Source organism: Lactuca sativa, chromosome 6 (assembly GCF_002870075.4).
Source record: "Lactuca sativa cultivar Salinas chromosome 6, Lsat_Salinas_v11, whole genome shotgun sequence".
NCBI classification, from domain to species: domain Eukaryota; kingdom Viridiplantae; phylum Streptophyta; class Magnoliopsida; order Asterales; family Asteraceae; genus Lactuca; species Lactuca sativa.
Window position 1 is genome coordinate 148315087 of NC_056628.2, and position 144179 is coordinate 148459265.

A 144179-nucleotide genomic window follows, 5' to 3' on the forward strand; every position below is an offset into this window, starting at 1 on the left:
TAGAACAAGCCATATGAGTCGAAGTATATCCATTCCTTTTACCTTCGGGATAAAAGCAATATCTGTGGGCCTCTCGATGATTTGGTGATGACAAATGTAAGTGCTCGGCCGGGCCTGGACTGATTTGATCTGTTCAATTAGTCATTCGCCATAAATCGGAAATCGGGAAACAACAAATGGACAGAAATAATGATTATAATCCATGTCTCAATACAAATGATATCTAGAATGGAGGAATATATGATCCCTTATCTAATGGACAAGTCATTGACAAAGGTCAGAGTTCGACATAAGCTTTTGAGAGCTACGATTGCTGATCGGTTCCTGAAGTCATACGCAATAATAGTTTTAGACTTATCCAAGTGGGAGACTGTTGGATTAATGTCTAAGTCCATAACTATAAGTGGTAAGACTTGTCCCGACCCGACATGGTCCATTTGGGTTGCATGGCATCATGCATTTGGATAGACTAAAATAAGAGAAATAACTCTTAAGGTTTGTTAATATATTATAAGTTCTAATATATTAATAAGATTATTTAATTAGTATTGATCAAGAATTAATCTAGGATTAATTAAGTGATCAAAAGAAGACTAATTAAATATATGGGTTGATTGTGTAAATCATCCATACTTGTATAGTGAGCTAATGCTCCTTAGATTGTCAAGTTGGGCTAAAACCCATAAGATGCTCCATGGATGCTCCATGGTATATTTGAACCCATGGATCCAAGCAAATGGAAAGCCATGACAATTATGGTTTACCATAATTGTCACTAACTATATAAGCATCTCATTGTTGACAAAATCGGCCACTATGTGTGAAAAAAAGGGCTAGACAATTTTTATGAAGTGTGAATTTCTCTCTAATCTATTCTAAGTGTATTTGTTGTTGTGTGAACTATTTGAGGTATCACACTTGGGGCACTAGGCACTCAAGCTTCATGAAGACATTCTACATCAAAGAGCTATGTAATTCTAACTTGATATATTCATATGAATCAATGATATTATGCTAGTTAGGATGAATACCTTGGAAAGTTCATATTTGCATGTATAATAGAGAAAACACAGATCGAAGGTATTTAGGGTTGCATGTACACTTAGGAGTGTTAGAATGTTCAAAACCCAACAAGAAGGTCCGGAGTGATTTGATAAGGACTAAAGAATAGCGTCCAACTTGGAGTATAGTCTGGAAACCTTTTCATCAATCTTGGTGTTGAGCCCTGCCACAAAAGTATTGATAGAGGTGACCTTCTGCACTGTTTCTGACACGTTTGTTTGTATGTAAATAAGGGTAAATGGATCAATGTAGTGACCAACAGAGGATCCGGTCTCAGAGTTGGAATGTTGAGGCTAGGCTTTGTGAGATGTGGGTTTGATGGAAGGACCAGGTTGGTTGGTGGCATCATCTTCTTGACGCATGTGGGTGGAGTTATTGTCTTCATCCAGAGTGGATGAGGATGATCCAAAATCAAATGCAGATTTGGAGGTGGAGGGCTTTAACTGGAATTGAACAGAAGACATGAAGTCAGTGTCCGGAATGGTGGTACCTTCTTCATTAAGCTTAACCTCTTCCGAGATTTCTTCATTCGAATCAGTTTGGATGAGGTTTTTGTGAGGATTTACTAGAAATTTTTCGAAGGCAAGCTCTCGTTCAACATCATCGTTGGTAGGAGCAACACAAGGTTGATTGCTCTGAATAACTCGGTTCCTCATGGAAATGAGTGTGGCTTCAATCTGAGAGTGTGTAAGATCCGAATGCAGAGACACAACCCTGTTAACATAGTCTTCCCATAATGGATCGTTAGCTCCTGGTCGTCCTGTACTCCTTTTGGGTATCAGACCATTTGAGGCATCCAAATTTGGAGGGACAACTCCCGCTCTAGAATGCTTAGGGTCCGAAACAGGGGTTCTGGAGAGTGTCCGTGATGAACTTTTTTCAACACATACATCACCTTGTTGGGAAGGTGTGGGTGGTTTATTAGCAGACTCCCCATGTGTGTGTGATAGTGATGTTGAAACATCGAGGGGTACCTCGGATGAGTGGGTGGGTGGGGTGTTCAGACGGACAGAGTCAGCCAGAATGTCTGGTGCTCCTTCCTATTGAGAGGAAGAGCTTAATTTGGATTGCTTTTTCGGCTTTGGCTTAATGGGAGAAGTCTTCCGTTTAGCAGACTTTTTGATTTTGACTTCGGACATCATGGGACTGGCCTTTTCTAGAATGGGCTCAACAAAGACAGGGGCAGGTTGTGTTGGACTGAACACAACCGAAGTCTCTAAGTGATTTTTGAAATGAATGGATCAAGAAGGAATTAGGGCCAACATATGGTCCGGAAGTCTTCTAACTAGACCAAAGGATGATTGGTCCGGAATGCGATAGTGCTTAATGGCTTTGATAGTAACACATACCTCTTTCGGAATCATTGAAATAAGAATGGGTTCGGATCTTTTTTGTAGAGTTCCTGAATCGTCAAAGCCCAAAACCTAGGGCTTCAAATCTCGTTTACTTTCCTCTTGATAGTAAACTTCCGAAGGTCTTGCCATAACACCTCCGGAAGATCAAATGCATTGCTTCTTCCAGAGTAGATGTTGTATACCACGTAAAGCCAATCTTTTCTTAGGGTGTCCATACCTCCATGCTTTCCGGACAGCCCACAGATGATAAAGTGCATCATCATGGTCCATAGTCCGAAAACGGCTGATTTCTTGAATCCTTGGCCTTATAGTCTTGGTTGTATCCGATGTGATTCAGGAAGAGTTGAAATTCTTCTCTAGTGGATTCTTGAACCGTGAAACCTTCCGGATTTTAAGCAACACCAATGTCCCTAAGGAAGATTATTTGTGAATGGGCACAATCCTATCACCAGTTAACTTTGTTTCTAGAATGCCATGTTCAATTTTGTTCCTCGAAAAAGCAGTATGTAAGAGATGAAGTTGAAGTACTGGTTCTAGAACTTTGGTGAGGGGGATGGCATTGGGATGATGAGCGATGAACTCGATCATCACTTGAATGGGTTCGTCGAAATCCAAGGGATTTATCGAGAATAGTTGAGTCGTATCCCTAGGAAACAGATTAGATGATTGAGAAGAGGATGATTCTTTGGATGTTTTCTTCTTGGTGACAACCTTCTTTGGTGTTGAAGCAGTTGCAGATGGTTGTTGAGATAAGGATTGGGATGCCATTGATGAACTGGTAAGATAGCTTCAAGAACACGAAGATCATAGAGGGTTTTGAGGTTTGTGAGATTATTTGAGCGCATAAAGAGGTTAAAGAGGGTTTCGGAGAGTATTTATAGGTAAGTGAAACGGTTCGGGTTAAGAAAAGTAATGATGAGGATCTGAAGCTAAACCAGGTAGCTTTAAATGAATAACCGTTTTTGGGTGTGAGTTGACTTGGGAAAGGAAAGGTAGGGTTGGATTATAGCTTAGAAAGGAAACCCCAAATGGCGATTTGATGGTTGCTTTTGGAGACGTGTGATCATGGCATGATTTTCAAGGAAGATAAGGATCCTCAAAAGTTAATGTTACAAAAGAAACTTTCCATCTTATAGACCTTTGGGTTTCTGAATGATCGATTTTAGATAGTTTGAGATCCGAAGGGTAAAGATTTGAGTTTCGGATTGTGGAAAATTGAAAAAATGGTCTGGAATGTGATTAGTCCGGAGTGAATCTTTGAAATTCCGGAGCCAAATAATTAATTGTGATGCCGATGTGAAAGGTCGAGAATTTAGAAATGGTTTTTGGATGTTCCATAGGAAACTAAAGAAATTCCTGGACTACAATACCTTTCTAGATTTAAATTCCTGGACGACCTTATGAAGTGAATTCCGAGATGCAAAATGTGATTAATATGACTTTGTGGACTTTGAACAACAAATAATCAGGATGAACTGTACCACTTAAAACTCAAGTGATGGTTAGAAATAAAGACAAGTAAAATGATCCTATGTATTCCGAGAGAGAATAGTTTCGTGATGATAAACTACTTTTGAGATCGGAACCAGTTTTCTTTCGAATACTTCCATCAAAGAGAACAAGGCTCTTGAAAGAATTGAGGATATGGCGTCATCATGCTCATCTTGTTCAGAAAACCGTTGAATTTGGTTTCGTCTAATGCCTTAGTAAAGACATCAGCAATCTCATCATCAGATGGAACAAAAAGGAGTTCAATGTTACCATTTAAAACATGATCTTTTATGAAAGGGTACCTTATGTTAATGTGCTTTTTCATGGAGTCCTGAATTGGATTGTGTGCATTCACAATGGCGCTTTGAGAATCACAGTAGATATGAATTCGTTGAAAGTTGTAACCATAATCCAAAAGTTGAGACTTCATCCATAAAACTTGAGAGGTACAGCTGGCAACAACAATGTATTAAGCTTTGGCTGTAGAGAGTGCAATGCAGTTCTGTTTCTTGGATGACCAACTAACCAATCGACTACCCAAGAATTGACATCCACCTGATGTGCTTTTTCTATCAAGTTGTAGACCACCATAGTTTGAATCTGAATATGCTTGAAGTAGGAAGCTCTCATTTGCTAGGTACCAAATTTTGAGACTCTTATTACCTTTGAGGTATCGGAAAATTTGTTTTACAGCCAAAAGATGAGACATCTTTGGGTTGAATTGAAATATGGCACACAAACAAGTTGCAGACATGATGTTCGGATGACTTGTTGTGAGATAGAGAAGGGATCCATCATTCCTCTGTATTTCTGTTCATCAACTGCTACACCTGAAGGATCGGTAAAGATCTTGTGTCCGAAGCCCATTGGTACCTTGGCTGAGGCACATGTTGATGGGTTTTAGCCATAAAAACTTTCCTATGTGCGCATGCAAAACCCTAATTCTTGGACCTAGGCTTTCTAATAAACATGCTTTGAATCCAAGACTTCTAATAACTAATTAGGTTAAACAACAACATTGAAACAGATCTAAAATCATACCTTTGAGTTCCTTGTTGATCTTGAGGTCTTGGAGCTTCTAGAGTCACAAATGTCACTCCTCTAATGGCTTACAAACACCAATAGCAAGGAAGATGATTTAGGAGAGAGGAGAGGGGAGGAAATCGGCCAGGGTTCTCTTGCTTTAGGAGAGGTGTCGATTTCCTTATGCCATGGGGTCTATTTATACTTGTAGACTCCTTAAGGGTTATAACCTAAACCCTAATTGGATAATATTCTCTTAAGGCTATCCAAGTCCTTTCCATAGATAAGCCTTGGACGAATTAGCTATCCTTTTAGCTTCTAGAATTCGTCCCTTGCATATCTACAAGGATTTACAGTCTAAAGCTTAACTATCCAACAATTGACAGTTTATACCCCTTTATTTAATTAATCTCTTTAAGTCACCAAATTAATTCTAATTAATTCTATGACTTATATTAATCAAATAACAATATATTAGTCATTATATTATTCTCATAATATACTAATAATATTTACTCTCTCTTAATAAATCATCCTATCAAGTTTCTATGGTGAAAGCAACCTAAAAGGACTATGCACAACCGGGTCAAATACTTGCCTAATATAGTTGCAGCCTTAGACACTATTCCAACAGTCTCCCACTTGTATAAGTCTAGTAACTATATACATAAGTACAATTCGGTTTGCAATCGTAGCTCTCAAAGACGCTGTTAAACTCTGATCTAATCAATCTTGTCCTTTAGATAAGGGAACGTACAGTCCTCTGTTAGATAAAAGTTACAGATAAACTTCGACTTATATGTATTTACTTATTTATTAACCAACTACACACAACAATGCGTTTTATAACACCAAGTTACTGATGCGTTTTCGCATTATCAATGTACAATCAATTAACAAATAACAAATCATATATCTAGGTTTTAAGACTATATGATATTATCGTCTTGCGATCACCTTTTATATCATATTCCATAAGGTGATTCCAGCAAGCGCGGGTTTGTTCCAATGCTCAAAACTAGTTCATAAGCACTCATGAACGTTGCAGCAATCCTTTGCTAAGCCAAAACTTCGAAAAATCTTAACTTCCTCATATAAAGTCAGATTTGGGCGTTCTTGTTATGGACGCTCTCGATTTAACATATACTACAACTTTGGTTTAGATCACTAAGGCTAAAAAGTCCTTTATCAAAAATTCACTATTTACATCTCCCGGTGTCATGCCGTTTTTGTCTTAAAACTTCGACGAGCCATAACTTATTCGTTATAACTCGGATTTCGGCGTTCTTTATATGTACGGAACCCTTGAGACATATTCTGCAACATGGTTAAGATTATTTATTCTAAATAATCTTTTTTCGAAAAGTCATTTTCAACCCTATTATCTCTAAATTGACTAGCCCGAATCTACGGGCGTTACATAACAATCCTCAGCTGTCATAGTCGAAGAAGGAAACCTGACCCACAATTCGCTCGCTCTTCCGATTTTCCTCCTTCATGGCCTCCTGCTGGGCCTCCCGAATCTGCTCCAACAATGGAGTCACAATTGTCAACTTCAGACAGATGTACCTGATCGGCGTTGCCTTGCAGCTAAGTGCATCGGCCACGATGTTGGCCTTCCCCGAGTGGTAGAGGATCTCGCAATCATAATCCTTCACCACATCAAGCCACCGACGTTGTCTCATATTCAGATTCGGCTGGTCCATGAGATACCTCAGGCTTTTGAGGTATGTGTAAATGGTACAACGAACCCCATAAAGGTAATGGTGCCAAATCTTGAGGGCAAAAACAACAGCCCCCAGCTCCAAATCATGCGTCAGATAATTCGCCTCGTGAGGCTTCAACTACCTTAAAGCGTAAGCTATAACATGCCCCCTCTACATCAATACCGCGCCCATACCCGAGATGGAAGCATTGCAGTATACCACAAAATCCTCCATGCCCTCCGGCAGGGCTAAGATTGGCGCCTCACACAATTTCTGTCTCAATGTCTCAACAACCTTGTTCCTCAAGGTTTTTGTCTTTTGGTCAAGAATCGCTACCGGTCTCTCGATGTAATTTAGGCAATCATCGAACTGAATATCCTCCAATTGTACCACCGCAGAATCATCCACTAAACATTTTCCGCAACAGAGAGACATGGAATGTGCAATGGATCTGACTGAGCTTCTCAGGAAGATCCAAGCGATAAGCAACCTGGCCCACCCGGGTCAAAACCATGAAAGGATCGATATACCTGGGGCCCAATTTGCCCCTTTTCCGATTCGGATGACACCTTTCCAAGGTGACACCTTCAAGAGAACCATGTCCCAACCAAGAACTCTAGATCTGATTGATGTTTGTCGGCATAACCTTTCTGCCAACTCTGAGCTGTCTGGAGTATACTTTGAACCTGCTGTATCAACTTAGTAGTCTTGAGTACCACCTCGGTATTCCCCATGACTCGCTGACCAACCTCACCCTAGCAAATTGGGGTCCTGTATTTCCTACCATAGAGCATCTCAAAAGGAGGTCGATCGATACTGACGTGATAGCTGTTGTTATATGAAACTTCTGCTAACGGAAGATACATATCCCAACTCCCATTGAAATCCAAAACACACGCCTGATGCACACCTCCAATATATGAATAGTTTGCTCGCTCTGACCGCCAGTCTGTGGATGGAACGTTGTGCTGAAATGGAGACAATAGGCCTGGCAATCGTGTCGTGTTCGGGTTGGCGTGTCGCGGGTTGGTGGGTTGGCGGTTCAAAATATGCCAACCCAAACACGACCCATTTAAATATACAGGTCACGGGTTGGCGGGTCACGGGTTGACGGGTTTGGAACATAAACCCATATATGACACACCAACCCGTTTATTTATACGGGATCACAGGTTGGCAGGTTCGTGGGTCAGATTTGGGTTCGTGGCTCAGATTCCATAAATAAAATTGACAATTAAACATAAATAAATTTTTGATGGTTGATGCAAATATATCCAAATTTTAGACAGTTAACTACTTAAGTCTTAAAGATCCAAATGAAGATCAAAAACATTTGTAAAAACATGTTCAAATAAAAATTTAATACAAACATAGATAATACTTATTAAATATTAATACTTGATACTTAAATACACTTAAAAATAAAAAATATATATCTTTTTAATTAAAAATATAAACGAGTTGGCGGGTCAACCCATTTATTTTTTGAGAAACCCATATATGACCTGTTTAATAAACAGGTTGGCAGGTTGGTGGGTTGGCGTGTTGGCGGGTTGAAAAACTCAACCCAAACCCATTTATTTCGTGTCATGTCGTGGGTCGTGTTGCGGGTCGTGTTGAGAATTGCCAGCCCTAGGAGACAAGTACCCAACTCGTCATGGAACCTCTTCCAAAATCTGGATGTAAACCGGACGTCCCTATCTGAAACTACTGAGACCGGCACCCCATGTCATGGTACAACCTCCCTGATGTATACCTCAACCAACATCTCCGTAGAGATACTTTCCTAAATCGATATAAAATGTTTGCTCTAGGTCAACTGATCCACAATGACCCAAATCAAATCCACTTCGCGCGCAGTCCGATGCAATTTCGTTTTGAAATCTATGGTAATCTCCTCCCAATTTCAAACGGCAATGTCGAATGGCTACATCTTGTCGTGAGGCTGCTGATTCTCGGCCTTGATTTTCCTGTAAGCCAAGCACATCTCCACGTACCAAGCTACATCTTGCTTCATGTAGGGACAACAATAATCAGGACGAATATCTCTATACATCTTTGTCGCCTCGGGATGAATGGAGAACCTAGATTTTTATGCCTCCTCCATCAGAACCTGACACACATTGCCCCAATGCAGAACCCATACTCTTCGATGAAGAGTCAACAACCTTCGACTATAATAATGAAAGGATGCCACCTGACCCACTATGTTATCACTCTTTCGGTGCTCTTCCTTCATAGCCTCAATATGAGCTTCATGAACTTGCTCCAAAAGCAGAATAATCACGGTCATCCTCAATAAAATATTATTGATCGGAGCCACGAATGCCTTGCGGCTGAGAGCATCGGCTACCACATTGGACTTCCCTAGATGGTAAAGGATCTCGCAATCATAATCCCTCACCACATCCAACCATTGACGTTGCCTCATATTCATATTTGGTTGATCCATCAAATACCTCAGACTCTTGTGATCAGTGTACATGGTATAGCAGACCCCATAGAGGTAATTTCGCCAAATCTTGAGGGTGAAAACCACAGTCCCTAGCCCTAAATCATGTGTCGGATAATTCGCCTCATGAGGCTTCAGATGCCTAGAAGCGTATGCGATCACACGACCCCTCCGCATCAAAACTGCCCCCAAACCTGTGAGCTAAGCATCATGATAAACCAAGAAGTCCTCGAAACCCTCTGACAGGTTCAAAATCGGTGCTTCACACAATCTCTGCCCTTGGGTCTCAAAAGCTGCCTGCTGCTCAGGCCCCAACGAAAAGTGATTGTCTTCTTCATCAATCGGGTCAGAGGAACCACTATCTTAGAGAAATCCTGGATTAAACTTTAAAGTAACCTGCTAACCCAAGGAAACTCTGAATCTCAAATGTAGGCCTCGGAACCTCTCACCTCATCACAGCCTTGACCTTGGGCGGATCGACCAGAACATCATCTTGGTTGACAAGGTGCCCCAGAGACTGCACCTTGCGCAACCAGAACTCACACTTGGAGAACTTCGCAAAAATTCTCTCCTTCCTCAGAGTCTCCAAAACATCTCTCAAGTGCTCCTTATGTGGTTCATGGGTCTTGGACTTGGCCAGGATATCATCAATGAATACAATCACATACAGATCCAGCATCAACCTCCATACACAGTTAATGAGGTCCTTGAATGCGGCTGAAGAATTTGTGAGCCGAAGGGCATCACCACGAACTCGTAATAATCATAACGAATATGGTAGGTTGTCTTCTGCACATCCTCCTCTCTAAGCCTCATTTGATGGTAACCTGAATGCAGATTAATCTTGGAAAGGCAAAAAGCACCCTGAAGCTGGTCAAACAAATCATTAATCCTCAAGAGTGGATAACGGTTCTTCACCATTAGCTTATTCAACTTTTGGTAATCAATACACATCCGATGAGACCCATCCTTCTTCTTCACAAATAGGATTGGTTCGCCATGGAGAACTGCTCGGTCGAATGAAACCCTTGTGAGAGAACAAATTCCTCTGATGCATAGGGACAAGGTTTAAAAACTCAAACCTTGAGTTAATACTTTAAGATCAGTGTCTGCTTGCTAATGAATGTTCAAGTCAAGTCTGGATAGACCAGTCAAGTCTGAGTTAATGCATTCAACAAATGTTCAAGCCATAAATGAAGAATGAGAATTAAGATCAAAGTAAAGTTAATAAATGAAGAACAAAGAGAATGTTGTAAAGAGAGTGAATGAAATATTGCTAAAAGGTTTGAACAATCCGTCTGTTTATTTAACATTGAACGTTCCTATACATATGAGAATGAAGTACATGGTACTAACCAATTGCATACATAGGACTGGATAAAAGAGTTACATCTGACACTCTGAATATTTGAGTAGACAAAAGATTAAGTCCTATGACTAGTTAAATCAAACAAAAGACAAATACATTTAATGCATCAAGACAAAATATAGATTCCGAAACAACAAACATCCCAGAAATAAAATCCATTCTGGAATGCCTTCACTCTCATTCTTCTCATCACCAACTTGACCTTGGGTCCGGACACAAACGGATTCTGGAGCAGACTTAACTTTGGAACTATAGCTTGACTTTGGAATTGACAAAGAGGGTTTAGGATTACTAGAGGTTCACTTTCAGGTTCCAACAATCTCCCTTAAGTGAACTTAGCAATCAAGTCAGCTTAGCTAACTTCTTCTTTGATGAACGTCTAGACTCGAAATAACCATTCTCGAACATCGATGTAGTAGGTCAGCTAACTCACAAACTTTGCTTTTACTTGTGCTGGAGCTTCAGACTTGGATGCTCGGCTGATGGACTCTTTGAGAGCTTTTCTTGGAACTAGATGTTTGTCAAGGACTCGGAAAAAGTCCTTTTTGTTCATTTTCTTCGTTGTGTAGACAAATCCTAGAACTGGTTCATCGATTGGTCCATCAGCAAGCAATTTAGCTTCAGGAAGAACGTAATCAATTTTGGCAACAAAGTCTTCAGTTCTGGATAGATGAGCCTGCTCATAGTCGTATCGACAGAATTCTGCGACGAAATCCTTGAGGAAGATGAGAGCAGCATGGTAAGAACCCACGCTAATATCATCATTTTGAAGTCCTCGGAGGTGAGCACCCAAATTAAGAACATCATTTGGATTTATTGCCGGGAAGTCAACATCGGTGATGGTGCGGTAAGCTGCTTTGTTCCGGTTGATGTGATATCAGAGCAATTGACAGTTAAGTTCAAACTTCACCAAGATCTTTCTTCCGAACCATAAATCTTTGTAATCCTTTTCCTTGTACACACTTCCTTTTGAGGTTGTGCATTCTTGGAGTAGAAGGTTTTTAGTCATTCTCGCTCTGTCTGGATAATCATCTTCAGATCGCCGCTTGAGTGAAAAGGAACGAACTTGATGTAGAACTAGTTGTAAGGAGAGAGAAGAAGATCGAGTTGTTTAGAATCATTTGCTAGAAGATTATAGTACATGAAAGGTACTATATCAAAATCATGAAGAATGCCTTCGCGACACAGAGGAGATACTTTATGCATCGGATCAAGATTATCCTTAAGAACTTGGATTTGGATACTGTCCTCTAAAGCTTTGTTTATTTCCTCCTGAGACCATCCAAAATTTTTCATTGGTGGAGGTCCGTAGTGGAAGGCTTGATGCTTAGTTGTGATGGGTTTCTTGCCTTTGTCTTTTGTATGGGCCAAGATAACATGTGCCACGTTTGTGTCGATAACAAATTCTAGAGTGGGTGTCAGAAGAGGTTCTTCCGGAATGACCTCAGGGATCCGGAGTGGGAACCCGAGTCAATGGGATCAATCATTGGGGTCGTAATTAGAGGTAGCATTGAGAGAGTGGCTTGGAAATCTTGAGCTGTGAGGAAGGTTTTGGCCTTGTCCATTTGGATTCCTATTTGAAGAAAATCCTGCAAAGAAGATGAACAAGAAACTACAGACCAAATTCTTTCCTGTTCCTCGGTCATTGGCTTTGGGAAAAGCTTCCGTGGAGCTTCAAGAGCAAGTACTCCCTTTGTGACATATTTTTCTTCATCACTATCTTCATCATCATCATTATTCCTTAAAAGTCCGGAAAGAACTTGGACTTCATCATCGGAAATGAGATCTTCACCTCGGAGTTGAAAAACCGAGGCAGGCTTCCAAGCTTGACTTGGACCTTTTCCCCCTTTTGCATCGGTGGCCTTAGAAATCGGTGCAAGCGTTAAAGATTCCTTCAGATCAACAAAATTTTCAAACACCTTTTGAAGACCGGTGTTGAGTTGATGAGTGAGAGCATCATAAGCTTTGGAAGTGGGTGCTTGGGAGGAGAGACGATCAAATAAATGTCCAAGGATGGAAAGAATCTCATCAAACTTGCAATTCGGAACACCAACAATGTTCCAAGTGGATCGAAGCAGTTTGATGAGAACTTGTTGTATGATCAAGTTCATCTCATCTTTCTTCTTAATGTCCTTCTCAAGCCTCTGAATCTGCTTCTCATGACAAACATCAGTCTACTTAATGAGATCATTGGTAGCAGCAACTAAGTCGTCATGGACTTTGAGCATTGTGGTGATTGTTTCGAGATAACTGAAGCATCATATTTTTCTTCAACTTCTTCGATTGAGTGTTTGAGTCGGATGGAGATCAGTTGATCTAGTTGTGCTTCTCTTTCAGCCATGGAAGGGCCGGACAGATTTGATAAGAATAGCGTATAGCTTGGAGTCTAGTCCGGACACCTTTTCATCAATCTTGGTGTTCAGCCCTGCTGCGGAAGTTTCGTAAGAGGAGAACTTTTGCATTATTTTGGAAACATTTTTTTGTATGTCAATAAGGGCGAAAGGTTCAAGGTAGTCACCAGCAGAGGATCCGATGTCAGAATTGGAATGTTGAGGCTTGACTTACTAAGATGTGGGTTTGATGGAAGGACCAAGTTGGTTGGTGGCATCATCTTCCTGAAGCTTGTGGGTGGTGTTATTTATCTTCATCTAGAGTGGATGAGGATGATCCAAAATCAAATGCGGATTTGGAGGAGGAGGGCTTCAAGTGGAATTGAGCAGAGGACATGAAGTGAGTTTACGGAATGGTGGTACCTTCTTCATTAAGCATAACGTCTTCCGTGATTTCTTCATTCGAATTAGTTTGGATGAGGTTGTTGTGAGCATTTACTGGAGATTTTTCAAAGGTAGGTTCTCAATCATCATCATCGTCGGTAGGAATAACAAAGGGCTGATTGCTCTGAATGGCTCGGTTCCTCATAGAAATGAGTGTAGCTTCAATCTGAGATCGGGTAAGATCTGGACACCTAGACACAGCCCTGTTAACATAGTCTAACCCTAATGGATAATTATCTCCTGGTTGTCCTATACTCCTTCCGGGTATTAGACCAGTTGAGGCATCCGAAGTTGGAGGGACATCTCCCACTCCGGAATGCTTAGGGTCTAGAGCAGGGGTTCCAAAGTGTATGCGTGATGAAAAAGATGCTATATCAAATTTGACTCATGGGTATGTTCCAGGGGGGCAAGGAACTTTTTTCAACACCTACATCACCTTGTCGAGAAAGTGTGGGTGGTTTATGAGCAGACTCCCCGTGTGTGAGTGCTAGTGATGTTGAAACATCGAGGGGTACCTCAGATACGTGGGTAGGTGGGGGTGTTCGGATGGCTAGAGTCAGCCTGAATGTCATGAGTTCCTACCTGTTGAGAGGAGGAACTGAATTTGGTTCTTTTTTAGGCTTAGACTTAGAAGGAGAAGTCTTCCATTTAGCAGACTTTTTGATTTTGATTTCAAACACGGTGGGATTGGCCTCTTCCGGAATGGGCTCAATAGAGACAGGGGCAAGTTGTGTTAGGCTGAACACAACTGGAGTCTCTAAATGATGATTGGTCTGGAATGCGGTAGTGCTTAATTGCTTTGAAAGTAACACATACCTCTTTCGGAATCGTTGAAACAGGAATGGGTTCAGATCTTTCTTTGTAGAGTTCCTGAATTGTCCAAGCCCAAAACCTAGGGCTTGAAATCTCGTTTACTTTCCACTTGACGGAAAACCTCTGAAAGTCTTGCCATAATACCTCCGGAAGATGAACAACATTGCTTCGTCTGGAGTAGATGTTATAGACCAGGTAAAGCTAATCTTTGCTTAGGGTATCCATACCACCATGCTTTTCGAACAGCCCTCTAATGATGAAGTGCACCAGCACGGTCCATAGTCTGGAGATGGCTGATTTCTTAAAATCCTTGGCCTTGTAGTCTTGGTGGTATCCGATGTGATTCAAGAAGTGTTGAAATTCTTCTGCAGTGGGTTCCTGAACCTTAAAACCTTCATGATTTTCATCAACACCAATGGCCCTAAGGAAGATTGATTTGTGAATGGGCACGATTCTATCACCGGTTAACTTGGTTTATAGGATCCCATCTTCTATTTTGATCCTCGAGAAAGCAGTATGCAAGAGATGAAGTGGAAGTGGTGGTTTTGGGACTTTTGTGAGGGGGATGACAATGGGATGATGAGCGATGAGCTCGATCGTCACTCGAATGGGGTCATCGAAATCCAAGGGATTTATCGGGAATAGTTTAGTTGTATCCCTAAGAAACGGCTCAGATGATTGAGAAGAGGATGAGTCTTCGGATGTTTTCTTCTGGGTGACAATCTTCTTTGGTGTTGAAGCATTTGTAGATGGTTGTTGAGTTAAGGATCGGGACGCCATTGAAGAACAAGTATGAGAGCTTCAAGAACACGAAGAACACAGAGGGTTTTGAGGGTTTTGAGAGTATATTGAGCACGTAAAGAGATAAATGAGGGTTTTGGAAAGTATTTATAGGTAAGTAAAACGGGTCGGGTTAAGAAAGGTAATGATGAGGATCCAAAGCCAAACCGGGTGGCATTTAACGAATAACCATTTTTGGTAGTGAATTGACTTGGGAAAGGAAAGGTAGGGATGGTTTATAGCTTAGAAAAGAAACCCAAACCGTGATTTGATGGTCGCTTTTGGAGACGTGCGATCGTGGCATGAATTTCAAGGAAGATAAGGATCCTTAAAAGTTACCGTTACAAGAAAAACATTTCACCTTATGGATTCTTGGATTTCCGAATGATCGATTCCGGACAGTTTAAGATCCGGAGGATAAAAGGTTGAGTTCCAGATTGTGAAAAAATTGAAGAAATGAGTCTTTGGATGTTTTCTTCTGGGTGACAATCTTCTTTGGTGTTGAAGCATTTGTAGATAGTTGTTGAGTTAAGGATTGGGAAGCCATTGAAGAACAAGTCTGAGAGCTTCAAGAACACCAAGAACACAGAGGGTTTTGAGGGTTTTGAGAGTATATTGAGCGCGTAAAGAGATAAATGAGGGTTTTGGAAAGTATTTATAGGTAAGTGAAACGGGTCGGGTTAAGAAAGGTAATGATGAGGATCCAAAGCCAAACCGGGTGGCATTTAACGAATAACCATTTTTGGTAGTGAGTTGACTTGGGAGAGGAAAGGTAGGGATGGTTTATAGCTTAGAAAAGAAACCCAAACCGCAATTTGATGGTCGCTTTTGGAGACGTGCGATCGTGGCATGAATTTCAAGGAAGATAAGGATCCTCAAAAGTTACCGTTACAAGAAAAACGTTTCACCTTATGGATTCTTGGATTTCCAAATGATCGATTCCGAACAGTTTGAGATCCGGAGGATAAAAGGTTGAGTTCCAGATTGTGAAAAAATTGAAGAAATGGTCCGGTATCAGTTTAGTCCGGAGTGGAGCATCGAACTTCCACAGTCAAAAATTATTTGTGATTCCGAAGTATAAATTTTAAAAATCTGCAGTGAAAAGTTGAGAGTTTCGAAATGTTTTTTGAATGTTCCGGAGTCAATTGAGGAAATTCAGGAATATGGTTTGAAAAAGTTTTAGAAAATTGAGTACAATACCATTCCGGATTTGAATTCCGGGACGAACTTATGAAGTGAATTCTGAGAAGCAAAATGTGATTAACATGATTATATGGACTTTCAACAACAAATAGTCAGGATGACCTATACAGCTTAAAACTCAAGTGATGATTAGAAATAATGACAAGTAAAATGATCATATGTATTCCGAGAGAGAATAGTTCCGAGATAAAGGAAGCACTTTTGAGATCGAAACCTATTTTCTTTCGAATACTTCCTGCAAAGAGAAAAAGTCTCTTGAAAGGACTGAGGATCTGGCATCTTCATACCCATCTTGTTTAGAAAGCCATTGAATTTGGTTTCGTCTAATTCCTTAATAAAGACATCAGCAATCTCATCGTCAGATGGAGCAAAAATGAGTTCAATGTTACTATTTAAAACATGATCTTTTATGAAATGGTATCTTATGTCAATGTGCTTTGTCATAGAGTGCGGAATTGGATTGTGTTAAATTGCAATGGCACTTTGAGAATCACAGTAGATAGGAATTCATTGAAAGCGGTAACCATAATCCAAGAGTTGAGGACCTAAAAATTGACAGCCGCCTGATGTGTTTTTTTATCAAGTTGAAGACCACCATAGTTTGAATCTGAATATGCTTCAACTAGGAAGCTCTCATTTGCGGGGTACCAAATTCCAAGACTTTTTGTTCCTTTGAGGTATCGGAAAATTAGCTTCACAGCCAAAAATGAGACATCTTTGGGTTGACTTGAAATCTGGCACACAAACATGTGGAAAACATGATGTCCGGACGACTTGCTGTAAGATAGAGCAGAGATCCAATCATTCTTCTGTATTTCTTTTCATTAACTGCAAAACCTGAAGGGTCTGTAAAGATCTTGTGTCTGAAGCCCATTGGTACCTTGGCTGAGGCACAGGTGTCCATTGAGTACTTTTTTGAGGGGTTCTGAAATGTACTTCTCTTGGTGAATAAAAATTCTTATGTTAGTCTATTTGACTTAGAGACCAAGAAAGAAGCTTAACTCCCGATTCATGCTCATTTGGAAACGATTGATCATTTGTTTTGTAAAGTCAACAACCATTGATGAATCCGTAGATCCAAAAATGATGTCGTCAACATAAATTTGAACCAGCATGAGGTTCTTTTCATTTGATCTCCGGAACTGTGTAGGATCTAGAATGCCTTTGTGGAAACCAAAGCGCTTGAGGAATTAAGTGAGAGTCTTGTACCATGCGCGATGAGCTTTCTTGAGGCCATACACTTCCTTCCGGAGTTTGTAGCAATAGTTCAGAAATGAGAGATTAACAAAACCAGGAGGATGTTGAAGATATACTTTAGTGTCAAGTTCAGCATTAAGAAATGCACTCATAGCGTGTAACGCCTGTGTTTCCGGTCTTGCCATTTTTAGCAATATAATAGTCTAGGTTAACCTTTGTAACCCGCTTTGAAAGAATAAGAGTGTATTATTTGAGTATTATGTGTTTTGTGCTTAATTGCTTAATTATGTTGTTTGATTAATTAAGAATAAAAATAAGCATCAAAATTTAAGTGTAAAATAAACTCAATATCTTTGGGTAATGTTGTAGTAGTTGAAACGAGGTTTCCAAATATATATACAACGCCCAAATCTGACTTCGTATGAGGAAGTTATGATTTTCTGAAGTTTCGATTTAGCGGTATGCAGCCTGAAATACTCGATTTGAGATCAAGCGGTTTTTAGCCGAAGCAATCTAAACGAGGATCGAAGGTCTCGTTGTTGGTATCGTAGCGATAAAAAGTTAGGCGAGAACGGACGTCAAACGAAGAAGTTATGAATTTATAACGAAGTTTTTCTGTCCCGGCCTATTAAAAATAAATAATAAAAATAAAGTTAAAATTAGCCGACGGAGTCTAAACGAAAGTTGTAGAGCGTAGTCTCACCTTCGCGTGGATATAAAGAACGTCGAAAACGAAGTTCGTATGGAGAAGATATGAATTTCCGAATTTTATTAAATAATTTGTATTTAAATTTAATCTTTAATTCCGGCATTATCCGAAGAGGAGTCATCGGACTCATCCGAAGTACGCCCCGCGTACACCGAGTAATGTCGACACTCGCACTCGAGCACTTCGGATGCGTAAGCAGTGACGTTTCTGAGACAGTACGCCCCGCGTACTCCGAGGCTCCAGCCTCCTATAAATAGGATGCGAGGGCAGCCGAGTTCTTTTGCTCTTTTCTCTCTTCTTTCTCCCGTTTTGCATCGATTTGCATGCCAGAAATACCCCGAAGCCCCGATATTATTCTCGAGCCCCGAAGCAAGTCCCGAGATCCCGAAGATCCCGAGGAGTGCAGTTCCCGAGCCGAAGCTCTGCCCGCGAGAAGTTCGATTTTTGTAGAGATCTTCCAGATCTGCTGAGGATTACTACTTCTGGAAGTCGTAGTGCTGTCCGATCATCTTCTGATCAAGTGAGTGTATACTACCTTTCATAAACACGATAATAATACAAGTACGGTTCGAGTGTATTAAGTATATTGTTGTTTATATATGTGAGTGCGTAGTTACTTTCTTCTAACGCATGATTATGAAGTATTTATACGAAATACGTGTTATGTGTATAATTATGTTGTTATGTGTGTGAATGTATATTCACTCTCTTCCATCTCATAGATCTGAATTGCTTTCTATGAAATACGTGTTATGTGGGTGTGCCTCATCTGTTATGTGGAATATATATCGAATGAAAATGCTATACAGGTTTTAAACTATGTATAAAAATATATATATATTTTTATCTACTAATATGTTGGGTAGAACATGGGTAGATAGTTGGTGTGAAATAAACAGATGAGAGGCCTCGATGTTGTTGTTGTTGATCTAGTTATTCAGCGGAGTATGGATAACGACCATGGACTCTTTCTAGACAGTCCAGTGGAACGCTAGCAGGTTCATAACCTGTAGGTGTTGTGAACGATGTGTTCACCGGTGTACTCTATCCCCCTCATGGTTGCCTTTAGGATATCTATTGTTGAGGAAACCCCTTAGCAGTGATGTCCGTCCCGATGAAAATCCTAGATTAGGTCCCTTGAGATAGATGTTGTTTTAGGGACGTAAAGTGAGGATAACGGGAATGGGTAATCGGGATAGTGATTGGTTGGTGAAATTAAATATAATTTATTTATTGTGGGTTGAAAACCCTATATGCTCACCAGGCTCCCAAGCCTGACCCACTCAGTTTTAATTGTATTACAGGTAGTGGCGCGAGGGCATAAGATGGTTGAATCATCAAGTCGTTTTGTTTACAAGTATGTATATGTATATATTTGTTGAATGACTTGTAATGTTATCGTTTATGCTTTATGGTCTGTATCGGAACATGACATCCCGAGTTTTGATTATATAATGAAAATGCATCTCTTGATGATATGCTTTGATAAATATTATTTTATCATGTTTTGTTTTGGGAAAAAATTCCGCAACTCTTTCAAATCAAAAGGATTTACTCTGAAATTATTTTCAAAAGCATAAATGAAATCGGTCTTTTCTGGCCGTGATTTTGGGGATGTCACAGTTGGTATCAGAGCATTAGTTTAAGCGAACTAGGAATTTGTAGGATTTCTAGACATAAACTTAGAATGCTAAGTGGAATTTTGAGGTTTGTGTCTGTTGGATTTTAGACACGAGAACTAGTTTATTTTAGGAAAGTTGCCTAAAATGCTTCTATGTGCTAAATGTTATATGTTGCCATATATGATATTAATTGTTCGGATCTACGGTCTGTTGCCGACCGGATCTGGAAACATTATGTGTGTAGGATTCTAAGCGTATGCCTACGTTATTAGAACTAGCATGTAAACGTTTCGGAGTAATAAGGATGATTTGAATATCTATAGTGGATGAGGATCTACTTTCACCTTATTCGGTGTGTAGATCAAAAATGGTGAGAACAAGGAGTGGCGTTGGAAACGCGGATGAAAACAGGAATCAACCGCCAGTAATTGAGCAAATACCTGTTGTAGCAACAGCACCAGAACCAATAACAATGGTTGCGGTGCAAGCCATGATTCGGGCTATGTTAGCCGAACAAAGGGATGAGATGCGACAGATGTTGCATGATAATAGGGATGAACCTATCCTACCTATTGAGGAACCCAAATTGGTTCCCGAGCAATCGGAGGAAGGGAACAATAGTCGCATTATGAATCAAGTTGGGACTCAAGGAGAACGAAGGAACGATCCGGAAAGGAGAAACAACAAGGATGGGCGAATGTACAAGAATTTCTTGGGCGCCAAACCGCCAAGTCTTTCTGGAAGCCCAAAGCCCATTGAGATAATGGATTGGATCTCCGAAATGGAGATGGTATTTGAAAGTTGCGACTGTAGCAACAAACAGAAGACCGTCTTTATGGTTAGACAACTGAAGACTGGAGTCTTGAGTTGGTGGAAGTTGTTGGAAGATACTATGCCACGAGGAGAAGCCCTGAAAATGTCGTGGGAGGAGTTCTTGGAACAGCTAAAGGTGCAGTATTGTTCAGAGATAGATCTGATTGATCTGAACAATGAGTTCCAAAACTTGAAGAAGGGGAGGATGAGCATAGATGACTATGCTACTGCATTCACCGAGAAAATGAAGTTATTTCCGTACCTAGTGCCAACGGAACACTCCAAGATTGAGAGGTTTGCTAATGGACTGCCTGCCAACTTTGGTCCGGCAGTCAAAATGGCAACTACCCTGAAAATGGTTGTTCGTGCAGCTAAGAATGTGGAGGCCCAGCAAAAGGAAAAGGGTCTGGAAAGGATAGATGTTGGTGAAAAGAGGAAGTTCGATGGAACTTTAGGGTCCAATAAGAAAAACAAGTTCTCAAAGTTTGGTTCGAGGGGAGGTGGAGGCGAAGTGAAATGGTGCGACAAATGTAAGAAGAAGCATCATGGAAAATGTGAGGTAGCAAACACATGCTACAAATGTGGAAAGCCAGGGCACTATGCCAATGAATATACCCTCACTAAGAAAGTTTGCTATGGTTGTGGTGAGGAGGGACAATGTCGAGGGACTGCCCGAAGAAGAAGGAGGCAGCTAGACCCAACATTCCGCCAAAGACAAAGGCGAGAGCGTTCCAGATGACACTGGAAGCTGCTAAAGATGAAGCTGATGTCGCTTCAGGTACCTTTCTCATAAACACATTGCCTGCCCAAATTTTATTTGATTCTGGAGCCAACTACTCCTTTATATCGCATGAATTTGGTAGAAAACTAGCTTTGCCTGTTGTTAGACTAGATAATGCCTTATTAGTCGAAGTTGCTAGTGGCAAGTTTGTACCTGTTAGCCATCATATGAAAAACATCTTAATTGATCTGAATGGGAATAAATTCAACGAGGAATTATTGCCTGTCGAACTTAATGGTTTCGACATCGTGTTGGGAATGGATTGGCTTAGCGCCAATGATGCCGAAATTTTATGCAAGAAGAAGATAGTTAAAGTAAACCCGCCTGGGAAAGATTCGTTTATGAATTCTGGAATCATTTCCCTAATGAAAGCCAGAAAATGTTTGAGCAAGGGATGTACATCATATTTAGCATTCATGATTGATGCTAAGAAGGAAAAGAAGGTGATGCAGAGTATTCCAGTTGTGTGTAATTATCCGGAAGTATTTCCCGAAGATCTTCCTGGATTATCGCCTAATCGACAAGTGGAATTCCATATTGACTTGTTGTCAGGAACAACGCCAATTGCAAAAGCACCTTATCGATTAGCACCGACGGAGATGAAGGAGTTGATGATGCAACTTCAGGAGTTATTGGACAAGGGTTTCATTAGACCTAGTTCATCACCCTGGGGAGCTCCGGTGTTATTCGTAAAGAAGAAAGATGGAAGCATGAGGATGTGCATTGATTACCGAGAGCTGAATAAGGCAACAACAAAGAATAGATACCCGTTGCCAAGAATTGATGACCTGTTTGATCAATTGCAAGGTTCGAGCTATTTCTCGAAGATCGACCTAAGGTCAGGATATCATCAGCTGAAAGTAAGGGAGCAGGATATTGAGAAGACTGCATTCAGAACCCAATATGGACACTACGAGTTTTTGGTTATGTCGTTTGGACTAACCAATGCTCCAGCAGCATTCATGGATTTAATGAACAGAGTTTGTAATCCGTTCCTAGATAAATCTGTGATAGTGTTCATAGATGACATTCTAATTTACGCGAAAAGCCAGGACGAGCATGGCAGACACTTGCGAGAAGTGTTAGAAGTCTTGAAGAAGGAGAAGATGTATGCAAAGTTCTCCAAATGTGATTTTCGGTTACGTGAAGCCCAATTCTTGGGTCACATGGTCAACCAAGAAGGGATAATGGTTGATCCAGCAAAGATTGAAGTTGTAATGAAGTGGGAACAACCGAAAAGTCCCACGGAGATCCGAAGCTTTTTGGGATTAGCCGGATATTACCGAAGGTTTATCCAAGGCTTTTCTTCGATCGCTACTCCATTGACAGCTTTGACCCACAAAGGAGCTACTTATGCTTGGAGTGATAAGCATAAAGAAGCATTCGAGAAGCTAAAGAAGAAGCTATGCGAGGCACCGATACTTTCTCTACCCGATGGAGTTGAAGACTTCGTTGTTTATAGCGATGCGTCTGGGGTTGGATTGGGTTGTGTTTTGACCCAAAGAGAAAAGGTGATAGCATATGCGTCTCGACAGCTGAAAGAGCATGAAAAGAACTACCCGATTCATGATTTGGAGTTGGCAGCAGTAGTTTTTGCTCTGAAAATATGGAGGCATTACCTCAATGGCACGAAGTGCAAACTTTTTACTGATCATAATAGTCTCCAATATCTCTTTAATCAGAAGGAATTGAATATGAGGCAACGACGCTGGCTAGAATTACTTAAAGACTACGACTGCGAGATACTTTACCACCCCGGTAAAGCTAATGTTGTTGCTGATGCTCTCAGTCGGAAGGTCAATCTTGACAGGAAAAGGCCAAGAGCGTTGAGAATTGAAGTTATCTCGACCATTGTGGAAAGTATAAAGAAAGCTCAAAGCAAAGCTTCTGAAAAGAATGACCGAAAGGAGGAACGTTTGGGCAAAACGTTGGTATTCGGTGTAAACGGTCATGGACTGAAGGTATTCCAAGATCGTATTTGGGTACCTAAGTCAGGAGGAATTAGGGATCTTCTGATGGAAGAAGCTCACAAAACCATGTACTCGATTCATCCTGGTAGCACTAAAATGTATAGGGACCTGAAACCCTACTATTGGTGGCCGACGATGAAGCTTGATGTTGCAAAGTATGTGGCTGACTGTGTGACTTGTGCGAGAGTAAAGACACAAGACCAGAAACCGTATGGGAGTTTAGAACCATTGTCTGTGCCTATGGGTAAATGGGAAGACTTTGTTATGGATTTTGTCACTAAACTGCCCAGAACAAAGAATGGTCACGACATGATTTGGGTGGTCGTTGATCGATTCACTAAGAGTGCGCATTTTCATAGAAGCCAAAGCGAAATGGTCTATGGAAAAGTTTGCGAATTCTTACGTGAAGGAAATTGTGAGGCTTCACGGTGTTCCGTTAACGATTGTGTCGGATCGTGATAGCCGTTTCACCTCACGATTTTGGAAAAGTCTACAAGAGGAATTGGGTACCAAGTTGTGTTTGAGTACAGCTTACCATCCGCAGACTGATGGTCAGAGCGAACGAACGATACAAACACTTGAAGATATGCTAAGAGCATGTACTCTGGAATTCCTAGGTAACTGGGATGAACATTTACCTTTGGTAGAATTTTCCTATAATAATAGTTTCCACTCGAGCATTAAGATGGCACCTTACCAAGCTTTGTATGGACAGAAGTGTCGTACGCCGTCTTGTTGGCTTGAGGCTGGGGAAAAGCAGTTTATGGGACCGGAGATGGTTCATCAAACTGATGAAAAGTTGAAAATAATTAGGGAAAGAATGTTAGCAGCTCAGGATCGTCAAAAGAGCTATGCTGACAAGAAGTGAAGACCAATGACTTTTGAAATTGGAGATTCGGTTTTGCTTAAAGTCTCGCCCTGGAAGGGACTTATAAGATTTGGTAAAAAGGGAAAGTTGAGTCCAAGGTTTATTGGACCGTTTAAAGTTCTTCAGAGGATTGGGAACCAAGCTTACAAGCTCGAACTACCAGAAGAACTGAATGGAATTCATAACACTTTTCATGCGTGTTATTTGAGGAAGTTCACGGGAGAAGTTCCAGACATGATTCCACTTTCGGAGTTGAGAATCGATGAGAACAAAAGGTTGATTGAAGAACCAGAGGCAATAGTTGATCGAAAGACTAAGAAGTTGCGACGCACAATGGTTGGGTTAGTGCTTGTCCGATGGAAACACACGAATGGGCCGAATCTCACCTGGGAGACGGAGAGTGACATGATGGGTCGCTATCCGCATTTGTGTGTTGATGTGTGATTTCGGGGACGGAATCATTCTAAGGTGGAGAGAATTGTAACGCCTGTGTTTCCGGGCTTGCCATTTTTAGCAATATAATAGTCTAGGTTAACCTTTGTAATCCGCTTTGAAAGAATAAGTGTGTATTATTTGAGTATTATGTGTTTTGTGCTTAATTGCTTAATTATGTGGTTTGATTAATTAAGAATAAAAATAAACGTCAAAATTTAAGTGTAAAATAAACTTAATATCTTTGGGTAATGTTGTAGTAGTTTAAACGAGGTTTCCAAATATATATAGAACGCCCAAATATGACTTCGTATGAGGAAGTTATGATTTACTGAAGTTTCGGCTTAGCGGTATGCAGCCTGAAATACTCGATTTGAGATCGAGCGGTTTTTAGCCGAAGCAATCTAAACGAGGATCGAAGGACTCCTTGTTGGTATCGAAGCGATAAAAACTTAGGCGAGAACGGACGTCAAACGAAGAAGTTATGAATTTATAACCAAGTTTTTCTGTCCCGGCCTATTAAAAATAAGTAATAAAAATAAAGTTAAAATTAGCTGACGGGGTCTAAACGAAAGTTGTAGAGGGCAGTCTCACCTTCGCGTGGATATAAAGAACGTCAAAAACGGAGTTTGTATGAAGAAGATATGAATTTCCGAAGTTTATTAAATAATTTGTATTTAAATTTAATCTTTAATTCCGGCATTATCCGAAGAGGAGTCATCGGACTCATCCGATGTATGCCCCGCGTACACCAAGGAATGTCGACACTCGCACTCGAGCACTTCGGATGCGTAAGCAGTGACGTTTCTAAGGCAGTACACCCCGCGTACTCCGAGGCTCCAGCCTCCTATAAATAGGATGCGAGGGCAGCCGAGTTCTTTTGCTCTTTTCTCTCTTCTTTCTCCTGTTTTGCATCGATTTGCGTGCCAGAAATACCCAGAAGCCCCGGTATTATTCTCGAGCCCCGAAGCAAGTCCCGAGATCCCGAAGATCCCGAGAAGTGCGGTTCTCGAGCCGAAGCTCCGCCCGGGAGAAGTTCGATTTTTGTAGAGATCTTCCAGATCTGCTGAGGATTACTACTTCTGCAAGTCGTAGTGCTGTCCGATCATCTTCTAATCAAGTGAGTGTATACTACCTTTCATAAACACGATAATAATACAAGTACGGTTCGAGTGTATTAAGTATATTGTTGTTTATATGTGTGAGTGCGTAGTTACTTTCTTCTAACGCATGATTATGAAGTATTTATACGAAATACGTGTTATGTGTATAATTTTGTTGTTATGTGTGTGAATGTATATTCACTCTCTTCCATCTCATAGATCTGAATTGCTTTCTATGAAATACGTGTTATGTGGGTGTGCCTCATCTGTTATGTGGAATATATATCGAATGAAAATGCTATACAGGTTTTAAACTATGTATAAAAATATATATATATATATATATATTTATCTACTAATATGTTGGGTAGAACATGGGTAGATAGTTGGTGTGAAATAAACAGATGAGAGGCCTCCATGTTGTTGTTGTTGTTGATCTAGTTATTCAGCGGAGTATGGATAACGACCATGGACTCTTTCTAGACAGTCCAGTGGAACGCTAGCAGGTTCATAACCTGTAGGTGTTGTGAACGATGTGTTCACCGGTGTACTCTATCCCCCTCATGGTTGCCTTTAGGATATCTATTGTTGAGGAAACCCCTTAGCAGTGATGTCCGTCCCGATGAAAATCCTAGATTAGGTCCCTTGAGATAGATGTTGTTTTAGGGACGTAAAGTGAGGATAACGGGAATGGGTAATCGGGATAGTGATTGGTTGGTGAAATTAAATATAATTTATTTATTGTGGGTTGAAAACCCTATATGCTCACCAGGCTCCCAAGCCTGACCCACTCAGTTTTAATTGTATTACAGGTAGTGGTGCGAGGGCATAAGATGGTTGAATCATCAAGTCGTTTTGTTTACAAGTCTGTATATGTATATATTTGTTGAATGACTTGTAATGTTATCGTTTATGCTTTATGGTTTGTATCGGAACATGACATCCCGAGTTTTGATTATATAATGAAAATGCATCTCTTGATGATATGCTTTGATAAATATTATTTTATCATGTTTTGTTTTGGGAACAAATTCCGCAACTCTTTCAAATCAAAAGGATTTACTCTGAAATTATTTTAAAAAGCATAAATATAATCGGTCTTTTATGGCCGTGATTTTGGGGATGTCACATAGCGTCCATTTGGAAAACCTTGAAGCCTTTGTGAGCAGAATAAGCAAGAAAGATTTTGATGGCTTCAAGACGTGCAATAGGAGCAAAAGTCTCATCGTAGTTGAGGCCTTTGATTTTAATAAATCCTTTAGACACCAATCTTGTTTTATTTCGAAGAATAACTCCTGCGTCATCTAACTTGTTGTGAAACATCCATCTAGTACCAACAGTAGGGTGATCTGGAGGAGGAGGCACGAGAGTCCATCCTTCATTTATATCAAATTCTGCCAATTCTTCTTGCATGGCTGTAATCAAGTCAGTATGCTCTAATGCTTCCTTGATGGATTTGGGTTCCATCATGGAGATAAATGCCGAAAAATGACATTCATTTTGAACACTTGTGGCAGAGCGAGTTTAAACACCGGCATTAGGGTTTCCAATAACTTGGTTTGGAGGATGTTCCTTGGTACAAGCGTATAACCTTGGAAATTCTTGTGTAGCAGACAATCCAATATCGACAATAGGATTGAGTTGCTCCCCCTGAATGGTTTGAATTTGAAGGTGATGCTCCCCCCTAAACTTCTGAATCGGAGAGGTTGACATCATCATCAGAATGGAACTCAAAAAAGTATTCTTTTTCATCAATGTTGATCGGATTGGAGTCAAATTCTGCATCTACATTAAGGAATCCATCTACATTTGATTCAAGTGAGGATTGACCATTCTCCCTTCAACATGAGAAGGTTGAAACGGTTCGGAATCAAATCGGGAAAGAGAAGGTAGAGGATCAGAAACAGGTTGTGAAGTAGGAAGGGATGATGAAGGTTGACATGATCAAGATTCTGAATCAAATGTTGTTTCGTAAGGTCCAAAAAGAGTTTCAAAATCGACTTCAAGAATTATCTGAACATTCGGACATTCTGAGGTTGGAGCATCGGACACCATAATGTAAGTTATAACATGTGAGGAAGCAGAATTCCAAACGAAGTTTTCATCAAAGGTGATATCAAAACTTTCTTTAATAATCAAGTTCGACAGTTGAGAACTCGATACACCTCTTATTTTCAAGAGTACCCAAGAAAGATTCTTTCATCAGCCTTGGGTTGGAATTTTGCAAGCTAATCATGATTATTTTTGATGAAACTTCGACATCCGAAGCCATGGAGAAACGAAATACTTGGCTTCCGACCATTCATTGCTTCATACGGTATCATGTTGAGGTGTCGATTGATGATACTCCTATTTTGAGTGAAGCATGCAGTTGATACGGCTTCAGCCCAAAGATAGAGTGGTAGATTTGCACAGTTAAGCATGGATCGAGCTACTTCAACAAGGGTTCTATTGCGTCTTTCAACTACACCATTCTGTTGTGGAGTGTAAGGAGCTAAGAAGTTGTGGTCAATTCTTTTCTCGGTGAGGAATTTCTTAATGGTGGAGTTAGTGAATTCCGAGCCATTGTGACTTTAGATTCTCCTAACTGGGAGTTTGATGAGAACTTCTATTCCTTTGATATAATTGATGAGCTCAGAGGTTGTTTCTGATTATAAACTTAGGAAAAAGAGCTATGTGAACCTTGTAAAGTCATCAACAATCACAAGAATGTATTTCTTATGATGAAGACTCTCTACAGTGGATGGTCCACAAAGATCAATGTGTAGAAGCTCCAATGGTTCGAAGATTGATTTTTCGATAATAACAGGATGGACCTTATTCGATCGGGTTCCACACTCACAAGCAACACATAAATGATCATTTTCAAATTTGAGAGGTAAACCTCTCACCATTTCACCAGATACGAGATCATTCATGTACCGAAAGTTCAGATGAGCGAGCCTTCGGTGCCATAACAAACTGACGTCAAGAACGACTTTGGAGACAAGACAGAGTTGCGGTTTTCCAATAATCATGTTGATGTTGAGTGGGTACATGTTCTTGTTGCGATTTGACTTGATTAAACACTCTTTTCGATCTTCAGTCATTACTTAGTTGCGCTTCTTGCAAAATTCAACACGTCGATTTAAATCAGTGAGCTAAGCAACACTTATCAAATTACGTTTCAGATCAGCTACATAAGCCACATTTAAGATAGAGAAATTTCCATTGGTGAGAATTCCATAACCACGAATTTGAGAATTGAAGTTGTTTCCATACGTCTCGTAAGCAGCATTTGGTGAAAGCTTAAGATCCCGCAGAAAATCTTTCTACCCCATCATGTGCATGGAGCAAGCACTATCAAAATACCATGTTGTTCCTTTCTCCGAAGCACATAGTGCCTGCAAAATTAGTGAGTGGTGGAGCTTTTCGGCTCCGAGTTAGGTTTAGGGACATAGGCACGGGCTTTGGACTTTGATTTTGATTTTGGAGCAACTTTGAGTTTCCTGGGAATGTCTTTTGAGTTTTCAGGAAACAGACAAAAGGATCTTGTATTTTCATCTATCCAGAAGTCATATTCGATAACTTGAGGGTTCAGAATGACTTTCTTTGGACCTAGTGTTTTCGAAGCAGTTGGAGTCACTTTCTCATTTGGAGTCACGGGACTTTTTTACTTTCCACACAAGGTTTTGTTTTGAAGACTTTGTAAAGTTTGTTTTCTTGACATGTTACTGTTTATTTGATGGTACATTAGATTTTGAAAGTTGAGGTCTAAAAGTTGTGCCATTAGATTTTCCAATAAAAATAGATGAAGAAGTCCGAGAAGAGGTGTTTCGGACATATGTGCGGTTTACTTTTGACTCTTTCTGTGTGGTGCTAGCTGCCTTCTTTTGTTCCACGGGACTAGGAGGATTTGAGGATCTTTTGAGAATCTTATTGGGAATGAAGGAGTTTTGACTATGGGTTGATGAGTAAGAATTATGAGATATACTCTTTTTGGAGTTATCAAGGAATCTTGAATTTTGTCTAATCTTAACTTCCTTTTTGTGAGCATTTCAAGCTTCCACCTTAGGGTCTTCTATATCCTTCCTATTCAACATTGGCTTTCTTTTGGATTGAGATGAGGATTTCGAAGTTTGTCCTACTGAAGGATTGTTGAACACAGGCTTAATAGTAACTGGTTTTGTTTTTGAAATTACCTATGGTTCAGAATGACATGAGATTGTCTCACCGACTTCACTATCTAGGGATGCCCAAACACACTCTAATGGTTCGGAAGAAGTTGATTCCGGAAAGATTTCCTCAACAACATACTTGTTAGGAGGGCTGATGTTCGGATTTTGAACAACAGACTTTTGAGTTCTAGAGGTCCGATTCAGGTCCAGGTTTATCAGAGGTGGAAATTGCATGGAATCAGGACTCTTAACAGCTATGGGTTGGAACTCAGGAATCAAGGATGCGAACTTGTCATTAGTCTCAGGAAGGGGTGGCAAGGGAGAGAGAGTTATGTCCGAATGTTGACGGTTCAAAACATCTCCCATTAAGGTCAGATTTTGCAACTCCTTCAAGGTACTAACTATTGGTTTCAGAAACTCACTTCCGAGGTCTGGAGCTTTTTACCATGGATGATGAAAGTTATGAGTCATTCATTTATTCGCTTCAAGTATGTCAATGGAATTATGCAAGGCATCTATTTTTGCAATGAGACGTTTGTTATCAGAAATTAAAATGTTTCTTTCAGAATAAGTGATTTCTTATTTGTCTTTTAAAATGATAAATTCATATTTTGACATTACAAGATCATGCTCTAAACACTCGATTTTCAGCTTCTTATCCTCAAAAGGTAACCTAATACAATTTAATTCACACTCCTTCTTTTCACTGGCTTCTATGGCGGACTCATAGGCTTTATAAATAGTGCTCATATCTGTTTGGATCTAGTTTAGATAAGGCTCACAAAGAGACAAGTCAAAATTATTATCAGTAATCATAGATTTTACCTGCTAAACGATGCTTTGTCCAGGTGGATCGTTAGTGGCCATGTAGCAGTAGTGTGGTTCAGCAACATCATCCTCATCTTCTAAACCAGAGGACCAATAGCCTTCATCACATTCAACAGTTGGTCTTGCCATCAAGCACATGTTTCTTCCAGTCACCATGTCATCATCATCTCTGGATGACCAATATCCTTCTACATCCATTAATACAGTTGTTACAAAAGCTTTTTCACTTTCTACCATCTCCTGAGCTCTTTGGGTGTAGTATGCAGAGTCCTTGATCTTTGGATTTTGGATTCTGTGGTGGTTTCGAAGTAGAGTTTGGCTTTGATATGTATTGTTTGTAGGCTGGAGGATTTTCCGGAGTTGGTTGAGATTCCGGAGGAGAGTAAGGTTGAGGATTATTTTGGTGAGGAGCATGGAATCGATTTTGGTATGGTTTGTAAGATGGATTGGAATTATGTTTGTATTTCATGGAGAGTAGAGCAAACTCTAGTTGGAAACGGAGTTTAGAATCTATGGCTTCGGAATCATCAACATCATAGTTTTGTGTGGGTAAGACATGTAAGGAGGATTAAACAGGCGGAACAATGGGTTTGTAAGGATCTGAGGTGAAAGGGTTCAGAATGGCTAGTTCATAGGAACTGACAAGAGCAAGGGGACCTCCGAAGAGTTCCCTTATGGTCTGAGCAACATTAGATTCGTGTCCTTGAAGTTCATCAAAAAGTTGATAAAGCATTAACTTTTTCAAAGAACCATTAATTTGGAGACAAGATTTCACATTTCCCCATCCTTTACCGAGGCTGTAAATGAACTTGAGATTGTACTCCAAGGGAGTTCGGACAATCCCATGAGCAGTCATGTTGTTGACTATGATACGGTAACGGTTAGAGGCTGAGGTCACTGATTCACCAGGAGTGGTTGTGAAGGGGTCAAATTCATTAACAAAAGAGGTGAGACGCTTGTCTTTCATGTTTTATGAACCTTCTATTAGATCTTGGAGAGTGTCCTAAATTTCTTTTACTGATTTACACAACTTAATGTGTTGAAAGAGTGAAGGAGGGACACCAAACACCATTTCTGAGAAGGCAACTTGATCTGCATGCAATTTCTCAAATCATCAGTTGTCAGAGGAGCTGGATGTGTCTCATCTTGACCCACAAGTTGAGCAGCAACATCTCTTACAACTGTTCTTACAAGAGCATGAGGACCTTCTTTGACGGATCTCCAAATAGCTTCACCTTTCTGTTTAGCTAATAAAAATCTTTCCTTTCTAACTTTCCAGTGATCATATTCTTCCACAACCAGCAGTGGGGCACGTGTAGGGCCGCCCATGCTATTTGCAATTTGCATTGAAATCATTTGTTGAGTATTAGAAGCAGCCATTGAAGTTAACATATCTTCAAGCAAAAGTGGTATATAGAAAAACTTTTATCCTTAACACAGAAATGGTTGAAATACCAAGGTAATTTCAAACCAACAATAATCTGATCATATGGATTCAAAGGACAACCACTCAAGCTCTGATACCAATTGAGAGAACAAATTGCTCTGATACTCAGGGACAAGGTTTGAAAACTCAAACCTTGAGTTAATACTTTAAGATCAATGTCTGCTTTCGAATGAATGTTCCATTCAAGTCTGGATAGACCAGTCAAGTCTAAGTTAATGTATTCAACAAATGATGAAGCTATAAATGAAGAATGAGAATTAAGATCAAAGTAAGGTTAATAAATGAAGACAAAGAGAATGTTGTGAAGAGAGTGAATGAAATATTGCTAAAAGGTTTGAACAATCTATCTGTTGATTTAACATTGAATGCTCCTATAAATAGGAGAATGAAGTACGTGGTACTAACCAATTACATACATAGGACTAGATAAAAGAGTTACATCTGACACTCTGAATATCCGAGTTGACAAAAGATTAAGTCCTATGACTAGTTAAATTAAACAAAAGACAAATACATTTAATGCGTCAAGAGAAAATATAGATTCCGGAACAACAAACATTCCGGACATAAAATCCATTCCGGAATGCCTTCACTCTCATTCTTCTCATCACCAACTTGACCTTGGGTCCGAAAAAAGACGGATTCCGGAGTAGACTTCACTTTGGAACAATAGCTTGACTTCGGAATTGACAAAAAAAAAATTAGGATTGCAAGAGGTTCACTTTCAGGTTTCGAACACCTGGTTTAACAACTCCTACAGCTATGTAGACAACTGTTGCATCTCTAGAGGAGCTAACCAATATGGCGCATTGGCTATCAGAGCCGCACTAGGAACTAGTTCAATCCTAAAACCCACCTGCCTCTCCAGATACACCCCAATAAAATCCTCCGAAAACACATCTGGATACTTCGAAACAATTAGCACATCATGCATGGTTGCCTTACCCTTATCCCAGGTATCTATAATATAGGCGACAAATCCGGAACAACCCTGATGAAGATAGCATTTTACCTTAGCCGTTGAACATAAAATCGGCCCATGCTGAGCTCTCTCTCTGAATCACTAACTCTCACAACTTGGGGCCCGAATACACACCAAGTGATGCTCACAATCGATCACCGCCCTTATAGGGGGTCAACTAGTCCATCCCTGTGATAACCTTGTTCTCGTATAGAGGAATGGGAACCAAATCAATCAGATAATGCTCGCTAAACATCTTAAGGATACAACGCTGATGAACCCTCGATAGCGATCAACAGTAATCTCGACGTCTAAAGGAAAACCTAGCTCCCTCGGAGCTCCAACAAACCTCTTGCTAAGCGCAAGCAATAAAAAAGATCGGGAGGCCCCCGAATCAAACAATACCAAGGTATAAATATCGTTCACAAGGAACGATCCAAAAATAAAACACATAAATAAAAGCAGGCAGTTCAATATAAATAAAGAGATAAGGAGAAGATACATACCCATCACTATATCAGGTGTTGCACGAGCCTCCTCAACTGTCAGCTGAAAAACCCTACTCTTTACCATAGGTGCATCCGCCTTGCCTTGGTAGCCATTGATGATCCTCAACGCCCTTGGAGCGGGTGCTACCACTGGTCCTGCTGCTACCAAATGGGCCTTCGTGTGGCCCCTCTAATTGCAATGGAAGCAAATCAGATCAGATAATGGGCTGCTGGTGGTGGTGGTAGCACTACAATCCCTTCTAATATAACCCGTCTGACCGCACTTGAAGTAACCAGAACCACCCACCTTGCACAACCCATCGTGTGTGTTGTCGCACTTGCTACAACAGCTCCAGCCCTGCTGGCCTCTCGACCTGGAATGAAATACCTTGGGCCTCTTGCCCGAGCTATGTGAAATTTGAGCCTAAACTGGCTTCCTTTGACCCTCCATCTCAAGATCAATCTACCTATCTCTGGCTCTCGCACTCATATCCTCCAGTTTCTGCAGCTGGATCAGCTCACAAACTGCCGAATATCACTCCACAGCATCTCATGGTGTCTCGCCTTCTTCATTTTCTCATCCGACACATACTTCAGATCCAACAACGCCCTCTCACAAAACATTGTGGTGATCTCAACCATCGTCTCAATAGTCTGACAAAGGTCCTAGAACTCCCTCGCTAGCTGTTGCATCTCAATCACTGGTGCGAACTCAGCTTGAAATTTGTGTAACATCCCGGGTTTCAGGTATTTTCAAATCCTTACTTTGGTTTTAAATTATGTCATTTTGGTCATTGGATTTTAAAGATGTAGCCCTGAGAAGCACTACAGGAAAAATGGTAATTTTGAAACAGGAGTTGTAAGCTGAGTGTAAATGTGAGCACGCTAGGCGTACCAGGGCACGCCCTAGTATGCAGGGCGTACACATATGTAGGCTAGGCATACTAATGTCCGAGTGAAACCCTAATTTTTACGGGTTGAGGGGTATTTAAACACCTTTATGGATCCTTTAGCCTCATCCTTTCAGCCTCTAAGCCCTTGAGTCATTTTTGGCAAACCCTAACCCCATAAGAGAGTGTTTTTAGCTAAAAGTGTGTTCTTTGTGTGCTTAAGGAAGAAGGAGTTGCATTAAAAAGATTAGAAGTTAAAGCAAGCTTTTGGATCTTGGATCATCACTTTCTGGGGAAGCTCCAGAAGGTAAAAAGTTGCTACCTTTATGATTTGTTTGCTTGGAACTCATTTTGGTAGCTTTATGATGTTCCTCTTGTCCTAAAAGTCCCATTGTTATGCATGTTTTCTTTTGGACGTTTTGGGTTGTCCTTTCAGACCCTAGGAAGGATTCTAAGCCATAAAAATGAGGCCCCTTTAGCTAGTTTGGCTCCATGCTTCTTGTAGAAGTTCTTAATGGATTAAGTGATGGGTTTTGAACATTCTAACACTTCCTAAGTGTACATGCAACCCTAATAACCTTGGATCTATGTCTGTCTAATAATCATGCAAAGTTGTTTTCCAAGGTTATGAACCTATCTAGCATACATGGGGTACAATTTTCTTTGTATAAAAGATAGAACTACATACCTTGTTGTTGAAAGTGTTCCTTGAAACCTTGTGAGCCTAGCACCTCAAGTGTGATGCCTCAAATGCTTCACACAACACCAAATTCAAAGAATAAACTTGAGAGAATACTCTAACACATGCAAAATCGGCCAAGCCCTCATGTTTCTTAGTGTGTAGCCGTTTTTGGGGAGAGTTGCATTGCTTATATGGTGTGTTGCATGAGGTAAACCCTAATGCTCCATGACTCTTCATTTCTTAATCCATGGGTTAACTCCATGGAGCATCCTATGGGTGGAACCCAACTTGATAATCCATGGAGCCTCTTAGCCCACTATATAAGATATGGAAGATTTACATAATCTAACCGTATATTTAATTAGTTATCTTTTGATCACTTAATTAATTCTAAATTAATTCTTGATCAAAACTAATTAAACAATATTATTAATATATTAGAACTTATAGTATATTAATAAATCATATGTGTTATTTCTCTCACTTAGTTTATCCAATTGCATGGTGCCATGCAACCCAAATGGACCATGTCGGGTCGGGTCAAGTACTTACCAGAAATAGTTATGGACTTAGACACCTTATCCAACAGTCTCCCACTTGGATAACTCTAATAACTATAACTGCTATACTTCAGGAACCGATCGGCAATCGTAGCTCTTTCAAGGTCTCTCGGAACTGAAAAGATGTTGATACGCCATTTAAGATAAGTGATCATATAATCCTCTGTTCTAGATATCAGCCGGACAAATACATGGAACAATGTCTTACTTATTGTCCAGCAGTTTGTTTCCTGATTTTCGATTTGTTTGACAAAGAACTTAATTGAACACATCAACTTAGTTCTGACCGGGCCCGGTACATAGGTCAAAACAAAATCATCAAGGGGCCCAGATATCAGCTTCTAATCCAAGAAGGAACAGATAAACTTCGACGCATATGTTTGTTCTACCACCCATTGAATTATACACAAAAGCATGTTTTATAACATCGAGTTACCAATGCGTTTTCGTACAATCAATGTATAACCAACTTGTAAGTAACAAATCATATCTCTAGGTTTGAAGACTTATATGATATTACCGTCTCACGATCACTCGAGATAAAATTCCATGAAGTGATTCCAGTAAGCGTGGGTTGAGTCAAATGCTTAGAACTTATGAGCACTCATGATTGTTGTAGCCATGTCCAACACCTTAGACCTCTGCAACCAATCATGACAGTCTTGATTCATACCTACTTCCAACATATGACCGTCTGTGGAGGTTCGAATAATATGTTATACCAAACATAATTATTCTGGAAGTTAAAACATGCAAAAGAAATATATTAAACGATTGACAAAAGTTAGTAACACTTTACTCATCAATAAAAACAAATTTTATTCATCATCAAATGCCAATTACACTTTACAAATTTCATAATTTATCTAACTACTAAAACTTATATCATCCTTCAGCCCTATGCTCCGACCATGCTGGAGATGATTAACCCCACTCAGTCCCTTCGTGAGGGGATCTGCTGGGTTCTCATCCGATGACACCCTCTTTGCCACGAGGATTCCTTCTTCTATGCAATGTCTGATAAAATGATATTTTCTGTCGATGTGTCTGGATCTCCCATGATCCCTTGGTTCCTTGGCTAAGGCAACAAGACTTTCACTATCACAGAAAATTTTCATGGGCTTCTTTATAGTTGGTACTACTCCAAGGTATCCAATGAAGTTCTTCAGCCATATAGCCTCCTTTGCTGCCTCGCTCGCTGCTATATACTCTGATTCACAAGTGGAATCAGCCACTGTCTCCTGCTTGGAACGCTTCCAAGTGATTGCTCCTCCGTCTAGGGTAAAGACCCAGCTCGACTAAGAGCGGAAATTATCCCTATTAGTCTGGAAACCAACATCACAATACCCTACAACTCTCAAGTCATCACTCCCACCGAGGGTAAGGACCCAGTCCTTAGTCCTCCGTAGGTACTTAAGGATATTCTTTACCGCACTCCAGTGAGCCTTGCCAGGGTTCCCCTGATACCTGCTAATCATGCTCAAGGCAAAGGCTACATCAGGTCGAGTACAAGTCATAGCATACATGATCGAGCCTACTGCCGAAGCATAAGGCACTCGACTCATTTCTGCTATCTTAGCCTCAGTACTAGGGCTTTGTGTCTTACTCAATCTGGCATTACTCTGGATGGGTAACTCTCCTTTCATGGAGTTTTGCATGTTGAATCTCTTCAACACCTTGTTCAAGTAGGTACTTTGACTAAGTCCAATTAGTCTTTTACTCCGGTCTCTCAAAATCCTTATCCCTAGAATATAGGCAGCTTCTCCTAGGTCCTTCATAGAGAAACACTTCCCAAGCCAGGACTTAACCTCTTGCAGAGTTAGGATGTCACTTCCTATGAGTAGTATCTCATCCACATACAATACCAAAAAGCTAACTATACTCCCACTAGCCTTGACATACACACAAGATTCATCTTCACTCCTAGAAAAGCCAAATTCCTTGACTTTCCCATCAAAGCAAAGATTCCATCTGCGAGGTGCTTGCTTTAATCCATAAATGGATTTCTCAAGCTTACGCACTCTATTAGGATACTCGTTACTGAAAAGCCTTCTGGCTGACTCATATAAACATCTTCAATCAACTTCCATTTAGGAAAGCGGTTTTGACATCCATTTGCCATATTTCATAGTCAAGAAATGCAAGTATGGCTAACATAACTCTAATAGACTTCATCTTGGCTACTGGAGAAAAGGTCTCATCATAATCCACTCCAGGAGTTTGAGAGAAGCCCTTTGCAACCAGTCGACCCTTATAAGTGTGTACATTACCATCCATGTCTCTTCTTCTTGAAGATCCATTTGCACCCTACAGTCTTACGACCTGGTACATTCTCAACCAAGTTTCAAACTTTATTGCCATACATGGATTGTATCTCGCTATCCATATCCTCTTTCCATTTAGCAGACTCAGGGCCTGCCATGGCTTCAGCTAACTGTTAGGTTCATCCAGACCTACTAGTGTCTCATCCCTAATAAGTGTCTCACCTTCCGTAGTAATATGGAAACCATAGTAATGCTCAGGTGCATTCCTAACTCTCGTGGAACGCCTCAGAGGTACAGACTCGTCAATTGGCTCAACAGGAGTTTCCTCCTCAAATTGAGGGCTAGGGTTTGAAGTTCCTTCACCACCTGACTCTTGAAGTTCTTCAAGGTCAATTTGCCTCCCACTGTCTCCTTGGCTTATAAACTCTATCTCTCTCGAAAGACTCCTCTTCTTGCTACAAAGACCACATTATCACTAGGTCTGTAGAAGAGATAACCAAAGGATCTTTGTGGGTAGCCGATGAAAATACACCTCTCACTTCGGGGTTCAAGCTTATCATGAGTCTCACGTCTCACGAAAGATTCACAACCCCAAATCTTGATATGGTATAGTTTGGGTACTTTACCAATCCACATCTCGTGAGGAGTTTTGGCAACTTTCTTTGTAGGGACTAGATTAACGATATGGGCGGCAGTCTCTAAGGCATACCCCCAGAATGAGATTGGTAGCGAAGCTCGACTCATCATGGAACGAACCATATCCAACAAGGTTCGATTACGCCTCTTAGCTACACCATTCAACTGCGGTGTCCTGGGAGGTGTCAATTGTGAGACAATCCCACATTCCCTAAGATAGTCGAGGAACTCTGAACTAAGATACTCACCACCTCGGTCGGATCGAAGCATCTTAATGTTCTTGCCCAACTGATTCTCGACTTCCTATTTAAATCCCTTAAACCTTTCGAATGTCTCTGACTTATGCTTGATTAAGTAGACATATCCATATCTACTATAATCATCAGTAAAAGTCAAATAATAACGATTAGCATCTCTTGTGGCATGTTTAAATGGTCCACACACATCCGTGTGTACAAGGTCCAACAAACCTTCACCCCTCTCACAAGAACCTGTGAAGGGTGACTTTGTCATTTTTCCAAGTAAGCATGATTCGCAACTATCATCTGACCTTAGGGCAAATGACTCCAAGACTCCATCCTTTTGGAGTTGGCCTATGCATTTCTTGCTTATATGTCCAAGACGAAAATGCCATAATGATGCTTTATCCAAGTTATTATTATTCATAGAATCAATACACAAAACATTATTTCCTAAGTTATCAACCACAGATACAGTTTCATACACACCATCACAAGGTAATGCTTTAAATTAAAGAATATTATTAAAGAAAGCATTAATCGAACCAACTTCACCATCAAATGAAAAGGTAAAACCTTGTTTATACAATGCATGAAAGGAAATAATATTTCTTTCCATATCTGGCGAATAACAACACTTATTCAAATCTAAACTAAACCCACTACTTAGCGATAAAGTAACAACCGCCTTACCCTTAAGACCACTTTCTGCGGTCTTTAAGAGTCCTTGAAGTTTGCTGAGAGTGACCTCTTCCATGTTCATGTGGTATGTCATGCGGAATTTATCATAACATGAAGGTAAGGAGTGCAAAATGATATATATTGCAAGCTCCTCGAGGAAGTTCACATTAAGCTTCAGCAAGCGGTCCACAAATCTTTGCATTTTCTGCATGTGGCCCGTGATGGGTTCACCATCCTTCATTCGGGTTGTTATCATGGAGGAGATAATGTCATACCTCTCTTGTCTTGAAATTTGATGGTATATTTCCATAAAATCTTGGTGCATTTCATAAGGGTAGTAGTCCTCATAGGAATTTTGGAGGTCGGATGTCATAGTGGCCATCATGATGCATGCCACCTTGGCGGCATCCCTTTCATGTGCCCTAAATTCAGTGATCTCTTGAGGAGTAGCAACTGTCTCATTAATCTCCTTAAGCTCCTTATCGAGGACATATTATTTGTCCTCGTAGCGGGTAATCATTCGGATGTTTCTGATCCATTCATTAAAGTTGGATCCATCAACAGTGACTTTCCCACACAAGTTCATTAGAGAAAAGGAGCCATTAGGATTAGAGCCAGAAGCAGTAGTGTTTGCAAACATCTGAAGAGAAGAAAAGTTTAGTTTAGAAATAGAGATAGTCCTTAATAAAACACCCAAATGTAGTATTAAGGCTAGGACCCAATCACAATATATTATACTTAGAAGAGGTATGCCGTAATCTAAGTAATAACATATTTGAAAGGTAGGTGAATAACGATTCACCAATTTCCACCAAACACGAAATATTAAAATATTTAATTTTGGTTCTTAGAAACTCCTAGATTCTTTTTGAGATTCAATGAACTTTTCAAAGGCATGTTTCAATCTCGAGTGTGCCCTCCAAGTTTTGTGACTGGATGCCTAGGATCACAAAACGAGGTGTGAAGTAACCATGCAAATTACTTGGTACCCTTAATGTATCACCCATCAATCGATGTGCCGGTTAACCACACCTGCTCCATCGATACTATGATAAACATTAAGTCACCCTTTACCTACCTTGTTAAGTTCAATCTAGTGTGCCGATTAACCACACACGCTCCACTAACGACTTAAGCAAAGTGTAAAGTGTAGTTTCATGGATTAGCACCTTATTCACATTTTTCCTAAAGTAACTAAGATTGGGAATTTAATAAAACATTTAGTTACTTTATAATTATCATTATACTTTTAATGAGAATTTATAAGTCCTTGTCCTACCCATTCGGCTAACGACCCTCCACCAGTCAAGCAAGCGGTGGGTGAGAGTGGACACCCATTAAGTTGCCATTTTATAGGCAACAACCTTATACCCACCTTATAGATTAGCTTCGTGAATGAGGCGTACTAGCGGTAAGACGACTTTGAACTTATACATATATATATTATTAACTTATAATATTATAAAGTATAAGGGTTGAATTTTAACTTTTAAAATTCTAAGGGTTGGAACTAAAGTGTTTAATATGACTTTAATTGTTCCAAAACTTGAGGGCAAGTTTTGTAAACTTTCAAAACTTTTCATTTCTTGTAACTTATGAGTTAATTAGAGTATTAAAAATGAAGACTCTTCATTTTTATAACTCATGTGTTCTTTTAATGGTTTTAAAGCAAAGTGACTTTTGGTTTTCCATAACTTGAGGACAAGTTATGGACTCCATTAAAACACATAATGATCATGAATTAATCTACCACATAGGATACAAACAATTCCTATGATCATCTAAACATCATAAGATCAAGAACATGAATATGAACACTTTCATGAATCAAAAATTACACTTAAAACTTGTAATTTTGATGATTTGTCATTGTAAATGGATTAACATGAACATTACACCAACTAAAACAAGTTTTAAAACACCAAAACAGTTTAGGGTAATGTTCCTAGTCCATTTCCAGCAACAAATATCGAAATTTTGAAAACTTTAGCCTCTACTCGTCGAGTGCAGGAACTGACTCGACGAGTAGCTTGGATTTGGTCATGGACTCGTCGAGTCCCCCCATGGACTCGACGATTTCATACGGGCAGAAAGAAGAAAACTCGATTTCTTAAGCAGTTTGCACAAAAATCAAACAAGCAAGCCTAGGCTCTGATACCACTGATGGGTTTTGAGCATTCTAACACTTCCTAAGTGTATATGCAACCCTAATAACCTTGGATCTATGTTTGTCTAATAATCATGCAAAGTTGTTTTCCAAGGTTATGAACCTATCTAGCATACATAGGGTACAATTTTGTTTATATAAAAGATAGAACTACATACCTTGTTGTTGAAAGTGTTCCTTGAAACCTTGTGAGCCTAGCACCTCAAGTGTGATACCTCAAATTCTTCACACACCACCAAATGCAAAGAATAAACTTGAGAGAATACTCTAACACATGCAAAATCGGCCAAGCCCTCTTGTTTCTTAGTGTGTAGCCGATTTTGGGGAGAGTTGCATTGCTTATATAGTGTGTTGCATTAGGTAAACCCTAATGCTCCATGACTCTTCATTTCCTGATCCATGGGTTAACTCCATGGAGCATCCTATGGGTGGAACCCAACTTGATAATCCATGGAGCCTCTTAGCCCACTATATAAGATATGAAAGATTTATATAATCTACCCATAGATTTAATTAGTTATCTTTTGATCACTTAATTAATTCTAAATTAATTCTTGATCAAAACTAATTAAACAATATTGTTAATATATTAGAAATTATAATATATTAATAAATCATATGTGTTATTTCTCTCACTTAGTTTATCCAACTGCATGGTACCATGCAACCCAAATGGACCATGCCGGGTCGGGTCAAGTACTTACCAGAAATAGTTATGGACTTAGACACCTTATCCAACATTAAGACCATGCATTAAGGAATTTTTAGACATCTATAGTCATAGAGTTGGAGACTTTATGACTCTAGGGTGCATTTGGAGCATGGATCTGAAGTTTGTACTAAAGTGCTTAAGCCATTAAGCACTTATTGAAGTTTTAGGCTCTGCGAGGGTACGCCCCGTGTAGAAGGGAGTATGCCATGCGTACTCGGCCAACGTCCCTATAATGTAGTTAATGCAAGGCTTGTGTATGCTGAGCGTACCTCCGGATTACGCCCCAAGTACTCGCACGGTTCACCATTTTCGAGTTAACTCGACTGAGTTAACTCGGTTGGGTTGACTTGGCTGGGTTGACTCAGTGGGTTTATGGGTTTTGACCAGTTCACTTTGAGTTGACCAAGTTTGACCATGTTTAACAAAGTTTTACTTGTAAGGGTATTTTGGGTATTCTTGGGTTTTAATGGAATTGGTCACTTGGTGGTTATAGGAATTTGAGTTGAGAGCTGAGATTCAGAGTGTGGCCTTATCAATTATGTGTTTCTTGTGAGGTAAGTTTTCCTTACTATACTTTTGGATCGAAGGCACCAAGATTGGCCCATTGGTTTGATAACCTCATATTGTTTATATGTTGAATATGGGATAGATATGCAAGCTAGTTTTGATATGCTAGTCTGGTAGATCTGTAGGACGACTTGTGATACTGTCTGTTTATCTATATATGATATTATCTGTTATATGTTGAGATATTGTGTGGGTTGGATTGAGGTTGTACTACTCCGTGTTGTAGCCAACAAAACCTGGAGCATACAAGTTATGAGATGAGGGCTAGTGAGGGCATGCTAAACTCATACAGAGGGCTCATGAGAATTCCAGATATGAGCTGATTGTCGGTAACGACATGCTAGACTCGCACTGAGGGCTTAGTGGTATTCAGTCTACAAACCGATTAGACTGGGGAGCAAGCCAAACATGAGTTGTGGGCCAAGGGGGCAAGCCAGACTTATGTTGTGGGCTCAGGAGTAATCCAGTATGTTAACTGTGGACCCATTGCATGCTATTATTATTTTTGTGCTATTTGCTTGTGCATTGGTATTTTAGGGGAACTCACTAAGCTTTGGGCTTATAGTTTTGGATTATGTTTTTGGACCACAGAGGATCACGGGAAGGCGAAGGCATTAGTGAAGGGCGATGATTCAATTATTAATTGGATGTTTATTTGTTGTTATAGTTTGTGGTTTTAGTGGGCCAGCAACCGAAGGTTTTTGTGCATTTCGTTAGTGTGAGGTGAGTTTTCCCTCACTATACTTTCGGGTCGAAGGCATCAATGTCGGCTCTTGGATTGATATCATGTTGTGCATGTTATGCTATAGTTATCTGTTAGATCAGTATCCTGGTAGATAGGATGATGTTATGCTTAGTGATCTGTAAGATCTGTTTATTTACTTGCTAACTGGTTAATAGTATGGTTTTCGGTATTATGTACACATCTTTGGTTGGTGGATAAGGCTTCACTGCAATGTGAGTAAGCCAACAGGTCGGGTCATTCCATCCCGATGGTTGAGGGGCCTGGGGTATTCCAACTCAATGGTTAATTGGACCCATAGTATGTTGGCATTCCAACCCGATGGTTAGGGGCCTAGGGTATTCCAACCAGTTGGTTGATTGGGCCCATAGTATGCTGTTATTATGCTTGTGCTATTTGCTATGTATTGGTATTTTGGGGGAACTCACTAAGCTTTGGGCTTACAATTTTGGATTATGTTTCAGGTACCTCATAGGATAGCAGGAAGGAGAAGGCGTGATCATGAACCTCCTCATGTTTTTATTGGGAAAGAGGCCAAAGCCCCGACAAAGATAAAACCTCATCATGCTTGTTTTTATGATTTTGGGATTACTCTGATATTGAACTCATTTTGAAAATAATTTGTAAAAAATGATGGTTTTTGGGTTTGTCAAAAAATTTAAATTTTTCATGAATTTTGTCTATGCTACATGTTGTATTAGAGCATTGGTTTGAGTGAATTAGAGGAACACTCGTGTGAATCCAGTCTCAAACTATGGAAAATATTTTTAAAATGGTTTTCAAAATAATCAAGGAGGATGTGATGTGTCCGATCAGTTGGAGCCAGTAACTAGACCCCAAAATACCATACCGTTATCTGATATTGTGATATGATAGAACATCATGATAGTGATAGGCTAGAGATCTTGAGGTTTTTCATGAAAGAGTTGCCTGATTATATGATGCTTGATATCCTAGGGTTCTTCTCTAATGGAATTTACATCATTACTGTAGTTTCTTAGTGTATGCGTCATGGTTATACATAACTAAAATCTTACAGCCTAAGAATGTTTGGTTTGGCCTTATTTATTCTTCTTGTTTTATGAAGGGCTTAGGGTAGGATCATATATTCGAATGCCTATAGGGTCTAGTGTTATGTATGGCTAGCATACATGAGTGTTGTAGGGTTGGTGGAAGTTTAATGGATTAGTTGTGTGGGTTCAACCGGACAGTTTTGATATATATATATATATATATATATATATATATATATATATATATATATATATATATATATATATATATATATATATATATATATCATTCCTCTAGGGTGCGAGGATTGAGCGTATGAGTATGCTAGAAAGTATTGTTAGGGTGTTTTGATGACTCTCTGAGACAACTACGGGTAGGTGTGGGAGGTAGTATGGACTCGTACTACTTTAAGCACAGGACCCATACACGTAACAGAGAAGTCACATTCCCTTCGGCTATGTTGGGAGTTGGTTCCCCATTATGATATGCGTGTTATTTGATATCCTCCTGGTTTATTTTTAGTATAGTGACTATGTGTCGAGTTGAGGCAGGATCCGGTTCGGGACCAGGAGTTGGCCGTCAGGGTGAGTCAGCTGCGTTGGATGATAGGATCAGGGAGATCCTGTAGGAGGAGGTTGTTGCTCATTTCCAAGCATAGTTGCTAGAGATGTTTGTGTCTATCATGACCACTATGATTGAGTACTTTGATGAGCGTTATACTGTTTTGACCGAGGGTGTTGTTGTGGTTGCTACTACAGCCATTGCGGCTGCAGGGTTTGGATAAGATTTTCAGTATCAGGACTTCGAAAATACGAAGCCCCCAACTTTCAATGGAGTGCAAGATTGGATCATCGCCATAAGGTGGCTAACTGATGTGGATGGATGTTTCTTCACTTGTTCATGTCAAGCTGACTAGAAGGTCAGGTACGCTCTGAACCTTCTCAGGACCGGAGTTGTTGTGTCTTGGGAGCAGTTCTCTGATATGTTCTACTCTCGATATGTTCCGTTGATAGAGCGAGAGAGGTTGGCCTAGGATTACCTGGATTTTAGGCAGTGTTCTGAGGCGATGACAGAGATCAGGCAGTTTATTTCTACTCAATGCTATGGTACTTTATTGGTGATGCAGGAGGCTGTTAGGAGGAGTTAGATTGAGACTGATCTGCAGACAAGGGAGCAGTGGCTATCCGCGACACAGTCGTAACTTACGTAAAAGCGATTTAAGACCGTTGATGTCAGATCTGGAGGCCGGAAGTGACGCACTTGTGGGAAATGCGGCATTGCGCATGAGGGTGCTTGCTGTTCATTATCTAGGTGCCACAATTGTGGCCGAAAGGGCCATATGGGGAGGGATTTCCGCCAGCAGGGTCCAACACTAAGTTCTAGGATATGTTATCATTGCGACCAGGTTGGTCACGTGAAGGCCAACTGCCCATCTTTCTGCTAGGCCGGCGTAGGATCTAGCGCCTGCTACTTTGAAGATCATGTATGGGAGTCAAGGTAGAGCAGAGCCCCTGAGGGACCAAGGTTGCGCTTTCCAGCATAGTGCAGAGGAGGCCAGAGTATCTCCAGATGTTGTGACCGGTATGTTTCCATCCCTTATTTTGTTGATTATGTTTTGTGTTATGCTTATGTTTGTACCTATGTTAGATATGCTCCTAGTGAACTCTTTGCATTCTCTTTGTGAGTCTCTATCGCCAATGAACACGGGGTTTCTACATCATCAGTATATCAGGGTTGTATTCTAGAGATTTTCAGGGTGCCTTATCCGATTGATTAGATCCCTATCCCCATGGGGGATGTCTGCGTGATTGTGGGTATGGATCAGCTGATCTGTTTCGGTGCTATGATTGATTGTGAGGGCCAGCGCATGGTAGTTCGAACCCCAAGTGCAGGAGAACTGGTTATTTATGGATAGGGAACCAGGATGGGTTCAGAGTTTTGTTCTGTAGCCATAGCTCGACAGTATATTCAGCACGGGTGTGCGGGTTATTTGGCTTACACGGTTGATACGTGTTTTGGGGGCCAGGTTTTAGTTTCATAGGTCCCGGTTGTCAGGGAGTTTTCCAATGTATTTTCAGAGGATTTACCCGGCGTGCCTCCTTAGAGACAGATCAAGTTCAAGATTAACCTCGTGCCAGGTGCGACCCCGATCGCCAAGGTGTCCTACTGCTTGGCACCGCCTGAGATGCATGAGTTGTCATCTCAGCTGAAGGAGCTGCTAGGCAAGCAGTTCATCAGACTGAGTAGTTCTCTGTGCGGAGCACCAATTTTATTCGTCAAGAAGAAGGATGGTTCACACTGGATGTGTATTGATTACCGGGAGTTGAACAAGCTAACGGTGCAAAACCATTATCCCATTCCGTAGATTGATGATCTCTTTGATCAATTGCAGGGTGCATCTTGGTTCTCCAAGATATATATGAGGTCCGAGAACCATCAAGTTGGGTTGAAAGAGTAGGACGTCGAGAAGACTGCGTTACGGACTCGTTATGGACATTATGAGTTTGTGGTGATGCCGTTCGAGCTCACCAATTCGCCTGCGGTATTTATGCATTTGATGAAACGGGTATGCAGGTCAATGCTCGATCATTCGGTTATTGTGTTTTTATAGATGATATCTTGGTGTATTCCAAGACCATTGAGCAACATGAGGAGCATCTTCGCGAGCTTCTGAGAGTTTCGAGGTGAGAACGGCTTTATGCTAAGTTATCGAAGTGCGAGTTTTGGTTACAAGAGGTTCAGTTCCTTCGAAACCTCATTAACCAGGACAGGATATTGGTTGATCCATCTAAGATCGAGACGGTGATTCAGTGGGAGGTTTTGAAATCTCCCTCGGATATCAGGAGTTTCTTAGGATTGGTAGGGTACTACCAGAGATTCATTCAGGATTTATCCAAGATTACAGTACCCCTCACTCATCTAATGAGGAAGGGGTGGCGTTCCAGTGGGGCCGTGAGCAGCAATCAACATCTGAGACCCTTCGAAAAAGATTATGTGAGGCCCCGTTTTTTACTCTCCCAGAGGGAATTGAGGATTCAATGGTATTCTGTGATGCTTCCATAATTGGTTTAGGGCGTTCCTCATGCAGAGAGGACGGGTAATAGCATATGCTTCGCGACAGCTGAAATCGCACAAGACGAGGTATCGCACGCATGATCTAGAGTTGGGGGTAGTGGTTTTTTTCCCTCAAGATTTAGAGGCATTATCTTTATGGGGTATGATGTACTATCTACAAGGATCACAAGATCTTGAGGCACATTAAGGATCAGGCGAACTTGAATATGAGGAAGCGCAGGTGGATAGACGTAGTCAAGGATTATGACTGCGAGACCATGTACCATCCAGGTAAAGAGAATGTGGTGGCGAATTCTTTGAGCCGCAAATCAGCTGGGTCCTTAGATGGGGTATCATGCATGATGATATCAGTGGATTCCCTACTTTTGGGATTGATACAACCCTAATTGCTTTGGATCTAAGTTTTTTACTAGTTGAACATACAAATGAATACCAAAGAAATAAACCCTAAATCTACCATACAGTTATGAAAATCATACAATAAAAGGTTTTTGATGATTACCTTGCTTGTTATGTAGTAATAACAAGAACTCCTTGATGATCCTTGACTCTTGAAAGCTTAGTGCCCCAAATGTTGGACCTCTAATGGCTCACAAACACGACTAGCAAAAGGATGAGAGGAGAGAGAGGAAGGAATGCTATGAATTTCGGCTAGGGTTTCTAAATACAAGCATTGGCCGGAAATCATAGGTAGAGAGGTTCTTATATAGTTGTGGGCTACTAGGGTTTCTGGAGGAAACCCTAATTTTCTGCTTAAGGCTTAAGCAACCCATGGACTCTTATTTACGAAGCCATGGACAAAATATATAGGGCCTCCCTATAGGATTTTGTCCACTCCTAATTAAGGAGTCCATCAGCTCAGTTTCACAACAATCAATGATTTGCAAAACTACCCATATAATTTCTTTAACCCAAAATTAATTCGAAATTAATTTCTGATTAAATATTAATTAAATAACATGATTTGTTATTAATATATTGCTTTCTTAATACATTAACAAATCAATTTATTATTCCAAATAATAATTTCAACCTCTCTCTCTCTCCAAAAGTCGTCCTGTCAAGTTGCTAAAGTGAAGACAACCCAAAAGGACCTTGCTACTATCAAATCAGGCACATACCAATTATATTTATGGGCTTAGACACCTAATCCAACTATCTCCCACTTGTATAAGTCTAATAACTTTGATTGCAACTATGACCTCAAAATTTGACCAGTAATCGTAGATTTCAAAAGCCAATGTCGAACTTTACCCTAGTCAGTTATATGTCGTTTAGATAAGGGATCGAATATTCCTCCATTCTACAAGATATCGTATAAACATGAGACATAGATTATAATCATTCTCTTTGTCCATGGTTTATTTCCTGATTTCTGATTTATGACGACTAATGACAGACTACTAATTGAACACATCAATTTAGTCCAGGCTTGGCCAAGCGCTTAACATGTCATCATCAAATCATCGAGGGGCCCACATATATCGCTTTTCCTATTAGGGCAAAAGGAATGGATAAACTTCGACTCATATGCTTGTACTATTTACTAATCAAATCACACACAACAATACGCTTTATAACATCAAGTTACTGATGCGTTTACGTATTATCATTGCACAAATGACTTGCAAACAACAACTCATATGTCTCCATTTCAAGAATATAAGATATTATCGTCTCAAAATTACTCGTGATAAAATCCATGAAGTAACTATCTGAGTGCTGGTTAATCCAATACTCAAATCTCCATTTCTGAAGTACTCGTGAATGTTCCAGCAAATCATTGCCATGTCTAAACCCTTAGACAATCTACAACCCAATTCACGATAGTCTTAATTCACTACATACTTCCAAAGTATGATCAACAGTGGATGTTTTGAATAATCTAATTATTCATGAAGTAAAACATGCGAAGTGAAACACAATAATAACCTAATTAACTATGGTCTCAAAACTACTGAATATAAATAAAACTCCTTTTTATTTCATCACCATATTAATTAGACTTTATTAATTGTATAATATTTCGATTAATCAACTAAACACTTGAATTTAAACATCAGTCATTCCATGTCATACTACGTCTCTCTATGGTCCTTCCTTTGTGAACAGATCAATTAGACAAAATTCCAATGATGTTAATTTCAAAATTCCAAATCCTTATTATAAGTGTAAGAATTTCAAATTCTTATCACCACTAAATATGTTATAGTCTAACCTTGCATGTAATATCCTTTTGTGACGACGTGTCCTGAAAGTCACAAAGACTTTGTCGATGATGTCAAAGATGCTCCATTGAAACTTTGTTACTTCAAACAATTTCATGGTAATGAAGTATCAAATTCAAGGTAACTCCTTGAACACCTTCCTTGCATTAAGGTTTCTAACTCGTATGCATATTTTAACAACCAACTCCCATTAAGGAAACATTTCCATATTCCTATATGACTATCAATTATGATCAAGAATTATCCCAATCAGAAACATGTCAATACGGTCCATCCAAATATCACTATACTTACAACGGTCCACAAGCAACCAATCCTTTGGAGTGACCTTTGAATGTTCTTGATAGTTGTTCAGTAACTTTACTCATACCAAGTTATAGTCCTTTTCCCTCTTAATGCCCTAGGCATTTGAAAAATTAGAGCACGTGAATATTATAGCACTTGTAATCAATCCTATATCTGAAGCATATGGGATTGGACACATGATGTCTTACATAAACACATGATACTTCATCATTCTCTTGCTATAATATTTCTATATATCGAATTTTCCTATGTTGAATCACTTCAACATGATATTCATACATGTTCTTGACTAAGTTCTATTAAAATCTCAATCTAAGATTTTAGATTTGAAATGAAGTATGAGTACCTTCTCCCCTACGCTTATCATACTGAAGCAATTCCAAACCTTACAACTTGCAAATCTGAAATCTTTATTTCCTAAAAATAGTATTGCCAACTTGCAACACTAAGCAAAACTACTATCCTCCTATCCGCACAACAACTATGTTCACTCATGTATAACTATTATGCTCCCACTAGCTTTGACATGTACCTAGAAATCAACTGGACTTCTAGAAGTCAATGCTCTTGACTTCTCACTAAAGTTTAGATTTCTGATACTTGATACATTAATAAGTCTCCATCTAGACTTCTCAAGCTCATACAAGTTCATTAGATAGCATATGTGTGTCTTTAAACCCTTTCAGAGCTTACAACAATAATTCTTGAACGTTCAAACAGTCCTTTGCCGTTTCTCACAATTCAAACTATGAAAAGGGATGCCATAATCATATACGAATTTGAGAATGTAATTATCACAACTGCTAACCATAATGATATCAATCAGATTTAAAATGTACTATCGAAAGTGTCTCCTCATAATTGTTTTCATGAATTAGAGCGAAAACTTTTGCCACCTATATTTTATGGTGTATGTGTTCCTATCCATGTGAATTTATCATTTCCAACCTACAATCATAAGATAAGGTTGAGGACAAACCAAAATCAAATTTTGTTTTTCCTTTCATGCACTGAACTTTGCTTATTCTTAATTTCTTGCCATCTTGTAGCATAAGGGCCTACCATGTCTTCCATGTTGTTTAGCAGCTCACTCATATTGATCAATGTACTATCACTGACCAACGTGAGTTTCCTTTTGAAGTCAAATGAGAACCATAGAACTCACATGCATTCTCAACTAGAATCTGCACAGAAATGAGCATATGTCAACTTAACACAATAGGTTATCACCACAGGTCGTGTGCTAGTGATAACTATAAGGTTTATTCTTGATTGACTCTTGAAACTCTTCAAGACCATTAAGACTCCCACTGACTTCTTGACATATATGTTTTTCTGATAAGAAACATTCCTTGACAAGCAAAAACAAATATTCAAAAGTTAGTGTGGGTTCTTATCAAGATAGCACTTCATTTAATTGGTCTTAATTTATCTTTGTTTTAACCAAAAACATCACAATTACCAATTTCATATGTGCTAGAGTAAGAAAACTTTTCTTCTCCACATGTCATGAGGTGTTATAAACCTACTTAGTTTGAAAAAAAGCTTCGAGATACGATAAAAAGTTACTAGAGCGTGACTCTAACACTTTATTTGATACGAAGTATGACTCATCTCTTGATTAAACCATTTCAACACAATCAGATTCCGTCTTCTTAGTCAAAACAATTTCACTAAGATTTCCTTAGAGGATCAATTGTGACATGGTTCCACAATTATGAAGATGATCATAAAACATGATATTAAAGTAATCTCCTTTCCTTTTAGACTAGAGAAACTTTTATCTTTCTTCCTAATAGATTCTTCATATTCGTTCTGCCATTCTTTGAAACCTTTCAAAGAATCATAAATACACTTAATCTTATAAGTATAACCATATTTACTGAACCATCAGTAAATTATGACAATTAGACTTATTGTCCTTTGTGGTAGATCTGAATAGTACACATCAATGTGTAACAGATCCTTTAGTCCTTCACTTGTCTCACATAAACATGTGAACAAGGAAGTAGTCTTAATTTTCCAAAGATCCAAATTCTTATACATAACACAATTCGAATTAATTGACTCAAAGTTTCTATCCAATTGAAACTTGGGTGATGAGAATTCCTTTTCACTTGGTCATTTAAGACATCACCACAAATGATATAACAAAGAATTAAATCCATGTTTAACATTGCTAATAATAGAAATATCATCACAAATTTTAATAAATGTCATTGCAAGGAAATATAAAGTAAAAAAAAAATCACTCTATTGATAAAACGCAGAAAATTTTGTGCTTACAATGCAAATATAAAAATTATGTTTCTAAACATTTCCTAAGTAATCTATTAATCTATCATAACTCCTAAGCAGCAACTCAAAAATCTGATCCTCGAACCACGCAATCGAAATCCATCTCTCACGATCATATTCAGCTCACTCTTCTTAAGCTTCCTTCTTTCTCTTAGATTTTGCAAAACATCAAAATGTGACTATCACATCATGTATTAAGAATCTATGAATAGGAGCTTAATAAAGTTAGATAGTGGATGTACCTGAAGTAGAGTCACACAACTTGACTTTACTATCTCTAAGATCTTTCAGGTAGTCTGGGCAGCTTCACATCTAATGTCCCTTCAATTGGCAATAGAGACATATGGACTCTTCAGGAATGGCACATGGAACTATCTCAGAATTAGTTTTTCTCTTTACCATATGGTCAAATGGTTTGACCTTCCCTTTCCATTGGGAGGAGAAACTTTTTCTAGACAACCAATGTTGCCATTGTCCATGGAGTTTTGGGAGACGGATCCTTCAAACATATTTTCTTGACCAATGCACTTGAGCATTTCTGCTTCAGCAACAATTAGCAAATATGTCATATCAATAAGGATCACATCCTTGTCAGTGATATAGTAGTCTCTAACAAACTGACTATATGACTCAGGAAGCAAGCGAAGAACCAAGTCAATAGCCAGATCCTCCGGGAAAACGACACCCAACATTCCCAATCTGTCAATGTGCGACTTCATGTTTAGAGCATGTGCACACAGAGAATTTCCATCTAGGCGTTTGCAAGCCAACAGGGCTTGAGTAACCTTGAACTTTTCAATTTGACAAAAACGTGGGTTCGGGAGAATCACTGGAGGTGGTGGAGGAAGACTTGAAGAAGTATGATTTCCAGTTCCACCATTTGAAAAGGGAACATTCTTTCACCTTGATCAACTAGTGGAAGATCATCTTCAGATTGAGAAGGAAAACTTTTTCTAGGAAGACCATAGTTGTCTGAAATTAACATCGATGAAGGAAGAAAAAGAATTCAAGTTAGGTTATTTATATAATCCTTAATTGTTAACCCAAAATTTTAAATTAAGGCTAGGATCCATATTTTCAATTCGAATTGAAGGGTCTAATTAGTGGTTTGGTCTAGGTTTTCTATGTAATAGGTTCTTTTGAGTAAATTTATAGCTTATGGTAGATTGTGTGTAGTTTACGGCCCATCAATGAGTTTATGGCCGTAAGCCTATTTACGGTCATAAACCCAAGGCCGACCCAGGTCAAGTATATATAGAGGTGTGCTAGGTCTTTTGTCAGTTGTTGATGCCTTAGAGTTCACGGCTGCTTTCACCACAAGTTGTACCAAACGTTATTCCTAATAGAAAAGAGTGTGCAAGCTTGTTATCTTTCTTGTTTCTACTTGTTCTTATTGTTAATTGATTGTGTTTGCTATTAGATCACTGGTAAGATCTGTTTTAGGACCTTACAATTCGTATCAAAACGAAACCAGTGTCAAGGCATCCTACAATTGAATTTTTGACCGTGTTCTTATTTGTTTGCGACTGAAGTTGGTGTTTGCTGCGAAAGGGTTTCAAGCTTCATTCAAAATTGCATTTTTCTCGAGTTTCTGGGAGATTACAGCCATAGCTTACGGCCGTAAACTTAGATTACGGCCGCAAACTCCAATCAGTTCTTGAACCGTAAACTTGGTTCTTGGGCCGTGAATAAGGATTTTTCATCAATCGGAAACTTGGATTCTTGGACCGTGAACTTAGAACGTAAACACCTTATGACCGTAAACTCCAGATTGTGAATAGAGTTTACGGCCGCAAACTCTTCTTTGACCGTGAACATAGTTTACGGTCGCAAACCATTAATTGACTGTGAACCTGTGTCTGACTGGAAACTTAATTTATTCTTAAATAATTTAATTTCTATTTAATATTAATGGATTCACAAAGTCAAACACACCACCACGAGTTGGATTCTGTAATGGGCACAACCACTCGAATTCCAAGACCATTGTCTGCTGAACGTTTCCTGAATGGAAGTACAGGATTGAGAAGTACATCAAGATGAAGGGATTCAAAATATGGAGAAGCATCATAAAAGACCCTGTCAGAATAACCACCACTGTTGCAGGGCAAGTGGTTGACAAGAAGATTGAAAATTACACAGATGAAGACTTTGAGAAGGTCGAAGAGCAAGAAAGGGCTTTGGCCACACTAACCATGGCCCTATCCCCGTACATAGCACAAGGTTTTAGGGAGTACACTTCTGCTAAGGCTTTGTGGGAAGCCCTAATCGAGGTTTATGAAGGGAATGAAGATATGAAGGAGAGTCACCAAGATATGCTGCAACAACGGTTCAACATGTTCAACTACGTTCCTGGAGAAACTCTTGAAGCACAGCTACAGCGATTCACATCTCTTACCACTGAAATGACTGTAGTCGGGATCTTCTACACCAAGTATGAGATAAACAAGAAGCTACTGAATGCTCTCCCAAAGTCTTGGGACATGAATGTAACTTCTATAAAGAATACTAAAGATCTAAGTCGGCTCTCTCTTGCTGAAGTGATGGCAGTCATCAAAGCCTGTGATATTGATGACAAGCAACGGGAGATAAACCATGTGAATTCATACTCAGCTGCAAACCTTGGGATCTCTTCTAACAATGCTCTTTCATCTCTCACTTTTTCTTCTGCAGGTCAACCCTTTGCTGATCAGCAAGCTCAGGTTCAGTCTTTTTCCACTCCATCAGCTTCTTCTCTTCCTACTGCATCAGTCGTGCCTCTCTCTTAGAACCAATCGTTCGTGGCTGCTCAAGCTGCTTCTTCCTCTAATGTGGCTTCCTCTTCAAAAGGAAAGGAAGGTGATGAAAATCTCGCTCTTGCTACAGGGCTTGTTAACTGCTACAATGTCCTTGTAGTTGGAGATCTTCCGCCCCAACTGTCATTTTCCGATCTCGATCAGATTCACCCTGAAGATGTAGAAGAGATGGAGATCACATGGCAAATTGCCATGGCAGTTTTCAGGGAGAAACAGTTTGCCAAGAAGACCGGAAAGAACAATCGGGGGATGAGTGCTGACAAGAAGGTTGAGTTCAACAAGGGAAAGCTACGTTGTTTCAACTGCCACGAGGCAGGGCATTTTGCTCGTGAGTGTCCACGGCCGGATAGAAGATTGAATAATGACCGGACAATGGTTGCAGTTGGGAACAATCGAAGCGGTGATCAGGTCAACAAGGAGAAGGCCATGGTTGCGCAATCGTTTGACTGGGAGGATCAGATGCAGGCCCTGAACATATCTAGACCTAAAAATGCCTATTTGGTACAGGTTGGTGATGATGCTCTGGCAGAGATTGTTGCAGCTGAAGATCAAATGACGGAGATGCAGTTTGCATTGATGGTATCTTCTTCTCATGAATCAAACAAAAACGAGGTAAGTCTACCCTCATGCTCTCAAGCTTGTATTGATTATGTTAAAATTCTTCATGAGGAAATTGAGACACTAAGTAGAGAAGTAGAAAACCTTACAATTCTTCGTGAACATAATGACTTACTTAAAAGGGAAGTAGAGGATCTTAGGTATGAAGGTTACCAACTCAGAAAAGGACAAAAACCTCTTAAAGCCCAGTTAGAATCTAAAATAAAGGACATTAGGAGACTTCAGGAAGACTATAGTAATAAATGCGAAAATTATGACCACATAAAGAAACAGAACACTGAACTAGAGGTTGAAATTGAATCATTAAAGGAAAATTTTGAAACTGCTGATTTTGATTTTAGAAAATATGATGTATTGAGTGAGGTAGTCGCCAATATGATAGACCACTACATGCAATTTAAACGAAAATCAGTCAAAGGGTCTAGGGTATAATCAAGTGCCTCCTCCTTTCAATCATTCATATCAGTTTCAACCCTTGTCCAAAGAAGAGATTGCCAATGAACCATTCATGGTATATGGCAAGCCATCTGGTTTTATTTCGGGAGGATTTATTAATGTTGAAAGTACTAACATTTGTACTTCTCCTGCATATCAGTCCTTGAATCAGTCAAAGCACGAAGTTGAAGGATCTGTTTCTTAAAATAAAACTGAGTCTGAACCTGAAGTTTTAGTTTTAAATAAAGACAATATTTTTCTGATGTTGCAAGGGATAATGATTTTTGTGATGTTTCTACATCTTCTGATATTGTTTTGAATAGTTTTAAAGTGTTTGATACAGTTTTGAATAATGTGGTTGGCAATTCTAATGTTTGTGATGATAATATCGAAAAACCAACAGTTTCACAAGCTTGTCCATCTAATGTACCCTCACTTGTCTCGCAACCTAATTTTTGTTCTTGTTCATGTGAGAGAAGCAAGGGTGTTAGTATAGAAAACAAATATGATCAATGTAGCACAAGTTATAACAATAACAAACATATTTGTTTCAATTGTGGTATTGGTGGTCATATAGCTAGAAATTATCCAAATCATATGTTTGTACATTTTGAGTCACCAAGAGGAGAGAATGAATTCAAAGGAAGGTTTTTAACTAGAAAGTCCTCTAGAAATCGTTCTCGGAATGATGATTGGAAGGATGATCGGAGTAGAAAACTGGTTGTTTTTCAAAAGCATAAAAAGGTCTTTCATAACAAAGTCCCAAATAGTTTGCCAAAATGGAGCATGGCCAAGCCAAGGTCGGTTTGGTCAAGAAGCAGCAATGGGTCTTCAATCAATTCTGGTGGAAACCCCAAGTGCTTCAAGCAAACTGATAAAAATCCGACTTCAAAACCACCCGGGAATGTTAGAAAACCTAATTATCAATGGTTGCCCAAATTAGCCTCCAATCCATCATCTGTGTCCTCTGAAAAGTCATTAAATGATAATAGATTTGAAAAGGCATCGGGACAACCGAGGAAAATAATGACCTGGGTTCCCAAATCTAAATAAACCCACACATTTTGCAAGGAAAATTAAGGGAGAATGTCGTCAGACCTTGGTTCGTCGATAGCGGCTGCTCCCGGCATATGACAGGAGATATCGCCCAACTGTACAACATTCAATCCTTTAATGGGGGATATATCTCCTTTGCGGGTGGAGAAGGTGGAAAAAATCACTCAAAGGGGAACCATCACAAATGGGGTGTTAAGTTTCGAGAATGTCAACTTTTCTCCCGAATTGAAGCATAGTTTGTTGAGTGTGTCTCAGATATGCGACAAAGGCTATTTTACACATTTCACTGAAAAGGAATGTATGATTCTAGAGCCAGGCTTTGTTATCCCAGAAGAGTGGATTCTTGTGAAATCTAAAAGGGATGGGAATGCTTACATCATAGATATGAATAGCAATCTTCCAGAACAAGTTACGTGCCTCTTTTCAAAGATCTCTGAACAAAATGCAATGCTATGGCACTGAAGACTCGGTCATGCTAACGCCAAGAACTTGAATCGTCTTGCAAAGAATGAGATGGTCCGTGGTTTACCTGTCAAGGACTTTATCACGTTCAAGAAGTGTGTGTCATGTGCCCAAGGTAAGCATCATAGAAAACCACTCCTGCCAAAACAGGTCAACTCAATTAGTCAGGTGCTTCAATTGCTACATATGGATCTATTTGGACCAGTAAACGTTCTCAGCATTAACCGAAATTCCTATTGTTTGGTTGTGATTGATGATTTCTCTCGTTTTACGTGGGTTTTCTTTCTATCCAACAAAGCTGGAGTTGCTGATCTAATTAAGAAATTTATTGTATTAATTGGGAACCAAACTAACAACCGGGTGAAGGTGTTTCATACCGAAAATGGAACAGAGTTCAAGAATTTTGTACTCGATCGTTTTTGCGCAGAAAAGGGTATTATGCGTCAATACAGCTCCGCTCACACACTCCAAAAAAATGGTGTTGCTGAGAGGAGAAACAGAATTTTAAAAGACACTGCAAGGACGATGATGTACGACTCCAAACTACCAGTTTTCTTCTGGGCCGAGGCGATAAACACTGCTTGCTATGTTCAGAATCGCGTGTTGATCAACAAAGCTCAGATGAAGCCCCCGTATGAGATTCTATATGGTCACAAGCCTTCAGTCAGTCATTTACATGTATTTGGCTGCCCTTGCACCCTTCTTCACTTAGAGACCAACCCAAAGTTTAATGCCAAAGCCAATGATTGTTACTTCGTAGGGTATGCTGCTCGCACCACTTATAGGGTCTACAATAAGAAGACAAAGTAGGTTGTAGAATCTTATGACGTGTGTTGGTTGAAAGAAAATGAGATGGATGCTCGAGTAGGTACGGATTTGTTATTTGACTACACATCTCTGTTCAAACCCATAAATGTGTTTTCTGGTAGCTCATCTGGATCTGTCTCTGGTTTGAAGAATGTTTCTGAAGAGGAAGATGAAGAAGATGTCTACAGACCTCCAACGGTATCCTCTTCACAACCTGAGGGGGAGACTCCTACTTCGCCTGAGGGGGAGTCCTTCTCTTCACCTGAGGGGGAGTCATCTGTACATTCTGATAGTCCGAATTCTCTAGTTCAGAATGATAGTCCTGATGCTGAATCTACACCACTCACTCCTATAGAAAGAGAGTTCATGTCTAAAGATGCTTCCGCTGCTACTTCAACTTTTATGGAGCTACTCTTTCCTGAAGATTTTTCAAATGAGTTTGTGGCAGAGTCGTCTAGCGCAGCTCAATCAGCAAATGAAGGAGGTGTCAATATTCACAATCTTCCTGTCTCGCTTAATGATATCAGCCAGGAAATACCCTCAAGGATTCAACGTGATCATCCGATTGACGACATCATTGGTCAGCTGGGCGACGACGTTAAAACCAGAAGTCAGAGTGGAGATGTCAATACTTGTCTTTACTCATGCTTTATCTCTCAAATAGAGCCTAATAATGTTGAAATGGCTTTGAATCAGCCCAGCTGTGTAGATGCAATGCATGAAGAATTACATCAATTTGAGAAACTCAGGGTTTGGAAGTTGGTTGAGTTGCCAAAGGGCAAAAAGCCTCTTGACACACGATGGGTCTATCGAAACAAGTAGGATGATTCAGAGGTTATAGTGTGAAACAAAGCTAGATTGGTGGTTCGCAGGTTTCGACAAGTCGAGGGTCTTGATTACACTGAAGTTTATGCTCCAGTGGCTCTCATGGAGGCTATTCGTATCTTCCATGCATGTGCCTCTTACATGAACTTCACCGTTTACCAAATGGACGTCAAGACTGCTTTCTTGTATGGAAACGTAAAGGAAGAAATCTACGTTGACCAACCCCCTGGTTTCATTGACTCAAAGTTTCCTAATCATGTCTACAAGTTGGACAATGCATTGTATGGGTTACATCAAGCTCCTCAAGTGTGGTATGCGACTCTAACAAAGCATTTTCTCGCGCATGGATACTCTCGTGGCACTATCGATCAAAATTTGTTTATCAATCATGTCGGCAATGATCAGATTATGGCTCAAATCTATGTTTACGACATTATCTTTGGGTCGACCAGTCCGCAGCTTTGTAGGGAATTCGAAGGTGTTATGAAAAAGAGGTTTGAAATGAGTTCATTGGGGGAAATGACCATATTTTTGGGGCTTCAGGTCAAACAAAATTCAACCGGAATCCTGTTACATCAAGCCAAGTATGTGGAGGATATTCTTGAGAAGTTCGGGTTTCACAACGCAAAATCTGCATCGACGCCAATGGCTAAAAGACCTCTTCTGACTCCAGATCCTCATGGCGAATCCGTAGATCAGACACACTACAGATCGATGATCTGATCGTTGATGTATCTTATTGCAAGCCGACCTGATATCATGTTTGCAGTTTTTCAACGCGCACATTATCAGGATAATCCTAAACTTTCACATCTTATTGCTGTCAAAAGAATTTTTCGGTATATCAAAGGTAGCCCAAAATTGGGACTTTGGTATCCGAAGAATTCTGAATTTGATTTATATGCTTTTACTGACAGTAATTATGGAGGCTGAGAGCTTGACAGGAAATCTACTTCAGGAGGGTGTCAATATCTTGGTGACAGACTAGTGTCATGGCAGTGTAAGAAGCAACACACTGTCTCAACCTCAACAACGGAGGCGGAATATGTTGCTATATCTGCCTGTTGTTCTCAAGTTATCTGGAACCAACATCAGCTATTGGACTACAGTTTGAATTACTTAGAAACCCACATTACTGCGATAATGAGGTCGCAATTCAAATTGCCAAAAATACAGTCCAACATTCTAAAACCAAGCACATCGATATTAAAATTTATTTCATTAGAGACTGTTATGAACTTTCACTTATCCGGCTGGAACAGGTTCCCACTGCTAATAATGTGGCGGATCTGTTCACTAAGCCTTTTAACAAAGCTCGTTTCGATATGCTTGTGGGATTTCTGAAAATGATTCGTTTTGAGGATTAAGTATTTCTATTTTTTATTTTTTTTTTCTTAATTCTTCTTAATTTTTAAATTTGTTTTTGTTTCTGTAGGTAGGTTAATTTAAATTTGCGCATTTTATTTTCTTTTACGTTTATTCTCACCCATGCACAAATTTAGGGGGAGAAATGATCAAAAAAAAAAATCCAAAAACAATAAAAATTTCAAAAAATCCAAAAACAATAAAAATTTCAAAAATCCAAAAACAATAAAAAATCCAGAAAATTCAAAATATTGTTGATAGTTATGTTTGCAGGTTTTGTGATGGGAAGTGATATTATCAAGTGATAACGGGCAGTTTGAATCTGCGTAACGTACTAGAATTGAATTGTCTACGCTCTGTGCTCGATGCGTCGGTAGGCACGAAGGATTTTAAATGGATGTGACTAGGGAGAGCTGAGCTTAAGGAATTCAAGGACTTGACTAACATTGACCTAGTTAGATCTGATTAGCCTGACAATACGACGCTCGGATAGGTTGAGCAGGGAGATATACACGGGAATCTACTGGTCACACTAAAGAACCCGTATCTAGAACGGTGGATTCACTTTTCCTCAATGAGCGGATTCTATCCTTAATTCCTGTTTTGATGGGGTGATTGGGGAATTCCTATAAAGTAGGCCTGTAGAAGGTTATTTTCTTTCTTTCTGTCTGTTAGTCATATGTTGCCTCCTCTGTGTGATCGAGAGATCCGACCTGGACTGTAACATATGTCATTCTATCTCTCTGCATCTTCTCTCTATGCAATTCTTTCTATCTGTTAGCCATATACTGTCTCCTTTGCATGACTTAAAATCCGACCTGGTACACAGTATATGCACCATTCTCTTCTCAATCCCTCTGAAAACTTCAGTTATTCATATGTTTCATCCTTTGCGTGATTGGAAGAGATCTGACCTGGATGTACAGCATATGCATTCCAAATTTATCTTCTCTCTTAATAATTGTCTGCTCACCCGGTGTAAGGAGTATCCTGGAAGTCCTTGATGCCCGAACCTAGGATCTCGTCATCTTCTTTTGGACGGAGGCTGCGAAGTCTTGTCTGTTGAGAAATCACCCTGAAGTGGCTTAGATGTAGGTGAAGCCTTGTCCTTGATGGCTGCACCTTCTTCTATGGGCTAGGCAATTGCTTTCAGTGAAGGTCAGCCAAGAGAAGATGACTCCGTGTTCGATGAACTCCAGAAAAGGGTGAATGTGCTGGATCAGAAAAATATTGAGCTAAGCATTCGTGTTGAAGATCTCTTGAATGAGAATACGAATTTGAAAATTCAAGTTTCTGATCTCCAAGAAGATAAAGCAATCAAGTCCAGGCAAATCTCTTAGCTCCAAGATCATTTCAATCTTCTGACCTCTAGCTACTTTAGTCTCAAGAAGAAGCTTGAAAAAGACTTTGGTGACAAATATAAGACATCCGCAGATGAGCATAGAATCGATCTTCACTGTCAGACTCATCCTATTGCAGTGCCAACTGCTCAGACTTCTCGTGTGGTAAATCGTTTTGAAGAAGAGCCTGTGCATGCTCCTCATGTCGCAGAGATTATTCGAGATCAAACAGCCAAAGCCGCCGAGAAGGGAAAACTCTTATTCAAGAGAAGTTCCAACAAGAATGCACCAGGAAATCCATCCACAATCACTGTTACAGATCACGAAGATGCAAGGTTTAGAGACACGTATGGTGATCGGTCAGGAATTATATCTTGGGGTTTTCATGATCCCCTGAAAATGTGGATTGTTTGCAGAAAGAGCGGCAAGACGGAGCTTTATAAAGACTGTCACGAATATAATTCTTGGACCAAGGTGGATCTCTCAGAGTTGTCTCAATCACATTTCTCAAACCCGACAGATAATCAGCAAGCGACTAACTTCAAACACTTTCTGGAATATCAAGTAAAGAAGGGTTTTCCATCCATGAAGACTGTTGAATCTATGATAAAGCGGTATCCTGATGTTATTGATCCCAAAACTGGTCATCCATTCCAGGTGGTGATGTGGCCTACTACAAATCAGGTCAAACAAATTCACGTGCTTCAAGATTACCCGGATGGATCCTTAAGCTCTATGCTATACTGGGTATTTTGATGAAACCACAGAATCTGTTGTCATCAAACTTAAGGAGGGGTGCATTCGTTTGTATAATAGAAGGGATTTATTTCAGTTTAGAAAATAGGACATTCATCATTAGAGCCATTTTCAGATCCAGGTTGCTAAGGATATATTTGAGTCAGTCGTGAAAGAATACACCACTATGGTTGCTGAGATTATAAACAAGCGGATGTGGAATGGAGCTATAGGGCTGGATGATGTGATGATCATGGACAAAGATTGATTTAAAGCTAGCACCAAACCAAGGGGGAGATTGAAGGGTCTAATTAGTGGTTTGGTCTAGGCTTTCTATGTAAAGGTTCTTTTGAGTAAATTTATAGCTTTTGGTAGATTGTGTGTAGTCTTCGGCCCATGAATGAGTTTACGGCCGTAAGCCTGTTTATGGCCGAAAACCCAAGGCCGGCCCAGGTCAAGTATATATAGAGGTGTGCTAGGTCTTTTGTCAGTTGCTGATGCCTCAGAGTTCACGGCTGCTTTCACCACAAGTTGTACCAGACGTTATTCATAATAGAAAAGCGTGTGCAAGCTTGTTATCTTTCTTGTTTCTACTTGTTCTTATTGTTAATTGATTGTGTTTGCTATTAGATCACTAGTGAGATCCGTTTCAGTACCTTACATGAATTCTGAAGAGGGATGTCATAATCAAATTCGAATCTATTTTAGGTAGGTAAACATTTACCAGTTTCAATCTAATGAAACTCCTAGATCTTTTGATATTCATTGAACTATTCAATGGCATGTTTAATCTCGATTATGCTCTCACTTTGTGACTGGGACGTCGAGGATCACAAACGAGATGTGAATAACAATTCAAATTAGGTTGGTACTCTCAATGTCATTTATCACCTAATAATGTGTCAACTAACCACACACGCTCTATTGATCAATGAAAATTTACGAGACACCCATTGCCAAAAATATTAGTCCATATTAGTGTGTCAGTTAACCACACACACTCCACTAACGTCCAATAAGGTGCAATGTACAATTTCATGGGTTAGCATCAAATTCACATTTTTGCTAAAGTCACTAAAAATGGGATTTTAGAACAAATTTAGTTTCTTTATGACATTATACTTTTAATGAGAGTTTAGAGTCATATCCTACCGGTTCAGCTAACGACCCTCCATTAGTCAAGAGTGCAGTAGGTAAGAATAGATACCTAATGACGGTCATTTTACAGGCCGCTTCCTTAAATACCCCTTATAGACCAGCTTCGTGAATGAGACCTACTAACGGTTAGACTGACTTTTCTTATATATATATATATATATATATATATATATATATATATATATATATATATATATATATATATATAACTTTTAATTCTATAATAGTATAAGGGTGTATTTTAAACTTTTAAAATACTAGAGGTTTAATCTTTACATAAATTAAACTTTTAATTTGATTAAATTTAAACCTTTAAAATACTATGGTTCTAAAATTTAAGATTTCAAAATTAAACTATTTAATTAAATTCTAAATTATAAAACCATAAGGGGTATTTTTAAAACTTTTCAAAAAAACTAGATCAAATTTTAAATAATTAAATTAATTAATTAATTTTGTCTTTATCTTAAAATTTGACCAAATCTCTTAATTAGATAAGGATATTTATATATGTTTCCATAAATTTCAATTTTAGGCATTAAAAACGAATTTTTGGCAATTATCCTAATGAGGAACCTATCGAGTTGGTCCAATTCGTCAATTCCCATGAGGAACTCATCGAGTTCCATGAACAGATTGATGAATATGTAACTTCATCCTTTGGAAAATTCACATATGCATCAAATTCAACTGAAAAACATCATAGCTTCTGATACTAATGATGGGTTATGGGCATAACTACAATCTGTGTGATTATGCAACCCTAATTGCTTTGGATCTAAGTTTTTCACTAGTTGAACATACAAATGAATACCAAAGCAATAAGCCCTAGATCTAGCATACAATTTTGAAAATCATACAACAAAAGGGTTTGGATGATTACCTTGCTAGCTATGTAGTAATAACAAGAACTCCTTGATGATCCTCGACTCTTGAAAGCTTAGTGCCCCAAATGTTGCACATCTAATGGCTCACAAACACTACTAGAAAAAGAATGAGAGGAGAGAGGAGGGAATGCCCTATGAGTTTCGGCTAGGGTTTCTAAACACAAGCATTGGCCAAAAATCATAGGTAGTGGGGTTCTTATGTAGCTGTGGGCTGCTAGGTTTTCTGGAGGAAACTCTAATTTCCTGCTCAAGGATTAAGCAGCTCATGGACTCTTATTTAGGAAGCCTTGGACGAAATCTATAAGGCCTCCCTATAGTATTTTCTCCACTCCTAATTAAGGAGTCTATCAGCCCAGTTTCAAAACAATTAATGATTTTCAAAATAGTCCTTGTTCCTTTAATCAGTCCCTTTAATCCCAAAATTAATTCCAAATTAATTTTTTATTAAATATTAATTAAATAACATGATTTTTGTTTAATATATTATTTTCATAATACATTAACAAATCAATTTACTATTCCAACTAATAAATTCAACCTCTCTCTCCAAACGTCATCCTGTCAAGTTGCTAGAGTGAAGACAACCCAAAAGGACCATGCTACTATCAAATTAGGCACATACCAATTAGAGTTATGGGCTTAAACACCTAATCCAACATTAGGGAGGCTCACGAAGAGGGTGTTCAGGAAGAGAACTAGAAGATTGAGAGGATCAGAGGTGAGATCACCATATTTGTTCCGAATAGTTGTGGATTGTTGACCCATTGTGGTCGGGTATGGGTACCTATGTTCGGTAGAGTCAGACAGATTTTGTTGGAGGAGGCTCACAAGTCTCAATTTTCTATCCAACTGGGGGCCACCAAGATGTATCAGGATCTAAGATTCATTTATTGGTGGTCGTGTATGAAGAGGGAGATCACTTGGTACGTGGAGAGGGGATTGACCTGCATGATGGTCAAGGCCGAGCATCAGAGGCTGCATGGCATGCTGCAGCCTCTAGAGGTTACCATGTGAAAATGAGATCAGATTTCGATGGATTTCATCACCAAGTTGTTAAGGACAGCAAAGGGTTTTGATGTTATTTGGGTCATCGTCGATCGATTTAACAAGAGTTCCTATTTCCTGGCGACATGGGACAATTCTTCGTCCGAGAAGTTGGCTAATGTATATATTCGCGAAAAAAAAATTAATTTAAGCAATGATCAAGTGATTAAACTAATGAATTTCCGAGTTTATTTATTCAGGTTAACTAAGACTTGTAATCAGCTAATCAAATTACTAATTCAATTAACTTCTTGTTGATGGTTTATCACACAGGCCCAACATTAATTTACCCATTTTCTAGTTAACCCTAGTTTCACATTCGCTTTTCCTTGGCACATAACAATGTTTTCACATAAATCATATGAGATAAGCAATTAAGAGATGTTCATGAAGCTTACTTACTTGTTAATTAACAGAAAATAGTTGTGGTTAATGCATAAGGTTCTTTAACAAGCTTAATAAAACAAAAATTCACCAATAAACAATTCATCCAACCACAAATCAATCCATAGTGATAAATTATCTACTCTAAATAGAATATATAAGGTTTAGTTCATAATTACAGCAAGAAGAAACTCACAAACAATATCTAGTAGTTCACACACGGTTAAAACATGAGATAAAGTAAAGAGTAAGCTTGGTTTGCCTTTAATCTCCTTAAAATCGGAGGTTAGGGTTTTCTCCACGAACTCCAAAGCTTCAGCAGCACCTTAAGTCACAAAATAATCCCTAGAGGTTTCAAAGAGAGGTTTGAATTCGGCAATTGACTTTTATTTATAGACTTCTGAAAACAGGGGCTACTCGTCGAGTAGATAACCAACTCGCCGAGTCCCCCTTGTAGAATCCGTGTACGGCAAGGACTTTGTATTTGCTTCGCGAACATTCGTGTGGACTCATCGAGTAGACGTCCAACTTCCCGAGTCTTTTAGGATTTTGACTCTTTTCTTCTTTTTTTCTTCTTTCTTCAATTCCCGAGTTCCCGATCGCATTTCCCGCTTCCTTTTGCTTCCGAGCTCCTATTTTAGACTAAAAATACAATCTAAACATAATTAAGTACCTTTTGTCCATAAATTGCAATAAATTAGCCAAAAAGTAATAAAATTCTAATTGAAATCTATAGCTAAATATGCACATATTAATCTGAGTTGGAGTTCCAAGACGGCGACATGGAGTTATTAAAGGTATCACCTTGGAAAGGTGTGATTCGCTTGAGGAAGAGTGGGAAATTGGGTCCCCGATATATTGGGCCATTCCGAATTATTTCCATGGTTGGCAAGGTCTCCTACAGATTGGATCTTCCAAAGGAGCTCAGTCAGATTCATAGCACTTTCCATGTTTCGCAACTGCGAAAGTGTGTATTGGATGAGGATGCAGTTGTGTCATTGGATGATATTCAGGTTGATGAGTGTCTGAACCATGTTGAGAAACCAGTAGTTATTCTGGAGAGGAAAGTAAAGGTTTTATGAAGCAAGGAAGTACCTTTAGTAAAGGTACGATGGCATCATCGGAGGGGCCCTGAGTGGACCTGGAGGCCGGAGGCTGAGATGCGAGAGCATTAACCAGGTTTGTCTGTTGCAACAAACTTCGAGGAAGAAGTCTAGAACAAGTGGTGGACAGTTGTAACATCCTGGCTTTTAGGTATTTTCAAATCCTTCCTTTGGTTTTTAAATATGTCATTTTTGGGTCCTTGGATTATAAAGATGTAACCCTAAGAAGCCCTAGTGGAAAAATGGTTATTTTTGGGAGTAGGAGTAGTACGCTAAGCGTACATGTGAGTACATTGGACGTACAAATATGTACGTTAGCCATATTAATGCCCGATTGAAACCCTCATTTTTAGGGTTTGAGGGTTATTTAAATACCTTTATGGATCATTTAGCCTCATCCTTTCAGCCTCCAAGCCCTTGAGTCGTTTTTGGTAAACACTAACCCAATAATAAAGTGTGTTGAGCTAAAAGTGTGTTCTTAAGGAAGAAGGAGTTGCATCAAGGAGATTAGAAGTTGAAACAAGCTTGTGGATCTTGGATCATCACCTACTTGGGAAGCTCCAAAAGTTAAAAAGTTGTTACATTTATGCTTTGTTTGCTTGGATCTCATTTTGGTAGCTTTATGATGTTCCTCTTGTCCCAAAAGTCCCATTGTTATGCATGTTTGGTTTTAGACATTTTGGGTTGTCCTTTCAGACCCTAGGAAGGGTTTTAGATAATAAAAATGAGGTCCTTTTAGCTAGTTTGGCTCCATGCTTCTTGTAGAAGGTCTTAATGGATTAAGACCATGTATTAAGGACTTTTTGGACGTCTAACATCATAAAGTTGGAGACTTTATGACTCTAGGGTGCATTTGGACCATGGATTTGAAGTTTGGGCTTAAGTGCTTAAGTGATTAAGCACTTATTGATGTTTTAGGTTCTGCGAGGTATGCCCCGCATAGAAGGGAGTATGCCTCACGTACTCGGTCAAAGTCCCCGTAATGCAATCAATGTGAGGCTTGCGTACGCTGAGTGTACCTCCAGAGTACACCCTGCGGACTCGCATGGTTCAGCCATTTACAAGTTAACTAAGTTGGGTTGACTCGGCTAGATTGACTCAATTTATGGGTTTTGACCAGTTGACTTTGAGTTTGCCAAGTCTGACCAAGTTTGACTTGTAAGGGTATTTTGGGTAATATTGGGTTTTTATGGAATTGGTCACTTGGTGTGTAACATACACAAAATTCATGAAAATTTTAAACTTTTTGACAAACCCAAAAACCATCGTTGTTTACAAATTGTTTTCAAAATGAGATCCATATCAGAGTAATCCCAAAATCATAAAAAAAACATGAGGAGGTGCACGATCATACCTTCACCTTCCCGCGATCCTCTAAGGTACCTGAAACATAATCCAAAACTGTAAGCCTAAAGCTTAGTGAGTTCCCCCAAAATACCAATACATAGAAAATAGCACCAGCATAATAACAGCATACTATGGGCCCCAATCAACCATCGGGTTGGAATACCCTAGGGCCCTCAACCATCGGGTTAGAATACAAACATACTATGGGTCCAATCAACCATTGGGTCGGAATACCCTATGCCCCTCAACCATCGGGTTGGAATGCCAACATGCTATGGGTCCAATCATCCTCTTGATGGAATACCCTAGGCCCTCAACCATCGGGTTGGAATGCCCTAGCCTATTGGCTTACATACAAAGCTGTGAAGCATCAGCCACCAACCAAACATGTGCACAAAATACAGATAACCATACAATTAACTAGTTAGCAAGCAAATAGACAGATCTTAGAGATCACTAAGCATAGCATCATCCTATCTACTAGGATACTGATCTAACTGATCACCATATCATCACAAGCACAACAGGATATCAATCCTAGGGCCGGCATTCGTGCCTTTGAATCGAAAGTACAGTGAGGAAAAACTCACATCACACTGACGAATCATACAAAATCCTCCGGCTATTGCCCCACTAAAATCCCGAACTATCACAACAAATAAGCATCCAACTAATAATTGAGTCACCGCCCTTCACTAATGATCCAAACTTAGGGTAAGTGGCCACTTTACCCTATCCATACTTAGGCCAAGACCCAGGCCCAATTGTTGATCTGAAAGCCCAAAATTATACAATGCTCATCAGTGGTTCAATTTTCCAAATTAGGCCCAAACTCCTTTTTGGGCCTTATCCTACGGTCCAACTCTTCACTTGGCCCAAAACACTCATACTCTGTTACTTGGCTCGATTAGGCTCACGAGCCTAAACGAGCCTATATATATATATATATATATATATATATATATATTTAAAAAAATATTTTTATTTGTATATATTCAAATAAACAATAATTTAATAAATGCCATTTTAGGAAATTAGAGTGTAACGTATATGAGCCGAGCCCAAACCGAGTCCGAGCCCATACATTTCTTAACGAGCCGATCTCGAGCTTGGTACCATAAGGCTTGAACGAGCCGAGCTCGAGCTCGAGCCTATAAATAGTTAAACGAGCCAAGCTCGAGCTCGAGCCTATAAATAGTTAAACGAGCCCGAGCATGCAGGTTATTAATCACATATGATTGATATGATAACTAGCATGTTTTAACTTGTATTCCCCCCCCCCCCCATAAAAGCATGTAAAAATATTTAAAAGGTTAATTCAGGGGTATGAACTCACCGGTTGTAAGTGGATCGGATGGAGGTGCCGGTTGGGTGCTCGGTGTCAAGTGAAGACTTGAACACACTTAGTGACCTATTAACATATGATGACATATGTTTATATACAATTAGTAATTATAATACTACTTAAACACGTATACGCATCCTAATGAGAGGAAAACACTTTGGTCAAGTGCTAGGAGGCTATTGGGTTGCAAATAAGGGAGTGTATGGCCTAGATAGGGAGTTTACTCTTCAAGAGTAAACTCTTTATAGAGTTCACGGCCCATATGACCAACCCCCCATGAGTTTACGGCCGTAAACTCATGGTGGGGGTGTTCTAGGATGCTTAATGGTCTTATCTCTTGAGGGGTGATGCTAGACTTAGTTTTTAAGGCATTGGAATGGCATTGGAATAACATAAGGACCATTTGAGGAGTTTATGGCAGTAAACTAGGAGTTTACGGCCATAAACTCTTACATGGCCTATCCTTATGTGTATTAAGGTCCTAAATGACAGAGAATAAAGTTCTATGCATTTTTCCAAGCTTAATGGAGAAGTTAGGGCATCATTTGGGCACTTTTTGGGAGTTTACGGCCCATGGACCAATCCTAGGGGGGTTTACGGCCGTAAACTCCTAAGTCCATGGTTTCTTTAATGTTTAATGCCTTTACTTCAATGGGGGTTGCTTCTAGACATTTTTCCAGGCCATAGGGGGTGTTTGAGGGCATTTCTAACACCTTTATAGGTGTTCACGGCCTATGAAGAGGGGTTTACGGTCCAAGAGTGTTCTTGGGCCGTAAACTCATGTTTACTCTCCAAAATGCAAGGTTTTAGTGTTCTAAGCTCGAAGGTGTAAGTCCACAAGTCATATCTAAGCCCTAGGGGTAATTTAGAGGGGTTTTGGGGCTTAAAAACCCCACTTAAGGGTGTTCACGGTCCAAGAGTGTTCTTGGGCTGTAAACACATGAATTTGCCCCTATTTGATGTCTTAAACACGAATTTGCATGTTAACTAAGCTACACAACAAGTTAGGATAGATTACTTACTAGTTTGGGGCTTAAAACGGGCGTTTTTGGATTGAAATCAAGTTGTAGAGAGAGTGTGTGTAGAGAGAGAGTGAAAAGGGTGGAAATGAAGTTTACTCTCCCTTATATAAGGGCTTGAGTTGGGGCTCAGTGGAAATCTACCCGATATTGAATTTAAACGGGGCTTTTGGTCGCACCCGATTAAATGGTCGTATTTTTGACTTGGTTGAAACTAAAACTTTTCAAGGGATTAATGAGGGTGTTTCTAATTTGTTTCAACCCTTAATAAGTCATTTAAAAAGTCCCAAATTAATTAACTAGTCTAAAAGGTTAATGGACAGTTTAATAAAGCGAGGCTTATTAATGGAAGGAGGGGTTAAAAATGACGGAATAAATTTCGGGTTGTCACAGTTTATGTATGTTACAATCTGGTCGTAAAATCATCCCATGTCATCGAATCAAATACCTCATCACCAACGGAGTGCCTAAACTCCTCCTACCAGTATCGAGCTCTGTCTTTCAAAAGACAGGAATCAAGTCTAACCTTTTCCCCATCGAGAATACTACTTGTATGGAAGGCATTAGCTGTTGGATTAGGTGTCTAAGTTCATAACTATTTCTGGAATGTAATTGACCAGATTAGCATGGTCCATATGGGTTGCATGGCATTGCAACACTTGGATAGACTAAATGAGAGAAAGGACACTTCAGGATTATTAATATATTATAAGTTCTAATATATTAATAAAATTATTTAATTACTATTGATCAAAGAATTAATTTGGAATTAATTAAGTGATCAAAAAGAGACTAATTAAATATAAGGGGTAGATTGTGTAAATTATATGTTCTTGTATAGTTGGCTAATGATTCATGGTTTGTATGGATTGGGTTAAAACCCACAAGTTGCTCCATGGATAATCCATGGAGGTTACAAACCCATGGATCATGGAATATGGAAAGCCATGACAATTAGGGTTTACATTGTGTAACCCTACTTGTGCAACAACTATATAAAGACCCCTAAACTAGCAAAATCGGTACTATTACAAACAAGTAAAGAGGGCAAGCCGATTTTGAGGTGTTAGTGAACTTCTCTCAAGGTCATTCCAAGTGTTGTGGTGTTGCGTGATGTCACACCCCAAAACCGAGAACGGCAGAAACGTTCTGGGACGGAGGATGTCATGTAATGTATCACAACAATATAAAGTAGTAAACAAGCAACAACATCATCCATTGCATTAATGGTATAAATTTAATTACAAGTGTGTTCGTTCATAGTATAAGACAGCATAATAACTAATCAAAATAAAAGAGGAGTCTTGATTTCTCTGTCTTCACAAAACCTGGTCGTCGTTCCTGTCTATTTGTGACCTGAAAATACAAGTTTTTTTGAAAGCGAGTATCAGCAATAAAGCTGGTGAATTCATAAGTATTAATGTCTCTTTGATTTGTAAATACTGTAAAGTAAAGACTTGTAAACATTTGGAGAAAAAGATGAAAATGTTTGTAAGTAATCGTAAACGTTTCAAAACCCTAGGAAATCATATATTCCCTACTAGTATAAAAGTAGTTTTCTACCAAGACTCGACTGTTTTGAAAGTAGTCTTCTACCAAGACCCGACTGTTTTGTAAGTAACTGTAAGCATTTGAAAACCATAGAAAATCCCATATTTCCTACTAGTATAAAAAGTAGTCTTCTACTAAGACCCGATTGTTTTGTAAGTAAGCATCACTGTAAGTGTGACGATTTTTCCCTGTTTAAACATTATTATAAAATTATAGTCTACCTCGTCGTTTATGCGTATGAGTCGCAATATAAAGGTAATGAGGAAAATTTTATATTTATATCAAATATGTCCTACCTCGTCGTTCATGTGAATGTGTCACAAAATAAAGGAAGGAGAATAATATAATAACTAAAGATGTATCCTTTTGCATTAGGATATTCACGGCGTGGAAACTCACCGAACAGTACAACCGTGGACACCCATCGACGCTCCTTTTCCCTACTGTAGCTAACAGCTTTGGGAGTGGAATGGTAAGTCCTGAAACATTTATAACAAATCCTATGAAATAGTATCTATTAAACGTATTAATGTAGACGTATTCATGTAAGCGTATCTCTGTAAACGTATTCATGTAAGTGTATCTATGTACATGTACTCATGTAAGCGTATCTATATAAACGTATTCATGTAACATGTAATGTATTAGTATAGACTCATGAATGAACTGACTCTTGTGTGATTCCTTGTACTTGGAATTGTTAAGTAGTATCTCCTAACTATACCTATTACAGTTACTAGTAATGTACGAGTAAAACCGGAAGTATACCTTTGTTACCCAAAGGTACTAAACTGACTAATGGAACCCTTATACCTATATATCTACACATGATATATAATTAATATTTAGACAACATTCGGACGAGCAACCGATGCCCTAAGGCCACATCCCAAAGAGGAAAAGGAAATAAAGCGAGCTTACCGTCGTAAGTCCTTTAAACATTACATATATAACTATACCTGTATGGGCATGCATTTCACAATATAAAAGTATAAAAGAAGTTTTGTAATACCTTTGAAAAGTTTAATAACGAGGAAATGATGACTTGATATCAGTTTATAAAATGATTTGAAAGTAGTTTGTTTGATAAGACAGTTGAAGTATAAGGAAAAGCTCTGTTTGAAAACACCTTTGTAACAGAGTTTGAAAGGAAACTTATAGTGTGTAAGACAGTTTGATAAAGAGTTTTAAACATGTAAAAACATTTAAGAAGGTCATTTGAAGAAATATGTTTGGTAAAACAGTTAACGTATAGTAAATCCATTTACATGCTAGTTATTACTCACATGTGATTGATATAATAACTGAACCTGATTCAACTTTTATTCCCCCCATAAAGCATTTATAAACATTTAAAAGAACATAAAAGGTTAATTAAGGGGTATGAACTCACTTGATTGATTGGGAGAAAGCGAGATGATAGTCGAGCAAAACTTCGACTTGGAAAAGTTGATTTTTTCAGGAATCTCGGGAATCTCGGGAACACAAAACCTTCCTTCGGGACTTGAAGGTGAAAACCGGGGCTTTGGGAGGGTTGCGGGGGTTTAAACGCAGAGTTTCGGCGCGAGAAAGAAGAGAACTGAGCAATGAAACTTGGAGCCCTTGAAATCTATTTATAGGGCCATATTTTGGGTTCCACATCGTGGAAAAGGGTGTGCCTCATCGTGGTGAGTCATCTTATCCTCTTCCATTGATTGGACGCCCTCAGTCACTGGCTGGGTCACGGCCAACTGTGCCGTGTCCTGGCAGACCTGACAGCCTCGGAGTTTGGACCTCGAACTTGTAAAATCTGTACCTTTTGCGTACGAGCTCTGTTTTCGACGTTCTTTGTATGCACGCGTAGCTGAAAATATACTCTACAACTCTCGTTTAGACTTCGTTGGCTAATTTGATTTATTTTTAATTATTTATTTTTAACAGGCCGGGACACGAAAAGTCCATTAAAAATCCATAACTTCTTTATCCGATGTCCGTTTTCGTCAAACATTTTACCGTTGTGCTAATATTGTTGAGACCTTCAATTCTCATTTAGGTTGTTTCGGCCAAAAGTCTCTCGATCTCTTTTTCGAGTTGTTAGCTGTCTACTGCTATATCCAGATCTTGGAAAACTCATAACTTCCTCACACGAAGTCAGATTTGGACGTTCTTTTTACGTACGTTTGAGATTTGATGATATCTACGACTTTCATTTAGATACCTAAGGCTAAAAATTATTGTATTGAAACTTCACGTTTTACGTCTATCAGTGTTGCCGGTTTTGCCGAGAATCTTCGGTTGCTCATAATTTCTTCGTTATAACTCGGATTTTAGGGTTCTTTATATGTACGAAAACCTTGATACGATTCCTACTATTTTATTTAACCCAAATAAGATTTTAGGAAAGTTAAAAATTTGACCTAAATTTGACTGGTGTTACATTTTATTGTCTCGAAATATCGGGTTGTCACATCATCCCCCCGTTAGAGGGAATTTTGTCCCGAAATTAGAGTTTAAGCAGAATTAATAATCATGCTACGGATAGAATTTTTATTTGCTACTCGTGTTCTTAGGTGAACTCAGGTCCTCGCTTGGCATTCCAGCGAATCTTTCACTATTGGGATACGACTTTGCTTCTTTCGTTTGACTTCACTGGTGATATAACTCTTCTTGGTTGAATGTATGTTGAATGTTTTTGTGGACTGTGAAAATAGTACACCTTGTACCCTACAAGTAGTGTCTCCAGATCTTCAGAGCAATTACCGCTGCTCTTGACTCAAGATCATGTGTTGTATAGTTATCTTCCTGTGTCTTAAGCTGTCTTGAGGTATAGGCAGTGACCTTTCCTCTTGCATAAGAACACAACCAATTCATACTGATTATGACGTCAAAACCTTGTGGTCGATTAGATGTCGTGAAGATCTAAAAGAAAGTATGATTACTCATGAATTGAGGAAAAAGAATAGGTACTTTTGTTCCATCTGTCTCTCTTGTCCCGATCGGTGGGAAGGGCATGTGTTTGGCTTCTAAGTTTATTCGCATTGCAGCACGATCACTCGTAGTCTTAGGTAGTCTCCATCCTGAAGTTCATATTAGAACTCATACCTGGTTCATCAATCACAGTTTCGCGTATACGAGTCGTATATAATTAAGATTGAAAAGGCAGTCGAATAAATGATTCTTCCTTAAGCCCACATCCCAATGAGGAAAAGAAATTAAAGTGGAATCATTAATTCTAAACCTGTAGAACCTTGATTATATACTACATTTGCGTATACATTCTTCAACGATAGATCAACCGTATGGGTCTTTGGATTGAACTTGACGTACTGTATGAGTGGTACTCTGGGGAGGTTTGCTGAGGTTTCTTCGAAAAGGTTACGAAACATAATGTCTCTATGCATGGGTACTTCGGAGTTCTGGAATGACGGCTTCGCTAGAAAGACGTTTTCAGAGAAGGAGACGTACGCACGAAACTGGTATTGTGCAGATCGAATTGACTCAAGTTGTATGATAATGTCGGACTTACTTAGAAGTAAAAGATATCGTATTTGAACATAAATGCGTATAGAAAAAACACAACGGTGCAACTTTTAACAGAGTTACAATACTTTAGAGTAACTACAGGAATACTGCTGTGAACAAAGTATACTACAACAGGCAAGTATACGCAGCACGCGGGTCCCTTAACTGATGAGATCTCGCAAAAGATAAGTCTCGAGTTGCACTAGTTTTAAACATGTTTTAAAAACATACATAATACTGACGATTGGAAGTGAACCTATACTATAGTAGGGTCCATCGTTGCCTCTTTCCATTCTGAGGTCAAACTCCTCCGGATTTGCCATCGTTCTTCTGTGTTGGACAGTCCCTCTTGAAGTGTCCCATTATGCCATATATATGACATATTCGAGAGATTTCAACATTGGTGGTTGAAGTAATGTGTTGGATATGAGTCCTACAGCAATTGGTAGTATGTCCATTCTTGTCGCATTTAAAGCAGTGTAACGGACGACAACTACCCAGATGATGGAAGCTGCACTTATTGCATTTCGGTAGGTTTCTGGCATACTGCCTAGCTGGTGTAGGGACAATTGGGATACCAGAAGGGATGGTAGTGGGAGGTACAGATGTCGTGGCTGCAAAGGTTGCCACAGGTTGTTGTCTTTTGCTCGCCCCTTGGGGTGATTTGCCTTATTTTTAGCCCAGAACTTTCGTTTGTTATTCTTGGGCTTGGGATTCGGGGTGTACTTGATTATTACTTGAATTGGAATTATTGTTAACAATCCTGCTAACATTCGCGTTGTTAGCGTTAAGGTGGGTCAGAACAGCTGACACGGCAGCCGAGACTGCAGCTTGAAAGGTAGCTGCATCAATCTGAAGAGTTGGTGTTTGGTTGATGGGTTGATCGTTTTTCTTTGGCGACATGATGCTGTTACACGGAAAGAAAATGAATTTGTGAGCAAGTATGGTTGAACCTAGACATAGTTCGATCGTTCATGTAAAGAACATAAGTATATTCTCGAAGGTTTGACCTACATCCCTATGACGCAGTCGCAGTAAGGGATAGGAGTATGTTCACAAACGTGTGACCTACATCCCTATGATGCAGTCCTAGTATGGAGTAGAAGTAAATTAATAGAATGGTCTCAAAACGCTTATCGTCCAAACCAGGGTATAATTGGTTGGTGGATAACATGATCCAACCTTTGAAAGAGACATGGAAATGATTCCGGAGTTAAATTACCATAGTCCAATAACTTGACTAGATGGGGTTTCAGATAGACTCTAATGAAAGCATTTGGACAAAGATTGACATGGAAGTTAGCTGACTGTCGATATCATTGATGTTTAAGATGTAATAGGTTTCGAGAAATTGACCTTGTTGTAGGTCTTACATCATATTCAGAGTAGAGATGTCTTTGACAGCATAAAGACTTAACTAAAAGTATTTACAGTACAAGGTAGTCACATAGAAAGTACTACACAGAACATAGACAGGAACACGGATCTTTAAAACAAAGAAGGAAGTAAGGTATCTCCTACTGGCGACGGTCACCCCTATGGTGAACCCTTAGTTCGGCTAGTTGACGTTCCATATCAAGCAGGTATCTTTCGTACACCTTCTGGCGTACTTGGAGCTCTATGACTTCGACTCGGGTTTCAGCTAGTGCTTGCAGCAGGGTCTCATGGTTTCTCTTAGATCTATCACTTGTGTGATCAAGGTGATTGGTGCGAATGGTATGCATTCTTGCATTGGCATTAACCTCTTCGATACGTTGGAGAGTCATCCTGCCCTGAATTTCGTTTCGGGCAACTCTACGGACTAGGATTGGTAGAACTCTGTCTGCTGAGCTCCCTTCGTTTACGTTGTAGAAGCTTCAGTCTCCATTAAACGGTATAGGTTGATCTTGCTCTTCGCTCCATGTTTCCAAGCATTCTACCCAAGGAGGCGTCGGGCCATGAAAAGCGGGACGAGGGTTAGGATTTAGAAATGGAGCTAACTAGGGTAGGTTCTCAACCTCGGGTTCAGAGTTATCACCATCCGAAAGGTCTTCAGCATGGTGATCATGCAAAGGTATTGGATGATCATTCTCGGGTTCTTCTCGAAACCATCCAGCATTGCCTTCGTTCGGAAGGTACAGGTTTCCGTGGGGATGGAGTCCAGCCATGTTATCTACGCAAGAATTGGGGTAAGGAAATAGTTATTAGACGAACTAACGAGATAATTATTAAAAGATCTTCATTAGTTACATCACTATTTGTAAAGTTCATACCAGTTATATGTAATCAAAACAGGATAGTGATGGGTTTTGGTCATAAGACATCCTATGTGCTCATACAAACCCTAATGCTTGGATCTAGGTTTCTCTATTGTACATGCTTTGAATCCAAGACTATAAACCCTAATTCTAGCATATGGAAATCAATATTAACATATAATTAGGTTTGAGATATTACCTTGATTGTTATGTAGCAATAACAATCCCAATTCCTCCTTGTAATGACTTTAGAAAGCTTAGAGTCACAAATGTCACTCCTCTAATGGTTCACAAACACCATAAGCAAAAGAATGAAGAGGAGAGAGGATGGAGGCTGCCCTAAAACGTGTGAAACCCTAGAAGGTTGCTTGTCCACATTTTTGAGGCATAAGGGGTCTTTATATAGTAAGGCTATTAGGGTTATCTAACAAGGAAACCCTAATTTGGTTGCTTAAGCCCTAAGCAACCCATGGAGCCCTTTTCTTAAAGCCTTGGACGATTTCATATGGGCTTCCCCCATAGAATTCATCCACCTTATAATAAAAGGCAATCCATGGCCCTAATTGCAATTATCTTATAATTACAATTCCAGTCCCTTAAGTTTAATTAATCTCTTTTAGTCACAAAATTAATTACCAATTAATTATTGACTAATATTAATTAAACAATATGATTTCTCCTTTAATATATTATTCTCATAATATATTAATAAATCATATTTAATCCTTTCTCTCCATAATTCATCCTATCAAGTTGCTTTGGTGAAGGCAACCCAAAAGGACCATGCACCATCGGGTCAAGTACATACCAAAATAGTTATGGACTTAGACACTAATCCAACAGTCTCCCACTTGGATAAGTCTAATAACTATTCTGCGTATGACTTCAGATCCTGATCTGCAATCGTAGCTTTCCAAAGCCGCTGTCAACTCTGATCCTATCAAAAACGCGTGTCCTTAGATAAGGGATCATATATTCCTCCATTCTAAATATCATATGAGATATGATTTCAAATCATTCTCTTTGTACTACTTCTCGATTTCTGATTTATGACGACAGACTAATTGAACAAATCAAATTAGCCCTAGCCCGACCGAGCATTTACGTTTGTCATCACTAAACCATCGAGGGGCCCAAAGATATCGCTTTTATCCTACTTTGAATAAAAGGAATGGATAAACTTTGATACAATGCTCGCTTGCACTCACGCACCGAATCACACACAACAATATGTTTTATAACACCAAGTTACTAGTGCGCTTACATATTATCAATGTGCAACCGATTCGCAAGATACAACTCACACATCTTGGTTTCAAGAATATAAGATGTTATCGTCTCACCAATCACTCGTGATACAATTCATGGAGTGATCCAAATGAGCGTGGGTTTAATCCAATGCTCAAATCATATTCATAAGCACTCATGAACGTTGCAGCAAACATTTGCTTATGTCTAATACTCTTTAGACAATCCACACACCAATTCACGACAGTCTTCATTCATATCTACTTCCAACATATGAACGACTGCGGCCCGTTCGAATAATTCGATTATTCTTAATAAACTCAATTATTCTGGAAGTCAAAACATGCAAAGTGAAACACAAGAATAATACTAATCCCATATGGCCTCAAACCTTTGAGTATAAATAAAACACCTTTTATTTATCACAATATCGATTACTCATTATTTGTCGTTTCGGTTAATCAACTTCTTACTTGAATTCCAACACTTGTCCCATGCTCCTAGCATGCACACAATGTTTACCTATGGTTCTTACTTTGTGAAATAGATCACATTGAACACATTTCCAATCCTTCTCATTTCACAACTCCAAATCTGTTTTTCATAAGTCAAAGAATATCAAATTCTTGCTACTTATAGAATATGCTAGATTCTAACATTCTATGCAACTATCCTTTCGTAATGTCACTGCACCAAAGTCACAAAGACTATTGCCAATGATATTACAAAGTCCTCTATCGGAGATTGTTACAAGACAATTCCATAGACGTGATGTCTCTCACTCAAAGTACATTCTTTGAACATCCTTTTGCATAGAAGTTTCTAATCTAGTCATAGATTTCTCAATATTCAATTCCCAATATGGACACACTTCCATATGTTCCATATGACAACTCATTCTTAATAGAATCTTATCTATTCGTAATGATGTCGATACGGTCCATCCAATATGGAAACATTTCCATATTTTCCAATACTATACTTCCAACTACTCACAAGCGACCAATCCTCGTCGAACTTTGGGTTGTCCTTTGATAGTTGTTTAATTGTTTTAGTCAAAACCAATTCTAGTCCCTTTTCCCTCTAAATGCGCTCGACATTTGGAAAATTTTAGAATGGTCAAACATTAAAGCATTTGCAATCGATCCTATACCCGAAGCGTATGGGACACGACGCATAATGTTTTATTTGCTATGTTCTCAAAATTCGAATTGTGAAGAGGGATGCCGTAATCATAATCGAAATTTTAAGAACACACTATGTACCTTTGACTAAATTTATTAACATTTCTCAACCTAATCCTTTAGATTTGAAATGAAGCATAATATTCTCTCCCTTAATTATAGCAAAACAACCTTTCAACTCTTACAACTTTGCAAAGTATGACTCTTGTTTTCTATAATTAATATTGCTAACCTTGCAATACTTTCCTTAATAATCATACAATCATAACATTTATGCTCCCACTATCATGATGATTATTATAAAACATAAGACTTATGCTCCCACTAGCTTCGACATGTATTCATAAACATCTTAACTTTCAGAAAACAATACTTATTGAATTTCTTAAGTTCATGTTTCTAATACTTAGTGCTTTGATAATCCTTTATCAATGCTTCTTGAACTTATACACCTTTGCCTTCGATAGTTCATATGTGTGTCTAAACAATTAAGACTAATTGCCAAACCTCACAATTCAAGTTATGGAAAGGGATGTCGTAACCATGATTGAATTTGAGAATGCAATTTTACAATCACTATCTTCTTAAAATCTCTCTTAGTGAAAGCATTTCTTCACAATCATTTTCATGAAGGAGGAAATCTTATGACACTTATATTTGAGCGGTGTATGTGTTCCTAACCATGTGAATTTGTTAAAACTAAAGTTTACAACAAATTCAAACTCATATGGACCGAACTTTCTTAATCTTGATTTCTTGCCTTATGGTAGCACAGCTGCCCACCATGTCTTCCAAGTAGTTAAGCAGTTCACCTTTTCTTATCAATGTACCTTTCATTGATTAAGGTGCTTTTCCTTTTTATGCGTTCAAAATGAGAACTCATAGAACTCACATGCATAATTAACTCGATTGGATTGACACAGAGCCAAAATAATGTCATCACGATAGGTTGTAAACCTCAACTCGTGTGCTAGTGATGATCGATAAGGTTTATTTGATTTGTTCTTGAAACCTTTCAAGACCATTAAGACTCCCACTGACTCCTTGACATATAAGATTCTTTTGTCAATAAACATTTGTTGAAAAACAAATATTCAAGAGTTAGTGTAGCTTTTATCAAAACACTTCATAAATTGGTCCAAGTTGGTCTTTGTCTTATTCAAGACATCACAATCTTAACTTTAAGACTTGTTATTGGAACGAAGTATGATAGACTTCTTGATTTAACCATTTCTTCAATCCTTGATTCCTCTTCTTAATCATACAATTATACTAAGACTCACTTAGAGGATCAATTGAGATATGACTCTTAATCATTAAGACCTATCATAAAGCATAAAAGCTACTCTCCCTTCTTCTTAGAATGGAGAAACTTTTATCTTTCTGCCTTCTTGATTCTTCTTATTTGTTTTGCTATTGATTTAAACCTTTTTAATCAATTCCTAATTACACTTAATCTTGTAAGTATAATCATATTTACTAAACCTTTAGTAAATTATGACGAATATCTTTGTTACTCTTATGGTGAACTTGATCAATACACAACTTTGTGTACTCGATATCCTAGTCGTTCACTTGACACTTTGTCAATGAATTAGTCTAATTTCCAAATACAAAATTTATCATTCATCGTGCATCCACGTTGCATGATTCCAAGTTTCTGTCCAATTAAAATTTGGGCGATGAGAAACTCTCCATATTTGGTAAATTCTCGACTTTCTATAAATAACATAATAAGAACCAAATCCATTATTGCTAATAATAGAAACATTTTAACATCAATTTTCATTGTAAGGATAAATAAATAAAATTTAAAATCAAAATTTATTTTATTGCAGAAAAATTTTATCCTTACAATGCAACTCATTGAAAAACTTATGCTAATAGATCTTTCTTAGCAATCTAATTCTAACTCTAAGTAGTAGCTCAAGAATCTAATCTTCGAGAAACACGATCGAAATCCATTCCTTCACGGTTAGATTCTGCTCACTTCTTCCCTTAAGCTTCCTTTCTTTTCTTCGATCCTACAAAACATCAATTGTAATCTTATCACATTATGTATTCAGAATCTAGAATGAAGCTTAAAAGAGTTAGTCAATGGATTTTACCTAAATTAGAGCCATACGTTTTGACTCTCCCATCTCTTAGATCTCTTAGGTAAATGGGGCAGCTTCGTCTACAATGCCCCTTCTCTTGGCAATAAAAGCAAATCGACTCTTTTGGAATAGGACATGGAACTACTTCAGACATCGCCTTTCTCTTATGATCAAACTTTTCGATCATAGCATGTCTTTTGTTGCCATTGTCTATATCCATAGAGGTCTCGAAGGCAGATTCACCAATCAAATTTGCTTTTCTATTGCGCCAAATCATTGCAGATTCAGCAGCAATAAGCATATAGGTGAGATCTATAAGGGTCACGTCGTAGTTCATCATATAGTACTCTCTTACGAACTCACTATATGAGTTGGGAAGTGACTGAAGAACCCAATCAACAGCCATTTCCTCACAGACAATGGATCCCAACATTCTTAACTTATCAATGTGTGACTTCATCCCTAGGACGTGTGCACACACGGACTTTCCTTCTTTATGTTTACTTGCCAAAAGGGCTTGAGTGATCTTGAACTTTTCAAGCCTTTGAACTTGTGGGTTAGGGAGAATAATTGGAGGAGGAGGAGGAAGTGAAGCATGATCTCTTGTTCCTCGATCGAATCGTGGAATATCATCTTCATGTGGAATGCTTGTTCCACGGGATTTGAGAAGACCATAGTTGTCGAACTTTGACATCTACAAAACGGGAGAAAAATGAATTCAAGTTATTTGATAGATTGAGTCCTTGGTAGATCACCCAAATGAAATTCCAAGGCTAGGACCCAACACAATACGCTACAACCTAGAAAAGGGATGTCGTAATCTAGTTGCAGAATATTTGAAGGTAAGTGAATGACGATTCACTAATTTCCACCATGAAAAAAGAAATTTAAGTTTTAAATCTATGAAAACTCCTAGATCCTTTGAGATACATTGAACTTTCAATGGCATGTTTATATCTCGATATGCCCCTCTTGTTTGTGACTGGGATGCCGAGGATCACAAAGCGGGTGTGAATAACCATGCAAACTACATGGTGCCCTCACATGTTACAGTCACCTATTTGATGTGCCGGTAAACCACACACACTCCACCGAACTATGACAAACATTGAGTCACCCTTTGCTACCTTTACTTAGACCCATTTAGTGTGCCGGTTAACCACACACGCTCCACTAACGTCTTCCCAAGGGCACAAAGTGTAATTTCATGGAATTGCATCAATTCACTTTTGCCTAAGTAACTAAGATTGGGAATTTCGAAAAACATTTAGTTACTTTAGTAATTCATTAAACTTATAATGGAAGGTTTCGTCCTATCCTACCCGTTCGGCTAACGACCCTCCACTAGTCAAGAGTGCGGTGGGTAAGAGTGGATACCCATTCAATCGCCATTTTATAGGCAATTTCCTTAAACACCCCTTATAGACTAGCTTCGTGAATGAGGCCTACTAACGGTAAGACTGACTTTTACTCATACATATATATAATGTTAGGCTTTTAATGTTATATATATAGTATAGGGTGTATTTTATACTTTTAAAATATTAGGTGGTCTAATTTAACAATTATACTTTTAATTCAATTAAATCGTAAACCTAAACTTTTATGGATTTATTAAATCTCTATTAATTATACACCTTAATTAATTAATAAACCATAAGGGTGTGATTTGAACTTTTTCAAAACTATACTAGTTTTAGAATTTAACATTCCTAATTAAACTTTTAATCAACTTTTAAATTCCAAAACTTGAGGGCAAGTTTTGAAACATTTCAACACATTAGGGTTTAGAATTTAAATATACATCAAAATTAAACAATTAATCAAAATTTAAATTCCAAAACTTGAGGGCAAATTTTGAAACCTTTTTCAAAACATTAGGGTTTTAACTATTTAAATTTCAAAACAACAAAACTTTTGGGTTCAAATTTAAAATATAAAACCTAAAGGGATTAATTTGAAACTATTCCAAACTTTGTCAAGAATATTCTAGATCACATAATTCAAATAAGGCAATTAACTATAATTGGTGGTTATCTAATTAGATCTAGTTCAAATTCTTGCAAGATAATGATCAAATAATTTCCATAACTTAACATATATCAAATAAGGTAACAATTATCTAATTAGATGACCAAAATCTTTTACTTTGACAAGGATAATCATAAGGGATTAACAAAATTCGAATTTTATTAAGTTTAAACAATTATGGCAATTATCCTAAGTCATAATAGGTAAAAACCCCGAAAATCCGCCTATCTGACGAGTTGACTCGTCGAGTCAACCTTGGACTCGTCGAGTCTGCATGGACTCGGCGAGTTCAGCCATGGACTCGGCGAGTCCAGCCTCCAGAATCCAAAAAATCGAATTTTCCGGTTATATCAAGCATCAATACAATAGAAACCAATCTAGGCTCTGATACCACTGTTGGGTTTTGGTCATAAGACATCCTATGTGCTCATACAAACCCTAATGCTTGGATCTAGGTTTCTCTATTGTACATGCTTTGAATCCAAGACTATAAACCCTAATTCTAGCATATGGAAATCAATATTAACATATAATTAGGTTTAAGATATTACCTTGATTGTTATGTAGCAATAACAATCCCAATTCCTCCTTGTAATGACTTTAGAAAGCTTAGAGTCACAAATGTCACTCCTCTAATGGTTCACAAACACCATAAGCAAAAGAATGAAGAGGAGAGAGGATGGAGGCTGCCCTAAAACATGTGAAACCCTAGAAGGTTGCTTGTCCACGTTTTTGAGGCATAAGGGGTCTTTATATAGTAAGGCTATTAGGGTTATCTAACAAGGAAACCCTAATTTGGTTGCTTAAGCCCTAAGCAACCCATGGAGCCCTTTTCTTAAAGCCTTGGACGATTTCATATGGTCTTCCCCCATAGAATTCGTCCACCTTATAATAAAAGGCAATCCATGGCCCTAATTGCAATTATCTTATAATTACAATTCCAGTCCCTTAAGTTTAATTAATCTCTTTTAGTCACAAAATTAATTACCAATTAATTATTGACTAATATTAATTAAACAATATGATTTCTCCTTTAATATATTATTCTCATAATATATTAATAAATCATATTTAATCCTTTCTCTCCATAATTCATCCTATCAAGTTGCTTTGGTGAAGGCAACCCAAAAGGACCATGCACCATCGGGTCAAGTACATACCAAAATAGTTATGGACTTAGACACTAATCCAACAGATAGGCCTTCGAATAAGTGACCTAAACTCCAAATTCACAAGGAACAGAGGTAAAGCAAAATCTCACAGATTCTAAGTCTATGACATCCTAGTTACATATAACCTTAGTGCATCCACTTAGCAACTATTGACCTAGTAATGAAGATTTTCTTAGTTCTCAAGTAAGTAATTATAGTAACACGAAATACTCCTATAGTATTTTAGACTTATGTTTTGTTCTAGTGTTCTCATTGTGGTTGTGTTGGTAAGTTTTGTTGCCACATCACAACCATTCTTAGGCACGTGCTAATCACTCCTCGGACCAGTATAGTTGATCAGGCTATGCCACTCCCAAGACAGACCATACATCCCCGAGCTTACCTGTGATATTCAACAATCGTAATACTTTTGTTCTTGTCATTATGACATGGATTTTAGTATGAATGCAGGCACGTATACTTAGTTAAATATTTTATTATTTAAAAGTATAAACTCTTGGTCAGAGTATTTTAATCCCATTGTATTTATAGTTAGTATATCTTTTATGGGTTGACATACTTAATTCACTATAAACAATGCTCTAATACCAATCTGTCACACCCCAAAACCGAGAACAGCAGAAACGTTCTGGGGTGGAGGACGTCATGTAATGTATCACAACAATGTAAAGTAGTAAACAAGCAACAACATCATCCATTGCATTAATAGTATAAATTTAATTATAAGTGTGTTCGTTCATAGTATAAGACAACATAATAAGTAATCAAAATAAAAGAGGAGTCTTGATTTCTCCGTCTTCACAAAACCTGGTCGTCATTCTTGTTTATTTGTGACCAGAGAATACAAGTTATTTTGAAACCGAGTATCAACAATAAAGCTGGTGAATTCATAAGTATTAATGTGTCTTTGATTTGTAAATACTGTAAATTAAAAACTTGTAAACATTTGGAGAAAAAGATGAAAATGTTTGTAAGTAATCGTAAACGTTTGAAAACCCTAGGAAATCTTATATTCCCTACTAGTATAAAAGTAGTTTTCTACCAAGACTTGACTGTTTTGAAAGTAGTCTTCTACCAAGACCCGACTGTTTTGTAAGTAATTGTAAACGTTTGAAAACCATAGAAAATCTCATATTTCCTACTAGTATAAAAAGTAGTCTTCTACCAAGACCCAACTGTTTTGTAAGTAAGCATCACTGTAAGTGTGACGATTTTTCCCTATTTAACTATTATTATAAAATTATAGTCTACCTCGTCGTTTATGCGTATGAGTCGCAATATAAAGGTAATGAGGAAAATAGTCTATCTATATCAAATATGTCCTACCTCGTCGTTCATGAGAATGTATCACAAAATAAAGGAAGGAGAATAATATAATAACTAAAGATGTATCCTTTTGCATTAGGATATTCACGACGTGGAAACTCGCCGAACAGTACAACCGTGGACACCCGTCGACGCTCCTTTTCCCTACTGTAGCTAACAGCTTTGGGTGTGGAATGGTAAGTCCCAAAACATTTATAACAAATCCTATGAAATAGTATCTATTAAACGTATTAATGTAGACGTATTCATGTAAAGGTATCTCTGTAAACGTATTCATGTAAGCGTATCTATGTACATGTACTCATGTAAGCGTATCTATGTAAACGTATTCATGTAACATGTAATGTATTAGTATAGACTCATGAATGAACTGACTCTTGTGTGATTCCTTGTACTTGGAATTGTTAAGTAGTATCTCCTAACTATACCTGTTATAGTTACTAGTAATGTACGAGTATAACCGGAAGTATACCTTTACTACCTAAACGTACTGAACTGACTAATGGAACCTTTATACCTATATATCTACACATGATATATAATTAATATTTAGATGACATTCGGACGAGCAACCGATTCCCTAAGGCCACATCCCAAAGAGGAAAAGGAAATAAAGCGAGCTTACCGTCGTAAGTCCTTTAAACATTACATATATAACTATACCTGTATGGGCATGCATTTCACAATATAAAAGTATAAAAGAAGTTTTGTAATACCTTTGAAAAGTTTAATAACGAGGAAATGATGACTTGATATCAGTTTATAAAATGATTTGAAAGTAGTTTGTTTGATAAGACAGTTTAAGTATAAGGAAAAGCTCTGTTTGAAAACACCTTTGTAACAGAGTTTGAAAGGAAACTTACAGTGTGTAAGACAGTTTGATAAAGAGTTTTAAACATGTAAAAACATTTAAGAAGGTCATTTGAAGAAATCTGTTTGGTAAAACAATTAACGTATAGTAAATCCATTTACATGCTAGTTATTACTCACATGTGATTGATATAATAACTGAACCTGATTCAACTTTTATTCCCCCCATAAAGCATTTATAAACATTTAAAAGCACTTAAAAGGTTAATTAAGGGGTATGAACTCACTTGATTGATTGGGAGAAAGCGAGATGATAGTCGAGCAAAACTTCGACTTGGAAAAGTTGATTTTTTCAGGAATCTCGGGAATCTCGGGAACACAAAACCTTCCTTCGGGACTTGAAGGTGAAAACCGGGGCTTTGGGAGGGTTGCGGGGGTTTAAACGCAGAGTTTCGGCGCGAGAAAGAAGAGAACTGAGCAATGAAACTTGGAGCCCTTGAAATCTATTTATAGGGCCATATTTTGGGTTCCACATCGTGGAAAAGGGTGTGCCTCATCGTGGTGAGTCATCTTATCCTCTTCCATTGATTGGACGCCCTCAGTCACTGGCTGGGTCACGGCCAACTGTGCCGTGTCTTGGCAGACCTGACAGCCTCGGAGTTTGGACCTCGAACTTGTAAAATCCGTACCTTTTGCGTACGAGCTCTGTTTTCGACGTTCTTTGTATGCACGCGTAGCTGAAAATATACTCTACAACTCTCGTTTAGACTTCGTTGGCTAATTTGATTTATTTTTAATTATTTATTTTTAACAGGCCGGGACACGAAAAGTCCATTAAAAATCCATAACTTCTTTATCCGATGTCCGTTTTCGTCAAACATTTTACCGTTGTGCTAATATTGTTGAGACCTTCAATTCTCATTTAGGTTGTTTCGGCCAAAAGTCTCTCGATCTCTTTTTCGAGTTGTTAGCTGTCTACTGCTATATCCAGATCTTGGAAAACTCATAACTTCCTCACACGAAGTCAGATTTGGACGTTCTTTTTACGTACGTTTGAGATTTGATGATATCTACGACTTTCATTTAGATACCTAAGGCTAAAAATTATTGTATTGAACTTCACGTTTTACGTCTATCAGTGTTGCCGGTTTTGCCGAGAATCTTCGGTTGGTCATAATTTCTTCGTTATAACTCGGATTTTAGGGTTCTTTATATGTACGAAAACCTTGATACGATTCCTACTATTTTATTTAACCCAAATAAGATTTTAGGAAAGTTAAAAATTTGACCTAAATTTGACTGGTGTTACATTTTATTGTCTCGAAATATCGGGTTGTCACACGTGAGATATTTGAGGCATCACATTTGAGGTGCTAGTCTCACAAGGTTCTCAAGGAATCCAAACTACAAAAAGGTATGTTCTTCTTCTTGCATTTATGTTTAAAAGTTCCCCATGCTATGCTAGATAGGTTAAGAACCTTGGAAAACCAATTTTGCATGTATCATAGTAAAACATAGATCCAAGGTTTCTAGGGTTGCATGTACACCTTAGGAGTGTTAGAATGCTCAAAACCCTACAATGGTATCAGATCCTAGGCTTGTTTATTTGATACTTGATGCAAATTGTTGAATAAACTCAAGTTTTCTGCATTTTTCAGCATGAACTCGACAAGTCCATGGGGGGACTCGACAAGTCCATGAGTAAATTCACCCTACTCGTCGAGTAGGTTTGTGCAATCGACGAGTAGGAACCCCAAAATGCAGATTTTCGAGTTGTGCTGCTGGAAATGGACTACAAACATTACCCTAAACTGTTTTGGTCTTATAAAACTTGTTTTAGATGGTGTAATGGTTATGCGAATCCATTTCCAATGGATATTATCAAAATTTCAAGTTTTATATGGATAATTTATGATTCTTGAAATTGTTGATATGCATGTTCATGAACTTATGAGTTTAGAAGATCATAGGAATTATTTGTAACTTGATTGTTAGTTTAATTCTTGAAATTGTTGATTTGTAATGTTTGACTTTTGTAAAACCCACTTGCATGTGGAGTATTAGCCTTGTGACACATGAGAGATAGTGAGTGAGAGAGAGACATGTAAACACCTCTATAAATAGTGGGTTCATACCATTTGTAGAGGTGTGCTTGAGAGATGTAAAAGTGAGTATGTAAGTGTGTGTTATTTACGTAGTCTAGATCTAGATCCTTTTTGTAACACCATATACAATCAATACATCTCTTGATCACCCAAATCACCATGTTCAATTGTGCAAGCTTTAATTCCACATGCCAAACACTACAATTGCTCATACGTTGGTGGAGCGCGTGTGGTGAACCGGCACATCGATTGAGTATTAAACATTAAGGGTACCAAGTAATTTTCATGGTTACTTCACACCTTGTTTTGTGATGCTTGGCATCCCAGTCACAAAACCTAAAGGGCACACTCGAGATTGAAACATGCCATTGAAAAGTTCGATGAATCTTAAAGAATCTAGGAGAGTCATCTTTGATGGATCCAACTTTATGGATTGGATGAGGAACATCAAGATGGTCATTCGATATAAGGACAAGGAATATGTCCTCAACAAGGATCTTAAAAACCTTGAGTCGTCTGCTACTCCTGAGGAGATTGCTGAATATCAAGCACATGAGAGAGATGCAACCAAAGTGGCATGAATCATTTTGGCCACAATGATAGCTAAGCTCCAAAAGTCTTATGAGGACTACTATCCTTTTGAGATGCACCAAGATTTGATGGACTGCTACCATCAGAGTGCTCATCAAGAGCGATATGAAATCATCTACTCTATGATAAAAACTCAGATGAAGGATGGTGAACCCATCACAGGCCACATGCAGAAAATGCAAAGGTATGTGGACCGTTTGCTGAAACTGAATGTGAACTTCCCTGAGGAGTTGGCAATTAACATCATTTTGCACTCCTTACCTTCATGTTATGATCAATTTCGTATGACATACCACATGAACAAGGAGGAAGTTACACTTAGGAAAGAAGAGGAAGAGCCCTTCTAAGGGTACCCAGGGTAAACCCTTGATGGTTCCTCTTCAAGTGGAACCAAGAAAGGTTGCGTCACTACATCTGCTAACCCTAAAGAGGCTGAATGCTTCTATTGCCATGAAAAGTCGCACTGGAAGCAAAACTGCCCAAAGTACCAGCAAGATGTGAAGGATGGGAAAGTAAAACCCAACCATGCAGGTACATACACTATATTGTCTAATAATTCACCCCATTCTAATTCTTGGGTCCTTGATACAGGTTGTGGTATTCACATATGTACTGATTTGCAGGGACTAAGAAGAAGTGAGAATGTGGAGCATGGGAAGATAAACTTAATCATGGGGAAAAAGGATAGCTTCACCTGTCACCAAGATTGGAGTTTATTCTTTTTTGCTAAGTAGTGGATTAGTGTTAGATTTGAATAAGTGTTGTTACTCGTCTGAAATGGCGAGAAATATTATTTCCTTTCATGGTTTGTACAAACAAGGTTTTACCTTTTCATTTGATAATGATAGTGGTGGTATTAATGCTTTCTTTAATAATGTTTTTTTATTTTAAAGCATTACCTTGTGATGGTGTATATGAAACTGTGTCGGTTGTTGATAACCTAGGAAATAATGTATTGTGTATCGATTCTTCCACTAGTTTGGATAAAGCATCATTACGGCATAGTCGTCTTGGACATGTAAGCAAGAAACGCATAAGCCAACTCCAAAAGGATGGAGTCTTGGAGTCATTTGACCAAAAGTCAGATTATAGTTGTGAATCTTGTTTGCTTGGGAAAATAACAAAGTCACTGGCCCTTGTGCTAGGGGTGAGGGTTTGTTGGACCTCATACGTATTGATGTGTGTGGACCCTTCAGAACCGCCACAGGAGATCCTAACTGCTTCTATGTGACTTTTACTGATGATTTTAGTAGATATGGATATGTCTACTTAATCAAGCATAAGTCAGAGACCTTTGAAAGATTCAAAGAGTTCAAACACGAAGTGGAGAATCAGTTGGGCAGGAACATTAAGATGCTTCAATCCGATCGAGGTGGTGAGTATCTTAGTATAGAGTTCCTTAACTATCTTAAGGAATGTGGGATTATCTCACAATTGACACCTCCCAGGACACCACAGCTTAATGGTGAGGTTGAGAGGCACAATCGAACCTTGTTGGATATGGTTCGCTCCATGATGAGTCGAGCTTCACTACCAATCTCATTTTGGGGGTATGCCTTAGAGACTGTTGCCCATATCCTTAATCTAGTCCCTACAAAGAAGGTTTAAAAAACACCTCATGAGATGTGGACCAGAAAAGTTCCCAATCTTGACCATATCAAGATTTGGGGTTGTGAGGCTTTCGTGAGGCGCGAGTCTCACGATAAGCTCGAACCTCAAAGTGAGAGGTGTATTTTTATCGGCTACCCACAGAGATCCTTTGGTTACCTCTTCTACATACCTAGTGATAATGTGGTATTTATAGCAAGGAGAGGAGTCTTTCGCGAGAGAGAGTTCATGAACCAAGGAAACAGTGAGAGGCAAATTGACCTTGAAGAAATTCAAGAGTCAAGTGGTGAAGGAACCTCAAACCCTAGCAATCAACCTGAGGAGGAAACTCCTGTTGATCCGACAGATGAGTCTGTACCTTTGAGGCGTTCCACGAGAGTTAGGAATGCACCTGAGCATTACTATGGTTTCCATATTACTGCGGAAGGTGATACACTTATCAGTGATGGCACACTGGTAAGTCTGGATGAACCTAACAACTACACGGAAGCCATGGCAGGCCTTGAGGCTGCTAAACGGAAAGAGGCTATGGACAGCGAGATACAATCCATGTATGACAATCAAGTTTGGAACTTGGTTGACAATGTACCAGGTCGCAAGACAGTCGGGTACAAATGGATCTTCAAGAAGAAGACCAACATGGATGGTAATATAAAGACTTATAAGGCACGACTGGTTGTAAAGGGCTTTTCTCAAACTCTGGGAGTTGATTATGACGAGACCTTTTCACTAGTAGCGAAGATTAAGTCTATTAGGGTTATGTTAGCCATTGCTGCATTTCATGATTTTGAAATATGACAAATGGATGTCAAAACCTCTTTCTTTAATGGAAAGTTGGCTGAGGATGTTTACATGAGTCAGCCAGAGGGTTTTATCAGTACAGAGTACTCTAACAGAGTGTGTAAGCTTGAGAAATCCATCTATGGATTAAAGCAAGCACCTCGCAGATGGAATCTTTGTTTCGATGAGAAAGTCAATGAGTTTGGCTTTCGAGGAGTGAATATGAATCTTGTGTATATGTCTAGGCTAGTGGGAGTATAGTCGGCTTTTTGGTATTGTATGTGGATGACATACTACTCATAGGAAATGACATCCCAATTCTGCAGGAAGTAAAGTCCTGGTTTGGGAAGTGTTTTGCTATGAAGGACCTTGGAGAAGCTGCCTAATGTGTGCAAAATCACTTAGTTTTAAACCTACTTTTAATTATAAAATAAACACACAAAGGCAGTAGACTTATCAATTGTGGTATAGTTAAATAAGTAGGGTATCGAACACAGGGAACGGTAAATTAAAACTAAAAACTAATTCTATCTAAATTAATTAATAAGTAGGGGGTTTTCTCTAGTTTTACAAGACTAGAAACTTACTAACTATTACTTAATCTAAAACTTAGAAAAACAAAGAATTAACTAGATTCAATAATGGGAAGGAACTTGTGTTTAGTTCAACTCAATTGATCATACGGTTGATTTCAAGGTAATGGTGCAATGGATTAACTCTTTTGTTGGTTACCGATTCAAGTGATTAGATTCGCGTTCATTACACTAATCCTTAGCAAATAAACTAACTTAAACAGTGGCTAGTTGTCTAATTTAATTCAATTCAATAGGTTATTTATTCGGGTTAATTTAGACTTGCAATAGTTAACTAATTTGGTCCTTTAATTAACTTCTTCTTGATGGTCATCATACAAGCTCACACATGAATTTACTCAATTTTCTTATTAATTCTAGTTTCCTGTTCATTAATCCTAGACATATGACAAAGTGGTCACGTAGCATATGAGGTTGATAATTAATAGATGTTCATGCTACTCACTTACCTTCCTATTAACAGAAAATTAATTATCATTCACACACAAGGTTCTTTAGCAAGCTAAAATAACAAAAATCACCAACTTTAAATTAATCCTACCAATAATCAAACCATAGTATCAATTCCGTATCCCCAAACATAAGTTTAAGAGTTTTAGCTCATGATTGAAGTAAATAACAGCAAACAAACAGATTCTAATTGTTTAACCATAATGAAAAACAAAAGATTAAGTAGAATGATGAAATTTGCCTCAAATCTCCTTTGGAATTGGATTCTAGCTTGTATCTTCGTCCTCTAGGGTTTTTCTGACTCTTCAATCGCAGCTAACCTCTTCTGAATCGTTCTAGAATTTCTCCCCATCGTTCTGAGAAGTTATCTTTATATATGCGAAATGACTCGTCGAGTCAAGTGCCGACTCGTCGAGTCCATCTCTCAGTCCCCATACGCGATAAGTCTCTGGGTCTCCGAGTCTTTATCTTCTCGAATATTCGTGTGGACTCGCCGAGTAGTCGACCCTACTCGCCGAGTAGGTGTTGTTTTTAGTGTTTTTCTTCTTTGTTCCATTCTCGAGCTCTCAACCGCTTCTCCTGCTTCCTTTTGCTTCCGAGCTTCACTTTTGGACTGAAAACATAATTCAAACACTTTTAAGTACCTTTTGTCCATGAAGTGCCATAATTTAGCTAATAAATGAATAAAAATCTACACTTAATATGAACTAAATATGCACATATCAAAATACCCCACACTTGACTTTTGCTTGCCCCCAAGCAAAACTGAATTTTAAAACATTAGAATCACATATGACAACTCCAATCTAACCCAGCCATTATGCCAAGACCGCAACGCATACATTTGTGTCTAAATTTTTCCTAATAACCCCCCATACTCCAAATACTCACAATCCTCATAAACATTTGCCCACTCACCCCGAACTATGCTCATTTTATACATCCCTCCGAATCCATCCGCAGAAAACCTCTTACCCTCAAGGAATTTTTAGTTGAGCAACCCAAGCATACATAATCTAGAATTACAATTTATGATACCAATATGGAGCTCTTTTGAATTCTTCACTTCCTTGATAATTTGATCTTTGATTTCTTTGAATTCACCACCTTTATCGTTTGACTTTTGGTATCTTCAAATTTTGAATTTCTTGGAATTTTGATCTTTTGATCTTCACTTTATTTGCTCCAAAATTCTTCAAACTATTCTTGCAATTCTCTCTTTTTTTTACATGTACCTCTCTTTTTTTCACTCAAAAACCTACATGCTTAAGCAGGGGCGCTCAACCTCAACCTTTATTAGCTAACGATAATAATTTTCCTGGATACATTTCAGGTTTAGGCTGCTAAACATATTGCATCCCTCAGGCTGAGCAAGGTCATGTTTTTGTCCCATGATTTCACTGGAATAAGGAAGCCACAAATGCACTAGAACGTGTATAAGCTCAACTAAACATTTGGGTTTTCATGCAATTATCAATACAATTCTAACATGGAATCCTAATTTGCTTTTACCAAAATTTTCTAAATTAAGTCCTAAGTAATATTTTTGGTATGCAACAATTTTTTAAAATTAGACCTAAATTAAGATTCTAAATTTCTAATATGTGACCAACCCCCTACCCCACACTTAATTTATGCAATGTCCTCATTGCATATTATGCAAAAAAAATAAAAATGCAAATATAGAGAGAATTGGAACAAACTCCCCTGGGGTAGCAGTCGATAGGTTGATAACTCTCCTTTCAGCTCCATCTTCACTTGACTTTAGACATGGGAACAGCTCATCCATGACTCGGGTGTCAAAATCTCGTGTGGCAACTCCAAATAGGCAGGGAAAACAGTGTAAAATCTTCAAGAATCGATATGGAGGAATAAATGGTCAAGTGGTACACTCAACAGCATCAAATCAGCAGTCCTTTTTGTATAAAAATGAATGACTCGTCGAGTCATATATGCGACTCGTCGAGTAAAAGCGTGGACAGCTTCGAATATGCGAGAATACAAGGCGACTCGTCGAGTCAGTTTAGTACACTCGACGAGTAGACCATTGGACGAAAAAAATGGCATTCTGCATTTGTTCCAGCTTCTAATAAATCTTCAAAATCTCTCATAACTTCTAGACTCATTTGCTCATGTCCCTAGGGACCAGACTCGACACTTTGACTCTAACGCCGCCCTTTCTTGACTCTCTCTTTCACTCTTTATAACTCTCTTTCCTCTACAACTCTAAACCCTTCTATGCAAGCATTCCTAATCCAATTCTGAAAATCATCAAGGCAATCAAACATCAAGCATAAAAGTAAAAGTCTTAACAAATCCCAAAATACACCAAATAAGAACAAACAAAAACAAAATAAAAATTGTTCAATAAAAACATAAAGAACTAATCCTCCTCCTCATCATCATGATCATGCGCAGCTCCACTTCCACTAGCGCCACTCCTTCTTGCATTGATCACCTCATCCCAAGACGGAATATATGAGAAGTTACCACCATCGATATGCGGAATATGGAAGTGGTCAAAAAGTCGAATCTGGGATTGGTTGCTAAAGTTGATACCCCGCGCCATTTGATCTTGCAACCGCCTCATCTCAACATTGTACCAATCCATTGGTACTTCATCATTGTCTACCAGAATCACCGGCGGTTCCTCCTCTACATCTCGCTCTCGCCTCGATCGGACCCTCCTTCGCGGCGCCTCGGGACCAACAACAGGATCATCATGCGGGATAGCATAATGACCACCACCATAGTCCTCAATAATCCTAGCTCTCCTAAAAAGAATGGGATTGAATGGAGGGGTAGGAATCACCGTCATCAAATTCCACGCACCACGGGTCATCAACCCAAACGAGTTGGCTAGTCGGGTGACAAACATACCACCATTAATCTTCGACGTCTTGTGATCCTTGACCGCACCCTCCGCCAAATATGAAGCCAAATACCAAGGAATGTTGCAAAAAGTTTCTGGTGTGATAATGCTCCATAAGTAAAAGACATCAAGGTTAGAAACCTTGTCATCATCCTTTCGTTGGTTGATGGTGGTGGAGATAAGGCGATGATGAGACTGTGTGTGGGTGACCGAATGCTTCCCTACTGAGCTGACTTCGGAATGTACACTTTGTTAGCGATCGTGTTCCACCAACCCGTGCTAGTCACACCATCGGGAAACACCTTGTGAGAGCGTTCCATAAAGGCACGGAAAATAGCAGTCGAGACCACTGGCCGGTCATAAATACCCATCCGACAAGCAAGATCAACAACGGAGCACTGATGAAACTCGCCCCCAAGGCAGAAACTGACACTCATCGGTTGATAGCAGTCATCTCCTTCACGAAAAGATACCGTGGAGAAAAATTCCAGGCAAAGCTCCCGGTACACCGGCTCTTGAATACGAAAGACCCGGCTCCACCCATCGCAAACCATCGTCTCCCCCTCGTAACTAAACTCCTTTAAAAGATAAGGAGCCAAATCCTCTTCATACCACACACTTTGCAACCAATCCCAATCAATTCTGTTGGGCATGTAAATCTCTTTCTTTCTGACTTCAGCTAATTTCTTCTTCCATCTCGTCATGGTTGAAGCTGATTCGATTTGAGGAAAATTTAACCAAGGAAAATCTCCTTGGCGTCCACTGGAACCTTGACCTCTGTGAAACATTGTCCCTGCAACACAAAGAACACAAAACCCAGAGAAACACAGAAAATCATCAAAATAGGTCACACCTGGGTCCCCGACTGGACTCGTCGAGTCCATGAACGACTCGGCGAGTCGCAAGAACTGTGCGAGTCAGTCGGCGAGTCTGTCAAAATTCAACCACGAAATCTCAAAATTACTTCAAGGGTTTTGTCCAGGGACATGTCTAAAATGTATTAGGGCAAGAATAATCATCCAAAACAACATATTCAATGAAAAAGCAAAACCCTAAAAATTCACTATAACTCAAAATCGGGTATTCTATGAAATTACTACCATAGATCATCTAAAAATCATTGCTTTATCAGAATAAAGGAGGAAATTAGTTACCTTTCGTGATAGAAATCGATGATCTTGAAGAAAAATTGAAGAAGATGATGAATGCTTTAGAGAGAGCAAAAGTAGAGGTGCACGGCGAGTGAAGTGGGAAAAAACTGATTTCATTAAGGTTAAAACCCTAGTTACCGGTTGTAAAAATTAATTTTATTTTTTCTGTAAATAAAACAGACTCGTCGAGTCAGGGTCAGACTCGGCGAGTCTGGTCGCGATTTTATCCTTCTCTGAACTCTAAATGGACTTGTGGAGTCATGGTCAGACTCAGCGAGTCTCTTGCAAACAATTCAAAAATTATAAAATTATGCCATTTATTTAGAAAAGAAAATTTATTCCACCCCACACTTAGTCCATACGCACTCTCAAGCAGACATGTCCGACGATTTGGAAGATTAAAATCCAAAAAAACGAAAATTAAACAAAACTTAAAAAGATAAAAGAAACCAAACTCTAAATAACGGGTTGCCTCCCGTTAAGCGCTTCTTTTTAAGGAGGCGTTAGCTGGACCCTTCCCATCTACGTCTCGTCATCTTCCAGTACCGGGAATGCACGCCTAATTTTTTGTGGTTTGTACTTTGTCTTGTAAGCGTGAATCTTCTTTTTGTAAGCCCGTTTTAATTCCTCTCTCTTCTTTTTTACAGCATCATCCTCAGCTGCTTGGGATTCCCTTCTCCTCTTTTTCTTCTCCACCCCATTCTTTTTCACCTTCTCTTGCACCTCCTTTTCCTCAAACTTAATCACTTCATACTTTGTGAAAGTTCGTGCTCTAGGTTTCGTAATGAAAGGTTGATCAACATCAACTCTCCTATCATTTGCCTTCTCCTCTTTTTCTGTGCTTACCTCATCTTCAAGCGGAATTGCATCAAGACATGCTATATGGATGTGTTGAACTTCCGTGTCCATTTCTCCTTCTGCTGTTTGTTCTTCTAAAAAAGAATGAGGAAAAATATCCAAGTCCAACATATGCAGAGAACTAGCAACAAGCAGATCTAAGTCGTCCAAGTTGTTGGCAATTTCGACTGGACTCGTCGAGTCCAGGAAAGTGACTCGGCGAGTCGGATCGTATTTCACCACTTCCACTGTGTTTTCCGAGTCAGCTCCTTCCAGTAGCTTTTCTATCTCCTCCAAGTCCTTGTTAACATCTCCATACTCTCCAGAAGGTAGAAAAAACTTGCTTGGATCTTCTTCTTGTAAAAGTGCAAGTTCTTTTTGTAGTATCTCATCATCCAAATCGATAAATGAGATCTCTTCTTTTCCTTCCTCTTCTTGCTTGACTTCTGGTAAAGCTCTAAATATTGCTGACTCGTCTCCTACCCTTAACGTTAGTGTAGACTCACATACATCAATTAAAGCACATGCGGTGTTTAAAAATGACCTCCCTAAAATAATCGGAATTTCGGGGTCTTCTTCCATATCAAGCACCACAAAGTCTACTGGAAATATGAACTTGTCGACTTTAATAAGAAGATCCTCACAAACGCTTCGTGGATGAATTGTTGTCTTGTCTGCCAAATGGATCTTCATGTTTACCGGCCTTGGCTCCAGTAAATTCAGTTTCTTGAAGAAAGAGAAAGGCATCAGATTGATGCTTGCACCCGAGTCGTTCAACGCTTGAGTGACAAATGCGTTTCCAAATTGGCACGGAATTATGATACTCCCCGGATCACCCTTCTTTTCAGGTAACTCACTCAATATTATTTCCGCGACTTCAGCCAAATCTTTCCTAGCAGCAAAGAGACCCTTTAGTAAGTTGAAGTACTTGGGTGTTTTAAGCATCGTTTCTACAAATGGCATATTGACTTGTAGGGCTTTAACATGCTCCATAAAAGCTCTATAAGCTTCAACTTTTTCAACAGGCATGGCTTTGATTGGGAATGGCAATGGGGGATTATATGGCTTTTAGGTAATGACAGTTTTATCATTAACGCATGGACTCGTCGAGTCCATTAGAGGGACACGGCGAGTCTGGTCGGGCTTAGCTGGAGCCGACTCTTCTGCCTTTTCTGTCTTCCTATTTGAGATCCTCTGTGCATGTGTGAAAATTTCTTCATTGCTAGAAGTCACTGCACTCACATTCTCCATTCTCGGATTGTTTTCGGTGTTACTTGGAAGTTGAACCAGTCTTCTTTCGTTCACTTGATGTGCAAGTTGTCCCAGCTATTTCTCAATGTTGAGAATGGATGCATGCTGATTTCTTAGCATATTTCTGGTCTCGTGTATTGCAGCATCGTGATCATTGTGTCTCTTTTCGGACGCAGCTATGAATCTAGTGAACAATTCTTCTAAATCGGCTTTCTTTTCCATTATTGGTTCTTCCTTTTGATAGAATCCCTCTCCTTCTGCTTGTATTTCTCCTCCTTAGCCTTCTTGTATTCTTCGTATGGGAGCCATTCCTTCTTCGGTTTCCGCCAATTCTCGTCGTATCTATCGCCACTTGAGTAGAACACTTGAGCCTTCATGTTTCCATTTTCATCCAAATCACAATCCTTTGTGAGATAGGGCCCTCTACAATTCTCACATCCAACCCGAATAACATGGATTGTTTGATCCATTTTTGTCATCCTTCTATCTAGACTATCGAGCTTAGCTATCACCGCCGCCATGCTATCATTTTCCGAATTCACTACCCCCGGACTTAGTTCATTTCTTGGATTGTGGTATTCTCTAGAATGCTTAGAGGATTCTACAATTAACTCCTTGATTACCGGGGGTGCCTTCTTCGTGAGCAGGCCTTGTGAATCGGGCAATTGCCTTGTGGTGACATTGACTCCATCATAGAAAATGGAGACCTCTTGTTGGCTATTGAGGTCATGGTGTGGGCAATTTCTAAGCAAGCTCTTGTATCTTTCCCAAGCTTCATAAAGAGATTCTCCGGGTTGTTGCTCGAAGTTGGCAATGGCTTTCTTTAGCTTGGCTATTTTGGAGGGCGGGAAAAAGTGGTCTATGAACTCTTCTTTCATCTTGGCCCATATGGTGACCGATCCGGGAGGAAGTGACTTTAGCCAATCCTTTGCAGCACCCTTGAACGTGACTGGAAGCATGCGAAGAAGTTGGGTCTCGCGTGGAACATTCGATACATTGAAGTAGTCAGACATATCATTCACTTCGTCCAAGTGCTTGTAGGCATCTTCGTGATCCTTCCCATAAAAAGGAATCTCCTTGAGTTGAGCGAGAATATGGCCTTTTAGTTCGAAAGTAGTGGTTGCGGGAATTGCGGGCTGCACAAGTCCCGGGCCGGTGTCATCGCGCATTCTCTTCTTCCATTCCCCCATGGGGACTTCATCGATATTAGCCACAGTGATAGCTAAATCGTCTTCAAACTCGGATTCGTGCTCATATGTGGGTTCTTCTTTTTCCTCGGTCTCGTACTTGGTGTCTTCTTGAATTGGGTCTCTGATTGTCAAAGAGGCACTGGATGCTCCTGATTTGCTGCTCCTCTTCTTGCTGAAAACGGATTTGAGGTTTTTGAGTGGCGAGTTCTTTGAAGAAGCGGATTCTCCAACGGTTTTGCATTTCTCCTCCTTAGTGTGGATTCCGGGTCTTCAAGAGGAGGGACCAGAGGTGTATCAGATCCTCGGGTCATGAAACAACTATAAACAAAACAGAAAATTCGTAAAAAGAAAAAAAATAAAATTAAAAATTAAAACTGTAACAGCGATGTACTCGCCGAGTCGGCACGAGTGCACTCGGCGAGTTCAAGGAAAAACACAGAAAAAAATTTCTAGTTACTTTAAAAACGGATTTTTATCAAAACTAATTCTACTTATTAAATTACCTTTTAAATAACTTTGTGTACGATAAATCCCACACAAAGGATCGATTAAATTAGAATTTAATGTTAATTTTAGAACCGTTCCCCGGCAACGGCGCCAAAAACTTGATGTATGTGAAACAAACTTAGTTTTAAACCTACTTTTAATTATAAAATAAACACACAAAGGCAGTGGACCTATCAATTGTGGTATAGTTAAATAAGTAGGGTATCGAACACAAGGAACGGTAAATTAAAACTAAAAACTAATTCTATCTAAATTAATTAATAAGTAGGGGGTTTTCTCTAGTTTTACAAGACTAGAAACTTACTAACTATTACTTAATCTAAAACTTAGAAAAACAAAGAATTAACTAGATTCAATAATGGGAAGGAACTTCTGTTTAGTTCAACTCAATTGATCCTACGGTTGATTTCAAGGTAATGGTGCAATGGATTAACTCTTTTGTTGGTTACCGATTCCAGTGATTAGATTCGCGTTCATTACACTAATCCTTAGCAAATAAACTAACTTAAACAGTGGCCAGTTGTCTAATTTAATTCAATTCACTAGGTTATTTATTCGGGTTAATTTAGACTTGCAATAGTTAACTAATTTGGTCCTTTAATTAACTTCTTGTTGATGGTCATCATACAAGCTCACACATGAATTTACTCAATTTTCTTATTAATTCTAGTTTCATGTTCATTAATCCTAGACATATGACAAAGTGGTCACGTAGCATATGAGGTTGATAATTAATAGATGTTCATGCTATTCAATTACCTTCCTATTAACAAAAAATTAATTATCATTCACACACAAGGTTCTTTAGCAAGCTAAAATAACAAAAATCACCAACTTTAAATTAATCCTACCAATAATCAAACCATAGTATCAATTTCGTATCCCCAAACAGAAGTTTAAGAGTTTTAGCTCATGATTGAAGTAAATAACAGCAAACAAACAGATTCTAATTGTTTAACCATAATGAAAAACAAAAGATTAAGTAGAATGATGAAATTTGCCTCAAATCTCCTTTGGAATTGGATTCTAGCTTGTATCTTCGTCCTCTAGGGTTTTTCTGACTCTTCAATCGCAGCTAACCTCTTCTGAATCGTTCCAAAATTTCTCCCCATCGTTCTGAGAAGTTATCTTTATATATGCGAAACGACTCATCGAGTCAGGTGCCGACTCGTCGAGTCCATCTCTCAGTCCCCATACGTGATAAGTCTTTGGGTCTCTGAGTCTTTATCTTCTCGAATATTCGTGTGGACTCACCGAGTAGGTGTTGTTTTTAGTGTTTTTCTTCTTTGTTCCATTCTCGAGCTCTCAACCGCTTCTCCTGCTTCCTTTTGCTTCCGAGCTTCACTTTTGGACTGAAAACATAATTCAAACACTTTTAAGTAGCTTTTGTCCATGAAATGCCATAATTTAGCTAATAAATGAATAAAAATCTACACTTAATATGAACTAAATATGCACATATCACTGCCTATATCCTAAGGATAAGAATTTTGAGAGATAAGAGTAAAAGACTAATTGGACTTAGTGATAGTACCTACTTGGAGAAGGTGTTAAATAGATTCAGCATGCAAAATTCCAAGAAAGGAGAGTTACCGATCCAGAGTAACGCCAGACTGAGTAAGACTCAGAGTCCGAGTACAAAGGCTAAGATAGCAGAGATGAGTCGAGTAACGTATGCTTCTGTTGTAGTTTCGATCATGTATGCTATGACCTGCACTCGTCTTGATGTGACTTTTTCCTTGAGCATGGTCAACATATATCAGGGGAACCCTGGCAAGGCGAACTGGACTGCGGTAAAGAATATCCTAGAGTACCTGCGGAGGACCAAGGACGCGGTCCTTACCCTCGGTGGGAGTGATGACTTGAGAGTTGTAGGGTATAGTGATGCTAGCTTTCAGACTGATAGGGATAATTTCCGCTCTCAGTCAGGCTGGGTCTTTACCTTAAACAGAGGAGCATTTACTTGGAAGAGTTCCAAGCAGGAGACAGTGGCTGATTTAACTTATGAAGCAGAGTATATAGCTGCAAGAGAGGCAGCAAAGGAGGCGATATGGCTGAATAACTTCATTGGAGACCTTGGAGTTGTACCAGCTATAAAGGAGCCAATAGAAATTTTCTGGGATAGTAAAAGTGTGGTTGCCTTAGCCAAGGAACCAAGGGATCACGGGAGATCGAGACACATCGACAGAAAATATTATTTCATCATACATCGAATAGAAGAAGGACTCCTCGTGACAAAGAGAGTATCATCGGATGAGAACCCAGCAAATCCCCTCACGAAGGGACTGATTCGGGTTAAGCATCTCCAGCATGCTCGGAGCATAGGGTTGAAGGGTGATATTAGTTTTACTAGTTAGATAATTTTGAAATTTGTAATGTGTAATTGACATTTGATGATGAATAAAAGTTGTGTTTATTTATGAGTAAAGTGTTGCTATCTTTTGTCAATCGTTTACTATCATTTCATTTACATGTTTTGACTTCTAGAATAATTATGTTATTGTATTTCATATTATTCTAATTCTCCACAGTCAGTCATATGTTGGAAGTAGATATGAATCAAGACTGTTATGTAGTTGGTTGTAGATGTCTAAGACGTTGGACATTGCAAAGTGTTGCTACAACACTCATGAGTTCTCATAAGTTCTGAGTATTGGATTCAACCCATGCTTACTGATATCACTTCATGGAATTTATCTCGAGTGATCATGAGACGGTAATATTGTTAGATTAGTGTCTAAGTTCATAACTATTTTGGTATGTACTTGACCCGATGGTGCATGGTCCTTTTGGGTTGCCTTCACCAAAGCAACTTGATTGGAGAAATAAATAAAGAGAGAGAGGTTATTATGATTTATTAATATGTTATAAGAATAATATATTAAAGGAGAAATCATATTTGTTTAATTAGTATTGGTCAATAATTAATTAAGAATTAATTTTGTGATCAAATGGAATTAATTAAACTAGAGTGGTTGAATTGTAATTATGTGATAGTTACAAAATAAGGTAAGGATTATCTTATTAATAGTTTGGACGATTTTAAGGTGATAAGGCCTTAGAATTCGACTAGGATAAGGGTTTCAAGACTTATCTTATGGTTACTTGGTGGGCAAGCAACTAGATAAGGATAAGGACTAAAACCCTAATCTCTACACCTATATAAAGACCCCAAGGCTCATGAATTCGTCCACGCCTTCCCAAGAGGTCCTAGAAACGAATTCAATACCTCCCCTCTCTCCTTATACCTTCTCTATTTGCTCTTGGTGTTTGTAAGCCATTAGAGGAGTGACACTTGTGACTCTAAGCCTTCCAAGGTCAATTCAAGGAGGAATTGGGATTGTTATTGCTACATAACAATCAAGGTAATATCATAAACTTAATTATATGTTAATATCAATTTCCATATGCTAGAATTAGGGTTTATAGTCTTGGATTCAAAGCATGTACAATAGAGAAACCCAGATTTAAGCATTAGGGTTTGTATGAGCACATAGGATGTCTTATGCCCATAACCCATCAATGGTATCAGAGCCTAGACTGGTTTCAATTGTATTGATGCATTACATGTTCAAAAAATTCGATTTTTGGTGTTATGGAGGCTGGACTCGCCGAGTCCATGCAGACTCAACGAGTCCAAGCTTGACTCGACGAGTCAACTCGTCAGATGGGGATATCTTCGCGATTTCTTGCTGTTTTTGCTTATGGATAGTTACCTTATCATATTAGATCAATATAAATCCGTTCTTTTGATATATATGACTAAATTTTTGATCTAATTGAAGATATTTATCAATTAATAAGATAATTGTTTCCTTATATGATAATTGTTTAATTATTTTGACTAAATTGATAAATTGTTTTGCAAGAAATCATTAAATAAATAAAATATGGATAATTATGTGATTAATTGTTAATTTAGATTATTTGTTATTTGATCCTTATTGTTATGAAATGTTTCATATTTTCCCCTTTAGGTTTTATAGTTTAAATTTGAACCCAAAAGTTTTGTTGTTTTGAAATTTAAATAGTTAAAACCCTAATGTTTTGAAATGTTTCAAAACTTGCCCTCAAGTTTTGGAATTTAAATTTTGATTAAATGGTTTAATGTTGATGTATGTTTAAATTCTAAACCCTAATGTGTTAAAATGTTTCAAAACTTTCCCTCAAGTTTTGGAATTCAAAAGTTGATTAAAAGTTTAATTAGGAATGTTAAATTCTAAAACCCTAGTATTGTTTTGAAAAAGTTCAAATCACACCCTTATGGTTTTATTAATTAATTAAGGTGTATAATTAAAAGAGGTTTAATAAATCCATAAAAGTTTAGGTTTACAATTTAATTGAATTAAAAGTATAATTGTTAAATTAGACCACCTAGTATTTTGAAAGTATAAAATACACCCTATACTATTTATAACATTAAAAGTCTAACATTATATATATGTATGAGTAAAAGTCAGTCTTACCGTTAGTAGGCCTTATTCACGAAGCTGGTCTATAAGGAGTGTTTAAGGAAATTGCCTATAAAATGGTGATTGAATGGGTATCCACTCTTACCCACCGCACTCTTGACTAGTAGAGGGTCATTAGCCGAATGGGTAGGATAGGACGAAACCTTCCATTATAAGTATAATGAATTATTAAAGTAACTAAATGTTTTCATAAAATTCCCAATCTTAGTTACTTAGGCAAAAGTGAATTGATGCAATTCCATGAAATTACACTTTGTGCCCTTGCAAAGACGTTAGTGGAGCGTGTGTGGTTTACCGGCACACTAAATGGTTCTAAGCAAAGGTAGCAAAGGGTGACTCAATGTTTGTCATAGTTCGGTGGAGCGTGTGTGGTTTACCGGCACATCGAATAGGTGATTGTAACATGTGAGGGCACCATGTAAGTTTGCATGGTTATTCACACCCGCTTTGTGATCCTCAGCATCCCAGTCACAAACAAGAGGGGCATATCGAGATTTAAACATGCCATTGAAAGTTCAATGAATCTCAAAGGATCTAGGAGTTTTCATAGATTTAAAACTTAAAATTACTTTTTTGTTTTTCGTGGTGGAAATTAGTGAATCGTCATTCACTTACCTTCAAATATTCTGCAATTAGGGTTACGGCATCCCTCTCCCGAGCTGTAGAATATTGAGTTGGGTCCTAGCCTTAGTATCTCATTTGGGTGATTTGCTAAGGACTCATTCAATCAACTAACTTGAATTCGTTTTTCTCCCGTATAGTAGATGTCAAAGTTCGACAACTATGATCTTCCCAAATCCCGTGGAACAAGCATTCCACATGAAGATGATATTCCACGATTCGATCAAGGAACAAGAAATCATGCTTCACTTCCTCCACCTCCTCCAATTATTCTCCCTAACCCACAAGTTCAAAGGCTTGAAAAGTTCAAGATCACTCAAGCCCGTTTGGCAAGTAAACATAAAGAAGGAAAGTTGGTGTGTGCACACGTCCTAGGGATGAAGTCAGACATTGATAGGTTAAGAATGTTGGGATCTGTTGTCTGTGAGGAAATGGCTGTTGATTGGATTCTTCAGTCACTTCCTAACTCATATAGTGAGTTCGTAAGAGAGTACTATATGATGAACCGCGACGTGACCCTTATAGATCTCACCTATATGCTTATTGCTGCTGAATCAGAAATGTTTTGGCGCAATGGAAAAGCAAAGTTGATTGGTGAATCTGCCTTCAAGACCTCTATGGATATGGACAATGGCAACGAAAGACATGCTATGATCGAAAAGTTTGATCATAAGAGAAAGGCAATGTCTGAAGTAGTTCCATGTCAAGTTCCAAAGGAGTCAATTTGCTTTTATTGCCAAGAGAGAGGGCATTGGAGACAAAGCTGCCCCATTTACCTAAGAGATCTAAGAGATGGGAGAGTCGAAACGTATGGCTCTAATATAGATAAAATCCACTAACTAACTTTTTTAAGCTTCTGTTCTAGATTCTTAATACATAATGTGATAAGATTACAATTGATGTTTTGTAGAATCGAAGAAAAGAAAGGGAGCTTAAAGGAAGAAGTGAGCAGAATCTAACCATGAAGGAATGGATTTCGATCGCATTTCTCAAAGATTAGATTCTTAAGCTACTACTTAGAGTTAGAGTTAAATTGCTAAGAAAGATGTATTAACATAAGTTTTTTAATGAGTTGCATTGTAAGGACAAATTTTTCCGCAATAAAATAAATTTTGATTTTAAATTTTATTTATTTATCCTTGCAATGGCATGTATGAAAAATTGATGTTAAAATGTTTCTATTATTAGCAATAATGGATTTGGTTCTTATTATGTTATTTATGGAAGGTCGAGAGTTTACCAAATAGGGAGAGTTTCTCATCGCCCAAGTTTCAATTGGACAGAAATTTGGAATCACGCAACTTGGTTGCATGATGAATGAGAAATTTCATATTTGGAAATTAGACTAGTTCGTTGACAAAGTGTCAAGTGAAGGACTAGGAGATTGAGCACACAAAGTTGCGTGTTAATCAAGTCCATCATAAGAGTAACGAAGATATTCGTCATGTTTTACTAAAAGTTTAGTAAATGTGATTATACTTACAAGATTAAGTGTAATTATGAATTGATTAAAAAGGTTTAAATCAATAGCAAAACGAATAAGAAGAATCAAGTAGGCGGAAAGATAAAAGTTTCTCCATTCTAAGAAGAAGGGAGAGTAGCTTTTATGCTTTATGATAGGTCTTAATGATTAAGAACCATATCTCAATTGATCCTCTAAGTAAGTCTTAGTACAATTGTATGTTTAAGAAGAGGAATCAAGAATTGAAGAAATGGTTAAATCAAGAAGTCAATCATACTTCGTTCCAATAACAAGTCTTAAAGTTAAGATTGTGACATTGAGTGAAAAGTATTAAGAAGGTTTGTAACATTCATCAAATGTGGAAAGTTGTGATGTCTTGGATAAGACAAAGACCAACTAGGACCAATTTATGAAGAGTTTTGATAAAAGCTACACTAACTCTTGAATATTTGTTTTGTCAAGAAATGGTTATTGACAAGAGAATCTTATATTTCAAGGAGTCAGTGGGAGTCTTAATGGTTTTGAATGGTTTCAAGAACAAATCAAATAAACCTTATCGATCTTCACTAGCACACGATTTGAGGTTTACAACATATCGTGCTGACATTATTTTGTTTCTATGCCAATCCAATCGAGTTAATTATGCATGTGAGTCCTATGAGTTCTCATTTGAATGCATAAAAGGCAAGGACCTTGATCAATGGAAAGTACATTGATAAGAAAAGGTGAGCTGCTCAACTACTTGGAAGACATGGTGGGCAACTGTGCAACCATAAGGCAAGAAATCAAGATTAAGAAAGTTCGGTCCATTTGAGTTTGAATTTGTCGTAAACTTTGGTTTTAACAAATTCACATGGATAGGAACAAATACACCGTTTAAATCTAAGTGTCATAAGATTTCCTCCTTCATGAAAATGATTGTGAGGAAATGCTTTCACTAAGAAAGATTTTAAGAAGATAGTGATTGTAAAATTGCATTCTCGAATTCGATTATGGATACGGTATCCCTATCCATAATTTGAATTGCGAGGTTTGGCAATTGTTTACACACACATATGAACTATCTAAGGCAAAGGTGTATTAGTTCAAGAAGCCTTGATAAAAGATTATCAAAGCACTAAGTATTAGAAACATGAACTTAAGAAATTCAATAAGTATTGTTTTCTGAAAGTTAAGATGTTTATGAATACATGTCGAAGCTAGTGGGAGCATAAGTGTTATGTTTTATAACAATCATCATGATAGTGGGAGCATAAATGTTATGATTGTATGATTATTAAGGAAAGTATTGCAAGGTTAGCAATATTAATTATAGAAAACAAGAGTCATACTTTGCAAAGTTGTAAGAGTTGAAAGGTTGTTTTGCTATAATTAAGGGAGAGAATATTATGCTTCATTTCAAATCTAAAGGCTTAGGTTGTGGAATGTTAATAAATTTAGTCAAAGGTACATAGTGGGTTCTTAAAATTTCGATTATGATTACGGCATCCCTTTTCACAATTCGAATTTTGAGAACATAGAAAATAAAACATTATGCGTCGTGTCCCATACGTTTCGGGTATAGGATCGATTGCAAATGCTTTAATATTTGACCATTCTAAAATTTTCCAAATGTCAAGCGCATTTAGAGGGAAAAGGGACTAGAATTGGTTTTGACTAAAATAATTAAACAACTATCAAAGGACAATCCAAAGTTTGATGAGGATTGGTCGCTTGTGAGTAGTTGGAAGCATGGTATTGGATGGACCATAGGTAAACATTGTGTGCATGCTAGGAGCATGGGACAAGTGTAATAATTCAAGTAAGAAGTTGATTACCCGAAACGAAAAATAATGAGTAATCGATATGGTGATAAATAAAAGGGGTTTTATTTATACTCAAAGGTTTGAGGCCATATGGGATTAGTATTATTCTTGTGTTTCACATTTGCATGTTTTGACTTCCAGAATAATTGAGTTTATTAAGAATAATCGAATTATTCAAACGGGCCACAGTCGTTCATATGTTGGAAGTAGATATGAATGAAGATTGTCGTGAATTGGTGTGTGGATTGTCTAAAGAGCATTAGACATAAGCAAATGTTTGCTGCAACGTTCATGAGTGCTTATGAATATGATTTGAGCATTGGATTAAACCCACGCTCACTTGGATCACTCCATGGATTGTGTCACGAGTGATTGGTGAGACGATAACATCTTATATTCTTGAAACCGAGATGTGTGAGTTGTATTTTGTGAATCGGTTGCACATTGATAATATGTAAACGCACCAGTAACTTGGTGTTATAAAACATATTATTGTGTGTGATTCGGTGAGTGAGTGTAAGCAAGCATTGTATCAAAGTTTATCCATTCCTTTTATTCAAAGTAGGATAAAAGCGATATCTTTGGGCCCCTCGATGATTTAGTGATGACAAACGTAAATGCTCGGCCGGGCTAGGGCTAATTTGATTTGTTCAATTAGTCAGTCGTCATAAATCGGAATCGAGATATAGTACAAAGAGAATGATTTGAAATCATATCTCATATGATATCCAGAATGGAGGAATATATGATCCTTTTTCTTAAGGACACGCGTATCTGATAGGATCAGAGTTGACAGCAGCTTTGGAAAGCTACGATTGAAGATCAAGATCTGAAGTCATACGCATAATAGTTGTTAGACTTATTCAAGTGGGAGACTGTTGGATTAGTGTCTAAGTTCATAACTATTTTGGTATGTACTTGACCCGATGGTGCATGGTCCTTTTGGGTTGCCTTCACCAAAGCAACTTGATTGGAGAAATAAATAAAGAGAGAGAGGTTATTATGATTTATTAATATGTTATAAGAATAATATATTAAAGGATAAATCATATTTGTTTAATTAATATTGGTCAATAATTAATTAAGAATTAATTTTGTGATCAAGTGTAATTAATTAAACTAGAGTGGCTGAATTGTAATTATGTGATAGTTACAAAATAAGGTAAGGATTATCTTATTAATAGTTTGGACGAATTTAAGGTGATAAGGCCTTAGAATTCGACTAGGATAAGGGTTTCAAGACTTATCTTATGGTTACTTGGTGGGAAAGCAACTAGATAAGGATAAGGACTAAAACCCTAATCTCTACACCTATATAAAGACCCCAAGGCTCATGAATTCGTCCATGCCTTCCCAAGAGGTCCTAGAAACGAATTCAATACCTCCCCTCTCTCCTTATACCTTCTCTATTTGCTCTTGGTGTTTGTAAGCCATTAGAGGAGTGACACTTGTGACTCTAAGCCTTCCAAGGTCAATTCAAGGAGGAATTGGGATTGTTATTGCTACATAACAATCAAGGTAATATCATAAACTTAATTATATGTTAATATCGATTTCCATATGCTAGAATTAGGGTTTATAGTCTTGGATTCAAAGCATGTACAATAGAGAAACCCAGATCTAAGCATTAGGGTTTGTATGAGCAAATAGGATGTCTTATGCCCATAACCCATCAAATATCACATAAGTCTTCAAACCTAGAGATATGACTTTTTTTCCTATGAGTTCGTTATACATTGGTTGTACGAAAATGCATTGGTAACTCGATGTTATAAAACGTGCCTTTGTGTATGATTCAACAAGTAGTAGAACAAGCATATGAATCGAAGTTTATTTGTTCCTTCATGGGTCAGAAGCGATATATGGGCCCCTCGATGAGTTTGTGTTGACCCATGTACCGAGCCCAGTCAGAACTAAGTTGATGTGTTCAATTAAGTTCTATGTCAAACAAATCAGAAATCGAGAAACAAACTGCTGGACAATAAGGAAGATATTGTTCCATGTATTTGTCAGGCTCATATCTAGAATAGAGGATTATATGGTCACTTATCTTAAATGGCGTATCATCATTATCTCAGTTCCGCAAGACCTTGATAGAGCTACGATTTATGATCAGTTCCTGAAGTCATTCTTGCAGTTATAGTTATTAGACTTATCCTAGTGGGAGACTGTTGGATTAGGTGTCTAAGTTCATAACTATTTCTAGAATGTACTTGACCCGATTAGCATGGTCCGTTTGGGTTGCATGGCATTGCAACACTTGGATAGACTAAATGAGAGAAAAGAAACTTAAGGATTATTAATATATTATAAGTTCTAATATATTAATAATATTATTTAATTAGTATTGATCAAAGAATTATTTTGGAATTAATTAAGTGATCAAAAAGAGACTAATTAAATATATGGGGTAGATCGTGTAAATTATCTATTCTTGCATAGTGAGCTAATAATCCATGGTTTGTATGGATTGGGTTAAAACCCATAAGGTGCTCCATGGATAATCCATGGAGGTTACAAACCCATGGATCATGGATTATGGAAAACCATGACAATTAGGGTTTACATTGTGTAATCCTACTTGTGCCACAACTATATAAAGACCCCTAGACTAGCAAAATCGGTACTATTACAAGCAAGTAAAGAGGGCAAGTCGATTTTGAGGTGGTAGTGAACTTCTCTCAAGGTCATTCCAAGTGTTGTGGTGTTGTGTGAGACATTTGAGGCATCACACTTGAGGTGCTCGGCTCACAAGGTTCTCAAGGAATCCAAACTACAAAAAGGTATGTTCTTCTTCTAGCATTTATGTTTAAAAGTTCCCCATGCTATGCTAGATAGGTTAAGAACCTTGGAAAATCAATTTTGCATGTATCATAGTAAAACATAGATCCAAGGTTTCTAGGGTTGCATGTACACCTTAGGAGTGTTAGAATGTTCAAAACTCTACATTAGCGACATCCGCTAACTAACGCCTGCTCGCGATCGGGTCCTTCCCCTCGTGGTAATCTGGAGCCCCACATGCTCGGAACTCCCTGAAGGTCAGTTAATGTGCCCTAATCAAAGACGCCATCTCAGAACGGAAACATCCAAGCGCTCCTCCAACACCTCCATGATACCCTCCTTGGTCGTACCAACGATCACTGGAGTCTACTCAAGTATGTTGCGGGTAATCTCAGATAAAATGAACTCCCACGTCTAATTATCCAGCTGCCTAGCTCGAAAACCTGAGTTTGAGCCCTCACCCGCACCATAACTACCAACCAGTTTGCCTCGAAGATTCAACATACTGAAAACAGACCATATAAACCATCAGAATATGCATCAATATATATATATATATATATATATATATATATATATATATATATATATCGAGGAGTCTCATAGTCTACAAGTTTCCCGGTTTCATCTCATTTCTCCTTGACTCGAGTACGGATCCTCTTCTTTTAGTAGTATGAGCCCATGCTACCTTCCATATCTATCTGTACTTTCCTCAAGGATCGCTTTGAATCCTCCAAGTCACTCCTTATCCACACACATACACTCCACAATAAGACAAGGCTGCCAACACTAAATATATTACTAGGTTCTCCTAAGGCAACCACCATGCCACTCTCTGCCATCAGCTCTAGAAGGAGCTCATACTAACACCCTCTAACTAGCTCACGGATACAATTACATATTACATGACATTAGATAATTCTTCGAATGAAAGGTCTCACAATGCAACAGTTGGACTCAAACAAGAGTTATACAATAGAGTTAAAACCTAAACTTCTAAATATTTAGTTTCCGTAATATGTAACATAGCATATTCGCTTACTAGTTAGTTGAAGTTAGTTAGAACTCCCTAAAAGCAAAAGGCAAGCAGCATTCAGGCATTGAGTAATCGGAATCAAGCATAACCTAATCAGGTCATCCTATCATTGACTGATCAGTACTAACATGCAAGTCTACAAGCTCATACAATAGGCATATAAAGGCATCTCTCCTAGCATTATATCATGAAAATCTTGAGCAGATCCTTAGCCCTAACTAGCATGCGATTCACGGTTCCATAAATCAAAGCATATCATAAATCATGTATGGGTATTTTAGGAAAAAATTTACTTGAGCTAAGTCGATTACATGCACCCCACTCTTTTCTTTTATTAGAAAACCTTTTTGTAAAACATTTTACGTTTTGAAAATTCCTCTAAATTCTCAGTTTGAGTTCAGACACCGAGGGTATGCCTGAATCCCTCAAACTAAGTCTATGATACCAACTTGTAACATCTCAAAATTTAGACCAAAAAGTTTCATTTTTAAATTAATAAAACCATTGTCCCAAAACACCAACGTAAAACCATTGTAACGCCACAAAAATATGACCTAAAAATTTCATTTTAAAAATTAATAAAACGGCAATCTAAAACATTTTCATACAACAAAGAGAGACCAAAGTGTATCACTACATCACAAAATATCAGAGTAATTCTCAAAATGCAGAATAAAGTGGTGTGTGCCATGCAATCATCTTGGGCCCTTCATTTTTGAACCAGAAGTACCTGAAACATAAACTAAAAACCGTAAGCACAAAGCTTAGTAAGTTCCCCAAAATACCACATACCATACATAATAAACACATACTAGGCCCCCGCCCTTCATCGGGCCCCGTCCGGCATCGAGTCCCACCTGGCCTCAGGCCCCGCCCGGGATCGGGCCTAACTTCTTCTTCTTCAAGGCAAAATGAACCAAAACTCTCTAAGGGATGCTAGGGTTTTGAGGTAGAGGGTTGGATGCTGAAGATGTTGCCCTATTCCTCTAGAAATATTGCCTAAATATGGGAGGAAACCCTAAATTTATGGGATTGGTCCAAAACAATTGTCACGTCATTGCCAACCTATTGTCACGTTGTGACACTTAAAAAACACATGTTCCATTTATTCTATGCCACGTCGTGGGCATCCTTGCTCCACGTCGTGGCACAGAGTTTTTTTTTCCCAAAAACTTCATCTTGGTCCCTAATAAATATTAAACTAAACTAATCTGGAACACAGATGTTACATTAAAACTGTACGGTAGTCTTTTGGTAAACATTTTTCATGACAGTCGGTTTAATAACCCAAATCGATTAAGTAATTACTTATTAATTCATATACCGAATTTATTAAATACATTATTTAATTTAATTTAATTTAATTAATGAATAAAATATATTTTTTTGCTTTTGATAAATAAATAATAATTATCCAATAATTTACATACTTATTTTAGTTTGTTGGTAAATAATAAATTTATCTGCTATAGATATATTATTTATTTCATACCTTAAATTTATCTCTAGATATATTAATTATTTCGTAATTAATAATTTTTGTGTATTATCACATATGTTCATGTATAATTAGTTGTTAGTAAATTTCTTATTTCATGAACTCTAGATCCTACATATTCCTACTTATGCAAAGGAAAAATCAAACAACTCTACATATATTTTTACGTGTCTAGCAACATGTCAATTCTCCTAACCATATATAAATGTTTTTCACCATAAAACTTTTATCAACTATTTCATGGTAAATGATTTGTCATCTTAATCTTTTATTGTTCTTATATCCCTACCACATGGCATGGATCAAATCATATTCTCATTTAAGTTCAATATTGGTTTTTTTATCCGCAAATACGAATAAGATCATCAAAAGTGACCATCATGCTAATATTGTCCGGATGTGTCCACATTCTTAAATCTATTTGATTCATTAAGAGGACGGACCGAAATCACACTCTAACAATTAAAGTAACAAATCAAATCTTATTTATGTGTTCATTATCAAGATTAACCTAATGACATTGATACATAAAGTTACATCTTGAGTTTGGATTGATCCAATATTATCCAAGAGTAAATACATGTAAATTTGGCTCTCTACAAGATAAATATTCATCCTTATAAGTACCACCAACACTTACATTAGTCTTCATGTATGATTTCTCAATAACCAACAATTAATCACAGATAGAATATACAAATATAAAACACATCGATATTGATAAAAACAATCATAAAAGATACATTAGTTCATAACTTAAAACATCACTACTTAATGTTTCAATATCTAAATATTTAAATTATTTATGAAATAAAATAAGTTACTAGCACTACCATTATGCCAAATACATGCCAATGTCTCAATAAAAAAAATAACTTATACAGTATTTATGTTTTCATGCAAATATATTTTTCAAATCAATTACGACGGACAAACTTGTTAAAAAAAGTAATTGGTAACAGCGCCGATGAGCTAATAAGTTTTTTTCTTTTCCAGTAAAATATAAAATATGCAAATTTCATAATTTCATAGATGTTTTTGACAGAAGTGGAAACAAAAATTATTAGCAAAAAGCCAAAACAAAACAAAAAATATAATATCAATACGCTCGGTAACATGCAACTGAAGGGGGTGGGTGAGTACGAGGCACGTGTGTTCCAAAGTATTTGGGCAAACCTAGGAAACGATGAAGCATAGCGGTACGACGTCGTCATAGACGACCCTACGCCTTGCTTTTTTTTTTTTTTTTTTTTCATGTGTACGATCATATGTTGGCCGTTACTTTTATTTATACGGCTCATCAGTCGTAGGGACCGCATGGCGCATATAACGTTAAACAAAATAAAACAAAAATACAGAAATACCCATATTTTTTTTAGAATGAGTGGATTATATTAAAATAAGAATCAAGAAACTAAAAAAACTAAAACATATAAAACGATGTTAACAATACATAAAAAGGTTTATAGAATTACAACACCAATATATCAATCCCTTTCAAAGATAACACTTTTTTCCCTGTTGTCCACCCAAAGAAAGATTGGATCTGGGTATCATTAGCGAGGGTGGAGTGAAGCTTTTAACACAAAGGAATGAATCTTGTGATTTCTAAATCACATGACCCAAAAAAACAAACAGAGATACGTTTTAGAGCTTCTCACATCGCATTACATAGCAAACTCCGACTAGCAAGAAGCTAGAGGGGACAATACATTTACATTTTACATCATTCTCACATCGCATTACATTACATAGCAAAGTTTTGGAACCCAATTAGTTAAAAGGGTAGGAACACCAAATAGATCACTCATAAATTTTTGCCGAGCTCCTTAAAATTGTATACCATTGACTGGATGTTATCAACAACCTTTGTGGGAGTAGTGATTAGTTTTTTAAACAGTCTTTCATTCTTAGCCTTCCAAATCCCCCAGAGTGTACCATAACATATGTTGATAAGAACCTTCCTTTTCTTCGTGCATCTGCCCCATTTTGTTGCATAGTCAATTAGTTCTCCCACAGTGTTAAATTGATTGTAAGGCATGTTACACCATCTCCAAATCTATTCCCAGACAGTTTTCACAAAGGTGCAGCTGAGTAAGATATGATATGGGCGTTCGTTCACGACCATACAATGTCCACACTCCACATATTGGGTTGATTCTAAGGTTATACCATGCTTGGATACTGTGGTTGTCGGTAATCTTCCCAAATTTGCTCTCCAGACAAAACAAAGAACTTTTATAGGGACTTCATGTGTCTAATCAACTTTAACGCAAGGTACTAGATTGTTTGGCCAATCGATAATATGCCTAACTATGTCAACGTGATATTTACCATCACCCGATAAATCACAACTCCATTTATCTCCATCTGTTGTCGGCTGGAACTGACCCAAGGATCAAGACAGAGTTGCAAGATCGATGGTATTAGGAGTAGTTTTTCAATTCCATTCCAGCCTACTGATATCCACTCTATCCTCCATAGTGCATCTTTTTTTCTTTACCAGTTCATATAGGTTCGGGAACGTTGCCTTTAGTGTTTCATTCCCTGCCTATTTATCTAATGTAATGCACGTAGATACAGGCTAGTCAATTTGGAGATAATAGGGGTCGAAAATGACTTTTTGACAAAATATTATTTAGAATAAATAATCTTAACCAAGTTTTATAGTATGTCTCAAGGGTTCCGTACATATAAAGAACGCCGAAATCCGAGTTATAACGAAGAAGTTATGGCCCGTCGAAGTTTTACGGCAAAACCGGCACGGCACCGGGAGACGTAAATAGTGAATTTACGATGGAGGACTTTTTAGCCTTAGTGATCTAAACCAAAGTTGTATTATATGTTAAACCGAGAACATCCATAAAAAGAACGCCCAAATCTGACTTCGTATGAGGAAGTTATGATTTTTCGAAGTTTCGGATTAGCAGTGTACAGCCCGAAACTCGAATTTTAGTTCGAGCGGTTTTTGGCTTACGCGACCTAAATGAGAGTTGAAGATCTCATTAATAGGAACTCAACGGTAAAAAGATAAACGAAAACGGAGTCCGTACGAAGGTGTTACGAATTCTTTGCGGTCATTTAACAGTCTAAATGCCTCCTACTGTTAAATTTGAGATCGGTCAAGAATTAGCCGACAAAGTCTAAATGAAAGTTGTAGATCTTGTTTTTACCTATGCGTGGATATAAAGAACGTCGAAAACGGAGTTCGTATGCGAAAGTTATGAAATTTTGAAAATCGGCTGATTTCCACCCTATGTGCGATGCCACGTGTCAGCACCAGGCTTTGCCTTGGTGCCCAAGTAGGCTCACGACGTGAGCATCAAGAAACTCACGATGCGAGTGACCCTCCAGCCTCCTATAAATAGAGATGCCCCCCTCCATTCATTCTCACACCTCCCTTCACTTCCTTCTCTCTAGCCCCGAAACCCCCCGAAAAGCCTAGGGAACCTCCCTAGCACGAGGCGGAAGCCCCGGAGTGCCCGACGGCTCTGAGAAGAAGAGCCTTTCGGCTCGTGAACGCTCCTCCAGCGAAGCTCGGTTTTGCGAAAAACCCGCTGTAAGTAAGCTACGCTTACGCAAATTTTAATATAGCTTCCAAATGATTATAGTAAAGTTATTAGGGCTTTAAAATAATTATTTGGGCTATTATTATGGGTTATATTGAGTGTTATTTAACACTTATATAATAAAAATAATAGATAGGCTATTAATTTGTCGCGGTTATCGTTAGACTAAACCCTAGTGGTATTGATACTAGGTTTTATCGAAGAAAATCGTTTTGAGAGTATCGAAGCGCTGTCCGAGTGCTGAGTCACCACCTTTTAGGTGAGTGCATAGTTACTTTCATCTTACACATAGATATGAAGTATTTTATATAAATTACGTGCTATGTGTGCATATTATCTGAATACTTGTTGTCTATGCTAGATGAACGATTTTATACACGTTTTAAACAATTTAAACTGTATATGTATTTTATATCTACGAAAATGTTGGGATAAAACACGGGTAGATATAATAGATGGAATATGAGCTGGACGATGAGTTGAGAGGTGTTATTGACCACAAGTTGAGGGTGAGAGGTGAACGATGTAAAAAGCCTTTTCCCAAACTATGGCCTCGTCATTTAGCAGAGTATGGATAACAACCACATACTATTCTAGACAGTCCAGTAGAACACTAGCAGGCTCGCAACCTGTAGGTGTTGTGAACGATGTGTTCACCCGATGTACTCTAAATCTAGGTGATCATGCATATTTGATGCCTAAACCCTGGTGATCATGCAGACTTGATGCCTAAACCCTGGTGATCATGCAGACTTGATACCTAAACCTTGGTGATCATGCAGACTTGATGCCTAAACCCTGACGACTATGACCGTGGCAACGATGGACTTCGTGCCGATTCCTTAGGATGATCCTTAGGAATGTATGAACGAGGAATGGTTGTTTCTTAGGGTAGATTCTGAAGAGTAAAGAAGATAATGGGGATGGGTAATTGGGTTGATTGTTTGATGTTTAAACATAATAATTATATTATTGTGGGTTGAAAACCCTATGTACTCACCAGATTTCCCAACCTGACTCACTCAGTTTATTTATATCACAGGTGTCGATATGAAGTGACATTACACTGAGAGATTAAAGAGATGTAGATCACTAGTAAGTTTTGCTTATGCTTATGTTTATGTATTGACGATGACATCCCAAACGTTTTAAAATAAATAAAATATGTTTCTTCGAAAATGTTTTAATAACGTATTTATCATGTTTTTCTGGGAACAAATTCCGCAACATTTTTATGAAAAGAAATACTCTGATTTTTATAAAGCATAAACAAAATCGGTCTTTTCTGGCCGTGAAAATGGGGATGTCACAGTTGGTATCAGAGCATTAGTTTAAGCGAACTAGGAATATGGATTTATTTCTAGACTTAAACTTAGAATGCTAAGCAATGAATGTGAGGTGTGTGTCTAATAGATTTAGGTAATACACCTGAATAGATACAAGTACTAGCTTATTTTAGGGATGATGTCTAAATTGCTTTTACGTGCTAAATGATTTGTTATGCTTTATGCTATAGTTTGATCAGATCTATGGTCTGTTGTCGACCGGATCTGGAAACCTTATGTGTTTAAGATTCTAAACGTGCGAATACGATATTAGAACTAGCATGTAAACGTTTTGGAGTGATAAGGATGATTTAAACGTCAATCCTAAATAAAGATCTAGATTCACCTTATTCGGTGTATAGATCAAGATGGCAAGGACCCGTAGCAGAAACGTGAATGCAAATGGGAACCGAGATCAGCCCCCAGTGATTGAGCAAATACCGGTTGTGGTGGCCGCTGCTGAGCCAATAACGATGGCCGGAGTGCAAGCGATGATCCAGGCGATGTTGGATCGCCAAATGGAGGAAAGCAGATGTTTGCTCCAGCAAAATCGAGAGGAAGCGGCCATACAGATTGAACAGCCCGAGTTGAACGAAGGGCGGACTGAGGAGGGAAACTACAGTGGGACTGTTGGTCAAGCCAACCCACCGATAGTTAGGCAAAACCACCAGGATGGAGGAAATGATGGACGTGGATGCAAATACAAGGATTTCATGGCGCCCAAACCACCGAGTCTATCTAGAAGCCCGACGCCGGTGGAAGTTATTAACTGGATCTCCGAGATGGAGACAATGTTTGAGAGTTGCGAGTGTAGCAACAGACAGAAAACCGCCCTCGCGATCCCTCTGTTAAAGTTTGGAGTACTGAGCCGGTGGAAGCTACTAGCTAACACGATGCCCAAGGGAGAAGCAAGTAAGATGTCTTGGGAAGATTTTCTGGTGCCACTAAAAATGCAGTACTGCTCTGAGCAGGATCTTCTGGAGATCAACAATGAGTTCCAGAATCTGAGAAAGGGAAGAATGAGCGTTACAGAATACGCTGCAAGCTTTACGGAAAAGATGAAGCTGGTTCCTTACCTAGTTCCAACTGAGCTCTCCAAGGTCAACAAGTTTGCCCATGGATTACTAGCATACTTTGGACCAATGGTCAACCAAGCAACCACTTTGAAAGGAGCCATCTGGGCAACCAGGAATGTTGAGACCCAAATTAGGGAAAAGGGTCTAGAGAGAGCTGAAGTTGGCGAGAAAAGGAAGCATGAAGGATCTTTTCAAAATCCAACAAAGAAAGGAAATTCTCAAAGACTGAAGAAGGAGGAGGAGGTGAAACCAAGTGGTGCGAGAAGTGTAAAAAGAAAGATTTCGGGAAATGTGGCGATAAGGTGACTTGCTACAAATGTGGAAAGACAGGGCATTACGCCAGCAAGTGTGCGTCCAACAAGAAGGTGTGTTATGGATGTAACAAATAAGGGCATCTTTCTAGGGACTGCCCGAGGAAAAATAAAGCAGCAAGACCAGAAACGCCACCGAGGCTAAGGGCATTTCACATGATCCTCAACGAAGCAGAAAACCATGCGAGGAATCAAGGATGAGGACTTCATATCCAAAGATCAATTTATGCAGTAGCCATAGTATCGTATGATGTAGCCTATTAGAGGCATAGTCTAGGGTGAACTTGAACACCTATGTAATAGTTTCAAGAAATAATAAAGTCTTCGTTTTGTTATCTAGTGTGTTAAACTGTTATGTGATTTTCTTGCATGGTGACTTGGAAAACTGCGAGACAATACTTGGGACGAGTATGAGTAGGTGTGAAAGGTAGTAGATGCATATACTACCGGAAGCGCAGGACTCACACTTGGATCAGGGAAAGTCACAAGGTTACCAAGAAGCCAGTAATTGATTCCGTTATATTCGAGCATGTCGTTACCATCGTTTCGGTAATGACTAAGAAGATGATTGTTATTCCGACCCTAGTGGTCATATCAAATCAAGTCCGACTGAGATGAATATGCTACGTGGTTCAGAGAACCAAGTTTGATGTAGCATCTGACTTAAGCCGGGAGATTGAAATAAAAGATAATCAAAGCAACCAATAGGAGTATCGTGAATCGCCGTTAAAGTAAGAAGCTTGTAGCTAGAAATGCTACATATTGAAATGTGATTGTATCACATTAGAACATGAAGGAAGATATATTCTGTTCTGGAATTTTGACTCTAAAAGACCTGAGTTTGAGCGTTGCAACATACGATGAGAGGTCATTAGAATATAACACATCGGTCCATGATAGTAATAAAAGAACTTATGTTAAGTTCGTATCCAGTGAGGATCAAGATTGTGACTTGAAGGTCATAATTTGGATTCTAACGTGAGATAGGGAGCAAGTGCAAGATCGAGCACCGCCTACAGTCAGAAAGTCTTAGAGTTAGATACTCGTTCAAAGAAACATCAAAGTTATAGTTATTACTTAGAATGAAGAGTTAACGTATGGAGTCATCAAGTGAGCCCTGTTTCTTTGATGATTCTGGGGCGTAATCATCCTAAGGGGGAGATAATTGTAACGTCCGTAGATCCGGGCTAGTCAATTTGGAGATAATAGGGGTCGAAAATGACTTTTCGACAAAAGATTATTTAGAATAAATAATCTTAACCAAGTTGTATAATATGTCTCAAGGGTTCCGTACATATAAAGAATGTCGAAATCCGAGTTATAACGAAGAAGTTATGGCCCGTCGAAGTTTTACGGCAAAACCGGCACGACATCGGGAGACGTAAATAGTGAATTTACGATGGAGGAATTTTTAGCCTTAGTGATCTAAACCAAATTTGTAATATATGTTAAACCGAGAACATCCATAAAAAGAACGCCCAAATCTGACTTCGTATGAGGAAGTTATGATTTTTCGAAGTTTCGGATTAGCAGTGTACAGCCCGAAACTCGAATTTTAGTTTGAGCGGTTTTTGGCTTACGCGACCTAAATGAGAGTTGAAGATCTCATTAATAGGAACTCAACAGTAAAAAGATAAATGAAAATGGAGTCCGTATGAAGGAGTAACGAATTCTCCGCGGTCATTTAACAGTCTAAACGCCTCCTACTGTTAAATTTGAGATTGGTAGAGAATTAGCCAATGGAGTCTAAATGAAAGTTGTAGATCTTGTTTTTACCTAAGCGTGGATATAAAGAACATCAAAAACGAAGTTCGTATGCGAAAGTTATGAATTTTTGAAAATCGGTTGATTTCCACCTGTGTGCGATGCCACGTGTCAGCACCTAACCACTCTGAAAATCTCCTCGATGCTACCTAACCACTCTGAAATATTCGTAGCAGTAAGAATCCTAGACTCAGGCATCACATATCAGGCCACTCTAGTCCTAATAAGAATACCTAGTCTACTCTAGCTTGCATATCATAGCTCATCAGATAACATATTACATCATATATTATAACACTTATAATGATGGTATTTTGGGAAATCACCATTCGGGCGCTGTTTGTTCGTACACACGACTCTGCTCTGTTTATCTCGCAATTTCTTCTTTTGAAAACTTGTTTTATTATCAAAAATTTTCTCAAATCCTCGGTTTGGGTTCAGATACGCCCGAAGGTGCACCCGAATCCTTCAAACCTAGGCTCTGATACCAACTTGTAACACCGTAAAAATTTAAACAATTTTTCACTTTGGAAAACACATTTTTAATTAAACAATTTGTTCACAAAACATCAAGTTTTCAAATCACAATGTCTCCCAAGATCAAAATACATTCAATTCCCATATGTGTGTACGAATCAAGTCGGTGCCTTCCCGCGGTCATCACTGGTACCTGAAACACATAACACTGAACACTGTAAGCATAAGCTTAGTGAGTTTCCCCAAAATACCACAATAATCACATAATAGCCACTCGAGGGTGTAACTCTTTTGACCCTCTGGTCAATGTGTCTCAGTGGGGCCCTCCAGCCCCAACTCTTTGTGGGCCCTCTGGCCCTAACTCTAGGGACCCGAAAGTCCCAACTCTGTAACTCTGAATCATGCAAATCACATATCACAATAAATCACAACACATAATAACATGCAATCACACTAGCATATAACTCTATAATACTCTGTCTCTTAACTCTGTTACCACACTAGGTAAAGTATAGTGAGAAGACTCACCTCGCGTATCGATAACTCGAAATCCCAGAAATCACTCGCGCTCGATCCCCCGAGCTATAATCCTCTTATAACACAATATATCTCTAATTAACACTTTCACAACTAAGGTTTACTACCCCTATCAAGTCAACACTGGTCAACGGTCAACTTGACCGGACTCGGCGAGTGCACTAGAGCGACTCGGCGAGTCTATACGTGTTCACTGACTCCCTGGGATCCTCTCTCGACACGTCGAGTATTTTCCCAACTCGAAGAGTTCCACCTGGCATGAGTTGCGGGGCCACCATGACTCAACTCACCGAGTCTCAAGAACAACTCGGCGAGTTCCAGCTTGACTCAGTCCACCTGTCAACCCTCTATGACTCTCCCTGACTCACTGAGTCAACCCCTTAACTCGGCAAGACCACTCGCTGAGTGGTTATGGACCATCTTCATGCTACTCGCCGAGTCTGTTCTTCGGACTCGGTGAGTCTATGCCATGCATACACTCAAACTCACTCCTGAGGTTAGATCCGTTCCAACAACTCATAGATCCAGTCCTTCCAAGCACATACATCACGTAAAGTTACAATCTTGGTGCTCATGCAAAGGTCCAAAGGCCTTATTTGATAATATGGTCTCTAGAATGCTATTCTAAGCTCATGGCCTCCATTAACACTCATAAAGCTTGAGGGAAAAGAGTCTCTGGAGCTCTTTGGGTCCAGATCTGAAGCACCAACACAAGAAGAGGCCAATTACTCCATGGATCGTTCCACAAAGAAACTCTAACTCTAAGATTTACACCAAGGACTGAGAAAGGAACGAATGGTTATCTCAAATGAAGTCTTTGAGCTCAAAAATCACTGGATTAGCACCCTCTTTGGTCTCCTCTTGCCTTGATCCTCTTCTATATACAAAACACCCACAAATAGTCAAGGATCTTCCTATTCTCTCTCACAAAACACTCAAGGACTCTTTAGGGTTCTCTCTGGGGTTGGTGGCCGCAAATGACTGCCATAAGCCCCTTTAAATAGGTGTCATACCCTGGAAATTAGGGTTTCATTAAACAGCGTGGACTCGCCGAGTCCACCTTTTGGACTCGCCGAGTCCGGACGCGAACCCGTGCCCAAACCGCGACCATACTCGACGAGTTTGAGCTCCAACTCGCCGAGTCTCCTCACAAATCACCAAAAATTATGAGAATAAATAATACCTGGGAATCCGGGTTGTTACATATTTTATATAAATTACGTGCTATGTGTGCATATTATCTGAATACTTGCTGTTTAGGCTAGATGAACGATTTTTTACACGTTTTAAACGATTTAAACTGTATATGTATTTTATATCTACGAAAATTTTGGGATAAAACTGTTGGGTTTTGAGCATTCTAACACTCCTAATTTACATGCAACCCTAAATACCTTGGATCTATGTTTTCTCTATTATACATGAAAATATGAATATTCCAAGGTATTCATCCTAACTAGCATAAGAACATGGATTCATATGAATATAACAAGTTAGAATTACATACCTTTTGGTGTACGTAGATTGTCTTCATGAAGCTTGAGTGCCTAGTGCCCCAAGTGTGACACCTCAAATGGTTCACACAACACCAAATACACTTGGAATAACTTGAGAGAAACACCACACTTCATGAAAATCAGCTAGCCCTTTCTTCCTAACTTAGTTGCCGATTTTGTCAAAGAATATGATCTTATATAGTTGTTAAAATTAGGGTAAACCCTAATTGTCATGACTTTCCATTTCCTTGGATCCATGGGTTCAAATACACCATCGAGCATCCATGGAGCATCATATGGGTTTTAGCCCAACTTGATCATCCATGGAGCATTAGCCCACTATACAAGTATGGATGATTTACACAATCAACCCATATATTTAATTAGTCTTCTTTTGATCACTTAATTAATTCTAGATTAATTCTTGATCAATACTAATTAAATAATCTTATTTTAATATATTATAACTTATAATATATTAACAAACCTTAAGTGTATTTCTCTCATTATAGTCTATCCAAATGCATGATGCCATGCAGCCCAATTGGACCATGCTGGGTCGGGTCAAGTCTTACCAATTAAAGTTATGGACTTAGACATTAATCCAACAGTCTCCCACTTGGATAAGTCTAAAACTATTATTGCGTATGACTTCAAGAACCAACTAGAAATCGTAGCTCTCAAAAGCTTCTGTCGAACTCTGACCTTGTAGATAAACTCTGACCTTTGTCAATGACTTTTCCATTAGATAAGGGGTCATATATTCCTCCATTCTAGATATCATATGGACTGAGACATGGATTATCAATCATTCGCTCTGTCCATTTGTTGTTTCCCGATTTCCGATTTATGACGAATGACTGATTGAACAAATCAAATCAGTCCTGGCTTGGCTAAGCACTCACATGTGTCATCGCTATATCATCGAGGGGCCCACAGATATTGCTTTTATCCCGAAGATAAAAGGAATGGATAAACTTCGACTCATATGGCTTGTTCTGCTACTTGTTGAATCATACACAAAGGCGCGTTTTATAACATCGAGTTACCATTGCGTTTTCGTGCAATCAATGTACAACCAACTCATATCTCTTGGTTTGAAGAATATAAGATACTATCGTCTCATGATCACTCGTGATAAAATCCATGAAGTGATTCAAATGAGCGCGGGTTGAATCCAATACTCAGAACTTATGAGAACTCATGAGTGTTTTAGCACAACTTTTTCCACCAACTTGGACCTCTACAAGCCAACCCATGACAGTCTTTATTCATATCTACTTCCAACATATGACTGACTGTGGATGGTTTGAATAACTTAGTCATTCCGGAAGAATAAACTAGTTATTATGGAGGTCAAAACATGCAAAGTGAAACACAAGAATAAATGAATCAAATATGGTATCAAACCCTATGAATATAAATAGACCACTTTTATTTATCACCATATTGATTACTCATTATTCATTGTTTCGGTTTTATCAACTTTATACTTGAATTAAAAACACTAGTTGTCCCATGCTCCAAGCATGTACACTATGTTTTTCTAAACAATAGCTTTGCCATACACCAAGTATGCACTCTATGTTTATCTATGATCCTTACTTTGTGAAATAAACCAATTGACCAAACTTTCAATGATTCTAATTTCACACTCCCAAATCGAAATCTTGTTAGGCTTTAAACTTAAATGCACTACCCTCTTGCAATGAATGTGTACAAAGTCACAAAGACTTGTCAGCAACCATTATAGAGTATTCCAATGAAGACCTACTCCATGGACACAAAGCCTTATGTTCAAAGTATGCATTGCTTTGAACATGCTTCTTGCACTAAGTTCTTTCTAATCTTACACAGATTGCTTTTATCTATAGAGACAACTCCATTTCCCATTTTGACTACTACTTCTGAACAAGAGTTGCCTCTTTTCAGACTATGTCAATATGGCCCTTCCAAAATTCACACTATACTTCCAACTGTCCTTGAGCAACCAATCTTTGGTAAACCTTAGATTGTCCTCGACAATTGCTTAATCACTTTATTCATATCTAATTCTAGACATTTTCCTCCTTAATGCCCCAAGGCATTTGGAAAATTCAGAAAGAATAAATACTATAGCACAAGTAATCGATCTTGTACCCAAAGTAAATGGACATGATTCATGATGTTTCACATAAAGACATGGTTCTAGACCAGACTTTTGACATAATAATTTCTTTTGTTTGCCATATTCTCAAAATTTTACTATGAAAAGGGACGTCGTAATCATAATCGAATTTTGAGAATGCAATATATAGAATTTCTTAAGTTGAACCAATCCAACATGAAATTCATATATATATATATATATATATATATATATATATATATATATATATATATATATATATATATATATATATATTCTTGACTAAAGGTGATTAAAGTCTCAATATAAGCTCTTTAGAATGATTATAAACTCAATCTAAGCTTTTCATAATTGAAATGAAGTATAATTTCTTCTCCCTTAATTATAGCAAAACAACTTTTTCAACCCTTGCAACCTCACGAATTGAAACTTTTGTTTTCTATAATTAACATTGCTAACTTGCAATACTTATCATAATTATCATGCTCCCACTAACATGATGATTATTGGCATAACACTTATGCTCCCACTAGCTTTGACATGTACTTAGAAATCAGCTATTGACTTTTTTACCAAAGTTTAGATTTCTGATACTAAATTGCTTTGATAAGACTTTACCAAAATTATACACCTTATCTTAGATAGCTCACAGGTGTGTCTAAACAATTTCAGAACTATGAAAAGGAATGTTGTAATCATAGTCTCAATTGGTTAGACCTTTGCTATTTCTCATAAGTCCATGTTAGTGTGCCTACTAACAACTTTGGGAATGCAAATATTACTATCTACTTACAAATCTACTTAGTGGAAGTGTTTCCACACCATCATTTTCATGAATTGGAGAGAAACCTTATGACACTTAGATTTTTATGGTGTATGAGTTCCTACCCATATGAATTTGTCAAAACCATAATCACAAGACAAGGTTAGTGACAAATCCAAACTCATGTGGATTGAACTTGTCCAATCTTAAGTTCTTGCCATTTGGCAGCACAAGGGCCTGCCGTAGCTTCCAAGTAGCTGTGCAACCAATTAAGGACTCTAAGAACGGATATGCAAAGCCAACTTTAACTGGAATGGGCACAGAAATGTCAACACGATAGGTTATACACCTCAAGTCGTGTGCTAGTGAATAATTCCAGGTTTTCTTAGATCTTGAGATTTTCAAGACCTTTAAGACTCCCACTGTCCTCTTGACATATAAGACTCTTTTGTCACATATTCAAGGGATAGTGTGGATTCTTTATCAAGACAAACACTTCACACAATTCGTCTAAGTTGGTCTCTGTTTTATCGAAAACATCACAACTTACCAATTTCAAATGTACAAGAGTAGATAACCTTTTACTCTTACATTTGACTAATGTTAATAAACCTTCTTTAATATATGTCACTGATGTGCACAAAAGTACCCACTAATCTTAATATTTATAACCTAACAAACTTAGACTATCTATGCACTTATAGGCAGTGTACCTAGTCAGATTACAGTATAGCTTATGTAAGTCGAGTGTCGATCATAGGGAACGGTGGATTAATTTAATATATTTGATTATAGGTTACAGGTCACACGAAAATAATAAAGAAAATGGTTTAATAAATTTCAAACTAGCAATTAACAACTCTCGATAAACTAACAGGGAAGCAAATCTCTTCAGGTACTTTGGTTTAGATAAATTACACCTTAAAAACATAGACAATTGCATACAGAAATTCACTTATTCATGTTCACCGATTCCTAAAATAATTAGATTCGCGTTCACTATAACTAATCCTTTAGCAAACAAGTCAATTTAAACAGTGATCAGTTGATTAAACTAACATGCTTCCTAGTGTTCAGTTCGTATCAAGCAAGACCGTTAAATATAGTTAATCGAATTACTAATTCAATTTAACCTCTTGTTGATGGTCATCAAACAAGGCTCACACATTAACTTACTTATTCTCAAGTTAATCCTAGTTTCACATTCGTTATTTCTAGACTTATAATCTCGAAGGTCATCAAAATCATAAGAGACAAGCAATCAAGCGGGTGTTCACACAACTCAATTCACTTAACAGTTAACAGCAAATAATCATCATTAATACGTAAGGATCTTTTAACAAGCTTGGCAAGATAAATTAAACATAAACAAACAATTCAATATAGCAATTAGTCTAATAATCAAAGCTTCATTCAATCATAAACACAAAATAAAAGGTTTTTACACCCAAATCAGAAACTAAATACAGAATAGTAACACAATGGAATGCTAAACATGGTCACGTTAACAACCCATATGATTACTGACATGTATCCGCTCTCCAACCCTTCCGATCTCCGCTCCCGTTAGCTTAACGGCCTTCTAGCCGCCTAGACCCTCAAAACGGCTTAACAGAAGTTTAATATCGACTAAATTAAGTTGGAAGTCGAATTCCCCTTCCTGGTTAGCTGAAAATCGACTTTTATAACCTTTGTAGCCGACTTACGTACGCTGGGCGTACTGAAGATTTCTACGCGATTGAACTTATCTGAGGCCAGCCATTACGCGGGGCGTACCCTTAAGTTACGTTGGGCGTAATTCAATTTGGTCGCTACGCTTAGCGTAATTGCTATTTACGCGGGGCGTAATTGTTGCTCCAGCATTTTTTAATTACTTTTAGCTTCTAAGCCCGGTTTCCGCTTCAGTCTTTTCTTTTGTGCTTTATCGTCAACGAATAGCTGCAAATCATAATTCAAAGCATTATGAGTACTTTTTAGTTCTAAAAGAGAATAATAAAGGCCAAAATAATAAGATATAATGCATATATATATATATATATATATATATATATATATATATATATATATATATAAATACACATATCAGTCACTCAAGTTACAATCTTGGAGTATGACTCTAAGAATTGTTTTGGAACGAAGTATGACTCATCTTCTTGATTTGACCACTTCAACAATACATAGCTCCTCTTCTTAGCTATCAGAATGCACTCAGAGGATGAATTGTGATAAGGTCTCTTAATCATTAAGATGATCATGTAACATGATACTAAAGTACTCTCCCATCTTTTCAGATTTGAGAAACTTTTATCCTTCTGCCTAATTTGATTCTTCTCATTCATTCTGCCATACATCGAAATTTTTCCAATGTATCAGAATTATACTTAAGCTTGTAAGTATAATCATATTTACTAAACCTTAGTAAATCATGACGAATAGTCTTCTCCATCTTTTGTGGTGGACTTTGACAAGTGCATATGAATGTGTACTCGATCCCTTAGTCCTTTTCTTGACTCACACATCCATGTGAACAAGTAATTAGTCTAAATTTTCCAATGCTTGAAAGTTCTCATTCATCATACTATAAAACTTGTATGATTCCAAGTTTCTATCCAATTGAAACTTGGGTGATGAGAGTCTTTCCTTATTTGGTAAATTTAGACACTACCACAAATGAAAGAATCAATTTCATATTCCGATGTTGCTATCAATGAAATCATGTAAACAACAATTTCTTTCACAAATGCCATTGTAAGGATACTTAAAATAAATAAAATCAAAAATTTCCTTTTATTTTAAAACTTTGCGGAAAAACTTATCCTTACAATCCATATGAAAACCTTGTTTTTATATATTCCTAAGCAATGTGTCATTACTCCGAAGTAACAGCTTCAAAATTCTGATGCGATTGAAGTCCATCTTCGCGATCAGAAGCAGCATATACTTTCCTTAAGCTTTCTCTCTTTTTTCCCTTTGATTCTTATAACATCAGCACGTGACTCAGTCACATTATGATTATGTAATAAGAATCTCCAAATAGGAGCTTAACAGAGTTAGACAATGGACTTTACTTGAAATAAAGTCAAACTCATTGACTTTACCATCCTTAGGTAAGTTTGGCAGCTTCGTAACCAAAGCCCCTTCCTTTGGCAATAGAAACATATGGACCCTTAGGTAATAGTACATGGGACCATCTCAGACTTAGCCTTTCTCTTTACCATTTTTTCAACCAAGTTGACTATGGCCAATCCCTTTCCATTGGGAAGAGAATGCTTTTCTGGATTTCCTGTGTCGCTATTGTCCCTGTCCATAATGTTTTGGAAAGTTGATCTCCTAATCATATTTGCTTTACTAGCCTTCCAAATCATTGTTGATTCAGCAGTACCAAGCAAATAGATAAGATCATTAAGGGTCTTGTCATAGTCTGTTTCATAGGAGTCCCAAAGGAACTCACTATGTGACTTAGAAAGTGATAGAACATCCAACTTTCTCAAGACTTTGACACCCAACTCTCCCGGCTTGTCAATATGCGACTTCATCTCCAAGATGTGATCACACCTAGACCTTGCCTTGCCAATAGGGCTTGAGTAACCTTGAACTTGTGGGTTAGGGAGAATAATTGGAGGAGGTGGAGGAAGTGAACTTCCAAGAGATTTGGGAAGATCATAGATGTCTAAACTAGACATCTTTTGGGAGATATTCAAGTTTAGTTGATTTAAAAGTCTTAATATAACACCCAATATGAAATATTAAGGCTAGGACCCAACAACCTATTTATAACTGGAAGAGGGATGTCGTAATCCAAGTTATAAAATAGTTGAAGGTAGGTAAATGACGATTTACCAATTTCCACCATGAAAAACAAAATATAATTAAGTTTTAATTGGATTTGAAACTCCTAGATCTTTTGAGATTCATTGAACTTTTCAATGGCAAGTTTCAATATCGAGTGTGCCCTTCAGGTTTTGTGACTGGGATGCCGAGGATCACAAAACAAGGTGTGAAGGAACCATGCAAATTACTTGGTACTCTTAAATGTTTATCACCCAACCGATGTGCCGGTAAACCACACACGTTCCACCGGCCTATAATTAAACTTTAAAAAACCCTTTGCCTACCTTGTTAAATCAGGCTAGTGTGTCGGTAAACCACACACGCTCCACCAACCGACTTAAGCAAAGTGCCAAGTGTAATTTCATAGGTTAGCACCTTGTTCACATTTTCCTAAGTAACTAAGATTGGGAATTATAAGTGTTTAGTTACTTAGTATTTATCATTAATACTTTTAATGAAAGGATAACTTATAGTCTTTGTCCAACCCGTTCGGCTAACGACCCTCCACCAGTCAAGGAAGCGGTGGGTGAGAGTGGACACCCATTAAACTGCCATTTTATAGGCAGTAACCTTATACCCCCCTTATAGACCGGCTTCGTGAATGAGGCCTACTAACGGTAAGACTGACTTTTACTCTTATATATATATATATATATATATATATATATATATATATATATATATATATATATATATATATATATATATAGATATATATATATATATATATATATATATATATATATATATATATATATATTATTGACTTATAATATTATTAAGTATAAGGATTGAATTTTAACTTTTAAAATCCTAAGGGCTTAACTTGGAATTAAAGTATTCATAAGAGAAAACTTTACAAATTCCAAAACTTGAGGGCAAGTTTTGAAACTATTCAAAACTAATTAATTCCATACCTTATGAGTTTAAAGTAGTTTTAATTAAAAGACTCTTCAAGTTCCATAACTTGAGGACAAGTATGGAAGACTTTAAACTATTAAAGAATGTAACTTTTCTTTATTTTGTAACTTATGGAATTAATTAAGGTTACACGTTTTAATAATTTAATGAAGTGACTCTTGAACCTCCATAACTTGAGGACAAGTTATGGAGTCATAAAACCATTTAATGAGAACAAGACTCTTCATATTTGTAACCATTGCCAACTTTTATGAGTTTTAAGAAACTTTAATGTGACTTTTCATGTAACTTGAGGACAAGTTACACAAACACATTTTAGAATCCACTCTTAGATTAAAATGGATCAAAGACATATAATCAATCAACCTTTTCTATTAATCTAAGCAACTCATATGAACATGATAATTGGAATAAAAAATTTTCATGTAATTAGCATAACACTTAAACTAATACAAAACATGAATCTATTGACAATTATCTTTGAAATTGGATTAGTATGAACATTACCACATCAAAAATAAGTTTATAAGTCCAAAAACAGCTTAGGGTAATGTTTCTAGTCCAATTCCAGCCAAAACAGTCGAATATATGCTGTCTGGGGGTCCAACTCGTCGAGTGCACGAACAAACTCGGCGAGTTGGAAGAATTTTGCCTTGGACTCGGTGAGTTCATCAGTGGACTCGGCGAGTCCAGTGCCCAGAATGCTCGAAATTCGACTTTTTCAGCAATTTGCATCAAGTATAATTGAAAACAAGCCTAGTCTCCGATACCACTGTTGGGTTTTGAGAATTCTAACACTCCTAAGTGTACATGCAACCCTAAATACCTTGGATCTATGTTGTCTCTATTATACATGCAAATATGAATATTCCAAGGTATTCGTCCTAACTAGCATAAGAACATGGATTCATATGAATATAACAAGTTAGAATTACATACCTTTTGGTGTAGATTGTCTTCATGAAGCTTGAGTGCCTAGTGCCCCAAGTGTGACACCTCAAATGGTTCACACAACATCAAATACACTTGGAATAACTTGAGAGAATCACCACACTTCATGAAAATCGGCTAGCCCTTTCTTCCTAACTTAGTTGCCGATTTTGTCAAAGAATATGATCTTATATAGTTGTTACAATTAGGGTAAACCCTAATTGTCATGACTTTCCATTTCCTTAGATCCATGGGTTCAAATACACCATCGAGCATCCATGGAGCATCATATGGGTTTTAGCCCAACTTGATAATCCATGGAGCATTAGCCCACTATACAAGTATGGATGATTTACACAATCAACCCATATATTTAATTAATGTTCTTTTGATCACTTAATTAATTCTAGATTAATTATAGATTAATTCTTGATCAATACTAATTAAATAATCTTCTTTTAATATATTATAACTTATAATATATTAACAAACCTTAAATGTTATTTCTCTCATTATAGTCTATCCAAATGCATGATGTCATGCAACCCAAATGGACCATGCCGGGTCGGGTCAAGTCTTACCAATTAAAGTTATGGACTTAGACATTAATCCAACAAAAACACAGGTAGATATAATAGATGGAATATGAGCTGGACGATGAGTTGAGAGGTGTTATAGACCAAGAGGTGAGGGTGAGAGGTGAACGATGTGAGAAGCCTTTTTCCCAAACAATGGCCCCGTCATTCAGCAGAGTATGGATGACAACCACAGACTATTCTAGACAGTCCAGTGGAACACTAGTAGGCTCGCAACCTGTAGGTGTTGTGAACGATGTGTTCACCCGATGTACTCTAAACCTAGGTGATCATGCATACTTGATGCCTAAACCTTGGTGATCATGCAGACTTGATGCCTAAACCCTGGTGATCATGCAGACTTGATACCTAAACCTTGGTGATCTTGCAGACTTGATGCCTAAACCCTAGCGACTATGCAGACTTAGTGCCCGTTGTGTAAACCGTGGCAACTATGGACTTCGTGTCGATTCCTTAGGATGATCCTTAGGAATGTATGAACGAGGAATGGTTGATTCTTAGGGTAGATCCTTAAGAGCAAAGAAGATAATGGGGATGGGTAATTGGGTTGATTGTTTGATGTTTAAACATAATAATTATATTATTGTGGGTTGAAAACCCTATGTACTCACCAGGTTTCCCAACCTGACCCACTCAGTTTATTTATATCACAGGTGTCGATATGAAGTGACATTACACTGAGATATTAAAGAGATGTAAATCACTAGTAAGTTCTGTTTATGCTTATGTTTCTGTATTGACGATGACATCCCAAACGTTTTAAAATAAATAAAATACGTTTCTTCAAAAATGTTTTAATAACGTATTTATCATGTTTTTCTGGGAACAAATTCCGCAACATTTTTATGAAAAGAAATAATCTGATTTTTATAAAGCATAAACAAAATCAGTCTTTTCTAGCCGTGAAAATGGGGATGTCACATCTAACCAGAACAATGACTTGTCACCCCTTTTCACCTTTTTCTTCATAATGACCTTCATGGGTACACATACCTTTCTCAATTCTGCATCAACAGTATTCTTCCATACCCAAGTAGTTGATCGATTGACTAAGCTTGATTCTGCCCTTGAGCGTTCCTTCGATAACTTGGCTCCATAGTGTGTTCTGGTTCAATCTTAATCGCCACTACCATTTCGCGATAGGGATAGGTTAAGGGCCCTAAAAGAGCCAAGTCCAAGTCCCCTTGCTTCTTTGTGCTCTCGAATTTTCATCCCAGGCCACCCAAATTATTTTTTTGTTGTTTTCCGTTTCACCCCACATAAATTTCCTTGGATCCGTTTAAGTGAGTTAATGACTCCCATCAGTGCCATGAAGAGGGAGAAGGAGTAAGTAGGGACATTTCCAAGGACTAATTTGATGAGTGTCATCCTTCCACCAAATGACAATGATTTCGCCTTCCATAATGATAGCTTCCCTTTGAATCTGTCAATTACAGGCTACCAAATTTTCTGAAGATTCATATTGGCTCCTATCGGTACTCCAAGGCATGTGAACGGGAGGGTTGCGGGCTCACAGGCAAGAGGGGCTGACATTCTGGAAGTCTCACACAACGATGATCCAACACCAAACACCTTTAATTTATGGAAATTAACTTAAGTCCCGAGGAGATGTTTGAACACACTGACAGATTAGCAAGAGGTTGTAATTCCTATTCATAATGTTTGTGGCCAAGGTCAAAGATCATTTATCACCATGGGACTTTCGTCCCATAACTCTCATTAGATGTCTCTATAAGATCGTTGCCAAAGTGTTAGCCTGTCAACTCAAGAAGGTGGTTGGACTCACAGTGGATGAAGTACAGTCTGACTATGTGGAAGGAAGAAGTATTCTTGATGTCCCCCTCATTGTAAATGAAATTTGCTCATGGTCAAAGAATATGAAAAATAAGATATTAGTTTTTAAGGTAGATTTCGATAAGGCGTTTGACTCCGTTAACTGGAGTTTTCTTGACTCAATTGGAGGGGTTCAGAGCCAACAACGAAGCTATCGCCGGAGCTTTAGATAGTAAGGTCTTTGAAATTGCAATAGTTCACATATTGTTGAAGTAGGGTATGATCAGAACAGCAAGCGGGGAAGAAACAACTTACAAACAGGTTATGTAAACATCTTCAAATCTTCTTCGGAATCTAAATTGCGATCGAATCAAATACCTTTTTGATGTTTGGGATTTTTCAAATGATGGCGATCAATAATAGGAGTCGGGGGGTGGATTCTTGCCGTCACAAACTTGTGATAGGGTTTTCGCAGACAGAGGGGGCGTCAAAGGTGGGCGACACTGGTGGATGAAGGCGACGAGTGGTGGACGACCGTCGGTGATGATGGTAATTATGGTTGTGTTGTGCCCTTCAAGGTGGTTTTAAAAAGCGGAGGATGGATGGAGAAAACCTAGGTAGCTGAAGTCAAAAGTTACCATAATTATAGGATATTATTTGTGGAAACTAATTATCAAATTACCTATTTACCCGTATTTATTTATTTAATTAATTATTTTTATTTCAAATTTTGATTGGCCCACATTTATACATACAATAACATAATAATTACTTTAAACACCTGAACCTAGCTCTCTCTCTCTCTCTCTCTTACTATATATATATATATATATATACACACACACACACACACACACATAGCACATAATTTATATAAAATACTTCATATCTATGTGTAAGATGAAAGTGACCATACACTCACATAATAAGGAGTGATTCGGACAGCACTTCGCTTCTTAAAATAATCTTCTTTGACGAAACCAGGAAGTTTGCTTGAAAATCGGGCTCCGCGTGGGCAGAGTTTCAAACCGAAAAACTCTTTTTCTCGAAGCCTTCGGGCTCTTCGAGGCTTTCTCCTAGAGCTAGAAAGGTTTCCTAGGCTTTGGGGTGGATTAGCGTGGCTAGAGAGAGAGTAGAGTGAGAATGGTAGTTGAAAATGTGAGGAAAATGGGTTGCACCTCGCACCCTTTTATAGGCTGTGGCCGAGGACTTTGTTGGGCGTAGTTCCGAGGTACGATGGGCGTACACCGAGGTTCGTACAGACGTGTCATCAAACTGCTGGGGCGACGTGGACCACTTCGGAACAACATAAAAGGTCAAATCGCGGGGCGTACCACCTTCGCACGTGGGGCGTACTTTGGTACGCTTGGCATCCGAGGATACGTTGGGCGTACCCCGCGCACCCAGCTTCGAGATTTCCCACTCCGACTTCAAAAATTCATATCTTTCACATACAAGCTCCGTTTTCGATATTCTTTATATCCATGCGCTGGCGGGACCGTACTCTACGACTTTCGTTTTGACTTCGTCTGCTAATTCTTAACCGATTTATTATTCGAACTTTGGCATGTGCACTCCTGAGTTCAAACTTAGAAAAATAACAATTTCCTCATACGAAGTTAGATTTAGGCATTCTTTTTATGAACATTCTCGGTTTAACGAACACTATGACTTTTTTTTAGATCGCTAAGGCTAAAAGGTCATCTACTGTAAATTCACTATTTACGTCATGTAGTGTCGTGTCGATTCTGTCGCGAAACTTCGACAGGCCATAACTTCTTCATTATAACTCGGATTTCGGCGTTCTTTATACCTCCACAATCCTTGTCGCGACCACTACAACTTTCTTCATCGATATCGGGTTTATCTAACATTTTATTTTTGACGCTTATTTTTATCCTTTATTTATTATATTATTATAAACAAGTAATAAGCACATAATATTCAAGTAATTTATCTTTATTACTTTAAAATGGGTTATAATGGTTGACCTAGACTATTACACCGTCATTAGTGTTCAACCCAGAAACATGGGCGTTACAAAAATGCATAATATCACATAACTCAATATAAGCACATAGGACCCTCTGGTCGATAACTCAAATAAGACCCTTTTGTCACTCAGTGTTACCACTTAGGTAAGTATAGTGAGAAGACTCGCCTTGGAAGTAAGCCAGTAGATCTTAGTACCACGCGAAACGTCTAGACTCCGCCTACATAATATAATTATCTCTAATAAGCAATTTGTAATAACCACTTCAAGATGCTAAGCTAACTCCTCCACCAAATCTCAAAAGGGTGAAAAGACCATTTTACCCCTCCATGGTCTCCAAGGTCCACAGTTAACCAAACCCCAAAAGTCAATGCAAGTCAACACTCAATTCAATAGTCCATGTTGACTAAACTCATCGACTGCATCTATACGACTCGTCGAGTTCCTTTGCTTTCTCTGAAGTATTGGGAAAATCTAGGACAACTCATCGAGTCGTCTTATCAACTCGTCGAGTTGTAGCGCGTCCAGTCTATTGGGCAAAAACCCTAACTGACTCGTCGAGTTGGCTTATGCACTCATCGAGTCCCTCTAGAACAATTCTCATCCAGACAATTCCAAGCAGAAATAATGTCCCAAACTCTAGATCTAGCCTCCCAAGGCTGAAATATCACGTAAAGCTACAAGCTTTACGTCCATGCATGGCATCTAGGGATCGAAATGCCATAATAAGCTCTATATGGGTGTTTAATGCATAAAATCTTGTCACTAGCTTGATAAAGCTTGGACCTTTGGGCTCAAAGGACCACATTCTATCCAGATCTGATGTTTCAACTTCATGTCATGCTCAAATGACTCAATAACCAAAAGATGGATGGAAGAAAGCCCTAAAACTCTCTAGAAAGAGATCTAACAAAAGAAATCATCAAGGTGGTAGAATTTTACCTCCAAACAGAAGCTAACACTGAAGCACACTAGATCCAAAAGTCCCTCCTCGTTCAAAGCCTTGTTTCACTCCAACCTCCTTCCAAAAGTGCACTAAAACACACAAAATTAGCCCCTCTTTCTCTCACACAAGGTTACAACTCGATTAGGGTTTCTCACAGAGTGTTAGGGTGATAAGGGGGGTGGAAATGGAGGCTTAAGGTCCTTTAAATAGGACACAAACCCTGAAAAATAGGTTTTTCTCACTCAGCACCTACTCCTCGAGTTGGGGTCCTCCAACTCGTCGAGTAGACTCTAAACATCATGTGGCCATTAACTCCTCTACTCGGCGAGTTGGGGCATCCAACTCGTCGAGTTGCTCTGACATTACAAATGTAAATTAATTAAATATTATACCTGTGAGTTGGGATGTTACAATTCTCCCCCACTATAATCATACTTCGCCCTTGAAGTCATCCTCTGGAAACAACTCTGGGTACTGCTCCCGTATCTCAAACTCCGACTCCCAAGTACACTCGGATCCCTTCCGATGTTTCCACTAAACCTGAACCAGGGGCACCTCTTTATTCCTCAAGACCTTCACCTTCCTATCCAAGATCGCTATCAGCCTCTCAATGTAGTTCAGGCTTGCATCTACCTGAATGTCCTCTAAAGGGACCACTACCGTATCATTGGCTACACACTTCCTTAGTTGGGACACGCGGAAGGTATTATGAATCTGACTCAACTCTGCAGGCAGCTCCAACCGATAAGCTACCTTACCCACTCGGGCAATCACTCTGAAAGGGCCAATGTATCTAGGGCCCAGCTTACCCCGTTTCCTGAATCGGATCACCCCTTTCCATGGGGATACCTTCAGGAGGACAAAATCTCCAACCTTAAACTCTAGCTCTGAACGGCGCCGGTCGGCGTAACTCTTCTAAGGACTCTGGGTCGTCAACAACCTCTGTTTGACCTGCTGGATCTACTCTGTCGTCTTGAGCACTATCTCAGTCCCCCCCATCACTCTCTGCCCTACCTCTCCCCAACATATGGGAGTCCAACATCTCTTCTCATATAAGAGCTCAAATGGAAGCATACCAATACTGGAATGATGGATGTTGTTGTATGAAAACTCAGCCAAGTGAAAATAAGTGTCCCAACTACCACCAAAGTCCATAACACATGGACACAGCATGTCCTCGAGCGACTGAATCATCTACTCGCTCTGCTCGTCTGTCTGTAGGTGATATGCGATACTGAAGTGCAACCGGGTAGCCAACTCCTCATGAAATTTCTTCCAGAACTTGGAAGTAAAACTCACATATCGATCTGACACTATCGATGTTGACACCCCATGTCGTGCTACCACCTCTCGAACATAGATCTCGGTTAATCTCTCCGCAAAAGAGCTCTCATTGATGGCCAGGAAGTGAGCGCTCTTCGTCAACCGGTCTACAATCACCCATATCGCGTCGACACCTCGCACGGTCCTCGGTAATTTGGTGATAAAATCCATGGAGATATGTTCCCACTTCCACTGGGGAATCTCTAGAGGCTGCAACGGGCCATGTGGGCGTTGGTGTTCTGCCTTGACCTAATGACAACTCAAGCATATCTCGACTACCCATGCCACACATCTCTTCATGTAGGGCCACCAATAATCCCTTTTTTAGTCCAAATACATCTTGGTGGCTCCCGTATGGATCGAGAATCTCAACCTATGGGCCTCCTCCATCAAGATACATCGAGCTCCACCTATATATGGCACTAAAATCCGCCCATGGAAGGTCATAAGTCCCTGACTATCTGTCTCAAACTCAAAAATTTGTCTGACCACCCTATCTCTCTCTCTTACGGTTCTCTGGTCTCACGGCTACCACCTGAGTCTCTTGAATAGTATCTAAGACTGGATTCATCACTGTCATCCTCATGCAGGCCAAGAAATCCTGGAGAAATCCCTGATAAATCTCCGGTAGTAGCTTGCCAGGCCAAGAAAACTCCTGATCTCGGACGGGGACCTTGGCACCTCCCATCGCATAACTTCCTCAATCATGGTCGGGTCAAACAAAATCTCATTCTGGTTAACGAAGTGTCCTAAGAACTAGACCTCTCATAACTAGAAATCACACTTGGAGAATTTGGGCTCAAAGGACCTCATTCAGTCTAGATCTGATGTTTCCACTTCATGTCATGCTCAAATAACTCAATAACCAAAAGATGGATGGGAGAAAGCCCTAAAACTCTCTAGAAAGAGATCTGAAAAAAGAAATGATCAAGGTGGTAGCCTTTTACCTCCAAACAGAAGCTAACACTGAAGAACATTGGATCCAAAAGTCCCTCCTTGTTCCAAGCCTTGTTGCTCTCCAACCTCCTAAAAGTGCACTAAAACACACAAAACTAGCCCCTCTTTCTCCCACACAAGGTTACAGCTCGATTAGGATTTCTCATACAGTGTTAGGGTGATAAGGGAGGCCGAAATGGAGGCTTAAGGTCCTTTAAATAGGACACTATCTCTGAAAATTAGGGTTTTGTCACTCAGCACCTACTCGTCGAGTTAGGGTCCTCCAACTCGTCGAGTTGACTCTAAAAATCACGCGGCCATTAACTCCTCTACTCGACGAGTTGGGGCATCCAACTCGTCGAGTTGCTCTGACATTATAAATATAAATTAACTAAATATTATACCTAGAAGTCGGGATGTCACATGAAGACCACATATCCTTTCATAACTGTGTTGCAAGAATATAACCTCTTACCAAGAACAATGCTACCATACATGAAAACATATGATGTAACCACATATCCTGATGACCACAAAGAGACGTACGAAGCTCTAACAGAATCACTATAACTAAATTAACATCTTTGGTGCATGCACTTTACAATTACTTGGGAGGGGTCTGCTTTTTGGATAAAAAGCCTGGTCCCTGACATCATAAAGAGTTGGGAGCAACCAAAATCATGCTTTTAAGTTTTTCTAAATTGTGCCAATAAAAGCTCGTTGATATTTAACAAACCTTGTATCTACATGGGAGATTCGAGAATAAGTTAGAAAAACATTTCGGATGTGTAGACACATATTCATGTGTATCGAAGAAGATATATAAAGACCATATCCATATTTCCAATTATCTTGGGACACAAGGTTTAAAAGAAGTTTCAGTTCATTGTAAACATGTACATATGAAATACGTCAATTAACATTCGGAACATGACATACGCAAATGATGAGTACTTGAATATGTCATAAAAAAGTCATGTGAAAGCCTCCAACACTTTTTCTATGGTATTATATAGATGCATGGAGGAGAATTTTGTTTCAAACAAACATCCAATGACAAACAACTTTTATATGTCGCACATGAAACCAAACATATATTTCGTAGAATGTTAGGTAGTATTGATTGTGCACATTGGAATTGAAGGAATTTCCCAACGATATGGAAAGATTATTACAAGTGAGTAGATCATAAGTACCCACAATTATACTTGAAACGGTATCTTCATAAGATTATGGATATGGCATACATATTTATGTGTCATTTGTAACAAATGTTTTTTAGATTGGTGTCGCTTGAAACTTAACGGAATAAAAGATGGAGTTTTGGGAAAAACTCCATACCACGATGTGGCGCATGGAAGCCCACGATGTGTCATGGTTATTCTAGAACGTGCGTTTTTGTGGGTTCCACGACGTGGCAAAGGATGGCCACAGTGTGGCAGCCACTGCAGCCCAAAACCTGGGATTTTTAGGGTTTCTCTTGTATATAAACACCTTAAATCCCATTCTAGGTCATCTTTCTCAGCCT

At 38.5% G+C, this 144179-nt stretch overlaps 1 non-coding gene across 1 annotated transcript; it reads left to right on the plus strand.

Annotated features, from left to right (window-relative positions):
* Positions 1 to 101307: 101307 nt before the first annotated feature.
* LOC111898803 (small nucleolar RNA R71) lies at positions 101308 to 101414 on the plus strand. The gene has a single exon (XR_002852713.1). It is a non-coding gene; the product is annotated as a small nucleolar RNA R71 (small nucleolar RNA).
* Positions 101415 to 144179: the final 42765 nt, after the last annotated feature.